Below are 127,932 nucleotides of genomic sequence, written 5' to 3' on the forward strand. Positions count from 1 at the left end.
AAATTGACGCCAGAATAGATAGTGGCAGCGTGAGCAGCGCGCTAGCCATGCTTTCGCCGACATGTGCGCCACTTCACCACGCCCTCTTTGCAAGGGGGTGCATCGATGCGCATTAACCTGCTGCTGGGGCGAGGACGTGCGCGCATCGGCTGACGCGACAGAAAAGGGTGAAAGCAATTGGTAGTCTTTAGGCTTGCTTGCTATTTTACCGGCAAATAATAAAACAATGGCTACTAAATGCCCCAAGACAGACGGTCAAGGTAGTAGCCATGGCGCCAACTTGAAATTTTCGTCGCCACGTAGGGTCCTAAAGTAGCCAATTTGGCACAAAGTAGCCACCGACGCCAACCCTGTACTTCGCTTATCAGACTTTTTAATATTATCGGGGGAAATTATTAATGTATCATCAGTCTTTTGCCAACACAGTTGATATCTGCATAGAAAAGCGTTTTATTCTTTGGGCACGCGTGATATATTCTTGGTCGATTGCTCGGATTACTTTTTTCACTGCGTATTCCTCGGAATTTGGCGCTTATCTATAAGAGTACTGGAACCTGACGGTGGCCAACAAGACATGCCTTTGCATCCCTGCATTAGGAGCGCAAAGGTGAAAGGCGAAGCGATGAGCCTAATGGCGGCTGCGCCGTACATAGCCTGGTCGAGATGCAGAGCGTTCTCTGCGTGGCTCACGACTCCAGCCACGCTACACAAGCTACGCGAGAGGGGCGTAGCGATGGTGACGGGGGGGGGGGGGGGAGGAGGAGGGGCACGGGCCTGCGTGCTACCCCCTGGCTACGTCACTGGTGACACATAACGATCGTGATACACGCTGATGGTGACGCTCCAGATTATTCTCGCTTGCACGCATATATGAGTCAACATGAAAAATATATAGAAAGCGCCAAGAATGTCGAGGCGACAATAAATAAATAAATAAATAAAATATAAAGGAAATATAAAGAAAAGGATCCATGGGCAGTCCAAACAGTCAGTGTGAAGTGCACCGGGCAAAAATACCCGAGATGAGGCGGGCGGCTTTAGGAGGCAGCCCACCTCCCAAAGCCGCCTGAGAATTGCGACATACGTACGCCGTCGAGAGGTCGACACACTACAATGGGTTGATCATTTTGTGCATTTTCCCAGCGACAGACACATGCCTCATGCTGTTTCGAACATTTGCACCGGGATACTTCTGTCCGTTTGCCCTTTGTGGAATAAGCAAGCACCAGAAAGACGACACGTATACGTGTTGTCTTCCTTGTGGTTGTGTGTTTGCGCTGGTACTTCCTTATTCCAAGGTGAACCAACTTGTCCCATAAGAAGTATTGATGCCCTCAGTGTTAACATACAAAGTTTAGCTGCTGATTTTTTTTCTGTTCTTTTTTTTTCAGTCGTGTTCTTTTTTTATTTCTCCATCTTTTGCATCCAATTCACTGTATACCTGTTTCCCTCACTTTCTGCGGACTCCTGGTTTTGTACTTGCACGTTCCGTTAGCCTGCACCTTGCATATTTCCATGACCTATTTCTCCATTCCATGTGCACGCTTTTTAGGTACCTGTCGAGGAGAGCGTACATAGACAAAGAAGAGAGCGGAAAGGAGAGGCCGCCTTCTCAGAAGGAGTGCCGTCATGGTACTTCTCTTGCCTTTTGAAAAATCGGTGGAGCCCTGCGAGAATCGCACCGAGTACCTCCGGCACTGGACACTTTGCCCACTGATCAACGCTGCTCACAACTTACAGCAACATACATTAGCCGTTCTCTCCCCACCGCCTCCCCCCCTCCTCTAACCTCCTCTTTCTCTCTCGGCCCAAATTGGAAGCCTTTCTTTGCGTACACGTCGCTGGTTTCCCCCGAGGCCATGCGAAGGTCACATGCCATGAAAGGAGCCGTCGTAGAGCGGAAGTTTCCGTGAAGAGAGAATGCCATCATTAAGTGTGCTATAGACGACGGCTGCGCGCACTTACACGCGGGGAGAAGCATAAGCGGGCGCGCCGAACCGCCTCAAGAACGTTTGTCGGTTCTATGAAGATACTTGGACCTTTAATGTTTCAAAGTAACAGCATCAATGCTTAATATAAAAGGCTGTGCCATCAACGCAGTTGACTTTTGTTTCTTGTTCTGCTTCCCTACACCAGAGATGCACGTGCCGCTGCTTGCAGAGTTGGTTTGGGCGCAATGGTGGACACAGTTACAGCGTATAAGAATACACTCGGGAGGCACGAGAGGAGGTAGACTTCGCTTTTATGGTATGTGTTAATATGAGAGCACTGAATTAAGACTACCCTGATTGATCACAACTTTATTCGTTTGACTGGTCTATACGGTCCATCGGTTTAGATGTACTTGTTGTGAAACTTGATGCTTGCTGTGGCAGTTTCGCATTGAAAGACACTAGACAAGTAGTCGTGCCCATCACGTGATTTACCATTTCGCGGCGAATAAGGGCAAAATAATTTGTGTTTATGGCAATCGAGAACAGTCAAAGGCTGTTATCTGCGACCAGCATCTAGAGAGGCGTGCACAGGAAACCAGCTATGTTACACAAGAAGTTTGTCTTTTTGCCGGGGTACCCGCGTCTCAATGCCAAATTAGCGTTCTGGCAAAGCAGATAGATAGATAGATAGATAGATAGATAGATAGATAGATAGATAGATAGATAGATAGATAGATAGATAGATAGATAGATAGATAGATAGATAGATAGATAGATAGATAGATAGATAGATAGATAGATAGATAGATACCCTATCGAAAACTACATGCTGGAGGCCCGTGTACATATATATACATACAGGCCCGTGTACAGGTTAAAGAGCCTCAGGTGGTCAAAATTCTCCGCAGCCCTCCTCCACGGCGTGCCCCTAATCATGTCGAGGTTTTAGTACGTAATACCCCGAAAATTATTACTATTATTCTATCGAAAATTATAAGCACGCTACTTTTCGTGAAAGCATGAAAATGAGAGGTCACGTGACACTTACAAGATAAACAAACACACGTAAAGCAACACACATAATTAGTATATCTCGTTAGGACCACTGTCTTGCATGATAGTTAAAAGCGTCTCTTTAGTGTCCGCATCATCTAAAAGCCTCTCGGGATGCACACTTTCAACCCGATAAAACCGTGGATTATAACGGAACATGTGTTTACACCCATTCCCAAGCGCAGCCTGCTGGCCTAGTTGATTGTGCTTATAGCTAAGTAACATGACGCTGGAGAACAGGACACGGACAAGGGAGAGTCGGCAACAACACTAGACTTCAAGTTTTAATGCATACGAAAACAAGGAGTGTAAAAATCTGTTTCCGCGTTTAATAAAATTTAGTTGAAGTCTGGTGTTGCCGACTCTCCCTTGTCCGTGTCCTGTTCTCCAGTGTCATGTTACATAACCCTTCCCAAGTTGAATATTTCGCAACGTAAGCACTGTTAGCGAAAAAAAAAGAGCATTTTTGCGAATACGATTACCTTCAGGATAATGGTGTTGTAAGCGCGTTTGATGCCTCATGATTTTTATTCGTATATAATCATCATTACACATATTTTATTCTTGGCGGGTGCTCCCTAAGAGCTGTCGAAGAAGCGCGTTCTATCTGTATTCGCCGTTTTAATATAAACCTATATTATATTTGTGCAATGTGAAAAAAGACCTAGCACGTTGTAGTTAATTATGTGCTGTATTTTGCCGTATCGCGTCAGCTGCGGATCTGCGTCTAGGCGTATCTGCACGGCGCAGGCCTCCCTGTCCGCAAAAACGTATGTAACATTTGCAGGTCTAGCTTGCTTGTACTGTAGTTAAAAAAAGAAATGGTTTTGGCTATCGGCTTAAGCTGGATTCACAGGAGAGATCAAGATGCGCTCGCAGCTCTTACGCGCACCAACGCCACCCAACTGATTCCAGCGCTAGGGCGAATAAAAAAACTTGGTGGCGGCGCAGTTTTCAGCAGCTCTGACACGTCATGACCATCCGCAGAATGATTGTCCCCTGTGTGTACGAGTCAAGCTTTACTGTTGGCACGAACAGCCGTGCGCTGTTTTCCTTCTTTTAATGGAAGAAGAGGTTGGACGGAGTGGACGTGTTTACAGATCTTCGCCCTCGATATTGTTCTTTTGGAGTCAGCAGAAGAAACTCGCGGAACCGCAGTCACTTCGTATTACGACTATGCAGAACCTTCGCAGCTATAGTGGACGTTCAGATTGGCGGAAAATCCCACTTGAGGCAAAGCGATTTTTGTTTATAAAGATTTTTGCATCACCGCACGCAAACATCACAGGGACAAAGCGACCTTCATTTTTTCCCCGTGGCGCGTTCGAGAATCCGGTTTCACCGAGATGAATCAAGCGATAGGCAAATACTTCTTGTTTGCAGCTTTGATCTTACATAGTTCTTAATAACTATGGTCTGTTTGAGGAAACCTAATCTAAGAAAATGACGACAGTCAGTCTTCAGCGGAAAGAGGTGTCTTTAATTAAACACAGCTCTGAACAAAAATAGTATGATTTATAATTTTATTGTAATTTAAAGACAAGCTAACTGCATCGCATAAAATCTGAAAGGTTGGCATACGTCACGGTGAGGATGTGCACACAAAAAGATATTAGTAGCCAAGAGTGAATGACCTTAAGACCCTCGCATAATGAAGCTCTTTCTCTAAAAAATACCAAAAGAACAGATAAAAGGAAAAGTTATGAAGGCGGGAGGTTTATATGTTCAAAAAGGTAATCGTAATCACAATATTAAAAAAAAGAAAGGTAAGCCGTGGTATTTTAAGCCGATTGGTTAATTCAGCGAGTATAAGCTGCGACTTCATTAAGCTGACACTGGCTTTGCGGTGATAATCGGACAAGATAAAACGAGTTCAACGCCGTGCCCTACACGTGTTACAACGAATGTGCTGGGTTTCTCACTGGCACGTCTCCCAGGGATAGACCGCGGTCACTATTGGCCACGAGATCGTGCGGAGTCGCCGCCTGGCGGCCGCTGGCTGAACCCCGCCTAGTGTGGATTGCTCCATGCGTCGTCTGCTAGCCTCGTTGTGTTCGCATGTGCGCGTACGTCTGCACGTCCTCAAAAGGCGGTTTGTTCGGTTGCGTTAGTGCAACTTTAACCGCACGTACGTATGCCTAACACGATGTAAAGAAGCATTTGGCCTTGATCGGCTCTCTATGTACTGCAATAATATCAGTGAGTGCACTTGTCGAGAGCTGTGTGTGGTCGTCGTACCCTCCGTTCACGAGAGTCATATCAGTGTTGGTGCTCTGTGGTTCAAGCGCATTGCAAAGTGCACTAGGCGTTGCCCTAAAGATGCGAAGTATTAAATCTCATGTGGATATAGCCTTTTAGCAGGTCGGTGGTAAAAAAAAGGCTCTCGTGCACATGCGCGTTGTGGCTAGGTGTACAACTTCGGGACTGTCGTTATAGGTTACGCGACGAGCTTTAGTTGTGTACGGTCCTATTCCCACTACACAGAAATATTTCTGTGAAGTCACACCTGACACTTCGGTACTTAAATTGTCCCCTTAAAAGAACAGAAAATAGAATGACCCGGAAATCGCAAAACTAAGCTGCCTCGTGCAATTTTAACTTGTGGCGAAATTTATGCAAAAACACCCGTGTACTTAGATTAGGTACGCGTTAAAGAGCCCTGATGGTCAAAATTAATCCAAACGGCGTGCTTTACATTTATGTCGTAGTAATTTCACGCGAAGCCACATCTTTTTTTTTTCTTTACACTATATTGAGCGTTTGTGTTGCGTTGTTATAGATTGACGGAAGGCAGCAGACATTATTCGCATGAAAAGCGTACTTTGGTCCAGTGAAATAACCGGGCCTTTTTTACATTACTGTCGTGCAAGTAATTAATCGAAGAAAGTTCCTTGCTGTGCAGTTACCTTTGTATACTGTTACTGGAATAAAAACAAGCGTGTGCGTGTTAAACGTGCCCGTAGCTCTAAAGTGCTCTCAGCCGCATAGCTTTCCTCAGTAAACCTGTCAACTGTCCTACATTTCATGAAGAACTGAATAAGAAATGCGGATGAATATTTGAGCATGCAGTGCACAAAGTGCTATTTGAACTCATCGTGCAGGAATACGGGCTTTCTTTTTGTTGGGGGGTATCCAGGTGAACAAGAAGTAAATAATTCAGTCGCGCTACAGCAGTGCGTATAGTAGGTGGAACACAAGCAAAACATGTGCAAATAAAACAACAAGAAAACGTCATCCATTGCGAAAACGCCGACTGTTGCCGAAGGCGGGCAACCGATTCGTTGGCAGAATGCGCTACTCTCACAAGTAATAGTAACGTTCGCCGCGCTTCGTGCATTAATTCAGGAATGAAGAGCGCACCTATTACAAGAAAGCAGCAGTCAACGCATTTTGTTTGCCGGAAATCGGGTCAAATCGCTCACAACGAAGCGCCCTTGCGTGCGTTTCTATACGCGCCGACAACCGCCCATCCACACTAGCGCGGCGACGGTGCTGCCACCTGTAGCCCGATCTCGCGGCGAATACATGACATTCTTACGTTGACGTTGCTACATTTCTGCGACGCATAACGCATTGGCATTCTTGGTTGGTGCCATTGCCAATGAAGCTGTTGGTGGTGCGGTACAGTTTCAGAACGGCTTGTTTAAAAACACCTAGACGTGTACGAAACCTATAGGGACAAAACAGCGCCATATTGCAGGAGTTCTAGCAAATGTGTGTGATGATAAACGCTCGTACACACGACCGACTTTCGGGTGGAGCGCGACGCAAAATGCCTTCGTGTCGAAATATCCTCCCATATCATGCGAACTCGGTGTACCTTGCAATACCAAGAAAAGGAAACGTGAGACCCCGTGTTGGGTGGACCTTCTAATACACAAAGATTTGTCTTTTGCGGATGACGGAGTACTTTTGGGCGAATTGCTTCCTCTACCCCCTACCCCCCCCCCCTCCCGCGAAATTTTTTAAGGCACATCTATGTTATACACGCACAGGCACGGAGAGAAATGTGGGGTCGTTAAACATGCCCCTCCCTCCCCCCAGTTGAATCTAACATCCGTCTAGGCTCCTGAAAAAGGCGAAGCACCATTTGAATTTCACGGTACTATCACCTTGAGGGTGACAATGAAACTAGTGTCTGTTTCATACCTTAGCCGCGATACGTGCTATATGGCAAATGGTTTCTACTGGCTCTCCAAAAAAAGGCAGAAGTTCAGGGGAAGATGAAAGCTCGAAGAGATAAAATATCCTTGAACACGGGCTGTCGCTGGACTGCAGGGTTGCCAGGTTGGAAAAAAAAAGATAGCCTAATAATTGGAAAAACTAGCCATAAAGTAGCCAGCTCGAGCCGGGGCAGTAAGAGTAGCCAAAAGTACCCACACGTGTGTGAAACAATTGCGACATTTTCATTTAAATAACTAAATCGAATAGCCTTTTGGCGGAAATGTAAGTAAATAGAGAAACAAACCCTTCAAAATCACAATCCGACGTTAAGAGTATAAATTGTTGGCTTTAGGAATCATTTCGTGCAGGATGACGAAGTTTCTTGCACTGGTGCAGAAATTGCACTCTCTTCATGCGTATTGCATGACTTTTCCTAAAAGGACTAGAACTGCCAGCCCATGAGGTGACAACGAAAACTAGAGCTGCTTGAGTGTGCTCAAAATCACTGTCGCTGGGCTTGAAGCATAAATTGCAGTGAGACACTCCGCAATCGCTTCTCGCGCGATAACCAAGTCCGAGCAGTTAACCGCATTAAACCTATGTTTATACAGGGATGGTCTAGCAATATCGTCCCCATGTCAATCCTGCTGGAATCGGAAACAACATTATTTTTTATCATGTCGCCGATATTCATTACTCTGAAAAAGACTTCTGGCTACTCCGCTTTCGAAGAAAGGGCTAAACTTAACTTGAGAAATCGTACTGAGTTCTGGCGCTTCAGTTCTGGGAATTGCCACAGCGATGCCTTTGATGGGGTGTGTAATTTTATGCAATTTGCTGAACCGTTTTAATCGCTACTTTCAGAAATGCATTCGTAAAGTAATAAATGAAGCGTTGTAAAATCTAGTAGTATATCTATTCTCAGTAGGTCTGGCCAAAAGAGAATATCTAAAAGGCAGCAATTATAATAGACTCTGTTTTGTTTTAACTTGTTTTTAAATCATTATACATTATTCAAATTATTAGCTAAATGTTCAGATGACGAAGTCTTGGCGAATCACCCAGAGTGAGTATGTGTCATGTTGATAAGGGAACGAAGACATATTCGCGATTCGCAGTCGAGTACCAAATTCTCATAAATAACGCAGACAGTTAGTTAAATATCCGATTTATAATGTCTATGAGTGCAGAGAATTCTGTACGAGGAGCGCTTTCGATTTTCGTGTTCGCTTCCAATTGCATTTCAAACTCGCATTCAGCAATAGGCTGGCCTGCAAAATGAGTCCCCATGCAACAGTTTTTCCCCCGAGCCTTAGTCACTATCCAAAAGTTCGTTTATGTAACGCAACAGCCCAATTCAATTTTGGGGATGGAAACACGCCTTGGCCATCAGGCTTTGAAACCTCATACTAGCATGCAAGCGGCTCCGGCCTCGCAAAACATTCATAATTTGATTCAAATAGAGGGAGCAAGAAAGCAGCCAAAAAGTAGCCATGTCGCCAAGACATTTCTTTCTGCCGCCACCAACCTAAAAAGTAGCCTGATGGCGCAAAGTAGCCAACCCTGGCCACCCTGAGCTGGTACCAACGTCGCCAACGTTTCGACAAGTGGTCCTGTCTTCTTCAAGGCTGCAGCTTCAATGCTCTGTAATATAGTATGCGTGCGTGAATCAGCCAGCCGCGGCCACTTGTCAGGAAGTTGACTTGATCGTAAAATTAGTAGTATACCACTTGAACCAGCGACTAGTACGACGAGTGCGTCAGTTGGAGCGCTGTGGCTGTAAACGGGTCCGTTTTGCAAGCCGCACGGCCCGCGTCGGTTCGCCGCGGCGCGGCAGCCTCACACATATAATATACCTTCTCTACGCGCTACCGAGGCTATGGTACTTATTCATGACGCATTAGCTTCTGCGTAAGGACCGCGAGCGCGGTTGCGACATGCGTCTTGCGCGGGTCTGCCAAGTCATGAATACGCGCACGTAGCGCCTTGCGTTTGGCGGCAATTAGGCATTCGATAGCGTAGGCCGCTGACAGAATCGAAACTTGAACTGGGTGGTCGCGCCGCGTCTTGGCCTCTTTTGGGAGTAGGAAATCACGGCCCGCTGCGCGTGCTCAGCCACACGTTTCCACAGCCGCCTCCGTGCGCCGCAAAAGTGGGCGTCACCCTGTCGAGCTCTGTGGCCTTTCCAATTATTCCGCTGCGAGGGATGTATCTTTCCGTCACCGCGGGCGCGACGTAGAACGCTGGTTGTTGAACATGGCAATCGGTTTTTTTGTGGCCTACTGTCCTCGCATTGCTGTTTAGACGTACTATTTGGTTTCAACGAACAGTTGATTAAAACTATTCTGCAGCAAATCACTAAATATCACTCGAGTGCAGCCGAAAAAACGACCGCAAACAATTGGCGCCAGAGGGGTGCATGGGTCAGCAGCCAAGATATACTTACCTGGCCCCATCTTCTTATCGGCGCCGGCCCTGCGGCAACAAGGGGTGGTAATGTTTAAAAAAAATAAATAAGAGCAACGTACTACTTGTGTTACGATACAGTACATATTTCCTCTCCTATTTTCTTTCTTGTGGTAGTTGTAAATACAGTTTACAATTTGCATCCACTCCATGTTGTTCGTCTGCTTGTACCTACAATTATCCTGTAATTAGTTGCAAGCTTTCTTGACCTCTTCCTCTATTTCGAGCTAGCTCTCTTGTGTCACGCATATGTGCGCATGTCGCCGTTCATTTAGGCTCTTATCCGTGACACCTGGTTGCCTTGCCCATACCGGCAGTCTAAGAAAGGAAAATTCATCAACCAAAACTATCTCACCTAGAAGTGTGCGCGAGACAATTGTCTCGTTTCGTCATTCGTGGAAAATCTGGACGTATCTTTACCGAAGGTGGCCGGACAATGGAGGAACAGCACTTACGACCAAAGGGCTTCGTGAATTGGGGCCCCGGAATTCATCAACCTCCACGAACTAGCCACGGTCACCGACGTATAGTCAGTGGTGGCAAATATAACTTCCGTGTTTCTGATTGATTACCCAATTATCACGATTTCTGAACATAATTAGGCTTATAAGCGCATTTGTTTATTTTTTCAAGGGCACCGATTTTCATTTTCGACGCTGTTCATTGTACAGTAACGATCACTAGAACGAAGAGTGGCTTACTTCAATAATTGCTACATCTTATGACATGCATTTTTTTTATGAAGAGCGGAGCTCTTCAAGCTTTTCGTTGCGCCCGGTAGTGCGAACAGAAACTATCATCATCGTGAATCGGCTCGCGCTCTCTTCATCCTCTTCTTACTCTCAGTCCTCTTCTTCATCTTCTGCTTCGCCCCCAAAACGCCTGCGCCGATTTCTCGGGCGTGGCCTGTAGTAACCCTGATGGATGAGAGAAGAGAAGGAGTACAGGAAGAGAGAAAGAAAGGAAGAAGCCGAGAATGAAACAGAGAGACAGAGAGAAAGAAAGATATAAAGAAAGAGAAAACCTTGGCGAAAAAAAAATTCCTCATGAGGCGGCGGGATTCGCACCCGCGAACCCACGATCTGAAGGCGAGTGTCTTAACCACTCGGCTATCCAGGCACGCTAACAGAACATGGCATATAGCCTTGTATAGTATCGTATAGCAAGGGGGTAGAAAAGGGAAGTGAGGTTGAGAATCGAGGAGGTGAGAGAGTAAAGCATAGCATATAAAGAATGAGAAAGAAAGAGATAGAGAGAAATAAATGAAGAAATAAAAAAGAAATAGAGACAGAACATCAACGAAAGAGAAATAAATAGAGACAGAAAAAAGATAGAAAAAAAGAGGAAGCAAGCGAGAAATAGAGAGAGAGAGAGTGACACAAAGATAGGAAAGAGAGAGAAAAAAAGACAGGAAGAGAAAGAAATAAAAAGAGAGAGAGAAAGAAAGAAATAGAAATACACAGAGACAAAAAGCACAGAAAAACATAGAGATGAGAGAAAAACAAAGAGATAGAGGATAAAGAGAAACAAACAAGGCCGCCCAGCTCCGTACTCAGGCTTGGCATCCCTTGTGCGAAGCTGCCTTCATTTTTTTTCACTTAAAAAAAAGACTTTGTTTGAAGAGTTCGAGAATATGACATTTTGTTTTATTCAGGTCTATTTACAGGCGACAATATGGAACGAACTCACAAAAAGTTTCGTAGGCTAAAACAGCTTCTTACTGGCCGTGTAACTTTGTGAGAAATATCTTCGATGCCACAACTCGCAGGTGTCTCACGTGGCGAATGAATCGGTCTCACGGATTGTTTCGTGAAGGTGAGCCTTTAACGTAGCCGCTTTCTCATGTTCAGTCATTCGGAAACGCAGGCCAGGCAAGGTGTCCTGCTTTGACCAAGACACAACAAGGTGGATGGTGTACTCATAAAGCCCAGTCAGGTAACAGTTGGAACAGATGATGCTGTCCTCTGTAAAACTGTAACATAGGGCGCACTCCGCTTCGGTCCTGCTTTAGTATTCAGCTGCAAACTTGCTCATTTTGCAGTAATAAAAAAAACAGTGAGAACACTCGCGAGGACCCAACTGGTCAAGTGCATTTCAAGTCACGAATGAGTCGAAAAGAACGCCGTAAACCAAAGGTCGAAGAAGTACTTTTCTTGGGCAACTGTATTGGATCTAAGCACGTTTGTGGCAGTCATAGCACTAAAGAAAGTTCGTGGGCGTGACCAGCATAAACACGATGAGATCTGCTGGCGAAATCAATTGTTAATATCTCCGGCACACCTGCAGCAGTGGATTTGTCTATACAAAACATGCATCGCCCGTAAAACGCGTTCTCTGCGTGTTTCTTTTATTGTTAGCCATGCCCCATTACGTGCCGTGCAAGTGAACCCTTAAATGAACATTACTTAGCAGTTCTTGTAGCTGTGCATGTCTGTGCCAGTCATTTAATAATAACCAAGCCAAAGCCAGAACGCAGACGATGAACAAAGACAAGAAAATGATGGGAAGAGGACTGCGCGGGACACACCGCTCATTCTGTTCTCTTTCTGCGTCCGAGTTCTGATTTTGCGCCCCTTTATTTTTGTAAATATTACTCAGACTACTTGATGCAAGCGCATTGCACACTTTGTCGAAGGAAACCAATGATAAATGAGACAAACAAAAACTTCGCCTCTGTTTTCAATAAGCACTGTAAAGAACCCAAGGTGGTCGAAACTACGGCGTCCCTCATAACCATATCGGGGTTTTGTCACGTTAAAGCCCAAATATTATTATTCTATTTTCAATAATTAATATGATCTATTAATGCCGGAGAACATGAAGGAGCTTCAGACGCTGCGTAGCCGATATAGGCTAAACTGGCACTTCAACACGCTCAAATTTGCGGATCACCATGTATATTGTCTTCGTTATACTCATGAGAAAAAAAGAAACAAACAATGAACAGAAGGATAGTTATCGCAGCTACCAGATTCCTAATTCCTTTACTATAGTTTTTTTTTTTTTTGCCTCATGGCTTGCTCCTTGTTGAAATAAATCCCACTGCGCGTTAATCGCTCCAGCGGCGACCATGGACAATCTCGCGCATAACAGCAGCCGACTCAATCAAAGCTCACATTTTCGCTTCCTCAAATAGGCGTTTTCAGTTGAATTAACTGTTTTAAAATAATACTAACAAAAATGAATGTGAGGATTTGCGCTAATGTCTATGTTCGCGCACGATTCACTTGATTGAAAATATTGCTACCTTACAAGACAACTGCGATGTCTTAACGTTGTAGCTAAAACAATGATTCCGTAATGTTTTAGGAACGTGCAATTCTGAATTTCACGTGCACACAGAAGTGAATTTGTTATCGACAAATATATGTTTACATACGTTAGGTGCAATGCACTATATGAAGAATGTACTTGAAGGAGTCAACCTCACACACGATGTGCGACCTACCCGAAGCCTAATGTATTATGGAACCGATGACTTGAATATACAATTTCATGTCAAGCCATGCCATGTCTTGAATGGGTACTGACACCAATTGAAAAAGTTTTCGTATTGTTTCTCTATATAAAAACACTGGTGTCGATAACTTTAAAAAGAGTATCGTGGGGCCTCGGAACGCATTGAATACATCTTTATAGCCGTTACCTTAGTAAACCACTTTGGGTTTCGATATGGAGATGATAGTTTCGCTGTAACGTGTGAATACAGTCTGACGCAGGTCTATATCTCCTACATGTGCAGAATGGTCTTGTGCTTGCAAACTTTGCTAACTGTGTTGACCCGCCTATTGCGGCGTGTATTGCGGTGGGGCTGGCTTGCAGATGTTGGGCGATGAAAACTTTGAAATCACATTAAAATATTTTACACATGTTTCCTGGCTTGGTCAAGCAAACTAAAGATGTGCCTGTTGCGATGCCTCAGAATCGTTTCAGTACTCATTTAAGCGTCAAATTGTCGTGCCAGGTCACTGGAAAAAAATATCTGGATATATGGATCGGTTACGGACTCGGCATTCGCTTGCCACTAGGCAACGAACCTCATTTAACCTCAGGACCATTACTGCAGAATTCACAAGGTAAACGACCGCCCCTATAATGCCCTTTGCCTGTATGCAGGCTATCATACACTACTTGGCAGTACTTCATTTAATGAAATTTAGTAAATCAGTGTGTATACCCCATGCGGTGGTCCCCTTATACAAGCGAGTAACCCCCCCCCCCCCCCCTCGCCCCTCGTGCTCTCTTCATAATACACTACTACACTGTCCTGTAACGGGGCGGCAGTTACTTAAAAATGATTCCTTAAACTGTTTTACCCAGGACAAGAGAGGAACAGCATTGATTGGTGCCTTTTTTTGTTCTAAGTAAAGCAGTGAAAGAAAATAGCAAGGGCAAAAACTGCTCTATAATCTTTCTTTACATCTTGTTCTATGCGACGTTGCATAATTTGCCCACAATGTTCAAAAACCTTGTCAAGTTAACGTTTTTTGTATGCCAAGTTGTGATCGCACTGATTCGTGACGCCTGAAATGTCGCTGAGCTTTGTTCTGGCAAGTACAAAAAAAGAAGGACGGAAAACAAGTTCCAAGTGCTTCCTCAACACCTTGATATCATTCCCTGTGGACTAAAATAAATGGAAGCGCACTGCTAAGAAGAAAGTGATGCTCATGGTATATAGAGCATCGGCTGTCAAATAGTTGTTTCGAGGCTGTGTACGCATTACCATTTTATTTTCTCCTGGCATGGACACCCCCTGTTTCGTTAGACCTATGAAGTCGTTGCAAGTTGATCTTATGGAACTGAGAAGGGCCTAATATAAGGGTGCTCACATTGTTTCCATTCCCGGTGAGATATTTATGGTGAACTCACATTGTTTCCATTCCAAGTGAGATATGTATGGTGAACGATGCCTCGGGCACGAATACCTAGTTAAAGCACTTCAGTGTTCCGAAAATTACCGAATACGCCCTGTCAATTATACATTTATGTATCGCGTCACTTTAAGCTGAAGAAAAAAAAAAACAATACGTCACGCAAATGCAGTGTTCAGGCTGAGTCCACAGAGCCAGCACGGTGGCGTACGTTGCAGAGACACCCTGCCATTGTTCGTGTCCTCGTAGTACGCGTTCCAAATATATCCGCACGCGCTCGATGGCGAAGTACAAAATGTTGCTCCACATGTCCGAGTGCAAATCATCAGGAAAGAGAATGCGCGCACAAGCAACACTTTCACGTCAAAGACGGCAGCTGGCCGTATCCACAGGTGGTTTCACACCGTTCTGTTGTAATCCGAGCTGCTGCTCGTCGGGCGTCGTCTCAGCGTTGCTGTTGCTGCAGTTGTTGTTGCTCTCCGCTAGCTGGTTGGCGATCTGCTGCTTTTCCGTGACGAACTCAATCTTCGTTGGCGGCTTGTCTTCCACGTCCTTTTTGGTACTTCGTCCTCGCAGTCCTTCGAAAACGAGCTTGTCCAGTTTGCCTATGGGCGCCTCGCAGGATATGAACAGGAAGTAGCTCAGGATGTAGCTCCAGGCGAGGGTCGAAAAACAGAATGAGGCCTGCGGGAAATAATGGGATGAGGCGCATATGAGACTTCATGATTCACTTTATTTTGACTACTTATACTCCGAATAACACCTATTAAACTATTGTTCGCGATGCTTCATCAACTTGCTATCTAGTTGTTTAGACCATCGTGCAATAAATTTGGTTCTCGGTTTAATTTTATGCCACCACAAGTTCACTTCCTCCATCAAGAAGATACTGTTCAGGCGGTGCTTTTGAATAACTACGTACCAATATAAGAAAATAATTTCCTAGTATACGTATGTTTTGTTCCTGCATCTGTAGTATATGCAGAGAGCCAGGTCGAGCCACCGCGCGCTACACTTTGTGCTGTATTTGGCGGCTGCACACAGCAATGACACACGCGTTTCCAGTCGATAAAATATGCAGTCATATTAGTCTTGCTGAAAGGCCTACTTTTGTTATCTTATACGAAGTGTTTTTCCTTAGACAATAGAGGTTTTTTATAAAAAATCCCATGACAGTCAGGCTCCTGCCGTCTTCGCAAACGAACTCTACGTCGAGGCGGAAATACTTTTCCGCAGACTCGTTAATTGACTTTTGTGTTGTTGACTTGAGGGCCTTGTTTGTATGGGAAAGTTGTAGGGTGGCGCAATTTATGGCATACGCACTTTTTTTTTTATAAAAGACAAAACTTGCACGCAATTTGAGATATTCATCATCAAATTTTAAGGCCGATACCAAGACAGACCGCACCCGGCGCGCAAAAAACGCTGCCACTGGGTTACATTAGACCGGAAGTACCCGTGACAAGTATGTGACGAAATTTGAATGGAGGCGCTGCGAGCGTGGTGCCGCCATTTACATAACAACCCCTACTGCGCTGCTGCTGACATTTCTCTCATCCGCCCCAGCACCGCCACCGCGTTTGCCCTCAGCGCTCCTATACTGCGCTACTGCTCACGCTAACACTGCAAAGACGAAGTAGACGTGAAGCTCGCGCATTCTCAAGCTTTTTTAAAAATTTTCACTTACGCGAACGCCGGCAAGACGAAATATACGCACAGCTCGCGCGCTCACGTGATATTTTCTGTACCACACAACGCGACGTTGACATATAGGGATGTATGTCTTTTACTTTAAAAAGGAGGTAGCCAAGTCGTATTCACGGACCAATCTAGGCGCTCTTGTGCCAGTTGAATATTGCAAAAAGCAATCAAACTGAGAGTGGCTGGTGCTTTAGCCTCCGCCATAGTAACGTTGTACATGCTTTCATCAAAAAGATGACACATTCCTCAAGACGTATTTCCGACGTTGCCAGTCGTACGCACCGCTACAAAGTGAGACAGCATCATCCTCTCTCGAGATATGTGCAGCGCCAACTGAATGAATGGCATGTGTACGAGGTAGACGCCAAATGCCAGTCTGGCCAGTGGTGCGAAGGCGCCCCATGACAGGAACTTGCCCAGGAAACCTGCGGAGAAGTGCACGCGGTGCGCGACCAGTAAGTATTACTGTCAATAGACGCATAATTTTAAATTCCCTTACATCAGTCAGGTGCCTGCATTTGAACATAACCATTCAAGTTGTGCAAAAATCGTGGTCGAAGGACTGAAGTACCGTGTACGTATACATAAGCCAAATAGGCATGACGTTCAAAGTGAAAATCTCTGGCGCTGTTGCCAATTAATGACTTCCATGCAACCAATGATCCTCCTCTCTCTTTCTCCACTGTGGCACTGCACGCCAGTACTTCAGAATCAGAATCCACTTTATTTACACCACACAGGTTGGGGGGCCCCCAGGCAAGAAAGCTGTCACAGACAGCTTGACGGAACCCGAGGGCCTACAGAGACAAACAGGCAGTGGATTTCACACACTTCTAACAATCGTGAATAAATACAGGCAAAATGGAAAACAACAAAAATATTAGCTTACACTTGAGAGCAGCTGCTTTATATATAATGGAGACCAAATGCCTTCGTCCAAAGTATTATCGCCAGCTTTGTGTCGCGTAATAAGCTATCGCAATGAGGTGGAAGAAATCCGCGTGTTTGCGCAGCTACCATGGCTTAGTTGAAAGTCGGTACTACTTTCTGCAAATTGGCAGTGAGATGAATGCCACGAACTGCAAGCAGTAGCTATGTGCTTAGATTTGAACGGTTGAACGGTCAAATATACTTATTCGTTCCACTGTATTCATCACCAGCCTGACTTAGCGCACTGCAGGGCAAAGGCCTGTCCCATGTTTCACCAATCAACCCGGTCCTTTGCTTTCTGCGGCCACGTTATCCCCGCAAACTTTTTAATTTCATCTGCCCACCTAACTTTCTGCCTCCCCCTCGCGCGCTTGCCTTATATTGGAAGTCTGTTACTCTTAATGACCAGCGGTTATCTTGATTACGCGCTACATGCCCCGCCCATTTCTTCTTGATATCGACTAAGATGTCCTTAACACCCGTTTGTCCCCTGAACCACTCTGCATGCTCTCTTCTTGTCCCTAAAAATTACACCTTCCATTGTATTAACTCTCACTATAATCAATACTGACCCTGAACGTGAAAAGAGCTCACCTCCTCGACCTGAGGCGCAAGCCAGCGTTAGCCAAACCATGAAAATGGACCACAAGAGTCTGTCGAAGAAAGTGGCAGACAGCTTCCCAAACTCCGTCGTTGGGTACTTTGTGGTGTACCAGCCAAGCTTCATGAAGATACAGCAGAGGCCGCAGGCGATCGCAATGCACCAACTGGCCAGCTGTGTGATCTGCAAAAAGAAAAGAAAAAAATGGGGAGGAGCGAAGCATGTAGGGAATGGGTGTTTCAGCTCCACTAACGTGAAGTCTGTGGAGGGGCGAAGCATGCACTGTGTGCCGGCGTTTCCCACAGTAAAATCACTGCTAATGGACAATGAGAAACAGTAGAAAGATTAGCCACAGAGACCCGCAGTCCGCTTTTAGTTAACGTGCACGCTGCGAATCTTTATTGTTCAACTACGGACAAGAGAAATCTCCCAGTGGCACTACATTGCAGGCCAAGATCCAGTGCCTATATATACGGGGTGGCCGGTGAACGGTTGTGCAGCGCGAGCAGTCGGTTTTTTCAAGAAACTTGCAAGCAGACGCTGCCTGCGTCGGCGTTGTCTATCGCGGGCGAGGGCGCGTTCTCGTTCCTCGCGAGCTGATAATTCAGCGTTCATCGCAGAAATAGCGTTTCCATAGTCAACACGCGCCGTTCGCTCTCTCTCGCCACACGGCGAGCGCTGAGGCGGTGGCGCCCTCTCTTGTGCTCAAGCAAATGGACAGGACACGACGATGCGCGCAAGCAAATGGGTCACAACGATGCACGCGGCAACCGCAGACGACGATGCACCGCTGACAAGCCGAGACCCTATAAGGTGCTTCGCCTTTAAAAGAATGCCGTGTAACAGGAGTACAGGAGGCGGTACAAACATTCTCACAGTTATGAAGGAGGGTAAGGTGCCTTCAGTCCAGCTGGCACCTTCCCCTTCTTCTTCTCGTGGCCAGAAAAGCTTTCACATCCAAGAAGCCACAAAACTCAAAAAGCTTTCTCAAGTCCGGCTCGTGGAGCGATTACATGGAGCCACAAGTGGGCACTGCATAGAGTGCACTTTTGTGAGCAAATATACCACCACATTGATCATTACTGTAGAATACCGGTATCCGGACAGGCTAGCTCTGTCGGCTTTGTCGGAACATGTCCCACTGCGGCGTCTCGCTGCCATCACCCGTGTCAGTTGACATGTTCTCGGCTTCGGTGTGGTGTCGGCAGAGTGTCATCGCATCTTAATTCATCATCTCAACATCTTCCCAAGTAGTGGCGTGCTTTATTAAGATCTAATGGCACCGGCGCTGCTCGGTATGCTACCACAAAAATGTCTTGCGTGTGACGAAGGGCAAGAGCATGTTTTTTTTATTGTCTCACTTCACTAATATTGGATATGTGTTCCTTTTAGAGTACATTTTAAGAAAAAGAAAAACACATTTTGTACGTCTGGGTGTGAATGGCTATTCTAGAAACGTACGTGACGCATGCGATTTCCAGAAAGAATGAATAACCAGTTCAATCTTCTTTTTTTCAGCTCACGAATATCGAGAGATAAATTATACTGGCCACTGTAGCAAATGTGACCTATTTATGTTAACATTTGAACAAATCATTATGTTATGCATGGCGTAATGTGTACGCATTGAAGTTAAGCTATTTGTCGTCATGCATCTCTTGACTACTTCTACATGTGAAAACCAGGGATGGCTTCCATAAATGCTCTTCAGCTAGATTTGTTTGTGAAAGAAAACCTAGCCAGTTATGATGCTGCACATATCATTGAGAAGCCTGTCGGCGAATGGCCGAAAGCGCTTATGAAGGAAAAGCTCGGTTAATTCAGCCCAAGTTCTGGTGAAAAGTTCTTGAACACGAGGTGTCGCTGGAGCCAACGTTTCGCAAGTGGTCTTGTCTTCTTCAAGGCAAGACCGTCTTGCAAGGCACCCTGTGTTCAAGAATTTTTCATATGTTCAAGCTTCCATCGTTCCTGAATTTCTGCCTCATTTGACAGTCCAAGTGATGTTTCTTTAGTGGTTCTCCTGTTGACATCATTGCCAGAACTGCTGAATGACGTGAGTCTTGGAGGTATTGCAGGTGGCAACCCAATTTTAAGCAGCTCTGCAATTTCCTCTAAGAAAATGACGGAGAATAGAAGGAAACACGCCGTGGGCGACATTCTTAGATGGGATACAGGGAGCACAATTTAAAAAAAATTCTGGGGTTTTACTTGTCACTACCACGACACAATCTTGAAGCAGGCCGTAGCGGGGGCTATGGATAGATTTAGAGCAAAAAATTCGGCAGATCCCACTCATTCTGGGAGCCGATGTCATGCCAAGCAGTAGGCGATTAATGGCCTATACCGATTTTTTTTTTTTGTTGCTTTGAGCCAGGCGTTGCGAGTTTGACCGACTTCTTTGTGCGTTGTGAGTAGTTATGGATATATCGGGGGCCGGCCTTAGCGAGGAATTTTTCCGGAGGAAGTAGGGGGGGGGGGGGAGGAGGGGACGGGGAGCACTTGCTGAAGGCTTTGACTATTTGAGGAAAGTACTTATTTGAGTAAGCAACCTGAGGGAGGGAGGGGTCCTACGTCCTCGCCCCTGGCAATGGGATCGATCGTGGGCTTACCAGGCACGTCGGCTACACTGACGCCCAAAGGGTATCCTATGGTCCGACGTGACGTCGGTACTCACCATAGAGCACATATGTCAGTTTTATCGAAATGAACTGAACGCTATGGTGCGATGATGTGCGCATCATAAGAAGTGGTTTTTGCTGTGTTCCTCTGGGTTCAGCAATGATTGACCATAGCTTGGCGAATCATAGGAGTTAATGTGTAATGTTTATTACATTGTTATAAACGCCGAGAGCGAACACTGCAACCACAGTTGACGTTGCCGCGATATGACGCCATTATATGGCCTTTTTCGTAAGCAGTTTCAAGCACTGGCGTAGCTCTGTGGATGAATACTTGACTGCTACGCAGACTGCCTGGGTTCAATTGCGTCTGTAACCATGATCTTGAATCCTTCCGTTCCACTGATTTCTCCCTCACCGACAACGCTGCCCACGCCAGCCCCGCATATTCTGCGACACAAGTTCCGTAACGCAATCGCGTAAAGATCTTTAAAAGTCTGTTATCGCCGTTCCTGGGTTGATACAAACTGTGAATCACCTGTGGCTCATACTTGCATACCAGGGGCCGTAGTATACTGGTATGTGCCACACGGGACTGAAGGAAAGGGTTTCATGACGTACGGGACAGGTATATGAAGCTATTCGTGTAATGACCTGTTCATCGTGTTCGTCATACACTAATGCCCTCCCATGCAAATTTCGGTAAGTGTCAAGTTAAGGAGACGACCACGAGAGTGCCCACACGTAGGCGGCTAGACAGATAGATAGATACGGAGACAGAAACGGTCAAAGTGCCTTTGGTTTGCTTAGAAATCCTTCGCATTTAATAACGTTTTTTTGAACGTCACCCAAATGTAAGCACACGGGTGTTATTGCATTTCCTCCCCATCAAAATTCGGCCACCGTGGCCGAGACTCGAACCCGCGTCCTCGAGCTTAGCAGCGCAAGATCGTAAACGCCAAGCTACTGTGACGGGCAGGAGAAGAAATCAAAAAGCTGTTCGTTCGTGCTTACTTGTCATTGGCCAGCTGCTTTCCCTAATAACATTTCCAGCATCAATATTGTCTGAAATTTGTTCTTACGAATTGGTGAGTACGAAGCCAGGTGAAGTGGTTAGAGCCATTTGTTTCCTACTACTTCGTTTAGCTTTTATACGAGTTGAAGCACTATCAGCGAGAAAAATTACCAATCAGTAATGCTGATCGGCATAGAAAAAATGTATTTCATTTTGTTAAATGTTGCTTCTTTATTTACATCACCTAGCAACGCATATATCTAAGCTCTACAGGTAACACTTATCTAGGGCCGAATTCGCAATACTTCTCGTTCTTACAATATTGACCGGCTCACATTGGCTGGCTGAATTCGCTTGTAATATACCCTGCACTGTGATAGGCTGAATCTTCTCCTTATCAGTTTTCTGGTGGAACAACGTTTTGCGATTATGAACCTTAAGGCTTTGCAATATCGTTGCAAGTAGCTTAAGTGTAAACATTGTTTGTTCATCACGATATGTCGACTTGAAGAACACAGGGTGTAATGGCTTCTTCGACTTCATGCATTTCATTCATAAGAAAGATAGGAATAATAACTGTTGAGGTTTTACGTCCGAAAACCACGATGTGATGATGAGAGATACCGTAGTGCACTCTAAGAAAAAAAAAGAGGGTCAAAAGAGGCTCGCAGCGCCCTGACCACCTTCAGTTATCCATTTGACCCCTTTTGGAAGGCAGAAGCAGAAAATGAGAGTATTTCTGCAAAAGTCACTTGAGTCTCGTGAAGCGCGTTTCGATTGGCTTCCGTATTGAAGACGCCGCCGTACACGTTATACGTGTCACGCGGCTGGCGTTCGGCGCCGTTCGTATACGCTGTGTGCCCTGGCGCCGCGGCTCGCCGTCGGCGACAGTGCCTCCACTGAGTCTCCCAGGTCTCTTGTAGTGCGTTGCGTGTCTTGTACTTTTGTTAGTTTTGTGTTCGAGAAAGCGTGCACATTTTCGGTAACGGTAGCGCCATATTGTACGCGGAGGCTCCGTACTCGAAGTGAAGCGTGGGGGGCGCCATATTCATGGAGCTGCGTACACGGACAATGTATGTGCGCCTGTAAATGGTGAGTGTACTGCTAAAGCTGCACTAATTATGCAGCTTTAGCTGGGCGTCTGCAGCAGCTCCGCGGAAGTAGGCTGCCAGCCATTTCCAATGGCAGCCTGCGTCTGCGGGGCTGTTTTGGTTGCCCAACTAAAACTGTCTATTAACGAGTTGAGACCTTTATGCGCGTTGTTGTACAAACTCCCGTAATATGAGCTATGCAATCACTTATCAATGGCGATCTTTTGCTGATCGCGAATTTTGTCTGCACTGCTGAAGGTATACGATGTCGTTTTGAGATGCGCTTTCATGAAGTCTTAATAATGCATCGATATTGCATGCGCAGCGTGCGTCCGCGTGGAAACGTGAAAAGTGTGTGTGCAGAACACTTACACGCACACAACATAATCGTCTTTGCTGATTTAAAGAGGGTAGTTTGAGGCGTATATATAGTACGATGCTTCCAGCACGTACGCGGCACACAGTTAAATTGGAGTCGCCGCACCGGGAAGGTGAAAAGCACTAGACTACAATATCGACGGCGTGCGTTGTTGGGGCCGCCGCCGTGGACTCTTTTCCCCTTGTTTCTGTTAGCTGTTTTCGTGGTTTGACTGCACCTACGATGACGTTCCGCGTTACAACAGAATCGGCTGAGTGACTGTGGGAGTTAAGTGCGGTAATTTTAGCATATTACCTGTCCGATCTCAACGTACACGGCGCCCGTCATTCGGGCGCTCACACTCGCATGTGTTTATCTGAGTCTTTAAGGATGGGTTACGTTTGTAAAACACGCGGTCAATAACCGCTCACGGCGTGCCCCTGACTGCTAGAAGGTGCCCTTGGGTGTCGGAATATGCCGGCGCAAAGCCAGGCTAATTCAGGGAGCAAATTCTGAAGACATTTCTCAGAAAAGAAGGGCTTTCATTCGTGCATAGCCTGTGCCTATTGCAAAACAAGGTCCCCGCCTTCTTTTACGTGAAAATTTGTTTTCATTGAGAAATTATTTAAAGCGAGACACTCGTGCCGTATGTGTGTAGAGTTACGGTGTGTTGCACCAAGGGTGGTTTTAAATCCGAAAAACTTGGAGGACGCTTGAGCTTCGCCTTAAAGAGTAGAACGTGATAGATAATCGGGCCCCGTGCGCATCGCCTTCTCAAGTGCTAGCCTAACTTCGGTTCTCGGTGCATCCGTGCCGCATACAAACGAACGACTGCACGCGTAACATTGGCCCTCTCAAACTTTCCTAGAGTGCCTACTGCAAGTACAGTTGTTAATTAAGTGCCCACTACGCCATAATCCTTCCTTTTGCGAATCAGTGAAGGGCCCACTACGCTTCCGTAAGGCAACACGGCTTTGTAATGGGTGGGCCTTTTGAAACACCGACTCCTTGCGCAATTAAGATGTTTTGACGGCTGGCCTGATTCTACGCTTGTCCCACGCAATATTACATGCTTTAAGGAGACTCCTTCCACTACATGACATTCATATGTAGTGTTTTTTTTTTTTTCCGAAGCAGTTTTAAGCAATAGCGGGGCTCTGCGGTAGAACACCTGCTTGCCACGCAGACGGCCTGTGTTCGATTGTCATTGTAACCGAAGTTTTTTAAAGTCTATTTTATTTGCATCTGTCTCGATTTTTCGGTCACGGACAAGATGATGATTTTTCGATGACAATCAACGACGCCGATGCCGACGCTGGAATGAACGCTATCGCGATAATAAACAGTGTGTGTGTGTGTGTGTGTGTGTGTTGGTTATTCCCAGAATCCCGGATCGCTTCTCCCGCCTCTTCACTCCGGTTGACTGCCACACTCGGGGAAACGAAGGTGTCGCTATGGTCTGGCGACTCGCCACTCGTGATGGGAAAGTCATAAGAGCCGTTCGCCCTGTCAACGAGGCACTCGCTCCTGCACTTCCTTTGGTTGGCCAAAATCGGGGAGTGGCATCCACGCAAAAGAGCCCAAACCAATATCGTTTGTTGTTTAAAAAAGGCTCACATGATCTTGTGCTGCAAGTTTGCTACCAACTGACACGTTACAAAAGCTACTATTTGCAAGTTGTGTTTTGCTCTCTAACGGCGAATACATTGTTCCGTTCCATGTTTGTTTGCATTTGTTATTTTGCTGTGAGATTTTGTTATGTCTTTGTATATATCTTATTGTGCAGCGTTTTTCAAACTCTTTGCACGAATCCGTTTTCTCATCACAATATTACCTCCTGTTTTTCAGGTACCATTTTTTCTGGCTGCAGATGCGACAACATAGCAAGTCACAAGTCTGATGCCTTCAGCCACCACTACTTTTTGTTTTATCGATAATCATAAGGAATATATATGGAAACATGATACCGATTTCTGCTGTGTATTTTGTAGCATATGACACTATGCACACCAGTCACACATTTTAGTTGGCTATAATACTCACACAATCATGTAAATGAGGTCTGCCTCAAATGCTTAATTGGAAATCACAGACCATCTTTTCGCCCTTTTTATATTACTTTGCTAGAAAAGCTGTGTTATTTTGATTAGTTTTATTAAAATAATGCTAAAAATGAACTATTATTCCTTTTTTGTTTGTAGTCAGTGGGCACGACGGCAAGTTTATTGGACTTGCTTAAATGATTACTTCACCATTTCTAACAGTAGACGCGCAACACTAGAGCATGAGTCGATTGAGTAACTTTTAAAACAGTTCTAGAGTAGCTTGACGCTTTGATGAGCGTCATTTGACCTACTTCTGAGTGTTACCGGCAAGAGTCGTCTGACTCACTCACTCACTCAGAAGTGGTAATGTGATCGTTTCGATAAGAGTCCTTTCACTCTTCCTAATATAGTCAAGGTATTCTCCTAGAGCGTACCGTAGGCGCGAACTGTAGTTAGACACACTCTAAGGAAAAAAAAAATTGTATGTGTGACACTTTTCGGAGATTTCTGACTTGCCACGTATACGGCTCTCTTTGGAGAGATACGTGAACCCTCTTGGTGGCTTAGAGTACAGGTGCCGCGATGCGGCCGTTTGGCTACTGCATTTACTTTACGCCGGGACGAAATGTGCGCGTGAGGTGCGATTCGGCCACAGCTCCCTGGCTTACTCGCTTTCATTCGGAAACCAAGCTATCCTGAAGTCCCGTTACTCTCAGCACTCACCTTTGATATTTTACGCTTCCGGAAGCCGTCCAGGAGGAGGAAAGCGATAGGCCCAGCGAAGTAGCAGGCCGCGTGGTAGTGGGGGTAGAAGTAGTAGTAGTACATGGTATCGAAGAAGTTCCTGCAGTGGGAATATAGCACCATACACCAACTCGGTCAGGTCATAGTCCTGCAATGGTGGCAGTTTGAATACCATGCAGTGAATAGCTCTATGGAAGTGTCTTGTTTTTACCAATTTTCAGTGGGGTCTACTTCTAACAACAAACCTAAAAAGTCATAGTTTCGCCGCAAGGGCGAAGCAATGAATGCTATAGCAAGAAAATTACACCATTTCCCGCTAAAGGGGAGCATGAGGCGATGCGAAGCCGGAGCACTTGCACGATCGCGTTCCGTTGGCGTTCTTTGGGCATGCTACCGACCTGGCGTCGTGGAAACCGAAGAGGAACGCTACGCGCGTCTTGTCTTCCCTCTAGCCTGGCCGTTAATTCTCACAGAGCGAGCGGGGAACGCAGTCGGCAGGCATGCGAGAAGGGGGCAGCGTAGGAGAGGAGAGAGAGGGGGAGGGGACGGGCATGCGCTGGTGCTCATCGCGGCGTTGCGCAGGAGAGAATTTCGGTATGTCTAGCCCGCGTTTCAGAGGAAGAGTGGACAGGGGAAGGTGAGAGGGAAAGTGGAGAGGGGGAGGGGAGGAAAAGCGGAGAGGGAAAGTGGAGAGGGAAAGTGGAGAGGGGAGGGGAGAGGGAAAGTGGAGAGGGGAGAGGGGATGTGGAGATATACATAAGGGGAGAGGGGATGTGGAGATATACATACTTACACATATACGGTGCATGACGGCGGCGACGGCGACGGCAAAAATCAGCCGAGACTGTCCATATAATTGCTATCGCAATAACATGCACACTCATTTTGGCATCGATCCACATAACAATTCGGTTCGATTCCGTCCGTGGCGGTCGCGATTCGATGGAGGCGGAATACTAGAAGCCCGTGCTGTGCGATGTCAGCACAGGTTAAAGAACACCAGATGGACAAAATTTCCGAAGCCCTCCACTCCGGCGTGCCCCATAACATATTGTGGTTTTGGCACGTAATACCTCAGATATTATGATTATTATTTTAACGCGAGCTCGTTTCGCAGAAATACCGCCGTCGGTGTCGGCGTCGCTACGTCGCTTGTGAGCGAAAAATCGTCCGTGACTGAAAAATCGAGAAAGATGCAAATAAAATAAACAATAAAAATCTCCGGTCTCATTGAGGATCGTACCCGGGCCGTTTGCGTGGCAAGCAGGTGTCGTACCACAAAGCCACAATGTTACTTTCAACTGTTTCGGGAAAAAACACTACATAAATGCCATGTAGTGGAAGGAGTCTCCTTGACGCATTTGGTTCGACAGGTGTCACGACGAAAATGAGCCCATTCGGCGATTTGTAGGCGCATTGGCGAGGCCATCAAATTACGTTTTTTTGCGCTACGCCATGCTTCGAAAAAAGCCGGGATAGTGCAGCCATCGCCGCTGAAAACATACACGAACTTTCAAACAGCTCCAAAAATGGACAACTATGCCCATCTAGCGGAAAACATATCAAGCCAACGCCTCCTTTCTGGAGGAGGCGTTGATCAAGCAAGGAGGAGGAGAAATAAACTTTATTGAGAATAAATGGGAGGGGGAATGGGGGAGCCAGGCTGGACGGGGGGCTAGATTGGGAGCCGGGGGCCGCAAGCAAACAGCAAACATTAGATAATGTGCTGCCATCTGTGAGGCACTGTGAGAAATATGTCTCGACTCTAGCACAGGGAAGTGCTTCAATCGAAAACCTGTACCATTACTATAGGTACATAGCGCGCGCGTGCGTATGTGTCTGTGGGCGTGTGCGTGTGTGTGTAACAACACACATTAATAAGTATGCACTTAGTGGTTGAAGTGCGGACTAGGGGCCGGATTTCGCTATCGCGTTCAACTCTTAAAGGCGAAGCTTAAGGGTTCCCCAATTATTATTATTATTATTATTATTATTATTATTATTATTATTATTATTATTATTATTATTATTATTATTACATAACAATTCGTGTTTGCATTGAGAGACCATGTGGCCGCAACGTTTGCGTCAGCATTGAAGTTGTGACTGAGGTTACGCGTTGGCATACGAAGTGCACGATTCATGTGAATGAACTTCCAGTTAGTGTTGAGGGCGCCCAACACGCCATGGTTGCTCACTAGCAATGGTATCACGCTTGTGAATACGATGTCATAGTTTTAATTTCTGTTCACAGCAGCTGAATTTCAATAAGGGCGGAACGTAAAAATTCTAGTGTACTGTGCTTTAGTTACGCGTTAAAGAACCTTACGTGAAACCTCAGATCACACCTCCGTACATACACGGCATCCTTCATAATAACGTTGTGCAAGTCTCGGGAAGTTCAACTCCATAATTTAATTATTAAATTTGATGCACGCTCGTGACCTCCGCAATGCTTTACCATTACGTATTCGTTTACCTTACTCGGTAAAGTTAAATACAAATGTATTTTAACAGAAAGACTGTACAATGGTTACAATTATTTGCAATCGAAGCCACATGAAAAACCTATTTATGTTTTCTGAAACCCGTCATCTTGTACGGATTGTGGGCGCATTACAAATGCTAGTCGTTACTTTTTTTTGGACATGTACAACATACCCGGGCGCGCTCACTTTCGATATCGCCATTAAAGTTCGGTGATGATTATCTCAAATTAAGCACAATTCTTGTGATTCAAAAATTGGGTGTGACAAAAATTGTAACGGCCTACGACATTTGCATATAAAAAAGCTGCCCAGAAGTTGATAGTTAGAGCGTTAATGAACAATTTTTAATCAGTCATTTTAATGTAACCTTAGCGGCGGCAAAGTATTTCCATCTCAACTTAAAGTTCGTGTGCGAAGGCGGGAGATGCCTGATTGTCAGTATTTTTATACAAAAATCTGGGGCCGAATTCACAAAACTTCTTTTTCGTAAGTGCATGCCCTGACTGGTCAGCCGGCTTAGCTAATGATATGTCCCGCATCGTGATTGGCTGAAATATTCTCTTACAAAAAATTCTAGCGTAAGACGTTTTTGTGAATACGGGCCCTGTACTGTCAAAAAAAAAAAAACCCTGTGTAATAGCGCTGCCACCAGAGTTTCAGTGCCATGCGGCATTTGGTCGTTGCACATACCGGCCGCCATCTTGTTCTTATCTTAAAGAAAGGAAAGTACAAGAACGTTTATCAGAGGGTCGACGCGCATACTTTCGGTCAGCGCACATACAACAGTTCTCAGTGACATAAGCGAGGATCACTGGATCCTTCCCCGTGGAACCACGCGGTTCTAGGGGATGAAAAGTTAATTTATAGCTGAATGCGTCCCATGCACAGAATTTTGTTTAGCGCATTACCGATTACCCCCGGGCTTCGTTGTGCACTTTAGTATTTCACACTCCCTTCACGTCCTGCGAACGCCATCTGCTGGGTACAATAGATTATGAAATCAATGGAGCTAGAGTATAAAATTAGGATCAGGAAAACATCATTCCTATAGCCTTAGCTTCGTGGCTCTTATAGTCCTATATTGTTGGGGCGGTAATACCGTTTCGGCATAAAATATTCGAGACTAATCAGCCTCTTCTTCTTTTGTTTTGCTTACTAACTCGTTCTCACATTAGAACAGCGCTCCACCTGAATGCGAAGGAAAAGCGGAATAGGTCGGTCGATCCTTCTCGGCCTTATAACTCCAACATTCTCTTTGGAATTTCCATATGACGTCAGCTGCACAAAGGATGTTTCTTATGACAACATGCGAGCAGCTTTAAAAACGTTTGTACTGTAATATGACCATGTGAAATTGATGACGAAGTCCGGCTTCTCCAATTTGAAGGGAACCAATCGAACGTGTGGTATTCTGAAACTACAGGCTGCACACCCATAACAGTTATATAAGAATAATTATATCATTAGAAATGGGGGCTCATAACAACTGGAAGCGCTACTTGACGGTAAGGCAAAGTGAATGCTACTTTTTGAGATGATGACGAAGCAGGTTGTGCTGACTAGGTCTCTCAGCCAGCCTCGTACAAACAGCGGAACATTACCCAACGCTTCTTCAAATATGCCATTCCTTTTTTTTTGTTTCATGGCGGAATAGTGAAAACACGTAGCCCTTGCGCTGTAGAAATTAACGCGCGTGTGTTTAAAGTAGCGAGAAAAATTTTCAGAAGTAATAGCAACCTGGAGACTTACGTAACCGATTCGTCGACGACCACGATGAATGGAGGTGTGTCATTCCCGGCTACATGCCACGTCGAAACGGCGCATCCCGCGATCGACAATATGGAGAAGATGGCGATTGTGCAGCGTGGTTTGCTGAAAAAAAATTGATCACACATACGGTGTCTGCACACAATATATATATATATATATATATCATATGTCGAACTCATTCTGCTGCTGTTCTACTTGATAGTGATCAATTTTATATCGTGTATTTATGGTTTTTATCACTTCATTATGGGGGAATCTCGTCAGTTTGCGCCAATAACATGTCTCCCACAGGTAATTTCTTCACCCGCTTATCGTCGTTAGATTATACTTTTTACCACGAGTATATTCGGTCATTCGCCGCTTGTGCTTTGAAATATATTGTGCTCGGCGTCGGATTACTATATTACAGGCGCCACGCATATTGCCGCTAACGCTGAAAATTTACATATGCACGGGCTCACTCGGACAAGCAGCGTGAAGAGCGTAAAGCCTTTTGAGCTGAACGGAATTGACTATATCGTTCTATAGTGGTACCCGGAAATAAAGGTGGAAAATAGAATAGGCTCATCCGGGAAAACTGTGAAATGTTAGACCACGGTATAGGATACATGGCATACAATGAAGACTTTGGAGAAAGATAACGACGTACAGTGCGCAATGAAATTAGGGCTAGAATATATACAGCACAGCAGCAGAAATATAGGCATATCGCTGGAAGTTCACCGAGTCTGCGAACATTTCGAGTGTACAAAACAATATCATGGAGTCCGGAAAAAGGTCCAAGACGCAAACATGAAGCGCAAGTCAAATCTATGCATGCGTAAAGAATTAGTTCGATGCAGTGCACTTCTGTATATAATTGATGCTTGAGCCTAGCTGGAAAACTTTGATCTCCGATATCGGCGTTACTGTTTTCATGCGACAGTGCGCACGCCATTGCCATTTCTTGTGGTACATTCAAACTTGCGGCAGACCTTATGTGGCGCCTGCTCTGACTAGTATCTTGTAAGTACATCATTCTTCAAGTTATACGTCCGCCGATGGTCCTGAGCAGCTATCCAATAGAAGCGGAGAAGGGCAGCTGCGGTACACTCGAACTGTTGTGCCATCAAAAATAGAATGCAAACGGTCGTCTCAACCGCTTCCTCGGCAGACAAATCACACCAGAAACAATGCGGATGATAGAACACTTTGAAACAGAATGAATTGCACATCTCTGGCATCAAGCACAAGCGCCACACATCAGAACGAAGTCTTAGCAAGCGCGTGGAAACTCAAGTCGGCAGCCAACAAAGCTGTCAAAGGAAGTGAAAGAGTGCAGGCAAACACAATGCATGTGCACATAACGTAGTCACGTGGCCACCGAAGGCAAACTGTCAAACCTAAAACTAAGTGCAACACTTTGTATCCTCATCGTTTGGTGCATTATTGTCATGTCGCTTCTTTCGAGCACTGCCAATAAGAATTTGTGAATACCACGTACTCACCTTTTAAATAATAGAAGGATGATCAAGCTGACAAGGAAGAATTGGAAGTCGAGAGACAGGTACCAAAAGTGAGGTATAATCGGCTGAAAAGAAATCGATATATAGGTGTGTTAGGTAGACCGCGAAATCAAGCCCTCATGTGGCTATTTTGTCGCACAACTTTCAATAGCCTGCAAAGAATTGTATATTGTCGTACGCAAAAGTGAACAAATAACATCACTCTTGCTTCGAGAACATGTTCTTTTGCGTGGACCCTCGTGTTGATAGAAGCAATAATCAGCGTTATTATTGCTTCCAACGAGAGGCTCTTGGCCGTAGCTCAGGTGCACATGGTTTCTGGCGCTCTCAAGCACATCGAAGGCATTAACATTTGGACGTTAGCTCAAACTGCGAGATGTTATGCGCAAGAACAGAAGTGAAAGTGTGTCTCCAAAACTACTGGCCGTTTCCGACGGCATTCCTGCTTCCCCCACTAAATATAAACTGATAGACCCAACACAACCACAAGAAAAGAGAATGCGAGGTGCAACATTTCAAGTGGAAGTACAGCAAAATAAGGTCTTAGTGAGCATATCTGTCGCCCAACACTTCAGGTTCGAAAGAACATGGGCCGAATTCGCAAAATTTCTCTTTCGCAAGTCAGTTTTCCCATTGGTCAGTCGGTTTCGATAATATGTCCCACATCGTTATTGGCTGAAATATTCTCCTACGAAATTTTTAGCATAGGACGTTTCTGTTAATACGAGCCCTGGGGTCGAATTCACGAAACTTCTAGACCCGTATCCACAGAAAGAATTTACGCTATCACTGTTCGTTAAAGAAAATTTCAGCCATGGGCACTCCTGACACCGAACATATAATTAGAGACGACAGCTGTCCAACGACGAGGAGCATTTATGACATTCACGAAGTTTCGCGAATTCGAACCCTTTTCCTTAAGTGTTCTTTGCCATTGCCCAGCCAGTTTCGCTAATGATCTCTGTAGCATCGGCACTGGCAGAAATACTCTTATGAACATTTTTGACGTGAGACGTCTTTGTGAACACGGGCCTTGCTTCTTGTCTGTAGATTTTGGCGATTAGCGGCAAGTACCTTTTTCGACTGCTCTGGCTCTTGTTATTTTGTGCTACACGTTGCTACAAAATTTACGCCTTAATACACATATTTCGTATAATAACCGAGAGGTATAGATGAACAACTCGTTCCCCGATGCGCCGCACCGAAACAAGTGCGAGACCACTTAAAGTAGCGGTGCATTATTACCGCGACGGTGGTCGTAAATAAATGTGAAAACCACTCGGGATGATGAAAAAAAAAATTCTTACGAACTAATTTCGTACAGATTCTACAGTAAAAATCATTCATAACCAATAGTCAATTGTATATCCATGCTTTGAATTTTGTATCCATAGTAAGTGTGCCAAAACCGTAGCAGCCACTTTGACCTCTCAGCTGTTGCATTCGAACGCTTCGCTGTGCAGCTTGCAGCATGAGACGGCTCCCTTGGTGTCCAAAGCTGGGTAATTGCAACGCAGGTCGGATAACGTAGTACGCCTTGTAGAAGGAAATTCGAACGAACGTGCACAAACGCACAAACAGAAACAAACTCATGAATGATACCATTTCTTTAAAGAAAATAAAAGCGTCACCCCTTTCAAAAACAAGCAAGCAAGTAACCATGCGTGTTTTAAACATCAAGAGTGGCAATACCAAATAAGATCCTGGACAGCTTCGCGTGTTCAGCAGCGCCATATGATTTTCGTCGTGCGATGAAGTAATATTTATAGCAAGCGCAATGCCCCGATTGTCTCAAGCGCTCTGAACTAAGCTCTCCAGCAGAGTGCAGCATCTACACATAACAAAATGATTGAAAAGAAATATGCTATAACCGGAAGTCCATTTAGACGATTCCGTCCTCCAAGTATAAACCGTCTAGATCATCCCTTAGTGCTGCAAATTGCCGCCGTGGTGGCTTAGTGGTTATGATGTTATGTTTACTGCTATACTGAACTCTAGGTAGCGGGTTCGATTCCGGCGGCAGTAGCCACATTTCAATTGGGGTGAAATGCAATAACGCTAATTCATACTTCATGCGCACGTTGACAAACTCAAGGGAGTGAATCTCCTTCTGGAGTCTTTTACAAAGGCGAGAGACAGATAGAAAGACGCAAAACAAACACAGTGCTGCTTTATCTCAAGCACTTTGTTCCCGTTGTACCGTGAAGTTCACTATTCAAAAATTCAGGGGCAGAATTCTCAAAACTTCGCACTCGTAAGTGCATTTTCCCATTGGTCAGCCGGCTTCGCTAATCATGTCCCGCACCGTAATTGGCTGAAATACTTTCTTACGAACATTTTTAGCGTAAGACGTTTTTGTGCATACGGGCCTAGGTTTTTGAAGAGCTAAAATGAGCCAACAAACGTGCCTAGAAGAACGGCGTCTACGCAGAGTAATACGTACTTAGACATTGTACCATTACTATACGTGTGTAGTTACCTTTATGCATTTGCACTGCCATTTATAAAATAGAAATTACACTGCCGAAGTGCAGCAGATTTGAAAAAAAAAAAAACTTCTCCAAGGAGAGTCGAAATTCCATATGGCGTACTAAGATGCTCACCAATCTTCCGCTGCCATCGTACTCGTGGTTGTAGTTGTCCACTTGCAGAAGAAGCGTCTTCCAGTGGTGCTTCACCTCGTCGTAGAACTTGTCGAAGTAAGCCTTGGCATCGGGTCCCGACGTCAGCGCCGGAAGCATGTACATGAACATGATGACGAAGAATGGGGGCACCATCGTCCTGAAGATCGCGTTTGTACGGAGTATTAGGGACCCGCAGGTAACACTTGTGGCCAGGTAATCTCTCACCTTATGTACCTTCGCACAACGGCAACGATGAATAAAACTGGTCCGGTTCGCTTCTGTTTCGCTACAACGTACGCCAATAGAAATCCACTGTAACAAAGAAATAAGAAGAGACGTCACTGATTCTGATTTGTTTTACGTGCACAATCTTGCACCCTCTACCCTGTAAGAAAGAGTTAATAACAAAAATAAGCCTGGAGCGCTGATAAGGCTGGAGTTCAGGCTAAGGTGGAAGCTGGAAGAGATAAAATGTGGGAGCTCTACTTAAAATGCGGATGTGGGGGCTTTTTCCCGCCACCTCCATGCCCGTTTTCGCACTTGCCCTCTCCTCATCTTCTGTTTTGGTTGAGAGAGAATATGGGAAGCATACACATACACGCGCTAAGGTAGGCAGTTGCTACTTCGGGAAAGAGAAGACCACTTGTCGAAACGTCGGCTCCAGCGACAGCTCGTGTTAAAGAATTTTTCATCCCGAGAACGGTCAGTATTTTCTTCTGAACAAAATTTGCACGACTCTAGAATTAAATTCGTGCAACGCGCCTAATTAAACCTGTTTTTATTGTGTTATTTGGTTATAATCTACGTAAAAAAAACATGGCTGAAGTAAGACCGAAAGTCGAGCTAGTTGGTACATATTCATCTTGAGAAGCTCTTTAGCGCAAAAAAAGACAGGGACACAGAGGGAGGGAACAACACCAGCGCTATAGACCGAAAGTCGAGCTAGTTGGTACATATTCATCTTGAGAAGCTTTTTAGCGCAAAAAAAGACAGGGACACACAGCGCTGGTGTTGTTCCCTCCCTCTGTGTCCCTGTCTTTTTTTGTGCGCTAAAAAGCTTCTCAAGATGAACATGGCTGATTCCTCCGTCATAGGAATCTGTACAGGAAAGTGAAACGTGTCTTCACAGAAGTAGTGCTTCTTGTGTAGTGATATATGAGAGCTTGTACAATGTCTATTGGTGTTAGGCAGCTATAGTACCGTTTGACGTGGATGCACCCATGTTGACGCCTGGTGGCATATCTCCATCGCGACGACTAACGCCCATGATCATGATTTAACCGTAGTGGTAGCTGAAGTTTTTAAAATATACCTGGACACAGCGTATCGTGAATTCCGCGCAAAGATGACATCAACAAGCACATAATAAACACTGGTACTCGATATGCACTTCTTCAAAGCGTCGTTAATTGAGGAGATACATGGCACGGTGTGCGCTCCCGAGTAATGGGGTATCCTACGCCTGTGCTCATGGATACACTCCCGCACTGCGCTTCAGCAAAACGGGAGGCATAGCTTCGTAACTTGAGCCGCGAATGCGCGCAGGCGTTCCACGTTCCGCTGGCCTCTGTCTCGCTCCACCGAGGAACGCCATTCGCGCGTCGACATCGTTGCCTTTCTGTAGCGCTTACTACAGCAGTTTTAGTAGTGGGTGCTATCGCACTCAAAGCAGTCAGCGGTAAAACACCATTGGGGCATGTCGAACTACTCCGACACTACTCCAACACTCTGCACTACTCCAACAACGTGCGATCACACGCTAACACGAAGCGAAAGGCAAAGCACGTAACTGCGTCTTGGGCGACTCTCCGATGCTAGCGCGGCCAGCGTGCTTCGCTGGCATCGAGACGCTTTAGCCATGGCCTTGGAGAGTGCGCGCCGGCGCGCATACTCCGAGGCCATTAGGCAATCTCCGAGGCCGATAGAGAAAGATTTGTCGCCGAACCTTTTTCTATCGGCGCTATAGTAAGTGTCATGCCGCATTACTTCACTTCCCCGCGCACAGACGGCAGCACCACCACTCCCCGCTTAGCCCCGCCAACAGAGAGCACCGTGCGAGAGAGAATGTGTGAGAGATATAAGGCGCGTTTGTGATGTGTCGTGCCTCTGCCTCGGTAGCTTTGTCAGTAGAGCACCGGCGCTTATCGTCGCGGCCAAGAAGTCGTAGGTTCGATTCATGGCGGAGGAACTTTTTCGTATAGTTTTTTCTTTCTCATCCGTCAGCGTCCATTTTATCAACGTCATATCCGTGACGGAAATACGTCGCCTAAGTCTTAATTGCTACACCCTGGCATAAAACGCTTTCGTGTTTAAAAAAAAAATGTGCTATTTCATATTACTAATCTTTGGACGAAATCCGAAAATTCAGGGCGCATACAATTACACATGCGGATGAAGCATTATAATCTTCAGAAAATAGCTCTAGCACACCTAGCTGCGTCTAAGGTATGTAGCGTTATTTATTTAGGGGTGAAACCATCGAAATCACTGTTACATTTCTGATTCACAAATCGCCGTATGTGTTTGAGCTGTCTGTAAATGTTACTTAGATTCGAATTTTCAGATTATTGAGCGCTTGTTTCATACGATTTTATCTTATTATTTTCTCATGGCTTTTTCTATTTGTGTGTCTGCTTAGTTTATGGCCTCTTTGTCAATTGTAATGCGTTCGACAAGCAAGCGCGCGTAATTACTTGACCTGGCTTAGTCTGGATGTGTCATTTGATTAGGCTTCACACGAGGACTGCGCCCCTTTAACGCGCGCAGGAATTACAGCTGTGTGATGTCATAGATATTGACAAATAGAGCCAGAGGGGGGTAACAACATGGTCTAGTGAGAGTGGTTAATAATAAAAGTTCGATTTGCTAACTTGCACGAGGTACAGGGAAATTAAAGAAAGGGTAAGTGAAACATTCGGGTATAAGGAAAGAAAATTGGTACATAAAAGTGAGGCTACATACGTCATTGCATGGTATATGAAGGAAAGAAGTGTTAATTTCAAGGGCTCGTTTTCTTCGTTATACACAGTATTAATGAGCACTGACAGACAATAATGCCAAGGAAAGTATAGGGGATGTTTTTACTAGTAAATGTAAGGTAAATGTGAAGAAAGAAAAGTGGACGAAAAGATAGCTTGCCGCGGGCAGGGACCGAACCTGCGACCTTCGAATAACGCGTCCGATGCTTCTTTCCAAATAGCGAGGGTCTCGTTCTGACAGACTTGATGCTTTCAGGTAGTATGCGAGGGATTATTGGTCAGCCGCCAGCTCGTAATAAGTTCACGTGCTACGTGACGCCAACAGGCAGAAAAAAGAGTGTTCCACACTCGCCGTCATGGCTACTGGCGGCGCTGACTGAAGCTCCCACGTTTAAATGTACATATATACCCTATGAAGTGGACGGGGGGATGGCCGCCGCGGTAGCTCAGTTGGTAGAGCATCGGACGCGTTATTCGAAGGTCGCAGGTTCGGTCCCTGCCCGCGGCAAGCTATCTTTTCGTCCACTTTTCTTTCTTCACATTTACCTTACATTTACTAGTAAAAACATCCCCTATACTTTCCTTGGCATTATTCTCTGTTAGTGCTCATTAAATTGCATGGTATATGTCGCACGCCAGTAGGCAAACATGTATATTGAAAACACTACAGGGTAGATATACCATATGTACATCAGGAACTATGTCATACTCAAATTGCCAGCATTTATCACACTGTTATCCCTTTTTGTAAACTGTTCAGCATTCACAAAAGTGCATTTTTTGAGAAAGTTGCGAGCCAGAGCACCAAAGAATATCGATACACCAAGCGGCTGGTGAGGTATCATGCCTGCTAAGGCAGATACCCAGCGCCTTCCAGGATGAAAATTTTTTCTAATAATATAAAAATTGCGTCGCATATTTAATAACAGTACAGGGAATATGATTTGCTAGACGTGTCACTGCCGACTTTATCAATTGCTCGCACAGAGCCACGTGGGCACAGGCGCATTGAATATCAGCTGAAGTACGGAGCTCCTAGCCTAAAGTACTTCAAAAGGGAATCAAAATGAAACGCTTCAGTTAATTCTGGTTAGTGGTATTCTCCAATTTTCTCGATGTTGGTCCCAGAGTCTTGGTGCTGTGCTCTTCGACCATGCGCCCCATGCATTGACTGATATTTTATATGACTCTACGTATAATTGCCTGGCGCACTAACATGAAATTCGAATTATTTAAAAGTGTGATCTTAGTACTCACCTCAAGAAGAAAAAAGTGTCCACGCCAATAAATCCTGCTGGTACAATCATGGTGGTCCACTTTTCAGCGAATATGACGTTGCTTATAACACGGGCTAAAATGGAAGAAATGAATTAAGAATAAGTAATCATAACAATAATTTATCAAAATAGCGCCTCAAAGCAGCGTATATTGACCGTAGCAAACGCTCTGGTGAAGCCTTAGGATTAACTCGGAGCGTTGCGTGGTCACTGACGCACGCTTACATATATGTTCATGAAACTTTCAGTATTCCATCCCTATTGCAATACCGTTACTAAGATTGAGCGTCACACCTGTCACTAAAGTGAGAGTTAAAATTATGCTGCGTTCGCAGAGCTCTAGATATTGATACTATTAACTGCATAGGGGTAATGATAATTTCTGGGGTTTGACGTGCCAAAACCGCAACATGATTGTTAGGCACACCGTGATGGTTGCGGTTTACGTTCGACCACCTGCGGTTACTTAACGTGCTTCTAAATGTGGTACATTTAAAATACATCCTATTACGTGGTCTTGATGAACGCATTGTGCAACGCGCCACGGTGGTCTATAGTGGTTATGGTGCTCGACCGCTCACCCAAATGCCGCGGGATCAAACCCCGGCGGCAGCAGCTACATTTTCGATGGGGGTGAAAATGTTTGAGGCCCGTGTACCCATAGATTTAGGTGCACGTTAAATTAAAGAACCCCAGGTGGTCGATATTGCCGGAGCCCTCCACTACGGCGTCCCTCATAATCATATCGTGGTTTTGGGACGTTAAACCCCAACAATAATATATATTATTGTCCCGCCCGCTTCTTCTTTGATTTCCATGTATTCCATCTTTCGTGGAGCGCCCACTGCGCTTACTTGAAGAGAAGACTAATTTCCATCGTTCACATAATGCGGTTCCTCTGCGGGAAAACTTGGGGCACATCGAAACGTTCCATGATGCAGCTTTACAGAGCACTGTTTCTGGGATTTTTACGTTACAGCTTGCCGATGCTGGCCAATACATGCAAGATGAACATCCGCACCCTCCAAAGTTTGCAAGGCCAGGCACTACGCACGTGCTTAGGATTACCACGCTTCACCTCCACGCAGAGGACAATTACGATCGCAAGAGAGCATCCGATTCCAACATACGTCACTACTGACAATTTAAGAGCTCTCATTAGACATCTCTGTCGAGTTCCCGGTCACCATATTGCTGCGTTGCCACTTCAGAGACCGCAAGCCATGTTTTCAAAGATTGTTTCGACTCATAGAGAATGCCTTCCGTCGGGCTTTACTCCAGCAGCAAGACCACTGTCGCCTCCGTGGTGCCTACAACAACCACAGGCACGCCTCACAATTCCGGGAATAACGAAGAAGAGCCGTCATTCGACAGTGGCTCTACGACAGGCGACATTGTCACTACTCAACGAGGAGTATGGCCAAAGGACACACATTTATACCGATGGATCAGTCTTAGCCGACAGCTCCACAGGTGCTGTTGTTATTCCGGCCTGCCAAGTGACTGTCAAGTTCAGGGTGTCACACGGGACGACATCAACAGCAGCGGAGCTTGCCGCCTTACGTGCTGCTATCCTTTATATCGCGGAAGCCCAGCCTCAAAAGTGGGCTGTCTTTTGCGACTCTAAGGCATGCCTTCAGATTCTGCAATCAGCGTTACGACGAAGGGTGCACGAGCAGTTAGTGAACGAAATGGGAGAAGCTCTTCACCAAGCTTTATCGAAGGGACATGACGTTGTGTTCCAATGGCTGGCGGGACATTGTGGTGTTGTGGGTAACAACCTCGCTGATGACGCTGCTCGGTCCGCTCACGAGGATGCCCAGACAACCCTAATAGCCTTGTCGAGGACAGACGCTGCAAAGGGTCTGCGCTCGTTCGCTGACACCATGACGCAAACTTGGTTGAGTGACCCCAGTGTCTGGAACCGTCGCCTGCATGAACTAGACCCATCGAGGAAGCTCCAAGTTCCATCGCACCTCCCCCGCCGTGATGCAACTTTACTGTGCCGCCTGTGGTTAGGAGTAGCTTTCACGAAGGCGTACTCTTTTCGCATAGGAATGGCAGACACCTCAAAATGTGACTCGTGCAATAGCAACGAAACGATAGAACATCTACTGTGTTTCTGTGGACGTTTTGTGAACGAACGAAACGTTCTGCGCGATGCGCTGAACAAGTTAGACGACAGACCGTTTTCCGAAGAGAAGATCCTCGGATCGTGGCCCTACGCATCGCAGGCCAGCAAAGCGACGCGAGCATTACTGCTGTTTTTAAAATCGACCGGCTTAAACGACCGCTTGTAGGCATTCAATGGACAGGTGCATATGTACCCTGACAGTGCCTTCTTCCCTCTTCTTTCTTTCTCTTTAATCCCTTCATCCCTTCCCCCCAGCGCAGGGTAGCAAACCGGACGCGCGTCTGGTTAACCTCCCTGCCTTTCCTTCATTTCCTTCCTCCTCCTCCATGTATTCGGGTTTGACCAGCAAGGACGGTTATGAATGCTGCGGCGCGGTCAGCGCCGCAATGCTCGAGAAGCTTCGCGATTGTAGTAGATCGCTTTGTTAAGATTGCGCGCAGGACGCGAATAGTCTAGATTATTCCAGAGCTTGCGCAACCACCAGTCATAAGGCTAGAAAGTTCGATGTATGATGCATAAAAGACGGCACGTCCCAGCCATGATCAGTTTATCGACGGCCGACGCCCGGTTCGCCGCTATCAGTGTACAGCGTGCATTGCTGTAGTTTGGTTTTCATTTCCCGGCCACAAGTTCGGCCAAATAAAGAGTTTCATCTTGAACGCGCCGACTGCTGTCTTCGTGGACGCCACGACCCCGTGACAATATATCAGAACGCATTGTGTAGTCGGATGCCAAACTGCGCTGCCTTTTGTAAGGAAAATGACGCGGATGTCGCCTGTTATCATCTGCCAAACGAAACGACTACTAAGGGTATCCTTGTTCACCTAGTAGTTGTCGTACATTATTCACTCTAAAAAGAAAAGGTGTATTTGGCACGTCGTTCAGTTCCACAACAAACAGCTCACAGGGTGCCGTATGCATTCGCTTATGACAACTCGACGGCGAAAGCCATGCGCTTCATTTTCTTCTCAGTCGACGTAATGATCCTCCATCGACCCCGCCGAAAGCGTTTCGCACCTGACATGGTTTTACACCATGCCATTGGAGGCAATGTGAAGCCTTAGTAGTGACTGGGAGTTACACGCCGTAACTGGGTAATACGGTGTCATAAACCACAACCAACTCGCCCAAGCTTCTACGCCTTGTAAGCTTTCCGCACCTCACTTGCTCTTGCACCGCCTTCGTGAACGGCACAACTTTGACCAAACGACAATGTCAGGTAATGACGTCATAAGGTGACGTCACATAACGTGACGTCACAAAATTTGGATGATCTGTGACGTCATGGTGACGTCATCACGTGATGATGATTTTTTGCATCACTTGTGTTGACGCCGTCGACGCGGGACGTAGACGCCGCCATTGACGCCGATGGTCAATTTACGCGTTTGATGAGGCATCTAAGGCTTTCGCCTTAACAATAAATAAAAGTCGCACGGTCCTTTATGCATTTGCCTAAGACGACTCGAAGGCGAAAGCCATCTTCTTTTTTATTATTATTATTCTTTTTCTTCTTAGACAATGCTGCATTCGCGCATAGTCAAAGCAGAAACTCCTTTTTTTATATAGACATAAGTGGTATTGGGCGTAGCAAGTTTCTTGGTGACCTGAACTAAGAAGCTTTGTATGCAACTGTTCGCCTCAAAACCAATGCAGACCAGAGCTAGGTGCTCGGATGGGCGTATTGACAAAGTAGGTCTGTATTAGCCTTTGCAGAGGGCGGTGCCGTGTTCGCGCGATTCACGTTTCACTCACTAAGCGTCGAGGAACTGAGCGCATGATGGGAAATATTTCGAGCGCTGTTATTCTACATTTTATTTATATTTTGTTTAGTACTCACTCTGAAGACTATGCCGCGCTTCAATGCTTGCTTCTTTACAATAAACTTTAGGTCTCATATACAAAAATCGAGTACTTCAGTTGTGGTTATATGTTTTGAGGCAGTGCCTAACTATTCTTTTGCTCACGAAAGTGGGTTACTTGATTGCAGCATAGGAGCACCCAAAAGCACCCGCTCCTCCCCGCCGACCCCTCGAAATAAAAATAAAAATCTATGCGGAATAAAAGCACCTGAGCACGCATTGTCGTGGATGGAGAAGTATACCCGGCACAAACGCATTCCCTTTTTTTTTTTACGAACGTGATGTCTGCGTCAGCACGACGTTTTTCGTATACTGCACAAGAAAAATGTCCCCTATCACTGAACACGTGACCCGCATGATTGATTCTTGCCTGGGATTCGAATGGTATGAGCAGTTTGGACGATGGAATGATGGCAGCAAGTAATGGCGCTGCTTACTTACACCTTGTGGCTTTGTGCTACAAATGGGTGGTTGTCTATTTTCCCTTTCTTACTTACACCCGTGAGCAAAAGTGTACGGACCATTGCCGTCCGTATACCTTTGCCGTCTGCGCCGTCTAGTGGCGAGCCGTCTGCTGTCGAGAGCATTTCTCTGACAAATTCCGTCAGAGTAATGCTCTCGACAGCCATTCCGTCAAAGCAATGCTCTCGACACCAGATGGCTTGCTACCAGAGGGCGTAGACAGCGATTTCGGCTAGCGCTTCCATGGTATGCATACTTTTGCTCACGGGTGTACATCTCTAAAACCATCACTTTTGGAACGAATACGAATTAAATGCGTAGCATTTCTTAGCGAACCCCAGGCACATTTAGCATATCTATCTATCTATCTATCTATCTATCTATCTATCTATCTATCTATCTATCTATCTATCTATCTATCTATCTAGCCGCCTACGACATTGTGCTCTCGTGATCGCCTACGTAGCGTAGCTTGGCGTGGACCAAAATTGGCATGGGAGGGTAAGAGGGTTTGAAGAATATGACTATCTGGTCATGACACGTATAACGTGCAAATCCTGTCGCGTACGTCGTTAAGCCCTTTCCTGCAGACAAGTGTGGCACATACCCGTATACCACGGCAACGGTAAGCAGGTATGCGCCACAGGTGATTGACAGTTCATATGTTCCCGAACGGCGAGAAAAGACATTGGTAATTTAAATGCGAGAGCGTAAAGAAAACCCTACATCGGCGGCGCTGGCCCGATGAATGCAAATAATAAAAATCAGGATCCCAGCAGGAATCGAACCCAAGCCTTCTGCGTGACAGTCAGGTATTCTAACGCAGAGCCACGACAGGTCTTATATTGTAGATGACATATTGCGGATGCTTTATATCCTGTGTAGTTTTTTTCTTTCCTTTTCTTTCCAATTAGTTTTCCACTTTAGTGACAGTTTGCTGGCTTTTGCGTAGAACCAGGAACTGCGCCGCCCGTATAGGCACAAATTGCTGGACGATATTTAAAAAAAAAATTGACGATGTATCTTAATGCAGCGAGAATCGTTAACTAAAACGAAAACGTTGTTACCGGTCATTATTCTCGTTGCTGAGTGGGCTGCTATAAATAGGCGACTAACTTTCTAAGTTATCTTCCTTAGCAATACCACACAAATTGTTTTGCAATTTCATCGAAGGCAACGGTGCAAATTGACGTCAAGGATGGCGCTGGCGCAGTAATCACAGCGTAGTATCGAGCATGCAGCGAGGAGCATGTGCGGAGATCACAAGCAAAAAGTATTTGAATATCACGCAGGCATAATCGTCATAATTGCTGTTTTGTGTGGCAGTGTCAACACATGTTTCGCGTCACTAATATTTCTGTTTGTCTTCCTTCTGTTTTTATTGCGAACAATTATCACGTTGAAGATCGAAATTCTGGACTCCTCACAAACCGTCCTCTTCTACAATGTTTTCTTCTCTATTAAAGTATTGTGCTCGTTTGGGAGTCGAGCACGTTTAGAAACCTGTCCACGTTAGAAAATATTTACTGCAACTCATAACAAATACACTGAGCAGCACGGTCATTCACGTTCTCGTCCTTGAACCTTCGTACGCGAATCCTGAAGAGCTCCTGCGGGCAAACTTAAAAAAAAAAACTGGAAGACAAACCTATGTGACAAAGTAAGTGAGACAATTTCCTCGCATTTGCTACTAGCCATGGCAAGCGCGTCCCCACAAAGAAGAAAAAAGAAAGGCTGATTCAGTAAAAATGAGGCAATATCGTAATTATTTACCCAGCGTTTTTGCTGTGCCCAACTGTCCAGAGTTTAAAATTGAGTGTCCAGTGCCGAAATCAGAATCTTGCGGCACCCAATTCAGCACATGGAAAATGATACTTCGGATTTTGTGAGGTTTTTACAAAATGGTTGCCTCAGCCAGAAACGTTATACGTGCGAAAGCTAGCTCGTAATAGTTCCACTCACACCATGTGTCAGACGGAGAGCCGTAGCAGTGGCCGACAACAACCCAGGCGATGCTGAGGAAGCGAACGCCATGCAGGAAGCGGTAGCCGTATGAGTCAGAGCCTTTATCCTTTGCGACACTCAGCAACATTCTTGTGTTGGACACCAGGGAGAAGGCCTTGAACGTCTCGATTAGCAAGGCTACGCACTTCGATCGCTCTGTAAGAAAGAAAAATATCCACTCTTGGATTGATTAATGTATAATGATGTCTCGAAGCAATGCTCGGGCTCTGAGCGACGTCATAGCGAATTACTTTGATAACTTTGACCTCTTGACGCTCTTGCACATGTACTAAAACCTAAGCACGCGATCATTGCTCAATTTTGTACACAGGTGAAATGGGGGCGCCGCAGTCGAGATTCAACCATAGGACCTCGAGATCAGCGTAGAACGCCACATGCACTGCGCCACCGGAGGGGTTAAAGTATGAACTCATCGTGACCAACATCACTACGATACTGACTAATTACAAGCAACGCCAAATTTCGCAAACAAATGGCTGACCGATTAGAAGGTCGCTATATTATCAGCACGTTTGGACACTCGGATTACGAAGACAATAAAATTATCAAATTATCCGTGAAGGTATGTCACGACGATTGACAGATATTGGTCCTTGGCAATATTTTTAAATAGTTGACGTTCAAGCGGTGGACATGACACTGTGCACGTAGTGTGGTAGTTTGAATCCTATCGTACCGGTGGTGTCAGTGCAGCGTCTCAGAATTCATGGAACAACAAAAAAAATTTGTTGGACGAACGCAGGAAGACGGCGAAAAAAAGCGCGAAGTTATTGCGATTAGCTGCCACTACGAGGTTACTTATCGACTATCTACAAACGCTCTACCTTTCAGAGGGAGAGAGAAAGATAAAGGAAAGGCAGGGAGCTTAAGCAGAGCAAGTATCCGGTTTGCTACCCTGTGCTAGAGAAGGTAAAAAGGTGTGTAAATAAATAAAAGTGATGTAGAAGCGTCTGTGAGGACACTAAAAAGTCACGACTATAGCACCGCCCAGGTACGACACACCAACATTGTCTGTGAAATGTCGCAATTTGTCATTCAGCCCGGTTTCTCGAAGAAACTAATAAACATTGATTGATTGATTTATTTATTTATTGATTGATTGAAACCGCAACAACATCCTCACAGAGACTCGCATTGAAGATCGCGTAGGCCAGTGCCCCAGGACTTTGTTCTCTGTGAGAGGTTTATGTTGTTTCACAGCTGCATCGGTAGTTGTCCCACAGCCGAAAATGAGTGCACATTGCGTTGAGATTGAGGGCATCTGCCTTATGAAAACCAGAAGGCGCATTTCTAAAACGAACAAAAGAAGTTACCTTCACTGCAAGTGCCAAGCAATTATGGCGACAGACAAATTGAATTGTTATACGAAGTAAGGTAGCAGCTCGTTCCTTTAGCATCCAGCCTAGCTTAACTAACAAAACGCCGGCGTAAGGAAACACGGCCTCTGCAGCGTGCGCAGCGACCTCTGTGCTGTCTATCACGTTATTGCAAAGGTATCACTAAGCTTAAATATTATGCAGCGGTATCGAACATGTCATCGGAGCTTATTGCTGCCATAGCTACGGGCTCGACAAGTTGGCACGTAAGCACCAACCAATGATGTATATTGAAGTGAATAATAACGCAGATAAAAAGCAGTAAAAATTATTTTTTACGTGCTATCGTACGCAAAAAGAACGCAGGAACATATAATATGAAATATACATAAAAGTGTCGCATCAGTATGGTGTACACATGCATCATGTTATTGACGAAACTTCTATATCGTCTCTGGACAAATAAAATCGGAACTGGGGGGCCCACTCCTTCATAGTCATAGTAATTGAACACAACAGAGTATGACACCAAGAAAGTGATAGTTCGTCTGAATTACTCATTTTATATGAAACTCAGATGTGAAAACGAAAAAAGAAGATGAAAGTAGACGCGCTCACGTTTATGTGTGTATGCAGGCGCCTACACTGACGCGGGCACATGCATACGCACACATGAGAGCACACGCACCCCCAACGCTAAAATGTTTTTATGAAGCCTTTTTATTAGATTGATGTATTTGTCAAATTTAACGTGACACAGCTATGAGATAGAAGGATGTGAAGTGCATGATGTATCGCTAGCTTAATATTGTTGGGGGCACAGGACACATCCTCGCCCTATTTACAGGGGTAGTGGGCGTGATTTAAACGTACACAAACCCTGTATTTTCAACGATTAAGCTTAGCATCAAACTTCAGAAGTGAAATCGGAAGAAGCGTTGGAATGTACGCCCGAACATGGTTTTGAAATGTTCCGCAATGGTTTCCGCCTTTAGCGTTCACGGGCGTTGCCTTTTCCGCGGTTATGGCCAAAGGCACAGCTTTACCAAAAGGCATGCATGGCCACAGAGGCGTTTTCGCCAAGCTGGCAGCTTGTCACTGTCACAATCAATCAATCAATCAATCAATCAATCAATCAATCAATCAATCAATCAATCAATCAATCAATCAATCAATCAATCAATCAATCAATCAATCAATCAATCAATCAATCAATCAATCAATCAATCAATCAATCAATCAATCAAAGAAAACATATATCTGCTACGTTCGTTACTGTTCTGTCGCTTTCAGCGGACACGCGAATAAGGCGGTCGCGGAACACACGAGTATTTGGAATGCGAGAGGTTCTTCGCGCTGGTTTTCTTGTATTTATGCCATACTATAAGGGAGGGGGTGCCATAGAGAGTGCCACAGAGGTTAATTCAAAGCATTCTAGGGCTTTTCTAGCCACTTGGCGCACAGGGTCCCTTATGCATTCGCCTAAGACGAATCGAAGGCGAAAGACGTCGGGTGTGGCTATTTTACCGTGAACTTTATATCACGCGAATGCCGCAAGTAAATGAACGCGCGAGGCACGCGGCTGGTCATTTGACTTTTTGTACTATATGCCGGTTTTTCGCTGAGACCATTCCTCTTGAGCCTTTTAAAGCTTTCGCCTCAACGAATATCAAGTCTGTCCGATGGCCATATTTGAATCAGTGTACTCCAGTTAAACACGCCGAAGCTCTACTCACCAGCAACTGTATTTTATAGGCAATGGTACCGCTATTCAGTTACGCGAAGTCCAGGAAGGCGCGATCCTCTAAACCCATAAATATTAACTGATCCAGAACACATCACGATGCCTTCGCTTCAAACGGCCCCTCCCGACGATCACAGCTGATTATTTGAAATCTAGTTACGTTCAGAGAGTCGCAGAGCTAGTGAGTCAAGATTCGCAAACGTCCAGCTAATGGCTCAAAAGAACAATCGAAAGCCTTTAGTATGCAGTACATTAATGTGTGCACTTATTTCGGATCTGTGACATTCCGTGTGGCGCTATTCCAATGAACGCGGATGTATTAATGGTCAAATTAAAAGAATGAACCTCCCGCCACAACATGGACGCTTGTCAGGTTTCATTTTTAGCACATATACGCACTCTAAACTAAGAAGGGTCCTCTGACTCCTTTTTTTTAAGTCATGGCTTTCCACCTCTATGATTCTCTTTAAGAAAGAGGCACTTGAACTCCGTTTGGGGATCGTTACACTCGCGTCGGAGAGTCGTGGGACACAAAATAGAGTTAACGAGTCTGTTTAAAGAGAATCATACACGTGGAAAGTCAGGGCTCACCGAAAAGAGTGACACGTACTTTTTTTTTTTCTTAGAGTGTAACTGGGTGTAAGAGTGCAGAGTGTAAGAGGAAGGGCGGGGGAAGCACTTTTAACGAAATACTTGACTTACTCGCTTTCGTCCTCGATGTCAGTACATCGATCAGTGTTCCGAGAACAATCAAGCCGGCAATGGTGCCCAAAACTGACCTGAAGAAAATACAATAATGCAAACACTACAGCCTCATTGGTGGCGATTTAGGTAATGTTTTATACACTGAAATCTCGGCCATCTCCAAACATTGCCTAGGAGAATAGAGGAAAAGATAGAGAAAAAGGGCACGACAGGAAAGCAGGAAAGTGTATGACAAACATAAACTAAAATCAAGTTTGGAGAAAGTCGAGAGAAACAGAGAAATTAAAAGAAATCGCGTGCAAGACTCAAAATACACTATGGTGGGCAACCGGCACTTTATATATAACGCCAAGAATTGGTACAAACTCGAGCTCAAAAGCTATATGACCGCAACAAGGCAAGCGTCGGAAGTTGCGTGAGTGCCAAAGAAAAAGTAAAGTGAACTCACCATACATAAGCGATTCCTCTTGTGCGAATCCAGTTACTCAGACCGCAACAAGCTCTCCAAGGGGACACCGCCATTCGATATCAACTAAGAGGAGCTGGTAATTCTCTGGGAGAATTATAGACTAACTAGTAAACCACTAAAAACGTAAAAACAGTTCAGTGGTATTTTGATTAACGTCAGGTGGGAGGACTGTTTAGGTCGGCATTCCAATATTATCTACTCCGAAACTGTCCTCTCGTCAGGATGGGCCAATGCAGTCGGGTTATATGTAGCCAGGACAGCTCTATCTATGTGTGCTATGTATTGCCAGAACAGCGTCAAAGAATATGCGCGATATTTTTCTCGCGGCCGAAATGATGACAATCCGCGGTATCTTTCCTCCCGATGCGAATGCAAATGTGGAAGCGAGAAACCAATCCACAGTCGGCAAGGTACTGCTGACTCCGGTCGGTATATAAGTCGAACCCGACTATATCGAACTCGGTTAAATCGAATTATCTTTTATATCAAACTATTTTCTAACGCGGGAATGATTTAACGTCATTGCATCGCAAAATATACGGCTACATCGAACAAAAATAGCTGGAACACTTGATATATCGAACATCGGGCAGAGCAAAACGCCCCAAGAAGTTGGCTTTGTCTCACAAATTTTTGACTTTTCCTTTTGGAAGGGGACTTTCCCGCGTGCATTTGGGAGAGCGAGCGGTGTAATTAGGAGGGTGCCGTGTGGAGCTACTAGAAACTACTGATTGGCATCACGTGCTTTCCCGTCTAATTCCCCATCGTTGCGCCGCCGGCTCGTCGTGCGGCGTCACCGTTTGTTTCTCCACTCGCTTTGCTAACGCGATGGATGCCCTAAAACCGAAGAACTTGCTGTTCTCCGCAAAGCTGGCGATAATCAGTACAGTCGAACGTGGAGAAAAGAAGTCTGACATCGCCGCTTTGTACAGTATCCCGAGAAACACGCTGAGTACGATATTGAAAAACAAGACCGACATTAGGACCAAGGCAGACTAGACGCTTCGGGCGCCCAACGAGTACGCACAGCTGCGTATGAAAATTTTGAGGCCCTATTTGCATCAATACCGCATTCTCTCGCGTATAACCCGTGCCTGCATGTAACCTCGCATCCCCAACCAGAAAGCGCGGAAAAATACAAGGTAAAAAAAAAGCATTTTGCCGTGAAGGCCTCTTCCTTACATAATTTTGAGTAGTGCCGTGAAGCACAGTCGCGCACCAAACTTCTCATCGGAAATAAAATAATTTCATTAAATGTTGTATATCGAATTATCCGATATATCGAACTAATTCCCGTTTTTTCTTGTGAGTTTGATATATGCGGGTTTGACTAGGGTATAGACGGAGGACAATGTGCAAGAGACGATACAGATATGTGTGCTGAAAACTTGCGTTCTATAAGGCTTCTGTGGCATAGTTCACAAGCATTCGAAGTTATGTTAAAGAAAGAAGACTATATCGAAAAATATTGAAAATATTTACGAAGCATTGAGATTGGTCATCAGTAGAAAAAGCACCCAAAGGTTCCAAAGCTAGTCTCAAGCTGAACCAGGGTCGCAACCCTTGGCAGATGCCCTCTATATTAACTAAGAAATATGTTTTTGTAACTTAGAAATAAACGTGGCGTGAGCCACGTTGATTCAGATAGTGTTGTACTCACGTGATGATGATCTGTGTTCTGCTGAGAGGCTCAAATTCGCCAGTGACGCAGTTGTGAACCCGGAGGATTACTTCTTGAGGGACCACTGGAACGAATCAATGTTTAGCGAATGGCTCATCGAACTGTGCAGAAAATCACAAATACTATGTTTAAAAACTATCTGGGCAATGAACCATCAAGTTCAGCTACTGGTGCGATCGAAACGTTGAACAACGTTGAACAATGGATCGTTTCAGAAACGTTTTAGGATTGAAAATTACAAGTGATTAGTATTATACGCAACTAATGAAACTGACAGACGATTAAGCCAAGAAAAGCATAGGTGACATTATTTGTGGTTTCTTGACTGTATTGTAATGATTCTCCACTTTAATTTCTTCTGTAAATGAGAATCATTACCATACGGTACAGAAACCACAAATGACGTCCCCTATGCTTTTCTTGGCTTAATCGCCTGTCAGTTTCATTAGTCGCGTATAATACAGAAAACGGGCCCCTCGGACAATTCCCCTACTTAAATAAGTAGTGTGCATTTCACTTCAACGGCAACATTATTCACCGGAACAAGCGAAAGAACATAAAATATGCGCGCACAAAATATGCTGCAGCACATGCCCCGCCTTCATTCGTTTTTGTTTTTTTCAGCTTAATGCGGTGCTTCCAGGTAAATATGGTGGTGCAGCACGCATACTGAGCACTATACGTATGACCACCCCCTGATTCCGCCTGCTGCAACACGCTTTGGGGTTAGAACAAGGAGTAGACGAAAAAACCACCATTTCGAGCATCGGCGCATGGTATTTTCTTGGACATGCTGGTGATTGGGGGATTCGGAATTTTAATGGCTGGTGTTTTCAAGCCAAGCTAATTAAAAAAGGGCAATGAGATACGACGACGGGACCATTGATTTTTTGCTAATAGTCGCTTTCCGGAAATCGGTGATTTTTTTTTCTGTTATCATTGCTCATATCAGCAAAATGAATTACCGAATTTACTAACTGCTTGTGGAGAACAATAAGCACGAATGTCAAATTGTGCATTATAAGCGAAAGAATCTTGTCGAACTATTTCCTTCTCTCCCCACCTTTTGTAGTTACTTTTAACGCAATAGTAACAACTTGATGTGGGCTAGTTGGTTCATAATTAGAACAAATAAAGTAACAGCACGAATGAAACAAGGACGACAAAGGAACGAAGACCACGGGACAAGAGCTGACTGCCAACTGAATGTTTATTTCAAGAAAAACCAGCCTTTTATACATTCTCAGAATGAACATGCGCACAACAAACACTCGCTACTCACACTCTCAATCTTTCTTTTAAGAAGTTTATTTCTCTCTCCGAGAGGAGAAGAGAGGGCGAACTGATACAATTATCACCTTCCTTATGGATCCAAAAGGCCTCTAAAATTTCCCTTTCCTTCTTAGATTTTCCATTTCCTATAAATTTCGTTTTTTCAAACATGGGAACACAGGCGCACTTCTTCCTATGTTTCTTATGGATAGCTTCTTATGGATTGTGATGGAATAGTTCGCGGGATATGAAGAAAAGGAGAAACGAAATGGCGTCACCACCCTTTGCGCATGCTCAACAAACTAAACGACACTCATATCTACTTTAGCCTTAAGCACACCGGGAATTGTATTTTTTTTTTCATTTCCCATCTTAACCTGTCATTGTCTCAAACGCCGCACTGTCTCAAATGCTGTTACTGGATGGGTCCGCCGGCGAGAAGCACGTTGATAGTGAAAATGAAGTTATTATTTAGCAAATACGGCCGAGGGTGTTTTGATCGGCTTCCATCTCCAGTCGGCGCAGTAAAGACGTGAGCATTTTGCCTGTATCATACGGACAATGGTGGGGCCGATCTTTCTTTCTTTCTTTCTTTCTTTCTTTCTTTCTTTCTTTCTTTCTTTCTTTCTTTCTTTCTTTCTTTCTTTCTTTCTTTCTTTCTTTCTTTCTTTCTTTCTTTCTTTCTTTCTTTCTTTCTTTCTATTGATATTTTGTGGTTTTTTTTTTTGTAACGGGTGTGTGGTCTTTGCACTGTGTATAGCATGTATTGAGGACTGTGTCTGAGAAAAAAAAAAAGCAAGCCTTATTTGGTAAGCGTCATACAAAAAGTCACAGTTTCGCCGCAACGGTGAAGCAATGAATGCGATAGCAATAAATTGGAATGTAACACGAAGAACGGAAAGCAACTCGAAATTGCCACCGCGTCGCTCGAGCCCAAAGGACGCACGAAAAGAACGCGCACAAGACGAGCGCCAACTATCATGCGTCACAGCTCGACACTTGAAGCGCACTGCTCAAACATAAAGCAGGACGCACGAAACGAACGAACAGGTACACACAGGACGAGCGCGAACGAACTGTCACAGTTGTTACTTATTTCTGTTTGAACAGCGCGCTCCTTTCGCAAACACGGCCGCTGCGGCGAGCGAAGTGACATTCGTACACTCTGTGACTTCAGCGCGGACATCGCGAGGAAAACACAAGACATACAAACCCCCGCTCCACCCCCCCGGACGCCCCCTTCTTTCCTCGAGATAAGGGCACGAAGGCGACCACGCCCTGTAGTGCGAAGAGCAATGGCGTTCGCAGGAGCAGGGCGACGATCTTTAAAACGCGCCCAGCGCACACTTCGCGCCATCTCTGTGGTGACCAAGAAAGCATGCTGAAGTAAATGGTGTATATAAATAGTTCGCCGTTAGCAGGCTGATAGACGGTACTCTTCGTGGCCGAGCCGTCTAACGCCGCGAGCTGCGAAGCGAGAGGTCGCCCGTTCGATAACGCGCGTCGGAAAGTTTTTCTGGATTATTCTTCTGTGTGGCTTTTGTGCATATATATATACGGCCGAGACTGTCCATATAATGGCTATCGCAATAAAAACTGGCACTAGCACTCGTGCCTTATACGGCCGATTGACGAGGATTCCCGCAGCAGGCGGGAGCTGCTGCGGGAATCCTGGCCGGTTAGGAGCTCGAAGTCCAGCAGTGGAACACCATAAATTGTACACTCTGCTGTCCCGAACTGGGATAACCACAGCTGCAGTCGTTTCCGTGGGCGAATGGTTTCTAAAATGACAACTAGCGTGGCTCACCCGCATTAATGAGTTCTTGGAGCTCCGCTTCAGTGCAGTCATTCAGCACACACAACCCTAAACGAAACGTTGGCGTGCTGGGGTTCATTAAGTGACTTTTGAAGTTAATGATCTGTAAGAAAGCAAGAAAACAAAATATATAAGTGCAAGCATGCCTTTACATCCATAGTTTTTACTTTTCTTTTGCACTTTCAAGGTGCATCTATCCTAAACAGCTTACGACAGACTTGGGCTGAGCTTCGCACGCACTTGTGCACTTGACAAGAAAATGATGCAGCGCCGAATTTTCCGCACCACAGAGTTCGGGCTGACCCGCTATATCGCAAAACAGGCATTTCAGTTCCTCTGTACGGTTGCGAGGTTTTTGCGTATGTTATCTTGTTTTGTTGGGCTTTCTCACTTACCCCCTCCACCTGTTTTCTTTTCACCACGGTACAACGCAACCAACGAGGCTTAGTAGTGGTTAACTTTGCAGCACTCATGTATCCTTCTCTGCTATTGCTTGTATTCCAGCACTATGGCCTGCTCTTCGTCTACGTCCCTGCTACTTATAGTCTTAGCTCATTTGTACTTGCGACAGTACAACCGGCAGGCGGCTCTTTCACAATCAGGGCTAGTATTGACGAAAAAGAGATAGCTGATCCATCTGTCATAGCAATCGGTATAACACGAAAGTGAAACGTGTCGTCACAGAAGTAGTTGAATGTTTATAGTGCATTGGTATATGAGAGCTCGTACAATGTCTACTGTTGTTTTCCAGATATAGGCTAGCACAGCTTTATTTGCATACGCAAGCGTAGTTTGGCTAGCGCTCGACTTCTTCAAGTTATTAATTGGTTATCGATCAGTAATGATTGCCTATCGATTGGCTCAACTAAGCTCAATCAGGCCGCATCGACACCACATTTGCGTATCTAAGCTTAATTTGGCGATAACTTGACATTTGCAGGCTATTTATTGGTTATCGATCAGTATTTTTTAGCTATCGATTGGCTCGACCAAGCTCGTTTCGGGTATACTACGTTCACATTTCACATATTTGGACTAAAATTAGGTATTACTTGATTTTCATAGGTTGTTCATCGGTTATCGATCAGTACTGATTGGCTATCGATTGATACGACTGGCTTGGTTAAGCTTAATCAGGCTGGACTAAGATCACGTTGGTATAGTTAAACTCAATTAGCTGAGCCTCTATTAACCACGTTAAACTAGATTAATCTAAGTTTAGCGGAATTGGCAACGCTGGGCGGAGTTTCCTCGTTTCCTGTCGACGCGAAGCGGCATAACGAAAAGCTGAATAGCTCCGCCGTAAAAGTACTCGCGTGAGAACTATCTGTAACAGAAAAGTACCGGCCATTCCTTGCGCTGAAGAGCCAAGGCTGTCGTCGCTGGTAAAAAGCATTTACCAGCGAGTCTTCGTAAAATGATGTTTTCTTCGTGAATCCTTTTCGTCATTGGCTGCTCGACTTCCTTATTCGGCGACATTGATTGCCTGGCTTATCCCCTTGCAAATACGGCTAGCGTAGGCATAGGCGTGCGCGCGCAGGGTTCCCCATCAGGGGGGGCAAAGGTTCATCGCAGCGCCCCCCCCCCCCACCATACTAAGTCAATGTATGGGGCAGATTTTGCGCCCCCCCCCCCTCTTAGGTGACTAGAAGGGTCAATGTACGGGGCAGATTTTGCGCCCCCCCCCCCTCTTAGGTGATTAGGGGGGCGGCCGCCACCCTGCCCCTCCCCCCCCCCCCCCCTGTGCGTACGCCTATGAGCGCAGGAACCTTCTGCTAATACAGGCCGAGGTTCATGACTAAGTTATGCAGCGTGAAGACGAAAACCGGGCACAGGCACATCTAGACTGTCACTTAACTTATGCACCCATATAAGGCCATTGGTACTGTAGGTAATGATATGTGTTCCCGTGACTTTGTCATTTTAAGTGTGGATTTCTCTATCATTTCTTTATTCAAAGGAATAACTGCTAACTTTAACAGAAAGTCCTGAGTGGGTGTCATGTATATACACTTTGCCAACTGTGCGTAAGCGAGCAAGTGCGTTACATAGTGTCAAAGCGCAGTGCGAACACATAGGCAAATGTGTAAGGCACGAACCACAAATTACGAGACAACAAAGAAGATTCCTCCCCCCCCCCCTTCCTTTTTTGCGATGGTGATTATTGCTTTGCGACTGGCGCGGGGGGAATGGTCGATTTCTGCCGTTCTTTGAGGCAGACACTGCACAATTTTTCAAATGTAATTAAAAAATGTATGCGTTATGATATTGTTAATTTTCATCAACGGCGGCGAAGAACATGCGTGTTTTTCATTTAAAATCACTTTCCATTCTAGATGCACATCGATGTGCGCAAGAGCGGCCACAACCGAAACAAACGGGTCGGCGCAATTTTGACAGCGCGGCCTGCTCGGTGCCATTTCGACGGCTCCCGACCAAAAATCCCTCCCATCGCTGCGAACAGAGCAAAGCATTTCCAACGTGTTAGTCGCCCGCCGCGGATCGCTCCGGCGAGAGCGATGGGCCGTTTTGCGGCTGGCAGCGAGTTTCGCTCCGTTCGCGCCCTGAAAATCGCTGTGTTTTAGCATCATATGAAACAGCCTTAAGACAATCAGCGGTAACTAGTGACCGAACATGAGCGCCTTAGGATTCCTTGAAACCAGGATTAATACGTTCAAAAGAAAAAAGAAAGAAAGAGAAACTTAAAAAAAGAAAAAGAAAAGAAATAAAAAAAACGAGCAAAAAAGTAGCGGACTTGAGCCAAGGGCAGTGAAAGTAGCCAAAGGTAACAAAAAGTAGCCACACGTGTGTGAAAACAACTGAGGTGCTTTTATTTAAAGCACTGCATGTCACAGCCTTTCGGTGGAAATGTAAATACGTAGAGCAAAACCCCTTTAAAATAATTTTTTTTATTAGAGCATAAATTACTGACTTTATCAACCATTTCGTGCAATATGACGCAGTTTCTTGCGCTGTTGCAGAAGTGACGCTCTCTTCACGTGTATTGCGTGTCTTGTCTAAAAAGGACGTGCCCTTTCTCAGTTAAATGGTGCGTCTCTTCCATAATCTCAAATACTAGTTGTTCGTGCGGGCCGCGTCGTAGAGGTGACAGAAGAGACTGCAGTGCCGCCTCCGAGTCACTGAACATAGTCCATTTTTGTGCCCGTTCATTACTCATGAAATGTAATGCGACGCGAAGCGCTGCGAGCTCTGCTGCCGTCGATGTCGTAAGGTGGGAGGTCTTGAATTTGATTGTTGTGGCTTTGATCGGTATCGGTGGCTTCCAAGTCACTGTGGGATTATCGGCAATGAACGGGCCGATCAAGCTGCTCGTTCCGCCCATACTGAAAACAATCAACTCTTAATACCGCTCTCCAGAACTGACGCTGCACGGAAGCTCCGCGTGCTTGCTCGCCAACGCACCATGTCGCAGTGGAACGAGCCACACTTCCAGCACGCACGACTATATGCCCTAGACCCAACTCTCAGCCTTCGCATTCCCCCAGGACTTCGCCGAGGTGACGCTACCCTTCTGTACAGGTTATGGTTGGGTGTCGCATTTACCTACGCGTACGCGTTCCGCATAGGAATGGCCGACACCGCAGCTTGTGACCACTGCGGAAGTGATGAAACGATTCAACATATTCTGTGCGACTGTCCACAGTACTGTTCGCAGAGACAGACGCTTTGCAACGCGCTTGATAAACTGGACGACCGAACTCTTTCGGAAGAAAGAATCCTGCGCCACCGACAGGACTTAACGTCACAGAAGAAGGCTGTGCAGGCGCTAATGCGCTTTCTGCGTTCAACCGGTCTTTCAGAACGGCTCTGATAGGACGTCCTGCATGTGTGTGCATGCGTGCGGTGTTTTTTTTTATTTTTATTTTATCTCACTCTCTCTCTGTCCTCTTTCCGACCCCTATATCCCCACCCCTGTGCAGGGTAGCAAACCAGTCACTCGCACCAGGTTAACCTCCCTGCCTCTTCCCTTTCATCTATTTCTCTCTCTCTCTTCTAAAAAGGACTAGATGTACCAGCCTTGCGGCGACAATAAAAATAACTAAATAAGCGCTGCATAAGTGTGCCCATAATCAGAGTTTTCTGGGACTGAAGGGTAAATTGTAGTCACTTTCGTCATCGTTTCTCGCGTGATGACGAAGTCCGAGCAGTTACTATTTCGTAGTTACAGACCGTACCTAATTGTAAGAACTAACAAAGACTGTTCGTCGGATATTCGGTTTTCCGTGTCGATGAGCGCAGAGCTTCCTGGGTGCGGAGCACTTTCGATTGTCCTGTTCACTTCCAATTACATGCATTTAAGGCCGCGTTCAGCAATACGTAGCCCATGCGAGAGTAGGCAGTTTTAGAATAGGGCACGCAAAGATAGCGTTCTTCGCGTAGGTATGCTATTTCCGTCACTCAACGTGGGAACCCAAGAGCACAAGCGTTTGACGCATGCGCAATGGCGACAAACGCTAGCGCAAAGCTTTGCGTACCCTATTTCTAAACTCTCTAGTTTTCCGCCAAGTCTCAGTCACGTATTCAAACGTCTTCTCTGTTGTGTAATGTAAGCGCCAAATTCAATTTCGGGAGCTGGAAACACTCCTTGGTTGCCATGTATTCACACCGCATACTCGAACGCCAGCGGCTGCGACGTCACAAGATAGTGATATGGTTCAAATCGAGGCAACAAGAGAGTAGCTGAAAAATAGCCAATTAGCCAAGACGACTTTTCTGCCGCCACCGGCCTAAAAAAGTAGCCAAATTGGCGCAAAGTGGCCAAACCTGGCAACCCTGCTTGAAGTTGGAACGTTCTCGTACAATGAATGCGTAGCTATACTCGTCCGGCTTCGCATCTATTTCCTGCATGCAATGTTTGCGGTATTTGGAGACTCACCCGGGGGTGCACAACTGCCATAGCGGGAAGGATGTAGTCGTTGAGATCGCTGCTGTTCCCGCCGAAGTAGAGCAGGTTGCAGTACTGGCCACGCGCCGCCACGTAGCCGTGGCTGTCCGTGACCACAGTCTCCAGACATTCGTCGAAGGCGCCAAAGTCGGACTTTGTGGCTTGAAGTGCCCCCGTCGGGTACTTGCCCGAAGCGTCGAAAACTGCAATCAAGACACAACATTCGTGCTTTTAGGTATTCGAAGGACGTTAACAGCGACGCCTCATTTGAGGCTTCGCTTCCGATCTTCGCTAATAAACAGGACAGCACTCGAATATTCAATCGGGTTATATTGCGTGACATGTTGTTGAATTGGGATGTAGAAATTATAACATAAATGAAAATGAAAGTTAAAGGGGCGCTGTAACACTTTTCCAAGTAATCGTCGAGTGGCTTCATTAAAAGAGCTTTTGAGATATTGAATCCGTCTAGTACGAGTGGAGTTGAAGGGATTGACCGCACGCTTTAACCTCTTTCTCTCTTCTTTCGTACTAGCAATCGCGCTGAAAGCAACGCAGAAAGGGGGGGGGGGGTATGACAAGGGGGCAAGAAAATGCGTGCGTTCGTCAGTGCGCGTCATTTCCTCGAACACTTTCTTTTCTTTCTTTTTTTTCCTCGAGGGCGCGGCTTACTTTCAGTGTGATCGCGAGCGAGCGCACGGGCACGTGGCGACATCTCGCGGGGGTCACGACAACTATGCAACACCACGATGCTCAAATCAGCCAATGTCCGTAGACTTCGTGCTTATAACGCGGTCATTTTAGGTATATATATGGAATCATATGTCGAGAGAAGAGGGAGTGATTTCTAGCGGATTTTGAGAAATAATTGTAAATTGCAGGTCGCGTGCGGCGCTATAATGTTAGGCTCTTCGTGTTCTGAGGAGCTTCGAGTACCGATCAGCAGCGTTTTCTGAAAAAGTCTTCCAGGTCCCCTTTATAGCCCTTTATAGCTTGCCGCCTATGGCGGTGCATGCACTAAAAGCTGTGCTAAGGCCGATCTATTCTGCGTTTTCACGACGAAACGGCCGTCAGCGCACTATGAGCGTGGCACGTAAGTCATGCTGTACATTATATGCATGTCATGATTTTCATGTTAACTCGTGTGTTATTTATGTTTGTCACACATAAGGTTTCTGCTGATCCTTTGTTTACTTTCCCACACACACACATATATATATATATATATATATAATATATATATATATATATATATATATATATATATATATATATATATATATATATATATATATATATATATATATATATATTTATATATATATATATATATATATATATATATATATATATATATATATATATATATATATATAAGGCAGAACACAGCATATACAGCATTTATCAATGCAAATCCGATGCACTGTGTGAATCGATGATATGTGATGTGTTTCGCAGCCTGCTTATCATGGAAGAAGGAAAAACTGAGGAGGGGCCTGACGCCACTTTCTGTGAAGCCTCGGTGAAGCCGGAAGTCGGCCATATGGACAGGGCAGATTCTCCTCTCTTGTTTACATGAGAACATTGAAGTAGAAGGCACGTGTCTCAATCCGGCTCGAAAACCACGTGTGCGGCGCAGCGAGCTCGCCGTGGCGGTCCGAAACCGACAGATAGAAGTCAACACGCCAGGCCAACGCGATACAGTTGGTGAAATGATTTCCTTGGAGTAGTGTGCTCTTGTGCTGAAAGAAATGTATATGAACTTTGTAAATTATACCGTAAGATCATCTTGCTTTCATTTAATAATTATTATAATGATTGTTGGGGTTAAACGTCGCAAAACCAATGTATGATTATGAGAGACGCTGTAGTTGAGGACTCCGTAAATTTCGACCACCTGGGGTTCTTTACCGTGGATCTAAATCTAAGCATACTGGCCTCAAGCATTTCCGCCTCCATCGAAAATGCGGCCGCCGCGGACGGGATTCAGTCCCGTGACCTTCGGGTCAGCAGTCGAGCACTATAACCACTAGACCACTGTGGCGGGTTGCTTTCATTTGCTTATTTGAAAATAAGATGCTTTATCAGACCAGCCAAATTAGTGTTCTGACGACAAAGCGCCTGCGATTTTTGTAGATTTTTTGAAAAAGCTTTAGTTTTATGCTGCTGCTTTGTTTTTATCTGTTCAGGCTTTCAGCCAGACTGTCAGCTAGACGCAGCGATGAAATAAATAATACGCGCAATCTCACGGCACTAAAGAATGCTCAGCGATGAGCTGCGGCAATTGTACTTGGCGTAAGTATGTACATTTCGATATATAGGCGCACGGCTGACCCATCGGCAGTTTACGAGCACGAACACGTATTTTGGTCACGGCTTGAGGAATCGTTTTAACTAACTGAATAAGTTTCGGGCGGCTAAGCTCCGGGGAAATGTGGCGAGCAACAGCGCGCCGTGAAGAAGCAGGCATAGGAGAACGCTGCGCAAGCGCAAGAGAACGGCATGTGCTGTCAATAGACACTAGGCACTTAGCGAGAGCACTTACGATCCGGCCGGTCAGACCTGCGTATGCTAGCGATTTATACAAAAACGCGTAGAAGGAACTGTAGTGCGCGTGCGCAGAACAATGGTGCGAGCAGCGGAATGTCGAAGGCATCTCTCGCTCCGCTTGTCAAGTCACTTGAGCGGAGCGTGAAGGTGCGTCCACTTGGTTTCGCCGTCGTTTTGCAGCCAAGCGGATCGCGTCTCGGCAAGACGCGCTCGTCAAAAATGCGAACTCTATGCACTTCCCTGCACAGCCTCGGGACGACACATCTTCGCGGAGCTGAGCATAAGCGACGCTCGGCTAAAAGTGTCTGTCTACGTCTTTTATTCACGCACTGTACAGAAAACACGATCGGCCGTGCGCCAGCTTCTATGGTTGCATTCCGTCTCTCTCACGCGGCAGCCGGTCACCGTGTCCGCGTTTTACGTGAAAACGCACCGGCGTCAGCATTGTGCAGGTGTGCAAATCACACTTGAACGCGTGTGCTGTAATGCTGAGGGTACACTGATAGGAGCGAGCATGGTAAGCGGAGCACAAAACTTGTTTTAATGCACACAAGCAAGTTGTTACTGTAAATACATAAAACACGAAACTGTGATGTCCTCATTTCGTCTTGCGGGGCACAAATGCTTCTTCCGCTGTCATAAGTAGGAACACTCCACAACTGTCACTGACCGGCAAGGCATTGATCGTGCAAGTACTGTAGCACAGTGATTAGGTGCTTTCATGGTGCCTTAGCATGATGTCGCTGAGCGCGTCAAATAATTCATCTGCATCATCCGCTGCACGGTACCATGCATCCACGCTTGCTCGACGCACTGCTCAGGCCCCGTGGCTACCAACAGGCTTTATAAACGTTGCTGGATACAATAAACACCGGGAGAACACTGCAGAGCTGACAACGCAGCACGAAGAACGGGTGGATACTGCCCGACATGGCTCCGTATGACACCTCGGCACGTACGGAAGCGGCACATACCGCCGCCACTACACAACACAGTACGTCACGTAGCTATATCAACGCCGCCATTGTGCCCAGTCCATATGGCCTACAAGACGTCATTTACTCCAGACTTTTCTCCTAGCGCGCAGGTTGGGCAGGCCCTCTCCTCAATTCTTTTCTTCATTCATGTAGCTTATTATTCAGCGCCGCTGTAGCTTTTGGACTTGAGAGAGAGAGTGTGTGTGTGTGTGTGTGTGTGTGTGTGTGTGTGTGTGTGTGTGTGTGTGTGTGTGTGTGTGTGTGTGTGTGTGTGTGTGTGTGTGTGTGTGTGTGTGTGCCCGTGCCCTAGAGAGCCTACCTCCGCGCCACAATGAAAAAAAGTGAGTGATACGAGTAAATGAGTAATTTACTCTTTCACGCAACAGAGGCAAGCGATGAAACTACTATTTAGATATTTATAGAGCATCGGTCAGCTCGACAAACTTTAATGGCACTTTGAAAGCACGTAATAAGTCACTGTAGCACACGTCCCCGCCTCAGATACAAAAAACTCAGTTTCTGTTTTTACCTCTTTTTCATTATACTTTAACTGTTTACATTTTTTCTCTCTCTCTCTTTGTGTCTTTCAGTCCCCAATCCCCTTCCCCACGCAGAGAAGCAACAAGGAAGGCATGGACACAACTGATGCAGCTTGGCCTACGTTGCCGAAGTCGCAGCGACATGCAGATTCACACTGCACATCGGCAACAGTGCGCACTGAATCTCCGACTGACCAGTTGCCTGAAGAAGACAAACCAACGATCATCGTGCTTCAGTCATTGTTGGACACACTTCGCGTGTTCGTCGGCAAGCTGAAATCCCCCTACGCTCAGTCCGTACAACAAGTACTGGATGTTCTGTGTCCAGTACTTGCAAGCCTTCAGTAGGCACCATGACACGACTCTCTAAAGCGGAACGTATGTGCCTGAGATCCTGAGTCCAGTACCATGGAACGCAGCTGTGTTCTTTAAGCTCGCGTGCATTGTTTCTTTTTTGTATGCTCCCTTCTTTCTATCTCCCTTCTTTCTCTCCCTTAATCCCCATCCCCCAGTGTAGGATAGCAAACCGGACGCGCGTCTGGTTAATCTTCCTGCCTTTCCTTCCTCTTTCTTCTCTCTCTCTCAAGTCAGCGAATTTACACACGCCTGCTAAACTCTCTGCCTTTTCAATAAAGAGCTCTCTCTCTCTTCACGCACGGCGGCGACGACGAGTATCGTTTGGGTCTTTGACAGTAAGACATAACGGCACAGTGCGACATCAATTTGCGTTAAAGAAAACGAGGCGAAACTTCGTACATCGTAATACAGCCCCATCGTACCGCGAACCCCAGTCCCCTAAGGGAAGCATATTAAAGGGCGAGACAGATGGTACGATTTTCCATGCGATGCGACGTCCGACACGGCGGTGGGGAAACCGGAATGGTGACCTTTCATAGCATCGGACAGCCACCATTCCCTCTCCCCCACCGCCGCGTCGGCCGGCACATCGCATGGAAAATCGTACCGTCTGTCTCGCGCTTAAGAAGTCAATCTTGTGCTCCAGTTGATTCGTTGACTACAGTTTCGCGCACAGTGAACTGGGCTAGTGGTACTGGTTCATTATGTTACAGCGCGGCAAGAACGAGGAAGCAGCTAAGGCACACAAACGGCGCGAAACAGCGCCGACTATTGAACGAAATTTTTAATAACGAAGCTGTTTAAGCTCTTCGTTGCGCCTGGTAGTGCGAACAGAAATTATCCACATGAAGCGGCACGCGCTCGCTTTTATCCTTTTATTCATCTTCTGATTTGCTCCCACAACACGTGCGGCGATTTGTCCGGCGTAGAATACGATAAGTATGATGGGCGAGTCTGTTACGAAAAATCACGGAACATCACGTAACAACTAGTCGCGGGACATAAATCACGTAACATCACGTAACAATTAGTCACGGGACTGACAATCACGTAACATCAGATCCCAACTAGTCACGTGACTGAACATCACGTAACATTAAGTAACAAGTATTCGCGTGACTAAACTCACACGACATCAAGTAACACCTAAAACATGACTAAAACCACGCAACGTCTAGTTACGTGACGAAAATTACTGAACATCTCGTCGCGTTACTAAAAATCACGTAACATTACGTAACAACCAGTCATGTGACTAGATATACGTAGCATCACGTAACACCTAGTCACTTGACTGAAACACGTAACGTCTAGTCACGTGACCAAAAAACACGTAATCACTTCTCACGTGGCTAGAATCACGTAACATCAGGTAACAACTAGTCAGGTGACTAAAAACCGCATAACGTCACGTAACTGGTCACGCGTCTAAAAATGGTGTAACATCACGTAACTAGTCCCGTGGTATGGTCCCGCCAAAAAACCACGCAAGAGCTAGTCACGTGACTAATATCACCACATCCCGTAAGAGCTAATAAGGCGGTAATAGGGGCTACTTAGTTGGTACGTCTTTATGCTTGTGATGCGCTGCAGGTGGACACGGACCAGAAAAAACGAGGAAACAACACAGGGTGATGCGCCAACTCACAACTACTTTACTTCGACCAGGTATACAACCTTATGTACTACGTGCGAGAAAGAAAGGAACACGAAAAGAGGGGGGTGGGGGGTCGTGTGACACGTTCTAGTCGTGTGACACGTTCCTACCAAAACCACGCAACAGTTAGTCACGTTACATGTTCCCGTCAAAACGACGTAACACGCACACAGTGTGGGGAACCGACCGAAACCAGGGAACAGCCAGGCCTAGCCATACTTAGTACAACTAGCAAAAACTTAGCCTCTCTAGCAAAAGCTTCACATTAGAAGCTTGATCGAACTTAGAAGCTTGGTCGAACGCTAGCTCCGCTCTTAGTTCCATGAAGCGCGACTAGACAGGGACGTTGCAAGAAAACAGACAAGGACACGTCCCTGTCCCTGGACTCTACGTCTCTGTCTAGTCGCGCTTACTCACTCTTCATGGATGCAAACCAACTACCCGCCAACGTGTGTCAGTTCCAGCCTTGCGCCACTAGTGCAAGCTGCACGCATTTTTTTTTATTCAAGAAACTTGTTATTATAAGGACAGTTCAGCGCGTAACAAGAAGCGCTTGTCAGCTCTTCCTGGTTATTTCACGGATGTTCTGTTTTATCAGGACAGGTACGGAACGGTAAGCGTTATTAATTTCATACTCACACCTTCACTTTTGAACACTTCAAGCAAGTCAGAGAAAAGAGAGATTGGGAAGCCTTATATTCTGGAGGTTTCATGTTGTTTACAATGCAATGAAAGTAAGCAATATAATGTATTCGAGAGAATAGGCAATTGCTTTGAGAGCACGTATTCGAACTTTCAAAATGCATAAATAATCACGATGAAAAGCGATTGTTTTTCAGTCTGTTAGCGTGTAGAAGCCCATTTTCGTTTTCCTCATACGTTCTTAAACGTTTTGCTGGTCACCTAAAATCAAGGGACCAAGGCTGCGCAAGAGTGCTTGCTGATCGGCCGGTTGGGATTCCTGGCGGCAGTAAGCGAGCGGATGAACTGCAGCGGCTGAAAAGCGCACATTTTCTCCGAACGCCGAAGCGCAAATCTTCCTGCGCCAGCGGTGCATATCTTTTTCGTGTTATGCGGCCTTGGCGAAATGAGGTGCCTTCTTTTTTTTTCGTCGTTATTTCGGCCTTGTTGTTGCCTAACAAAGAAAAAAAAAACATTCACACATACACAGACAAGTAGACACGAACATTTTCTTTTGTGCAATCGAACAGGGATATACAGAAGAAATAAAGTATACAACAACAATCCTCCGTCCAAATAGGCACACGCGCCTCTGATGACACTTCTCCACTTCTGCGTCAGCAAGAGCTAGACATGCGGATCTCTTTAATCACATGCGAGCTCGTGACGTCGAAGAAAGGCCGAGAAGGCGCCCTAACGCATAAATTATTAACGGACATGTGCAAATGAATGCCTCCAAGGAGCCTTACCGACGAGATGCCGTCACGATGGTTAGAGAGCGTGGAGATAATGAGAAATTGATGGCAGTAGTCGTGCATTACGCAAACACTAAAGGGGAAAAGAACGCGCCGCTTGTAGCGGCGTCACTTGCTGGATGCGTTTTTATGCTTCGTAAAACTAACCGCCGGAAGGACGTGGCAGCAACAAAAGGAAAGTTTATACGGAATGTTTTTTTTTAGCTGACGTTACCAAAGATTTTAACATATAGCGATGCAGTCTACGCACACATTACGTACGTGTTCCTGTTCTCTGTTCTACATGTCTCAGTCACATTATTACTTATGTATTTTTTAATTAGCCTTGGTTTTACTACGAAATATCATCCTTGTAGTTTTTATTCTGCGTTCCCGGCATTTTCCGCAGCTGGATTAAAGCAAGCAGCCGCGTACCTTTCATATTTGCAGCGTGGTTTATTTGATTCGCATTTACGCAGGTACCTTAAAGTGTACATCGCCTGTGTGCTTTGTATGCTTCAGTTCTCACAAGAAAGAACGTCGTCTAGTAACGCCAGCATTATGACATTTTAATATTATTCAGTGAAAACAATAACGCAGTTTCATTACACTGTACACAATGAGCACCAATAGTGGCAATAAGTACAAAACGTTCGTAGACACTATACGTGCACTATGCTTTGCCTTATGCTCCTATATTTCAACCTTACGGGTAACGAATGCAGGCATACAAACGGAGAGTCATTTAACTGCTTATTTCACTGACGTGAGATTCTTTCCTTGATTATAGACTTTTTATTCGCCGTGTACGAATCGCGAGGCTTTACCCACCTGTAGAAAACATCAGAATCAATTGTTTGAACCGCATTACACGTCGCAGGCCCTTTTTATTTTTCATTAAATAAACAGTGCTGCAGATGAAGAAATTATGTCGCGCTTACAGCCTTCTGTTATTGATGTTGTTTACGAAGTGTCACAGTGCGCTTCCGTTGCATCGCGGAAAAACGAACAGACGCACTTGAGTTGTAGTACATTCGTATGTGAATGCATTGCCAACACATCTGTGTAGAAGGTGTGCCAACGAATGCACTTGGTTCTGTGCATTACCGAACGGGGGCCCGACATTTCTGGGACAGCGTATGTTGAAGATTACTTGCTGAGACAAAGATCTCTGATGTGTGAACCAATGCCCAGAGGGCTTGCAACGTAACGCGGGCGCCGTTTCGCCGCCGGTTCGTTAGCTGAATGCATAGGCGTGGGGGAGGCCATCGGGTTCTCACCCCTAATGTCTGCTTCCGTCTTAATAATTAATTAATTTATTTATACATTTACACGAGTGCCCTAAAAGTACTAGTCTACCCGTGTACTCATGTACTCGTAAACTAGAAAATATAATTTCTAGAGTTCTCTACAATATCTTGTAGCAGTGTGACAATCATGCCAATGCTCCTAACGTCGGTCACACCATAGTGATAAGCAGTCTGCACCAGTACAACCTTTAAAAAGATGTAAAGAAGTACAATTCGACTTGAAAAGACACTAGAGTGTCCAGAAAAATAATTTTGAAAAGCAAAAAAAAAATGACGAAACAGAAATGTAATGCGAGGAGGAGGAGGAACATAAATACGGAAGGACGTGGAGGTTAGTATTGTACAATACTAAGCAGGCGAAAACATTTTCTGAGGTAGATATGCAAGTGCATATAGGTCACGATGCGCTACGCTCTAACAAAATTATTAGAGCAGCTTGAAATGAAAATACTGTAGCCGAGACTATAGTTGAAGGTGAAGAGTTCCATTTGGCAATAGATAAAACTAGAGAGGAATTTAGATAGGTGTTAGTTCCGGCAAACATAGATTTCACTTAATGAACGTGATGTCCTCCGGTCGAGATGCGCATTGCTCTTTCTTTTCATCCCTTGACTCACTTCACTGTGGGCATGATAGCAACTGGTTGCACATCTGGTTGACCGTACTATATTTGTTTATTCTCTTCAAGTCATGATTAGCTAAATTCTCGCTTCAGTCAGAACACTAGGAAATGTCGAAATATCGTCACTATTTCGGGGATTGCCAGGAGGAATAAAGCGCCCGGTCCTGTTACAACGCGAAATGGAAATATTACCGCGGGTATACCATGAAGACCCGTATGTGTTTTTTAAAGAATCGTAACCATTTTAAGCGGCACTTTCATGGTGGTCTAACTCTTCATATTTTAAACATATGCTCAAATAATTTCCGTCCAGGAGGTGAATATGCTGCCCTAATGCAGACTGCTTTCCAGCTTTCCTCATCACACCTTGTCATTTTCTGGTGTTGTGAGATAGAACTAAAACTGAAATAAGGCTTATGAGAGAGCCCACAAAATTTGGTTATTTACATAGCGGGATCGGAACAGAAGCCAATCTGTTTCATACATATATTTCATCGCTCTGTTATTCCTTGGAAGCTTCGGGAACGTCACATGACATGGAAGGTAGACTGAACCGAACGACCTGATCGACTTGTGATGCGGTTCCCAAGGCGAAGTGAGCACGAAAAAGAATGCTCTAAACGTGCGCGTCAGCGAACATGGAAAGATAATTCTGCGTGGCAAACGCGATAGTTTCCCTGAATTCTTTACGAAAGGTAAAGAAAAATAAAAAACGCCAGGCCTGCGCTGAAACCGCAGCACAGTCACAGCGAAAGCTGGAAGAGCGGCGTTTCTAGAGCTCGTTCTAAGCTCTCTTGGGGCTAAAATACATGTACACAAGAAAGGTACCTACTACGTCATAAATCCGAATTTTTGTGAAGTTGGGAAGCACCTACTAAGCCATTATTTGTCATTCTGCGGAGAAGCGAGGCACCAGCTACACGTCTGTAAGGCATTATGTTCACTTTGTTGCCGCGACGACTGATGACGATGAAGAATTATGACTTAGTCCTTTGTAATGGGTTGGAATCTTTAAACGGCCCACCAGTTATGTAATTTGCATTGGGTGACAACCGGTCGCTATTTCCCTCTCCCGTCATGCTGTATAACATACGTTGACGTGGAGAGAGAGACGGGGGGGGGGCGAAGAACTTTACTGAGACCCCGAGGAAATGGATCATGCGCTTATGGGATTCCTTGGCAAACAATACAAGTGAACCTGCGAGGAACCCACTACGCTATAAATCATTGTAATTTTACTGAGACCCCGAGGGAATGGATCATGCGCTTATGGGCTTCCTTGGCAACCAATACAAGTGCACTTGCGAGGAACTCACTACGCTATAAATCAATGTAATTTCTGAGAAGTAGGGCAGCAGGCACTGTGCCATTTTTCGTCATTGTACGGAGAGCGTTGGTACCTGCTAAACGCATGTAAGGCATTATGCGCACTTTGTTGATGCTGTGCCTGATGACGATGAAGAATTATGGCAGAGCCCTTTGTAATGGGTTGGAAGCATTCAACAACCTACTCGTTGCGCAATTCGCATTGTGTGACGCCTGGTTACAGAATTCGCGTTGTGCGAGGCTTGGTGCTTATTTTACTCTTGTACCACGCTATATTGCATATGCTAATGTGGTTCCTTGCCGACGTGAAGCCTGTATCCGCGATGCGCAGCGCCTATAGGGGCGCCACTGAAAGCCGCGTAGCGGCGGCCGTTGGAACCGCATGCGGGTCGCGTAGCGGACGCCTCCTTTCACTGCAAGCACGACGGAAGTGCGCGCGTGCGATTTGCCGCTTGTGCGCGTCCCTGATAATTACTTTTGCGGCGACAGTGTGCGCAAAGGAGCCGCGCTTTATAATAGTGGACATGTGTCCGATGTAACAGCTGTGTGGGACGACAATGTCACTATACGCGCCAAGTGTCTGCCACAGACAAGCGTCAACAAGCTTCCTTACGAAGTGGAGCTCATCGTATGTACACCGCTTTCTTTACAACGTCCTGATCACTAATGCCTGCATGCGTTCACGCATGAACCAACGTTTTTTCTTGACACAGTAGCTTCGTTTACGTGCCATGTGTTTATATAGTAGATTTTGAGGGAGCGCTGTCGCGCCGGCGCATGGATTTCACGGGTGCGGCCACTCGAAGGGTCAGTGTTGGTAAAACTTTGAAACCAGCACGATAAACTTGCGAAAAAATGTCTCGGCAGCTTGTGCTAGTGGCGCGGGACTGAGTCACTGCGGAGCTAGTGGTCACCTAGCTTGTCATAGCAGCTTGGCTACGTATTTGCTGGGTGTCTTCAGAGAAGAACGTCAGTGCATGTCCGTCGACCCCCTGTAATTTCGCTGAAAAAATTATATTTTGTTGTCTTCACGAATACGTTTAGCTCTTCGACAGCAGTTTGTTCGGGCACAAAATTTTCGTCAGAATGAGATGCATCCAGAGACTCTACGGCGATCTGTTTGAAGCGGTTGAAACAGTTCTGGCACAAAATGTCGGTTTCTCTGATGGATGAGGCTTCTTCTGGCGTGCGCCTTCAGGAGGAGTGGCGTCTTAGCCGCGCCAGACAGACTGGCGCCGGCGCACGTGCAGACTCCGCCACTGTCGCGCGCGGCTCGCCGCTGCTGGTCTGCACGTTCGGGAGGAGTGGCGTCTAGCCTCGCCAGACACACTGGCGCCGGCGCGCGCGCAGCTCTTCGCCTTCTGACACTGCGCTGAAGCCGCTCGATAGCGCCTCTGACTGGCGTTTGAAGGTGGGTAACGCCATGGAGAAGGAGAGCGCAAATGCTGCTCAACGGCGCAGAAGGGCCGAGAAGCTTATCTCATAGGATCCCGAAGTAGTTGCCTGGCAATTAGCGATTCAGCGTACGAAGAATGAACAGAAGGAGGCTAATAATCCTAGATAATCTGGAAAGCTAAGAATAATCAGCTGAACCTTTGCTAACGCTACGTATATCCTGACATAGCCGAGCTAAGCCACTGCAAATTTCTTTGTGATGTGCGTAAAATGTAGTAATAATTTGCTCTTCAGAACCAACTGTTCCTGTCCTTTTCTGTCAATCCATCAATCCACAGAACATATTCACGACCTAAAAATAATGATAATGGAAATTATTGCTCCATGCTCGCTCAATGTTGTGGTTACTCAGTTTACGTCAATTTGGCTACTTTTCGTGCTTCATTACTTCTACGTCACAAAAATAATGCAACATGTTTTTACAGATTAAGTTAGAACACGTGCTTGGCTTTAATTCTGAAATGTTTAAAGAAAATCGAAGATGGTGTTTTTTTTTAAATCGTCTTCGAAATATTGCATTTTTAGCGACTTGTCCTCAGTTGAAGATTTCTAGTTGACGTTTGAAGTCACTCTCAGCAATTTCGTTCAACGAATTTGTTAACCTAATATATCGCAATGTTCTCAAAACTTTTGGGAAGTCTGGCCTTTATGGACGCGGAGAAAAAGAATCTTAAATTGGAGCATTATTGAACTTTGTGCTGTAGAGAAGCATTGGTACTTTGCGACTTTGCGATTTTTTTTTCTTAAAATAAGAGCATCAAAACTGCGAAGTAATAAGTTTTGTCGACGCAAACTATCGGTAGTATGTGGAGACAATTTGTCAGACCTACAGCTACAATAGTTTTTTTTGTAGCATCTCATCGAAATCCCATTTCCGCGAAATTCGAAAGAGGCGGTTGCGCCTCAGTGGAGGCTTTTAAATTTTTTTAAAGAAGGCGAAATTTTTTTTCGTGAGACCAAAAGTGGTTTTGCGGTCTTGGGGACTCGGACAACAAAATATATTTTTTTCAGCGAAATTACAGGGGGTCGACGGACATGCACCGACGTTCTTATCTGAACACACCCGTCGCTCTGAGAGTCGCTAAATCACGTTGAAAAACACATCCATCCGTGCACTCGCGTAGACGCTCGCTGAAACACCGTTCTTCGGGCCCCGTAAGCGCTTCCGAGCCATGGCGGCAAATGGCGTGGTCGGCGCTTTGCGCATCGCCTATAGGACCTTTTTGCAACGCAGTTTCAAGCACCGGCATGGCTCAGAGGTTGGATACTGGGCTCCCACGCAGAGGGCCGAGGTTCGAACCTCGTTCCATCGTGGAATTTTTTTCTTATTTCGTTTTTTTTTCTTATTTCGAGCGATACTGGTTACGGACACCGGCGGCGGCGGCGGCGGACAACTACGGCGCCAAAAACGCCCGGTGAAATGATCTCATAACAGCTTTCGCTGTAAAAGATATGCGCCTAACCAACTACTCCGAACGACACAGATTCGATCCTTGCCAGCGGCAAGTTTTCCTTTCGTCCACTTTACTTTCTTCGCATCTATATCACAACTGTTACAATACTCTTGAAACAGTACAGTTAACGTCCACTATACATTTCTTGGCTTCATTATCTGCTGGTTTCAATTAAGGTTGAACCAACTACAACGTATTATACAAGATTCAGCGATCACTTTATGTGGCGTGGCGCAAAATAAAGCAGCCAATGGCATCGACAGAAATATCAATCCAAATACATACAGCAGCCGAGAAATATGGCTGTTATAATAGCGTTTGAGACGTCCATGTATTCATTGAGGCAATAGACAACTTTGTGACGCAATCATGCCGGTGCGATTTGATCTTTCTTGCTTGAAGATAGCTTGCCGCGTGACCTCATCTTTGCTGCACTGTATCGGCAACCTCTCCGACCTCCTATCGGCAAGTGGCTCACGCCACGACCAATGTAAGGCACCTCCAAGTGACCTTGTCCGCATTTTGGCTGCGCTGATTCTGTCTTTCATTCAGGTACTGAGCAATACGCATGCGTACTCCTTAATGAAGGATGGTGTAGAAAGTAGACAGGTCGGGTTGCTTATTCTATTTATTGTCATACGCACTCGCACACATAATTGAGCGTTAAAGGAAAGAAGCAGTAGAAAAAAAAAGATGGCGGTTGCCCTTGCGTATCTGCGATTCGTACGCCGCGATAGATACGAAAGGTTCATTGCACTATGAAACCATCGAAATAAGTAAAAGTTGCGTTCATTGAAATTGTTTCATTTTTTTATTTATTTAATGTCCTTGCGCCACTTTGACTTCATATCACCTGTTGCTCTACGCTGTGAGAGCGGAGCGGAGTTTAGGACTTCATAATCTTTTACGCCCTTGACATGAAGACCGCAGTTGAGCTGCTAGTTGCCTAAGAAGGCCCAAACTAGATAAAATGGATTATATTAGCGTTTTACGTCACCACTGACACACTGTGGTAGCTTAGCGGATATGGTGTTGCGTTGTTAAGCTCGACGACTCGGGTTAGATTCCCCGGTCAAGGCAACGTAAGAACACCCGCGTACTCAGAAGCCCGATTGGTCGAAAATCTTCCGGAGTCTCCTATGGCGGTGTGCCTCATGGTCATGTCAGGTCGTAGTTTTGCCAAGTAAAGCCTCCATGTATCGTAAATGAACTGCTATATACCTGCCAAGTTTAACGTTTAACCAGCACTCCTTGAAAGCAAGAATTAAATTGAAGTTCTTACTCATTAACTGGGTGTGTAAACTTCATCTCTGTATCTACAACACAACTGTACCGTATTTTCCATTCCCAAATTTATTTCACTCCGAAAACTAAAGAAATGGTTAGTTTTGTAATGACGGAAAGTCGTGAACGACCTTGAGGAGGAGGTAAAACTTTATTGGACCAAGGGATTTGGGCACGTACGTCCCAGGGTCCCCGCACGACCCCACTGCGCTATACGACCTTGAGATTTCACATAGCCCAATAAATGGCATAATCCGCACTTAAACGAGAGCTACATCGAAGCAAACCATCCAACCAAACGTCGTACTAGAGTGTACTAGAAAAGGGGAGTGCTCGAAACGAACTTCGAAAAGTGAAGCCCAAACAGTGTCAAGCATAATAAGTATGCATGTCTGCAGGAAAAAATGTATTACTGTGTTGTCTGTATTTATATGATTGCTTTTGTTTGGTATTTCAAAGCTGACCTGTACATTTTTTTTATGTTGCACATTGTATTGGACCGGCCACTAGCCACTTTAGGCTATCGGTCCAAATAATCCCTGTAAGTGCATATATCTATTCATGAAAATAAAGTTTCATTCATTCATTCATTCAAAAAAAAAAAAAAAGCTGCTTGTGGCGCTTCGAGAGGTTGTCTGCTATGTGTCGTCGTTTAAGAGTTGCGCGCGGCTCCACCAAAGGGTGCAGAGGTAGTATGCCCGCTTCCCACTCAAAAGGCGCGGGGTTGGAATCGCAGCTGTAGATGGTGGGTTTTTTAAAGACGATAGTCATTCTTGGGGAACTTAAACGCAGAAATTTTGGTCTGTCTTTCTGTTTGTCTGTCTGTCACCCGATTCAGCCACCCGGCTAAAGTTTAACCACTTGCGGAATGCCCAGCCATCTTGAACTGGTACCGCCGTTCATACTTGTGAACATTGTCGATCAAAAAGCAAATGTTACGCATACCTGAGGCGCAACATCAATGCATAAGTATTATGTGGTGTGATCCTTTACTAGAAAATACACAGATACGCAATTCTAAAGACCCTAGTGTTTCTTAGGCTGCGTGGAAAATCCTTGTGTTTTTTGGGCTGTGCTGCAAATGCGACGCTATGAGTTAGATGCGGCGATTGAACATAGAGGAAGAGGACTCATGTAGTACGGCCGGCAGGCGACTATCCTCTTTTGACGACATTTGCAGCGAAGCACGAAGATACGCGGCCAACTTTTTTTATTCTTAGTGTCACCTTTTATACACCAGAGCACGCCTGTCTCGCACCCAGGCTGCTGGCGAGCCGAGCGGATACTCTCGCACCCAGACGCCGGGCTGGCGGGGCTGCCAAGGCGCGAGCGAGTTGTACCAAGTAAAGAGGGCAAGCTGCAGTTCTGAGGCTTTAAAGTGCGAAAAAGTACCCGTTCACGCCGCTTCAGCGTATAAGAGCTCATCCTGGCACTACTACGTCGTCTTTGGATGCCAAAACAAGCAGCGCAACAAGAGGATATTAGCGTTGTTTGCAACGATTACGACGCGCCACGGAAATAGTGCTGGTGCGGTGTTTTCAGCTTGGCCGCGAGTGGATAACTGTGATTCGAGCAGAAAAACTAGGAGCCGAGTGAAAATGCGCGGGTAAGCACACTAACAGCGTGTATTCTGCAGTGTGATGCCCACCTATTTCATTTTGCGAACCTAATTTGCGTTACACGCAGCTGGGTTGAAGGCAGGCGCGAGCTTTGTGTGGGGGTGCACTTCATACCTTTGAGCGTTTCCTTTGACGAAAATGTAGTGCAAGGTAGTGCTTTCAAGCACAAGCAATCAGCATGCTTTGCCACTTTCAACGTAGTATTATGATTTAGTGCTTTTGATGGCATCCATGCCTTCAAGATCTCGTCTTCAAAAGGTAATAAATGGTACGGTGTTCTTCAACAGCTGGCCAGAATCTCGTGCTTTCATTTTAGTGTTTGGTGTCCCCTAATTTATTTGGACGCGAGGCATCCAGCTGCACATAATACATATATTGGCACGTAAGTAAACAGTACTCGCGCCAGTGTACTTTACGTCGCAGGCGTAGCGCTAGCTCGAGCAGCCAACTTTTTAGCATAATCACACAGCACACATTTAATAAAAGACAACTGGATTCCGCCCATTTCAATATCAACTTAATAGCACAGTTTCGCTTGTAAAGCATCATCGTTACAAGATTAAAATCGCGCAGATAACCTTCAAAAGGGATCGATGAACGATACTGCAGGTGATACTCCCTGATAGCACGCTTTTGTGGGCAAGACGCATTATTGTAAGAGCGCACGTGAAACAAAAAATACGTTCCGCGAAACTACCCGTAAAGCGTACTCTAATTATTACGCGTTGCATCTTGAAATGATGAGCTTTCACAAAGCTTTGTGCACAACTTGTAATATGGGGCAACAAAACATCGTTTCACTCTTTCGCAAGCTGCACTGCAATTACGATTCACGCGTACTACAGCGAGGACGTTTTTTTACAAATGTAACAGCGTACGTAGCTGACGAGGTTGGTTCCGCAGCCTGCTCAGCACGTACTGTATACATCGTAGACTTGCATGAGCAAAGTGTTCTTGATGTTCCAATAAAAACAGCGAAAATGTCCAGGCTAGAAAAGACACGAAACACGCTCTCCGACTGGCTGAGTTTCGAGAGTTTCACGTTTGCTCTGTGCAGCGTCTGCTAGCGTGGCAGCCCGCGCACGTTGTTTCCTCGCGTGTGCGATAGATGGCGCGACGCGCGACGCAAATATGGCGATGCGCATAAAATTCGCTGTGTTCTGGTCTATAGCTGTATAGGTTTTTCTTTCTTCTTTAAAGCTAGCTTCAGTTGCCACGTATTGCTACAAAAAGTAACGTGAAACGTGTAGTAAAATAGAAAAAAAAATGACAGTGAGGATGGATGGATGGATGGATGCTATGAGCGTCCCCTTTATAACGGGGCGGTGACATGTCTGCCACCATGCTCGAAGAAAAAGGAAAAACTTCCTTGTTTCAGCGTAATTACTCGCAGCGCCACCGCACGGCACTCAACAAAAACATAAAGTATGGCCTCCGAGATTGTCGCGAATGTGGTGCGGTGGCGCTGCAAATAATTGCGCTTATTCTCAAATTTCTATTTTACTTCCCATTTCACATTATTTTTTGGAGGAATACGCAGCAACTGAAGCTAGTTTTAAGAAACAGAGAAAAATCAGTACAGCTTTAATAAATGACACTAAAAATGAAAACCCGTCATCTACAGCAGCGATTTAAACCAGGGCCTTTTGAGTGGGAAGCGGGCATTCTAGCTCTGCACCACTTCGGTGAAGCCGCGCGCAACTCTTAAACGACGACACATTGCAGACTACCGATCGCAGCGCCACAGGCGGATTGACCCTGTTTGGGCTTCACTTTCTGTACATTGGTGCTGCGGCCGTTCCGAGTACTCCCCTGTTCTAGTACACTCTAATCGTACGAAGTGGCAGATCCACGGGGCCAGCATGTGGCTTGCGTTAACCAATTCTAAAAAAATGGAGGAACGAAATATCTTGGAGCGTTTCCCCTATCGGGAAAAAAGGGGGCAAGCGATGCTTGGCGTGTTCCTGCCTGACCTTTCTCTCTTTCTTTCACATTGCGCAGCGCTCGCTACCAACTATTTCCTTTCTACGTGCCCGGAATTGGACCGCTTCATCCACGTGCTTGGCAGCGCAATACTTCAGTTACATCGCGGTCATGCGTTCACGTCCAGGCAACAAATAAATATGTCAACTGAAAAATGACAAGTCACTTGAATAAAAGGTCATACTGCCGCAGTATCAGAAACGGCTGATCGCCGACCAGCCCATAAATTCAGAGAGCATCACTTTTCCGAAAACGGCGCGTGCAAATATGAATGTGACCGGTGCACCTTCGAGGGCCGCATTTCTGTACTCTCGCCGGCGCCGGGTCTTTCACGCACACCAACGTCGCTACCGAAATATGTGACTCGTAACGAGGAAAAAAAAAACGGCTATATTTGCGCGGAGGGAACACGATGAGCGATACCCCGAGCTGAAGGTAGTTTCCTTCGTCCCTCATTATCTAACAATATCTCTATTTCCACGCACTAAGCGCTCGGCTTATAAAATATAATAGTGAGAAACTCCTTCGCGAGAAATATCCCGCTGCAATTAAGAAAAAAGCCATTACGAAGCATTGATTTGTCCGTACTTTAATACAGCCGGAGCGAGCGGCAAATGATCAAAATCGTGGTATCTCTGCACTGCTTTCAAGTGTTGCGACGACGCGAGCCCCGAAGTTGCCAATACTCGGTCGGATCCCTTCGTTACTGTGCGCGTTTTGCAATATCGCGCGCCACCTAACCCATTTTCCCACTGCGGTCATGTCTCGGCAACCAATAGTAGTTTTTCAATCGCCTGCAAGAACGGAAGATTGCTTTCTATCGACGATCAATTTAGTGCCTCCCCGTGGCCCAATAGGGCAAACCGAATCGCAGTGCCGAGTGCCTGTCGCAACAATTTAAAGAGGAATTGGGAGGCGCCACCACGCTGCGCGGGCCACTGGAGCACCGAAACGTTCTGACGCAAGGTGTGCACGTACGCGGTTTGTAATGCTAGATACGCCCCGAGCGGCGGCACTCACTGAAACGTCAGACAAGCTGAAAGATGCATTTTAGCGACCACGTGCGCGCACCTTTTTATTTCGTCACGCGCTCTACTAAATCGACCCAGAGTGACAGCAGATTTATTTGCGCAAACAACCAAGCAAGCAGACTTGTCCTGGAAGGTCGTTTAAACCTTCTCTCTTGAAAATATCTACGAGACCAGACGATCGAGCTCTGCACCGTCAAGGACATCGAAATACCACACATGCTCGATTATTTCTTTAAAACTGTTTTCTTTTCATTGACATTGGGAGGAAGTAAGCTGTCGTATGTAACTGGATCCCGTTACAAGCTGCATCACACCGGAAAGTGCAATGGCTGTTGTAGCTTTAGCGAATGATTCGTGAACTGTACGGAACGGCGATTTCGAGGTACGAAGCTCTATATGTTCCGGTGCGGATCAACATGGGCTTTAATACGGATAGATGACTATGAGCTCCGTTAAATTAAACAAAAAAGCGCAGATGCGGCTTTCAACAAAACAGCCTTCGTTTGATAAAATTCTGTCTTGTTTATAAGAATTAGTTCGAATGAAATATGTTATCTCGCGAGGAAAAGGTTTGGAGCCCGTTTTCGTGCGCAACATTGCCACATACCGGTTTGTGCAGACGCTCGAAAAATGCAATGTCTTAAGCGTTGCACAGCTGTGCACAATCAATGTTGTTTTGGTTTGCTTACGCATTCGTATATGAACACTTGCTCGCGAGTGTGCAATGTCTAAATAATGCCTTACACAACAGGACATCCGGTTCAGACCAAACACTCTAATTTATCCATTCATCCATTGATGGCTGGTTTTCCCGCATCATTAGACGGAAATCTTCAAATCATCTAACTACTTGTCTGAGGAGTCGAAAACTATATACATATATCACATCTTCAAGATGCACATACCCTGCCCTGATGGTGATGCTCATCATGAAAACAGTGCCTCACTTGCTCTATAACGCTTATTCAGTGCCAGAGATCTGCGCGACCTTAAGGCGGCGCTCAGTAAGCGGACTAGGGCGCTCAGGGGTTCATTATACACGGCGGCACCATGTAAAGCGCATTTTTACGTTTACTGCTATCTCTCATATATACAGGATCGACAATCCTTTTTTTTTTCTTTTCACTCGGTCTTTCTTGCTTTCGTGGGTTGCCCGAAACACCCGAGTTCCAGACGACCAAATTGCCGCGAATTATCGCAGTGACATATCTTTGACGATGTGGCGCCTCGGCATGAACTTTCAAGCAGGCGACTGTCGCGGAATGTGACGACGACGACGCCACTTCATAAGAATCGTCGCGGGAAGCAGCTGTTTTAGGCGCCCCGAGCAACAACGTGCTGACCGGATTAGTAGCCTGCACCGAAGGGTGCGAAACTTGACTGGGCCGGAATTAGAGCGACCCAACCTTGCTCCGGTTGAGGATTGCGGGCTGCACTGCTTCTCTGTCGGAGACCGGTGACATGGTGGGAGCACGCCGCGGCGCCGCCGCATGCAGATGCTGTCGGCAGCAGCAAAGCAGGCACAGGGCGCTCCAGTCCTCGACGTTCGCCTATCTCTCCTTCTCTCGCTTTGATCTCGTTCCTACTTTCTTCTTCGCTGTCGACCGAGGTACCGCAGGGTCCAAGCGACCCGCTCACGTAGGCAGCGTTTCCACATAGCTGCCGCGTCCGCCAGTACTCAATGAGAATGCGATGAGTTAATGGCATGGGTGGCGATGCGTCGCCATCCTTCTATTTGTCCTATCCTTCACCGAATTTTAATGCCGCCTTCAAAGGTCCTCGCGTAGGGGACAGTGACAAAATTTCGTTCACTCCTTTCCACTCATTTCTTATGGATCGCCGTTCATGGTCCGCCGGTATACAGGTAATACACAATGTGTCCGTAAATCATGGTGCACTCTTGACCGGTCACAGCAAAGCAACAAAATGAGATACAAATGTGAAATCTTCACCAGATAAAACAAAAACTCCCCAAGTTTCCGTAGGATGATGTGCGAGAGTGTGCGCCCAGAAGTGATCATGAAGCACCACGAAGTGCGCAGAAACGGATGAGCCCACGCCAGTCGAGATGTGGACGGTATAGAGAAAAGCTGAGCGTGCTCTATGGCTTGCTAAATTCTGACGCAGTTAGACTTTTTTTTGTGGGGTTATGTGAAGCAACATGTTATACAGTGAACGTCTCAATGACATTAATCATTTAAAAGAAAGAATCACAGAGGTTATTCACTCTGTTACACCACCGTGTGTGGGAAGAACTTGAATATAGTTTAGATGTGCGTATGGCAACAAATGGAGGCCACATGCAACTTCACTGAATAGGTACGAAATTTGGAGTTTTCCTTTTATTTAGTGCAGATTTAGCGTCTCTATCTGGTTTGGCTTATTTCCTGCTCTCGGGCAAAAGTGTACACATTATACGCGTAGTGCAGGCGAAGCGCCGGTCATACCACTGGCGAGGCTCGAAAAGAAATAGCATCGAAGTTCAGTCGTTCCGCTGTCCTGATCTGGGTTTGGGGAATCGGAAACAGACAAAAGCGTTGATTTACTTACGCTCTGACGATCGTTCTGCATAGTGCTACGTAATTGTGCACCACGAAAATCGATCTAAATGCGAATTCAAATCCCCGAACTGTTCTCCGGCGAGGAAACACTGAGACACGTGGGAGATCACGTCAAGAGCACGGGTGTTTCCGCGTCGCGGTTGCGATTCGCATGCGCTGCGAAAATATATCCACCCGCTGCGTGAGCAGCACTGAGGCTTCTAGGAAACGAAGAACGTACGCGCACAACCACCTCTGCAATCACCGCCACGAAGAAAAAAGTAAGGGGTACAAAATAAGATGTGCAGGGTTTTACGGCTTTGGGATGTAACTAAAGAGAAGCTGGTAATCCTTTGGCTCCGATGGGACGGGGAGGGGGGGGGGTTGTTAGAGAGGATGTCGCCTGCGGCGACTGGTTGAGCTAAGCAACGGCAGAGAGCCTCTGGTACTGGGAAGCTAACTGGCCTCTTCGTAATATTGCTTTATGTCATTTCATTCACATATATCTTGCCTACTAATTCTAATTAGTCTAATTGTTTCCTGATGGCTCTAAGAGATCTCTGTCAACAGAGCGTTCATTATCATGAAGGGTGAATGCCGCCTGCTTCTCTACGTTCAGCTTGCTTCGCGGCCATAAAGCATATTGTCGCTCTATTATGCAAGAGGCGTAGTACAATAAAACAGCACGTACCATTAGGTGATAGCGTTCTTCTGTAGAACTTTCGATGTTTCAGTTACATGCACTCACACACAGGTGCAAAACATTTCATATCGATTCAGTAGCCAAATTCACAACGCTCATTCTCCCTGAGTGTTGTCAGCGAGCCTCCGCTCAAAAAGTGTGTGTTATCACAACTTGTCTCCTGCTCGTACGAACAATCCTTGCATAAATCCGAACAAGCCAGAAGTTCAGGGAAACGTGACAAATTGAAGGGACGGAAAATTGTTGGAGAGCGAAAGTCGCTGGAGCCAACGTCCCGACAAATGGATTTGTCTTCATCAGGGCAGCAACTGGCTTCTTTACCAGTGTCTTTATGTTCGCCTTATTAAGGCGAAAGCCTTAGTAGATGTCTCATAAAACGTGAAAATTCGCCGTCGTCGTAACACGAGTGATAAAAGAAATAATCTTCACGTAATAACGTCACCATACGACATCATGATGACGTCACGTACGCCAGAATTTGTGACGTCATTACATGACATCGTCGCTCGGTCAAAGGTGGGCCGATCACGGAGGCAGAGCAAAACCAGGTGAGGTGCAGAAAGCTTGCAATGCCTCCAATCCTGGAGGCTGTGCAAAACCACATTAGGTGCACGAAGCTTTCAAAGGGCAGGATGGAGTGGGGGGGAATCAATACATCGACTAAATCGAAAGCTTGAAAGAAAAATTAAGGCAGCTTTGCGCTAGTGGCGCGAATCCTGAAGGAAGTGCGGAGCTGGGTAGTCTTCTTTGTTTCTCTTCAGTTTCCTCTATCTTTCCTCCTCTGTTTCTTTCTTTTGCACTTTTACCGTTTTTTGTGTCTTTTTTCTCTCTTTATTTCTATTCATTACTACCTTTCTTGCTATTTTTTTCCTTTCTTTTTCTCTCTTTCTATTTCTCGCTTGCTTACTTTTTTTCTATTTTTATACGTGGTTTTCCCTGCGTTACGCCAAGCGACCACAGCATACGACAGCCCGGGCCCCTAAAGTGCTCCACACTTAGTATAATCATCAAGGCGCTCGAAGAACAACAGGAAGAAGACTTCTCTTTGGTGCAAGCGTGTGCTCAAAATATGCTACAGATGGCTATGCTATATGTGGTTTTGCCTGCGTTACGCCAAGCGATGGCAGCATACGACAGAATACGACAGCCCGGTCCCCTAAAGTGCTCCGCACTAAAAAGAAGATGGCGTTCACCTTCCAGTCGTCTTAGGCAAATGCATAAGGGACCCTGTGAGTTTTTCACGCTCAGCTAAATGACGGGGGAACACCAAGAGTTAGCTTGTGCGCAAAGAAGAGAAAAAAAAGAAAAAAAGTGCGTGATACGGACATACGAGCGCTATGGGACGGGGACATAGACAAGAGGCACACAGGACAGACAGGACACAGGACTGTGTGCCTCTTGTCTATGTCCCCGTCCCATAGCGCTCGTATGTCCGTATCATGTATGAACCAACTTGCCCAAACACAAGTCTTGCTAAGCCAAAAAAGTGGGGGCGGCGAAGGGGTATTGTAGATAGAAAGATGGGAGTGACAAATCATTTTTTTATACATAAGCACGACTAATACCTTTTTTCTCGCACCATTAATACGTCGCTTAGCTGAAATCAGTTCAGTGACTAGCTGACGCCTATAAAACTTCATTTGCGGGGGAGTTTTTCTTTCGAAGCACACGTAACTTGGCCTTGTCCTCGTCATATCGACGTACGCGCGCATAGAGGAAGCGGGAATTCGGACGTTTCGTAACCACTTCTCCGAGCCGTTTCGCGCACGATCACTCGCGTGGCCATTATAGTGGGAGGCCTATTATTACTATGAGACATTATCGCAGCACAGGGTGCTTCACTGTCTACCTTTCTCTTTTCTTTTTCTCTCTCTCTCTCATCAGTAGCCCTCCGCCGGTGCTACCAGAGCGGATGCACTCGCCACCGCACGCCTCTTTGTCTTTCGAATTTGCCCACGAATCACTGCCAAGAAAGGCTTTCTTTCCGTTCCACCATCCAGTGCCCAAATACCATTGTTTTCTTAGACGATAGAGCAAGCCAGTTTCGCATTTCGCGCTTATATGTCTTAAAGAAAAACTTGAGAACAAGTCTTCTTGAGCATAGGTCGGCAAAAAATGCGAAGCTCACTCTGACTCATCAAATATATCTTGCCCTGAGGGCTCACTCGGACTCAGACTCACCAAAGTTTTTATCAATCGGGCTCACTCGGACTCAGACTCACTAAATTTTTTTTTAAATCCGGACTCACTCCGACTCATATTCACCAAACTATTACTCACTCGGACTCACTCCGACTCACGGCTCCGTCTGAGTCTGAGTGAGTCTGTGTGAGTCGACTCATGAGTCCGTTAGCGCATAACTGGCATTTTCAACCATGGTGTCAGTGCTCTTTAACACAAATACCTTGTATAATCGGTGCTCTACTTGGCGCCTTTTTGATCTCTTACCATCAACTACAAGATATCGGCGGTTGCAATCCGGTCACGACCTGTTTATTCAAAGCCATGACTCACGCAAGATATTTGTATCAATAACTTCCCGTGAAAAAGTTTGCGAGGGAAGTGGAGGAGGTCAAAGCTGCCGCCTCGGATTAATAAATATTGAGGTGGCGTATCATTGCTAGTGCGCTGATGTGTGAGTAGACGTGAGTAGATGTGAGCATAAACGTGAGCTGACATAAGGCTGATAGTAATGCTGAAGTAGATAGGACTGTAGGTCGGCAAAAAAATGTGAAGCTCACCCAGACTCACCTAAGAAATATCTTTTTGCCCTGGGGGCTCACTCGGACTCAGACTCGCCAAAATGTTTCTCATTCGAACTCACTCGGACTCACTCATACTCAGACTGACGGGTCGAAGTGAGTCTGAGCGAGCCTGAGCGAGTCGACTCATGAGTGAGTTTTCGGACCTATGTTGAGGCATATTTACTGCTCGCACTTGTCTTCCAAGATGTGCGGCATGAACGAGAAAGGAAATCGAATCGGTTGGTTTCGTGAAATATTATTGTAGCGCGTATGGACTTGCAAGGCTTATGAACACACACACACAGCGCTACATCACATGGATTCCGGAGTACGTGCACGAAAGAACCCGTTGTTGAACGAGAAATGAAGCTCGCTAGTGTTGCGACGGGCATGATGGTCGCACTGCGCTTTGCTTAACGGGTGGCAATTTTTGCAGGTTTTTCATGCGTCTCACGTATAGTCAGCGTTCATTCAGTCTGCCACACTGGAACTCGACCTGGCTACGCAGCCTCCAAGCTTGCCGCCCATGGCGGCGGCCAACTCGAGGAAGCGGAACAGCCAACTCGGCGATTCTGAGTGTAAGTCCACCAAACTGCATTCATCGAACAGTGACAATTCCGACAATTAGTTCCCGCCTGCTCTTAGCCGTAAGGCAAAAACAATGTTTCGGTCCCCTGACCGCTTTCAACCACGTCGACCTCGAAGCCAACGGATGCGTGAACAGACTAAACACCTTATTTGTGTCAGTAACACCATCGAGCAATTTGAGGCACCTGAACAGGCAGACAACCTCGATAAATATCGTCACTGGCGACAAACGAAATCAGTGTGTACGAATCAAACCCAGCAAGAATGCCTTGACCATCGACATTAACCGTACGGCTTTTTCGGTTTGCTCTGGGCAGCATCTCATATCTGAGTGGCATAAAAGTTCCCGCCAACATCCCGCTTAACATGGACGTGGTGAGTGGTGTAATTTACGTTGTCGATATCCCCATTCCTTGTGGCACCGTCCAAGTCTGACGTTTTGGCAACTCACGTTGCACATATGTAGGCAAGTACAGCAGTTTGACCAAGTTGGTGCATCATAATATCGTTTTGCTACAGCGCAGCTCAGTTTGAGCCTGAAGAAAAGAGACAGTAAAAAGGAAATGGGAGGCAACAGGATGAGTGCTAACCTTCTAACTTGTCTTTATTCCATAGCCCTATAAGACATTTCCCTCTTTGCTATTGTCTATTTTCTTCAGGCTCAAACTGAACTGCGCTGTAGCAAAACGAGATTATTGCCCATATGTTGTCTTCAGAGGCGTTACGTTGTCATCCAACTTTAGCGTATATGATATTTTCGTCACACTCCAAGACTATCCCTGTGCCGTAAATGCAAGAAAATGGGTCATGCAAGTGAAATTTGCAGGTACGTGACAATTTGCCCCCGATGTACAGACTACACAATGCAGAATCCTGCCAAGCAAATGCCCTGAAATGACCCGACTGCCATGGATCGCACGAAGCTTCATCGAGAGTCTGCGCACTAGTGAAAAAAGAATGGAGCGAATAGAAACAGGTGGTACCGGACGACTCAGCCCAGTCAACTCACAAGGCCCCGATGCGGGCGATATCGAAACTGTTTGTATATCGCCCGCATCGGGGCCTTGAAGCTCGGTAAATAATATCTCAAATTACGTGTGCTTTTCGCAGTGTTGTACACGTTCCTCAAAAACAGGAACGAAAGTTCGTTCCTCGTTATTTGTCAAATTAGAAACGAGTGCCCGTTACAAGTTCTTTTAATGCGAAAAAGAACGCGTTCCGGTTACAATTCGAGCATTGGAACGTGTCCTTACTTTTACGTTACATTTGATTTTTTTTAATTAAAACATAGTGTGGGATAATAATGAGGCCAAGCAAGGTGAGCCATTGAAAGCTCACAACGATCTACATATACAAATTTTAACATCATCGGCAGCAAGCTATATGGAGATCAAAAGAATCTAAGGAAACCTTCCTAGATGAATTTCGTAGAGATATCCGGACATACTCCAGACGTGCCTAGCTGCAACTCTGGTGCTCGCCTATTACAAGGGCAACACACGTGCCACTGTTCACGTGCACATGTTCAAAGAAATTTCCTCACATGCACCAGTATAATTAATATTTTTTTTATTGATATGATATATAAGGAGATGTTGGCGCACAATTATGGCGCCGGCTACTTCTTAGCCCTTGAGTGAAACTTGAACACATATCTTAAAGTAAAACATACAAGGAAGTTCATGTAAAATAGAACACTCGGACACACATATGCAAAAACACACTTATAGGTACATATCACAACAAAATGATAAAGAAATGTTCCAAAGACAGCGAATGAAGTCTCTGATAATGTCCGTCGTTAATATTTGGTCCGACCAGCACAAAACAGCAGAGCATACGTCTGGTCTTTAAGAAGATGTATTCGCTCGTGAGTACATAACAGTCGATACGTTATTCACTTCAGCACACACATATGATGGGTGTCATATGAGACTGCGCATAATAAGTACGACATGTGTTATACAAATGAAAGTTCGGTATTTCATAGTACTTGTCAGCAATGCCGCTGTCTTGTAAGAAACGTGTTAACGCTTTTAAAGCTTGCGTCTGTAAAACTCTAGTTGGCCACGGGCCCAGAAGTTTCCTCAAGCTAAACGGTCTGCGGTCTAATGCCAACAGTTCCGATTTAAGACGGCGTCGCGGCGTGTCATGATGTGGACAGTCTATGAGAAGGTGACATACGTCTTCATCTATAAATCCACATTCGCATTTGGGAGTTTCAGCTCTACCAATTCTGTGCAAAAAATATTTTGTGTATGCGGTGCCTAGCCTCAATCGGTGAATAAGAGTTTCCATACTTCTATCTAATGCTACCGTAATTTTGAATTCAATGAATGGATCGATGTGATATAAATCACAGCTCACATGAAATCGCATCGAAAGGGACAATACGAAGGCATTGAAGGACTACTGATTTAATGCAGTATAAGCGGAAAGTAATGTCCTGGATAGATATTTGCAACTTAATAATGTGCCTTGTTTGAACTCAGCTAGAGTTGCATCGCAGCGTTGGTGTTCGACAGACGATCCTGTTTTCTCGTCAGCCCTTCTTAGCCAATACAGGATGTTTTTTTTTTATACAGTCTTTAAATACAAATGCTACGACAGTAAGGCTGCTGTCGTTTGCGCACATGAACACTACTTCTAGGCGGAAATACTTTACCGCACCTAAAGTTGTACTGAAATGAGCAATTTACAAAACCTCATTAATTAGCTTCTTAGTTATTAATTTCGGGGCAGTTTATATGGAACTGTTGCCTACCCATTTTTTTTAGAAACCCCAAGAAACATATACGTAATTCGTGGTGTTAATTATTGAAATTGAAAGCCCCGATCCAGGCGATATCCAAACTGAGTGCGCCAGATGCCCAGGGTATGCCGCCGCTGTGTCACGTCAGAACGCAACTTTACGTAACTAACTATGAGGAAAGGGGCATCGCAGCATAATGTGATCAGGAAAAGCGGCAAGTCGTCTAGAATACGCAAGTGGACCGCTTATCGATTAGGCAAAAACGGCAAGAAAGAAAGCGCGCTCTTTTATTGCGGCGGCTTTACGATGAGGCTCGAATGGGAACTAAAACATCTCCACGGTGTGTCCACACTCTAGAACGGCCCATTGGTTGCTGTCAGGCTGGCTAAGACAAACGAAAAAAAAGGTGGCTGATCCCTCTGTCACAAGAATCGGTACAACACGAAAGTGAAACCTGTCGCCACAGAAGTAGTTGATTGTTTATGCCGCATTGGTATATGAGAGCTTGTACAATGTCTACCGTTGTTTGACAGATATAGCACCGCTTGATGTGGACGCATCTCGCTCACGTTGACGCCTAGTGGCACATCTCCGTACCGACGACTAACGCCCATGATCATGATTTAACCCTTGCGGTAGCTGAGGTTCTTAACATATATGTGCGCACCGCATATGGTGAATCCCACGCAAAGATGGCATCAACAAGCACATAATAAACACTGATACTCAATATGCACTCCTTCAAAGCGCCGCGAAACGCGAAGAGAAACTCTACGCGCGTCGTGTCTTCCCTCTAGCATGCCTCTAGCCTGGCCGTTAATTCTCGCAGGGCGAGCGGGAAACGCGGCGCGACAGCCAGGCGAGCGTCGGAGAGCTATTTTTTCGATATGGATGGATGCTATGAGCGAGGCTTGGGGTGTGTTAAAGCACTGATGAAATTACACTTTTATTGGAAACGCGCCGACTGGGATGGTAGTAGCAACAGCGCGTTTCTTTCTTTTTTTCGAGCCTGGTGGCACATATGTCACCGCCCCGTTATAAAGGGGACGCTCATGGCATCCATCCCTTCATCCAAGAGCACTGTGAGAGGAAAGAGTGAAAGATAAAAGGTGCGTTCATGTAACCTCCGTAATGTGTCCGGCGGTAGCTCAGTGGGCTAAGCGCCCGCCGGGCATCGTCGCAGACCGAAAGGTCATGGGTTCGACTCCTGGCAACGGAACTTTTTCTTATAGTTCTTTTTCTTTGCCATCTGATGGCGTACCCGAAATTTCCGAAAAAGCGATATTCCCGCTTTGTCTGAGAATATAGCTTCCAAATAGATGTTCCAGCCTGTAGGAGTCATTGCGACCTACGCAACTGTCGGCTAGGTTAGAAGCGCCGTGCACTAACAGAGCAGAAATTCGCATTTAAAGTGGAGTTCACGTTCCGAAAACTTTTGTGGGCGGGTGTACATTTTGCTCACGTACTTCCGTGACCGAAATACGTCATGAAAGTCTTGGTGGAGCCCGGCATAAAACACTTTCGTGTAAAAAAAATTCAGCTATTCCCTCCGCACGTGGTCGGGCTAGGCGCACGCTTCCCTGCGCCCCCGGCGGGCGCCTTGAAGAGAAAACCAGGATGCAGCATACTCGCGTGAAAGGCGAACGGTAGTTTCTCGAGCCTCACGCACTCGCCCAACGGCTCTGCTCTGCACGACGTGCTGTGTGCATGCGCCTCTTGAACGCCGTGGGACGTTTCAGGCTGTAACACCGTTCCCTCTGCCGTTCCTTCGTAAACGTAACGAGTTACCGTTACAGTTCCACCAGTCCTTAACGGAACGGTGGTGTTCCTCCGTTCCTCCAAAAAAGAACTATTTCCTGGAACGTCATTCGTTAGAACGCCGTTCCGTACAACACTGGTTTTTGGGGGATTCAAAAAAACAGGTATGCCATAAATTGTTACCTCCTACAACTTTTCCATTTTAATAATAACTTAATAATTTAAAAAGTAAATTAACAAAAGATATTCGTGAATTAATTTTTCAACATACCTTTAGGTGCGGAAAAGTACTTCCGCCTCGACGTAGTGTTCGTGTGCGATGACGACAGGTGCGAGACTGTCTGGATTTTGTGATAAAAATATGTATTGTCTAAAAAAAGAAAAAGACTCTCGCTAATAGCATAATGGCAGGAAGACGTCCGACAGCTGTTACGAACAGAAAGCGTTGTGCGTTCAGCTGCGGGTGTGTATATATATGGGAAGAACTTTTCAGACCCTGCTGAAACATAAGAGATCGCTAACAGGAGGCTCACCTTCTAATCTATCTTTACATTGTCGAGATTGTAAGTGCACGCCAAAATTCGATGAATGCGCAGTGTTGTACCGTCATAGAAATGAAGAAACGCGCCTGATGATTGAAGCATGGCATATCGAGAATAGTGGTAGCGCATGCGTGAGCCAACCGTCGATTAACTTGCATAAAGATGAAATCAAATGCCTTAAAAGTTATCTTCCACGTAGACCGCCACGCGTGCCGGATTGATAGGTTCGCCTGTTACATGGGCATGCGCAGATAAGTTTTCGTGCCTTCTTTCTTTTCAGCCGTTGTGCGTCTCTTCAGTTAGTCGGCGTTTGTGGTGTCCTGACTTCTTTCTTGTGTCCGTGTTTGCACGCCCTGTCTTTTTAGAATGGATACTTACCAACTAGCTCAGCTCTCTGTTATTCTAAATTTTCAGACCCCACATACCTCATTTCTCTAAAGGTGTAGGCCTGATGCTGTATATATAATAGAAATGTAAAAGTGCAATTAAGGTTTCGTTTGCGTACCGACTGCTTCAGGGCCTGCATAAATTCTTACATTAGCACCTGGTAGCTTGATTCAAGGAAGGCATTTTAAATGAAGGTGCTTTGCTGGTCTTTCTATTCCTTCAAGGAAAAAAAATTATCGACTTCGTCATCGCTGTGCGCTACATGCTTGCGTCAGTGTATGCGTCCAAGTTTGCCTCAAGTGAACAAGGTACACGCCGAGTTTGATTCCGCGCCAACTAACAAAGCGGGCATCCCGCACTGAACCCGAGCACTTACTTTAGATGGCATTATCATCGCCCGCGTCGGCTAGAGCTGACTTCCCTCGCGCATATATTTTAATACGTCGGAAAACTCATCACGTCCATTTCGAAACCCGCTGATGACGTCATTGCATAATAAGTCCTCATGCTAGTTCTTCTCTCTGCTGCTGTAGGCGGCTGTCGTAACCGGTTATGTAGTGTCCTTGGATCTGTTGAACTACTGAGGATCCCGACTTAGTTAACTAGTAGACCTCACTCTTCCGGCACGCCTGGTATTTACGCGAATGACGTTCGCGAGTGCGGTGGATTCCTTTAGGCCTGTGCGGACGCTTCAGGAACCCTATTGGGTTTTTCAGAGGGTTGCGTTACGCATCCCGTGCCGGCTGGTATAAGCGAAGCTATAGCGATTGGATCGCCAGCGTTCGATATATATATATATATATATATATATATATATATATATATATATATATATATATATATATATATATATATATATATATATATATATATATATATATATATATATATATATATATATATATATATATATGTATATATATATATATATATATATATATATATATATATATATATATATATATATATATATATAGAGAGAGAGAGAGAGAGAGAGAGAGAGAGAGAGAGAGAGAGAGATCGGGGAATGGAAGCCTGTCGAATGGATTTAAGGTTGGCACACATCGAGAAAGGAAGATGTCGCCCTTCGTCATACGGTTTGGGTCACAATGCAACAGCTTTCATAAGATCACCACGCGATGTACTATCAACATGGCCGTTCGCGCAGTCAGAAACACTTGATGTCGGGTATTACAAACACTGCAATGATGAGAGTCTTAGCAGAGCGACATGTGATTGTTACAGAAATTTTCACTTCCGTTACAGTGTTGCACACACTCTGGCTAACCAAGCACGCAATAGCGGCTCACAAAGCAAAAATAATGAATAAATGACTGACAGGAAATATTTTAATTAGGGGATTCGTTATCACAGTCAGACAGGTAAGCTTACATTATTTTCCCTTGCGCCTTAACGAATGTTGAATTTGTTGCGTAAAAAGAATTCTGCAACAGACGACGGCCCAGTCCACATGCCAGAAGAGGAACGGAACTGCCATGAGGTTCCACGTGTCAACAAAACCCCAACAAATTATGCCCCATTTCTGAAGAGCCCAGTAATCAGTCAGAAACAGCTGAGGCAACTCAAACTGACTGGCGGCGCCTATAGCTGCGCGATGCCTTAGAGATGAGCTACGTCACGTAATCAGTGATCTGGCCATTCGAAAGACCTCGAGCTACGTTTTAAGACATCATAGTCAATGATTTAAACAGCATTCCACCAGGTTATACGTCAGCTACGAGAACTCTATGTCCCTTGTGGTGTCTCGACCAGCGACAGGTACGCCTTGAAATTCCGGGTATAAGAAAGAAGAACGACCATTCCAGAATAGCATTACAGCAAGCGACAGGGCTATTATTACATGAGACATACTCGGACCGAATGGAGATCTATACTGATGGATCGGCCTCGCCAAACAGCTCATGAGGTGCAGCTGTAGTTCCGGCTGCAGCAATTACAATGAAATTTAAATAGTCGCATATAACGATGTCTACGGCAGCAGAGCTTGCTGCTATGAACAACATATTGTTCAAAAGCGTCCATGCAAATGGGTCATAGTCTGCAATTCGAAGGCAGCACTTCAGAGTTTGCAGTTTGTCGTGCGTAAGAGGACTCATGAACAGTTGGTACATGAAATAAGAAACTGTCACCATTAAACTGGAGCACGAGGACATGATATTATGTATCAGTGGCTGCCAGGACATACCGGTATTACTGGGAATCAATTAACCGACGATGCAGCACGCTCAACCCATGAAGGAACCAGAGTGGTTCCGACACCTCTATCAAGGACTGATGCGGCAAGACAACTTTATTTGCTAGCTCGAAATCTTACACGCACTTTTGGTCGCCTACCAGCTTCCAAAGGTGTCAGCTATATAAACTTGATCCTTCGCTCGAGCTACAGCTAACATCGCGAATTTCCCGCTCCGATGCGACGCTGTTATGCCGCTTTTCGTAGGGCGTTGCATTCACATCGGCGTACTCGTTTCGCATCGGTATGGCGGACTCCTCTGCATGCGACTCCTGCGGAACCGAAGAGACACTCGAACACGTCCTGTGCAGCTGCGCTCGCTGTGACGCCCAGCGATTTCCATTCCGGATGCTTTTGGAACAACTGGACTATACACGCCATTTTCTGTAGACAGGATTCTGTGACCTTGGACATGTGCTTCGCGAGCGCAGAAGGCAACTAAAGTGCAGCAAGGTCGACAGTTGGGCTGGTTGGTAAGGTTCCATAATATTTTAGAGCAGCGCGAAAGACGGGACAAAGGACAAGAAGTTCACAGACGAGCGCTTACTCGCAACTGGCAGATTTATTAGAAGAACCAAGGAAAAGAAAACATACAGAAGGTGACCCAAATGATCTATGTTATCGCCGCCACGTGGGGATCATACTAACATGCGCAAGGCCAAGAAAACCAAAAGAACCAAGAAATAGCGATAGGTAAAACTCTACCGTCATAATACCAGATAGGCAGCAGCAAGGTAAACCAGCAAAACCAGAAAAACAAAAACACAAAAGCCAAAAAGCGTCTATCTACCCCACCTCCAAGGAATGCTGGGGAGAGTTGCATCAGCTCTCCTTCAGTGGCGCTATCGCGAACCGAAATTAGTTTTTTGGAGGCGGGGTAGATAGACGCTTTTTGGCTTTTGTGTTTTTGTTTTTCTGGTTTTGCTGGTTTACCTTGCTGCTGCCTATCTGGTATTATGACGGTAGAGTTTTAACTATCGCTATTTCTTGGTTCTTTTGGTTTTCTTGGCCTTGCGCATGTTAGTATGATCCCCACGTGGCGGCGATAACATAGATCATTTGGGTCACCTTCTGTATGTTTTCTTTTCCTTGGTTTTTCTAATAGATCTGCCAGTTGCGAGTAAGCGCTCGTCTGTGAACTTCTTGTCCTTTGTCCCGTCTTTCGCGCTGCTCTAAAATATTATGCAACTAAAGTGCTACTGAAGTAGCTGCACTCAACAAATCTGAGCGGCCATCTGTAGACTGGATGTGCTCCTCCAAGTGTGCTCGTGATTGTGTCCATCCCTCATCCATTCTCTTCCTCTGTCTCTCTTTTCGCCCCCTTATCCCTCTCCCCCAATGCAGGGTAGCAAACCGGACGTGCGTCTGGTCAACCTCGCTGTCTTTCCTTGCTTCTCTCTGTCTCTGGCCATTCGTGGAAATCGAGCTTATACTACATAAGATCAAGATAACCCTTCGTTAGAACTGAAACGTTTGTATCGTGGCGCAGCGCGCCATTAAAGAAGGCACTCACTACACTCTTAAAAAAAAGAGAGTCAAAAGGGAGTCACGTCTGCTTGACTCTCTTTGTGGCAGCCGATGACCACCTTTTTTTCTAAGGGGAGTCACAATGCTCTGGTCGACGCTCCTGAATGAAATAGATGACTCCCTTGCTCCAAGGGAGTCAGTGATGGTTCTGCATATACAGGGTGGGTTTTTTTTAAAAAGAAAGCTTCACTGGCTGCGACCAAGATACAGTTCGCTTCTTTGGCTTGTGGTATACCGAAAAATTTTGGTTGAGAATATATAACACGGATTCGTAAAATGTGGAATTACGCACGTATTGTGTTATGGCTTCAGTTACGATATTTCTGAAACGGCGCTTCGAAAACGTCTACAAGTAAACAGGGTTCTTAAAAAATCTTGCCCCCAAGCGAAACATTCAGAGTTATACGTTTAACAATGGCAGCGCTGACAAATTTGCGAATCTTCGCACGTTTGCAAGCGAGGTTTGTAGATTCCTACGACAGCATGTATGGCAGAAAACATACATTTATTAGTGAAATGGACGTGCATGGTGTTGAACGCACTGGCGATCGGGAACACATCTAACTCGACGGCCGTAAAAACATGTGCCGCAAAGCTGGCATGATAACCGCGCAGACCGGTTATCAAGGCGACGCTTTACCGCGTCTCCTAAAGAGCGACAATACTACCAGAATTATAGCTCGCGTGGTCATCATTTTTGCCCGCCACAGCTAAACTATATCTTCACGATAATCCGCGCGGGCCACCAAATCGCTCAGCAAACGTTGAGCACAGCTAGGCACGCACACACGGCCTCACCGCACTCTCCCTAGCCCCTAGAGCAGGGGATGCACGTTCACCTGCGCCCCCTCCCACCGTACAGCCCTTACAGACACACACAGGGCACGCTTCGCCTCATCCACCCTGATATTATTCAATAGAGCTTTAACTATGCATGGATGTGTGTTCTATAGCACCAAAACAAAACCGAAACCATTTAGGCGTTCGTGGAGGCTACTTTAATCCAAAGCCGAAGCCATCAATACGAGACAGCCATTTTGGCGTCGTTAGACGGCATTGTTTGTGATCCGTCTCGTTGTGGTCGTTCTTTAGTCTACCAGAATAATCTGTGTCGCCAGGCGTGATTGCAAGTGATCGTTTTGCGTGACTTTCTTCGTGCTATGCATTTGTGGCGTAGTAACGTATCGTCGGCTCGCTCTTGCCGTGTCTGGCTGATCGTTTTGCGTGACGTTCCTTCCGTGCTATGCATTCGTGGCGTAGTATCGTGCCGTCGGCTCACTCTTGCCGTGACTGGCTGAAGCAGTGTCACTCAGTGTTTGGGAAAAGCAGCCTCCGGACGGAGAAGTCCCTGCAGTAAGCTTCGTTTCGTCGTGAACTTGCCTGAGCAAGATGGCAGCGCATGACGGATCCCAGTGGCACCGACAGACGAAGCCTGTGGACGACGCTCCTACGGTCGTTATAGATTTCAGGTGAGTTCTGCCGGCTTCTGCCTACAACTCTTTTATTCGCTTCACACGTAGCTTTGCCACTTGTCTTTCTGATGTTCCAGTTGCACGGATTTTGCTATCGTGTTTCAATGGCTTGGCAACGACGAAAACCGCACTGGACTATCCAGTAGCGGGTAAAACGGAGTGGTGCGCGCCAATATCGTGTTTCCTTATTCCATACATGCCAGAAAAACATGAAATTGCGAGTTGAAATCTCGGTTGCAAGTCGAGTGTGGTGACACGTAGAGCAACGTTGCACCGATATATATTTGAAGGGTAAGTAAAGCTGATCAAAATCAATCTAATGCACCCGGCCCGAACATGCCTGATATCCAGATCATGATTTTAGCTCGTGAAACTCTAGAATTTAGTGTTTCTTTCCTTTGCTACCCAGACGTTGAAACACGTTTAATACGTATTTATTCGCTGCATATTCGAACTTCTCGCCGTGTTTGCTTGTTTGTTTGTTTGTTTGTGTGTGTGTGTGTGTGTGTGCGCGCGTCCGTGCGTGCGTGCGTGCGTAACTGCTATAAAACTTTGATGCAATAGCTTTTGTAGCACGGTTTCATTTAATTGAAACAGTGGTGACTTGATCTTATGATGCTAAAAATTATCATGCAACAAAGGTAAATGTGAGTTCACTTCAAAGTTGTAGTTTTTTTTTTTTTTGTCCACAAACTGCATACGAGCATAACCTCATCCTCCTGTGATACTTGCTTTGTTTAATGTGGTGTGGTGCTAGTACCTAATAGTAAACACAACACCGGCTAGTAATAATGGCAGTAAACATACTGCTCAAACGCGGTGTTTCGTGGATATTGGATGCCTTTGTTATACCAGCCGTGGTTCAGTTCGTTATTATTTTCAACACAAAGATACAGTCTACAGTGATGTTGTGGGCAGTGGACAAAAATCCTTTAAAATGGACTTGGAAGCGTTACGCTGCGAAGCCCAAGGACGCGGGTTCTATTCCTGACCTCGGCAGCTGCATTTAGAAGGGGGCGAGATACAGAAACTCCCATGCCCTCTGATTTGTGCACGTTGAAGAACTCCAGGTAGTTGAAATTAATCCGTGATCTCCCACTATGTAGCACCGCTTAATCGCATTGTGCTTTTCGCTCATAAATCTCTAGCAATTATTGCTTCGTCATTATACCTCGAAACACTCGCTGTATCCTATTTGAATTCTATTCGCCATAGTCTGCAATGAATATTTAGCACTTTTTACAGCAGGGTACCTCATTTGACATCCTTTTACAATGCACCTTAATTGTCCCAATTTCGTGCCATAATCAGCTGTTGTTTTTAATATGTATATAAGTCACTTCAGCACTGTTCCTTTTTGTTTGACCGCTTCTCATCACCTCAATTGTTTGAGGTTTGAGGTGATGTTTGTGCTGCACAGTTTGCCCGAGTTTGCTCCCAACCCTCTATACTGGTCAACGCTGGCTGGTGGGTTGTCCTTCCAGACAAACGGAAAAACGAGACCTTTGCCTGTTGATATAGATCTGAAGAAAAAATGGCACATTAGGCCTTTAGAATAGCTGCACCTTCGTGCAGCTGTTCTGAAGCCAGGCACTAGAAGGGCACGCTCACAATGATGCGACAGAAAGAAGGCAGTGAAGGCAAGCCTAGTCTTGTCGTACATTCGCCATATTTCGTGTAGCTGTATACACATTTTGCCGTTTTCTTCGTTAAACTAATAATAACATTTGGCGTTTAACATCCCAAAACCACGATATGATTGAGAGACGCCGTAGTAGAGGGCTCTGGAAATTTCGACTACCTGGGGTTCTTTAACGTGCAGCTAAATCTAAGTACACGGGCCTCAAACATTTTCGCCTCCAACGGAAATGCAGCCGCCGAGGCCGGGACTCGATCCCGCGACCTACAGGTCTTCGTTAAAATACTGCTAGTCTAGTGGTTATGGTGCTCTACTGCTGACCCGCAGGTTGCGGGATCGAATCCTGGCTGCCGCGGCCGCATTTTCGATGGAGGCGAAAATGGTTTAGACCCGTGTGCTTAGATTTAGGTGCACGTTAAAGAACTCCAGGTGGTCGAAACTTCCGAAGCCCTCCACTACGGCGTCTCTCATAATCTTATCGTGGTTTTGGGACGTCAAACCCCAACAATTATTATTATTATTAAAATACTGCTGCCATGCTATACAGGGTGATTTTTTTTCAGACAGTACATATCTTTTATAAAAAAACTCTATGACAGTCACGCTCCAGTAGTACTCTAGTTCGAGGCGGAAATATTCTGCCGCAACAAAAAATGCGTTGACGGGACTAATTAACAAAACCCCGTTAACTAATTTTTATTTATTGACTTGAGGGCAGTTTATATTAGAAATTTGTAGTGCGTGCCGCTTTATGGTATACCCATTTTTCAGAAATCATGAAAGTTTTACGTAACTCGAGATATTTATTGTGAAATTTTAAGGGCTAAATCAAAATTGATCGTGTCCGGCACACAGAAAACGCGGTTTTTCTGTTACGTCAGACCGGAGCTGCCCGCGACAAGGGAGTGACGAAATTTGAATGAAGGCGCGTCGTGGTCGTACCTTTTCGTGAAAACTGGCAAGTCATCTAACTTGCGTCAGCGGATCGCCTTACCTTTGCATGTGGCGTTTGGTGCTCATTTGTTTCTTTCGAGATGCGCGCATCCGAAACGGCAGTAATATCAACCTTTTCTTTCTATGTTTACAGATAAGTACCACACATCGCACCCAAATAATAAGCTGTTTACTTGTGTATTTCTGAATGCTTGCAGATTTTCCTGATCACATTCTGCTTCGGCCCACCTTCATTAAACTATCATCACCTTCTTTTCACGTGTAGCTCCGAGCTTACGTAACAGAGAAGCGACGTTTCCTGCACGTCAGGCGCTATCAGTTTCGATTTCGTCCTTGAAATTCAAGGATGAATATCACGAATTACGTGTAACTTTCGCGATTAAAAAAAATGTGTATGCCATAAATTGGCACGCGATACAACTTTCTAATATAAACAACTACCTCCAGGTCAGGAATTAAAAGTTAATTAATGAGTTTTTGTTAATTAATCTCTTCATTGCCATTTTAGTTGCAGCAAACTATTTCCTTCTTGACATAGAGTGTGTGCGCGAAAACATCTTGAGCATGACTATTATACAATTTTGATAAGAATATGCGTTCTCTAAAAAAACATCCTTCTAATTGTACGGAGGTCATGCAGCGGAAACAGTTGCAGCTGGCTAAGGGAGTAACAGACCCTCAAAGTACAGCAAAGTTAATGAGTATCCCTGGTTTTGTTCATTGCCATGACACTTCATGGAATCTGGTGTGTGAGCGCTGCCCTTGTCAGATTAAAAGGTGATCGATCTGTCTGTCATCATGTGTTTATTTTTGTGCACTTGACTATTTCAGGTTGCTTCAAGACTGCACATTGAAGCTCTACAGCTGCATTTGACCAGGAAGCCTCCTTGGAAACTTCGTGTCTCGAGGTAGTCAAGACGTGTCCAAGAATTCGGAATAGCCACGCTTAAGGTCTGGCCGTGAGTGGTCTCGAATCAGTGCAACCTGCTGTCCTTTTCGCCAGAATGCCACCTGACCCTGACATGGTCTGGGAACACGACACTGCCAAGCTCATGCACGCAAGCTGTGTCACCTATTGGGGTCCTGTATCTCAGATGACTACATGAGAATCCTGTACTACATGAGAACTACACATGTTGCATGTTTTGCGCTGTATGCCACATAAAATATGTAATGGATGTCGCAAAGAAGTGCTTGATGGCTGGCCATTGATTCCTATTCATAAAAACTGACTGCTGGCTATGCTAATGTTTATGCCAGGTCTAGTATATTGCCGCATTTGACAGTAATGAACGATGTTAGCGAAACTATTGCTTTTCATATCTCACTCATTCTGACAGTAATGTGTCTCGCTGTATTTCTGGACGGTGTTTCTGTATTTCAGTTCTGTACAGAACTCTCCATACCACCGCTAAATATATATATTTATATATATCATACCTTATATATATAAGGTACTTGACACACGACGTACGTTTTAGCATTAGCATAGTGCTAAAACGTACGTCGTGTGTCAAATGCCTTCCTACAGTATCAGGACCTTCGTGATCTTTCTGTAGCTCTTATATTTAAGGGTCATTCCATGCCAAGTGTCCCAGACGTGGCGCTCGCACATCGCAGCTTTTGCTGATAAAATTTGTGCCTTTTTCCTGTGCCACATGGAGTATTGTGGTAAAACATTCTTGCTCGAAAAAATTTTTGACGGTCCTGGCACCCCCTCGAATTTCGCTTCTATTTATTAAACTGTACCTAATAGAAAAATGTGTATAAAATCTACTTTTGTGTGTTGAGCTTCTAAACTGCGCTTGCGCTATCGCAGAGGTTCTCTTTAGTTGTCCCATTCATTATTTCCGAATTTTTGTGTTTCACTACCAGCTACGTAGCTTCAAAAACTACAAAAATCTTCAAAGTTCGTGAATTTTTCTTGAGCTATCTGAAACTCACCCTAACCAATATTAATAATAGCCTGATTTCCAGGAAAGTGTATTTTAGTACTGAAATGTTTAGGGGTAAAATAGACTTCAGATCTTTCCGAAAAAAAATTGTGATATTAGAGAAAATGTACGATTTGTTGCATGTTTGACCATATTTTTCATACTGATGCGGTCAAAGTAAAAATCCTCGTCATGCGGCGTTTGATAAAAGACTTCATCGTTAAGTAATGAAAAAAGTCTTATCAAATCATTTTTTTCTTTAAAGGAAGAAAATAATTTTTGAATTTGGCCCTCCGAACGCGCAGTGCATTTCATTTTGTTGCCACTTCGCCGCAAAGCACGTGGTAGCCCTTGCAGCTGACACTCGTCACAGGCAACGGCCAGATGCGAGATGTATGTCAGTGGCTCGTGAGTGGTCGAAAGTCTTGTCACGTTGATGTCAGGGCGACGAGTAATGAATTCGCGTTACAATGTGAGCTTGCTTGGCGGGCCCAATGGGAAGTATGGACGCCCGAGAGCAGCCTATGGCGTCGTTGGCACATTGTGCTAGAGGCCGTCTGTACAACATGTATACCCTGAGAAAGAAGTGTGTACAGTGTGCATTATTTCTTTCAGTATGTGTATGCTAGTTGTGCAGACGTCCCTCTAGGACATTGTGCCAACGACTCCACATGCTGCTCTCGGGCGTCATTATTTCCCATTGGGCCCGTCTAGCAAATGCTCATTGTAACGCAAATTCATTACTCGTCGCCCTGACAGCGCGACAAGACTTTCGACCACTCACGAGCCGCTGACATACATCTCGCATCTGGCCGCTGCCTGTGACGAGTGTCAGCTGTAAGGGCGACCACGTGCTTTGCGGCGAAGTGGCAGCAAAATGAAATGCACTGCGCGATCGGAGGGCCAAATTCAAAAATTATTTTCTTCCTTAAAACAAAAAAAAATGATTTGATTAGACTTTCTTCGTTACTTAACGATGAAGTCTTCTATCAAACGCCACATGACGAGGATTTTTACTTTGACCGCATCAGTATGAAAAATACGGTCAAACATGTGACAAATCGTACATTTTCTCAAATATCACAATTTTTTCGGAAAGATTTGAAGTCTATTTTACCCCTAAACATTTCTGTACTAAAATACACTTTCCTGGAAATCAGGCTATGATTAATATTGGTTAGGGTGAGTTGCAAATAGCTCAAGAAAAATTCACGAACATTGAAGATTTTTGTAGTTTTTGAAGCTACGTAGCTGGTAGTGAAACACAAAAAAATCGGAAATAATGAATGGGACAACTAAACAGAACCTCTGTGATAGCGCAAGCGCGGTTTCGTAGCTCAACACAAAAAATAGATTTTATACACATTTTTCTATTAGGTACAGTTTAATAAATAGAAGCGAATTTCGAGGGGGTGCCATGATTGTCAAAATTTTTTTCGACCAAAAGTGTTTTGCCACAATACTCCATGTGGCACAGGAAAAAGGCACAAATTTTATCAGCAAAATCTGTGATGTGCGAGCGCCACGTCTGGGACACTTGGCATGGAATGACACACACACACACACACACACACACACACACACACACACACACACACACACACACACAACACACACACACACACACACACACACACACACACACACACACACACACACACACACACACACACATATATATATATTGAGAGAGCGTAGGCATCGGCAAGTTGGTAATTCATGTTTGACTTTTGAGCGCGCAAAAGAACAGGGACGAAAAACGACGCAGACACAGCGCTGACTTCCAACATATGCTTTATTTTCTACAGTGGTACATATTATATATAGACAACAAAAAGCAACGCACGCAGGCGCATTGTACAGGAAGGCTTCATGTAAAACCACAAATAAGTATGCATGATAAGCAATCAAACAACCTGATACCGGATTTTTTTCTTCTTTAAGAGATCAAGCGGTCATTCCTGACTACCACTATCGTCTAGTCACCCTGTGGGCCTTGCTTAGAAAGTCTAGTTCTTTTTGGATAGGTCAATTGAAGGTGCACTAATGCACATGTCTCCCAAACTTGCAATCTTCGCCGCTTCAATTATCTCGCGTGTTGTTTGTGCCTGGCTCCTTCCTGTCGCAGTGCACTGCGAATACATGTGATCGCACCCACACTTCCTGCAGTGGAAAGCCAAATGTCCCACACCTCCAGTTCGCACGTTATTTGCGTGCTCACGCAGCCTGTCATTGGCACACCTTCCCGTCTGCGCTATGTATTTCTTGCCACAGGACAGCAGTAACTCATAACGATGTTGTTCTCACATTTAACAACGCTTTCTTTGTGCTTTTTTTGGCACCTGGGTTTTTCAGAACCACTGTAGGAGGCCTTGCGCAGATTATAAAGCTTGTTTGGTGCTGAAAGGACGACTCTTACGTTGGCGTTGTTTCCTATCTTTTTCAGCCTATGTGAGACATCGTGAAGGTACGGTATGACGGCGCATTTCTGCTTGACAGGCTCCGTTTCTGGTGAAGCCTGCTCCTCACCCTCGCGAGCATGTTTGACAGTCTTGAGAAGACCCTCCGCCACAGATGTGACGACATACTGAGGAAACCCCGCCTTTTTCAGGCAGTCAGCTTGCGCCTGGAAACTACACGAACACTTGTGAGGACATGAGCGGCGAAGCGCATTCATTAGGGTTAATTTTGCAATACCCCTTTTAACTAGCTTAGAGTGGCCCGAAGAAAACGGCAGAAGCGGCTTATTGGCCCTAGGCTCGTACGACCAGCAGACCTGGTCTCGCTCGAAGAACATTCGTAAGTCAAGAAAACGCAAGGCGTTGTTTTGCGGCATTTCATGCGTGACTGCGAGCGGTTGCAGGAAACGCGTGAACAGATCAAGTACGTTTGAAGAATCATTGCCAAATTCGCCTGGACTTGATTCTAGAAAGACAACGTAGTCGTCTACATATCTAAACACCTTCTTTACATTTGTGCCTGTTACTAGAAACAGAGCTAACAGGCACAAATGTAAAGAAGGTGTTTAGATATGTAGACGACTACGTTGTCTTTCTAGAATCAAGTCCAGGCGAATTTGGCAATGACTCTTCAAACGTACTTGATCTGTTCACGCGTTTCCTGCAACCGCTCGCAGTCACGCATGAAATGCCGCAAAACAACGCCTTGCGTTTTCTTGACTTACGAATGTTCTTCGAGCGAGACCAGGTCTGCTGGTCGTACGAGCCTAGGGCCAATAAGCCGCTTCTGCCGTTTTCTTCGGGCCACTCCAAGCTAGTTAAAAGGGGTATTGCAAAATTAACCCTAATGAATGCGCTTCGCCGCTCATGTCCTCACAAGTGTTCGTGTAGTTTCCAGGCGCAAGCTGACTGCCTGAAAAAGGCGGGGTTTCCTCAGTATGTCGTCACATCTGTGGCGGAGGGTCTTCTCAAGACTGTCAAACATGCTCGCGAGGGTGAGGAGCAGGCTTCACCAGAAACGGAGCCTGTCAAGCAGAAATGCGCCGTCATACCGTACCTTCACGATGTCTCACATAGGCTGAAAAAGATAGGAAACAACGCCAACGTAAGAGTCGTCCTTTCAGCACCAAACAAGCTTTATAATCTGTGCAAGGCCTCCTGCAGTGGTTCTGAAAAACCCAGGTGCCAAAAAAAGCACAAAGAAAGCTTTGTTAAATGTGAGAACAACATCGTTATGAGTTACTGCTGTCCTGTGGCAAGAAATACATAGCGCAGACGGGACGGTGTGCCAATGACAGGCTGCGTGAGCACGCAAATAACGTGCGAACTGGAGGTGTGGGACATTTGGCTTTCCACTGCAGGAAGTGTGGGTGCGATCACATGTATTCGCAGTGCACTGCGACAGGAAGGAGCCAGGCACAAACAACACGCGAGATAATTGAAGCGGCGAAGATTGCAAGTTTGGGAGACATGTGCATTAGTGCACCTTCAATTGGCCTATCCAAAAAGAACTAGACTTTCTAAGCAAGGCCCGCAGGGTGACTAGACGATAGTGGTAGTCAGGAATGACCGCTTGATCTCTTAAAGAAGAAAAAAATCCGGTATCAGGTTGTTTGATTGCTTATCATGCATACTTATTTGTGGTTTTACATGAAGCCTTCCTGTACAATGCACCTGCGTGCGTTGCTTTTTGTTGTCTATATATATATATGTACCACTGTAGAAAATAAAGCATATGTTGGAAGTCAGCGCTGTGTCCGCGTCGTTTTTCGTCCCTGTTTTTTTGCGCGCTCAAAAATGTCAAACACACACACACACACACAGATATATATATATATATATATATATATATATATATATATATATATATATATATATATATATATATATAAAATGCTTAACAATTGTGGTGACGTGGCTAAGGACTACGCATTATTCGCAGGATGTTGTGCCTATAGTTTAGGTGCTTACTGATAAAACAGTAGGTTGTCATTACAATGTGAACATGTATGAAATGGCATGAAGTGTTTAAAACCGATTCAAAGAATAATTTTACGAATCGCAGAAATTTCAGTTTGTTTATAGGATGAAGGCATGCAGATGTGAAAGAGAAGACACAGACAAACCAAACGCTAGCGTTTGAGCTGTCCGCATCTCTTCTGTTTCCGTGTTGCATGGCTTACTTTCTTCTAGAATCAACATTTTTTGTTGTTTTACGCGAGCGGAAATTGTTCTGAGACTCATCTATATAAACTTCGAGTAGTATTTTATTTCCCCCAGAGGAATCGAGTGCAGCACTGTAAAGTTGCTACAAAAACTTGTCGCGGCTGTCATGCATCCACCACAGTGTTCCTGTTTGAGTAAACCCGGTGGAAGTGCCTTGTTGAGTAACAAGAGGTAGCGGCACCAACTTTCGTCGATTGTCAGATAAAAACCCTAATGGTGTTCGCTCTGATTTGAAGTTCTTTTGAAATTCTTGATCAATCTCTATAAAACTTGTTTAGTTTATGTGTATTTGTACGCTGATTTTGAAAATGCAAATATTTTTCTACTATTATATGTCGTGTTAAGTATATCAAACATTTCATGTGCCATGTTAGGCCTGCACGAGTTACAAAGTAAGCATATCACAATAATATGAAATGGGAACTGTATGCAACATAACCAGAATGCATGTCCTAAACCCACTTAACAATAGTCATAGTATGCTGAACATTGACCAGTAAGTGTATGTCTAGCTGGTGATTCGCTCACGAGAGTTCAATATTACGTAACTTTTAACTCAAATGGGTTTAAAACGCGAGTTCGTATGTGGGCTAGTGGGTTCATGAACATTATGCCAGAACAGCGCAGTAAACTCCTTTAAAACTATTGCATACAGTTTTTATCCCCTAACTATAGCGATATGTCGATTTACTTTGTAACTCCAAGGTTGGAAAGGCTTGCTCATCAAGACATATGAAATTTTTATGTGTAAAAACTGCGTTTTCTTCCAGATAATTGCATATTTGAAATCGCCACATAAGTAAACCTAAACTCGGCAAGTTTCATCAGTATCGACCAAGAAGAAAAATAAACGCATTATTTGTTGCAGAGTGTCTCATTGAGTACCACGAAGTGGTCACACTGACTCTTGCCAGGGGAGTCATGTACACCACTGTCCTTAAGGACAACGGAGTCAAAGGAACGCTCCAGTGGGGGTCAGCGTTACCATGGCAAAGGGGTCACCCTGACTACCTAGAGGTACTAGCGGGAAATAAAAGGTAGTCACGTAGACTCCTGCGTTGGGAGTAACGTAGACTCTCTGCTTGTGAAGAAGGGAGTCGTTGGTCTGAAGAACGAAGGGAGTCGTTTGACACCCCAAATTGTGAAGAAGGGAGTCGTTGGTCTGAAGAACGAAGGGAGTCGTTTGACACCCCAAAAGGTCATCATATGTGTAGCGAGGCGATTACCACCCAAAGGTAGTCAGTACAGACACCCTTTTTTTTAAGAGTGTACATGGTGAGGGGGCCCGTCATTTTTACAACTTCACGGCGGTTACGGGGAACTGTTAGCAGACCCGTGCGGCAGCAAAATGATATGACGATGCAATATTTTTTAGGCTTGAGTGGTCTGCCCGTGTCACTTGTGCGCACGTAACGTACGGCCGACACAGCATTTTTAGGCGTCATTAGTGTGCCTGTGTCACTTAATTGAGCGGACGCCAGGACTGGGCGAGGATATTTTCCAGCTGCGTCACTATACGATACCAGATAATCGGCTGAAAGGTATTTGAGATATCGATACAATATACTACCGCAATTATCGTATCCGATACGATACTTTGCAGTCGTATGTCAAGATACTTCGACACCTTCGCAAATTCATTTTATGGTTTTATGTAATGTCGCAGCGAACGCGCATAAAGAATAACTTTTGCTTGGAAATTCTTAATTTCGACCAAACTTGTTTTATTTCAATGAAATGTCTGTTAGTATCTCAAAATGTTTGTCCTTCTTGCTCAAAGTATAATATCTTCAGTCCGAAAAAGTTTATTAGGTTGCTTTAGCTTCATGCATGAAGCTCTTTATACCCTGCGCTGTAAACGGTTTTTGCTTGTAGTGTTTGTAATTGGTGAGAGTCGCTGCTCTGCTTTGCCTGCCAGCTGCTTGGTCACCATCCATTTAGAAGAACGTCAGTAAGAAGACTCTGCACAGAGGCTCAAATACCCGCTGTTGCTTTTTACCTTGTAAGTAAACGTACCAGCGTTTACGCAATACCTAATCACTGTACAGGTGTACGGCAGCAACAACGCTGCTGGCGACATTTCTTTTGACGCATCGAGTATGCAGATCACATTAAGCTGCCATGACCTTTCCAATTCTACTTATCTGGTGGCGTAAAGAATCCGTTCGCTGCATATTCATTAATGTGCAATATTTTTGCGATATTTTTTTTTTTCTACGAGAGAACTTGCGGGACCGAGAAACGCTTCATACGTATTACAGTGAGACAAAGCGCCGCTATTCCCACCACTGCCACTTAAGCTCGGATTACCTGGTGTTTTGTAACGGAAATAAATTTTAGGTCTTTGCGGCGGTCGATTCATGAGGCAATGAGCTCCTTTAGTGAAGCCATTCTATGGCTACTTCGAAACGTGTTGCAGGGCCACTCTAAGTGAAAGGCAGGGAGGTTAACCAGAAGAATGTTTTTTCGGTTTGCTACCCTGCACTGGGGAAGGGGTAAGGGGGGATAGAAAGGTAAGGAAGTAAAAAATTGGGGGCCGCTTAAGCTTCGCCTTTAAGAGTTGAACGCGATAGCGATATCCTGCCCCTAGTGCGCACTTCGAACACTACGAGTGTTTAACAGAATGTGCGCACTAAGGTGTGTGCCTTATGTAATGGGTAGCAGGATTTAAACCAGAATTTTTTTCGAAGTTGCGATGCACCCACTACGTGGCCTTAAGGGAATACGCGCAGTAAAGTGTGTGCCTTTTGTAATGGGTGGCTGTCTTTAAACCACCAAGTCGTTAGGATATAGACATGGTGTGACGCCCGATTGCAATGTACGTTTGTACCACGCAATATTACTGCGATATTACATCTCGTACTGTGACACCTGTATACAGGACGCGTATTTTTGGGAAGCATGAAAATTACTTTTAGTGCAGGTCCAAGCGGAGGCGTGGCTGTGTGGTAGAACACCTGCTTGCCACGCAGACGGCCTGGGTTCGATTCTCACGCGGACCCAACATTTTTATTATTTATTTTATTTGCAGCTTTTTCGATTTTTCGGTCACGGACAAGATGATGATTTTTCGCTCACAACCAACGGTGCCGACGCCGACGGCGGAATTTCTGCGATACGAGCTCTTTAACGCTGTCGCGTTAAAAAAAGAGAAAGAGGGTAAAAAAGAAATATATATCTAGGTAAACTAGAAAGGCCATTCCCAATCACCTAATCACAGTGAGTACGTAGCAACGTGATACAGGCGGCAGCATCAATAGCTGTACCGGATGATCGAAATTAGGCTTTATGGTTTTCTTATAATTCAGCACGGGGACGTACGGGAAGGCCCCCTTTGCAGATATGTCGTTTATCGAGAGGGCAATCAAAGTGAGATGGTAATTATTGCACTCAGCTGCCAAATTAACTAAGATTCAATAATGAGCTTTTTAGTGACTGAAGCAAGCGGGCATGTTTGTATTGAAAAGTCGGAAGCAGTCACGCTTCTACAGTTACACCAGGAAGAATTCTTCTAGCATCTCTGTGCTCTGAGGTATCCGGCTGCAAAGTTTGATTGGGGTTCGGATGATTACGCATGCGAGGAAGCGAGAACTGGCTCAAAGGTCCTCTCTGATGTGTCGCGGAAGTTGCTCGCGTTGTTTGATCTGACAACGGGTCGAAGGCGCGGGGGAAAAATGATAACGGATAACGGCAACTCTTTACCACCAGCTGGCGATAGCAAGGAATAACTGCTCGTAACATCATGAAGGAACATTGCGCATTATCCTCGCTGCCTTGCATGCGTAATCATGCGAACCCCAATTAAACTTTGCAGCCGGAAACGTCGAAGCACGGACATGCAGAAGAATTATTCCATGCGCAACCGTAGGAATGTAACTGCCTTCGACTTTTCACAACAGACATTTCCGCTTTCTGCAGTCACTTCGTTAATTGAGCAGCTGACAGCAACAATTATCCTCTCAATTTGTGTGCTCGTGGATACATGACTTCTCTGCAATAGGTTGCCTTCACGTAGCTCCCAGTACTCAAATTTAAGAAAACCATAAAGCTGAATTTTCATCACCCGGAACATGACATTTAAGCATGAAGCCAACCACCTTTTAAGGTCACACAATAGAAAATCCAGTGCCTGTGGAAAATAGCTTTAAGTGGCTCGTGCGGAAGGTCATGAGAAAAACGGAGTGTGGCATCATGTCTCTCGATGTCCGTCGAATCCCCTTCCTAATGTTTCTGATATTTTTCTTATAATTTCTAATATTATAATGCAAGCTCGATTACACTATTTTACTAAGTTGTAAGCAGAATATGTTTCTGTATGCTCCAGGCACGCCGAGATTATTTTACCTTTGTCCGCAACCTCACCTTGACATAAGAGTAAACTCAAGTGGGATGAAATATGGAAATATTACGAACGACGTAAGCAGTTTAAAAATAATAATAAAAAAGAATTGTTTTGGCGCATAACAAAAAAGATATTGCAGTGAATAGACAGAAAAAAGTACAGCACGGAGACCTGCGTAACTTATGACATGCAAAAAAGAAAGAAAAAGAGCCGCGATAGCACTGCTGACAAAGAAATTGTAATTTAAGAAGCGCTTTGAACAAAGACAGCGCGAAGAACAAAGATACAGTACGTCAACGCATACTCTGTTAGGTGAATGTTTGGTCTTTACACCTAGCATCAGCACCGATCGTGCGATAGATAATAATGATAATATCTGGGGTTTAACGTCCCAAAACCACGATATGATTATGAGAGACGCCGTAGTGGAGGGCTCCGGAAATTTCGACCACCTGGGGTTCAGTAACGTGCACCTAAATCTAAGTACACGGGCCACAAACATTTTCGCCTCCGAAATGCAGCCGCCGTGGCCGGGATTCGATCCCGCGACCTTCGGGTCAGTAGACGAGCGCCATAACCACTAGACCACCGTGGGGGGGCCGATCGTGCGATAGTTGTTTGAACCGCCTTTGCATTTAAGCCAATGCCGTGGCCTAATCCACGCCGATGTGTGAAATCGCTGATATGCGAAAGCTACTAGACGCGTGGCGACCCCACTGTTGCATTCTTCAGATTTGGTAACAAAGCAGCACACAAGGGAAACTTCGACAACGACACTGAAGCGGCATCAGAGCATGCGGGAAAGACGCCGCACGGATTGGCGTACACAGCACAGTGTGGTGTCTACAGTGGACACAGAATGTCGCTGTCATTTGTTTTATTAAGGAGGCTTAGTGGCAACCGTATCAGCTTCAGAAGCGGAAAGGCTTTTTTTTTTAACCGCGCTATTAAACACGGACAAAGGACGAGGGAAGAAGACAGCACGTGCACAGATCCCGTCGTCTTTCCTATTTTGTCCGTGTTTGCTAGCGCAGTTTAAAAAAAAAAAAAGCATTTACGAGGAATGTCGAGCAACTAGCTTGACTTAGTGCTTCAGTCAGTTCAGTTAGTGTTTATAGTTTAATGACGTGGTAATATTACGATAGCGGTATCTTGCATCTTAAGACACACCGTACATTCTTTCACGTATCGGAAATACAGATGCTGACACACGTCTTACCAGGCGTATTACGATATAGATACAGAACATCTGAAGAGTATCTAAGATAGTAGCTAACACACATGTATCTTCGACAGTGCTCAACAATGGCTGATGCACTATTTTTTTTTTTTTTGACGTCATAACTCTGCCCGTGTCACTTCGGCGCACGTAACGTGTAGTTCGGTCACCACGCGCGTATGTTGACTATTTTCCTTCCACTAAAGTGCACCTGCCGAGGTGACGCGCCTCCTCACTGCAGTCAGCTCCTTTAAAGAATGGGATTTTGTCTTGTAAGATCGCCAGCCTTTCGCATCGAGCTGTAAGCTTTCTTGTTGCCTAGGAAGCTGCGTTCGTGTGTAAGCTTTTATCTGGAAAGGTCTCAGCCGAAAAAAAAAATTGTCGGTCGCGTTAATTCCTATTATGTAACTGCTTTTGCACTATAATTGCGAATATACCCGTTTTGTTCAGGCAAATTCGTGTATCTTGCGACAATTCCGCTTTTTTTGTTACACTTTGGCAATGGGCTAGAAAGAGGGGGAGGGGGATATTCGTGGAACGAAGCTCCGTCTATTCGGCGTTAAAATAATCTGCGTATAGTTGACACGGAGGGTACAAAACTGACGTAAGTCAGGCTTTCCAATCAAGCGCAGTACATCGCGTCTTAACCGAACAGCATGGCTTATGTCTCTAGGCGTTGTTATTATTTTGTTCTAGGGATATGCTGCGAACCTATATATACGCAGTACAAATGTCATTGCATGTATTTGAAGTTCTCCAAGGTGAACTCCAAGCATAAATAAAGAACTTCTTGATAGAATATGGCCAGAGCCGTATGTCAGCGGTTCTTGTTCTTCAAAGACGAAAAAAAAAGGAAAGAAAGTTAAGCAAAAATTAACGCCGATTTTCTATTTGGGCTTCTCATTACAATGGCTTTTTTTGCATTGCTTACTCAAGCGCCAGAAGAGGTTCGTCCCACTGCAGTGCGTAGATAGGAAGCGCGAATTAGCACACGAGACCGCATGCACGTAGGCAGCTGTGGCCATCTATACTCACGTCTTAGTGCCCATGGCTCCAGGTTGCGCAGTCCCCGTACCATCTTCAGAAGACCGATGCTGCACTGCGGTGAGACGTCGGCCGTAAGGAGCTTGCGCGTCAGTGCCGGTGATGACTCGTCGATGCGCTGGCCGATCCATCGCTTGAGCTTGTCGATGAAGCTGGGTTCGGGTGGCGGGGTAGCTACGCTCTGGACCACGACCGCGGACTCAGCCGGAAGGACTTCGTCCGTCTCCGCGAGTTCACCAGGCTCGTCCAGGCAGTGGACAGGTCGTGCGGCGGACATCAGCAGAATTACGACCAGCGCCATCAGCGTTTCGCCGAAACGGCAGCTGTTCGAGCAACCGCTTCTATTTCGGAAGCGCATGGCAGCCAGGTGAGCGGCGACGCGGTGTCAGTGTCGGTTAGGTGCTTCAAGAGCAATGCAACCAACCGGGAGGTGTTGGGTAGGCACGGAGTCGGTGCTTGCGCGTTGTTGTCTAACACGAGACTGCAACCGTAATTTCCGTGCTCAGCGACGACAAACGACCCGACTCGTGTGTCAGGGACGAGCGCGCCGCGCAAAGTTACGACCAATCGCTCCGATTACTTGCTTACTTACTCGTTCTGGCAGCACTGCCACGCATTCGTCCACACGCACGCACACACACGCACACTCACACACTCACGGCCCTAGCGAGTGGGTTATGCCTCTCTTATAACCTTGCACGAAAAGTAAGAAGGTTGACGCGCGGTCACGGCGATGGGGAGATACTTCGGACCGCCCACCTCCTTGCGACAACCGGCCTCTCTTCCTCGCCGGCTCGTGCACGTTTTCTTTCTTTCACGAGATTCGCTTTTGTGGGATCGCGCCCCTTTCCGCTCGCTTTCGCCGTCACCCTCGCGTGGACGCGCGCTTTTGATATCTCGCAGCTCGTACGGAAAAAAGAGTGAGGGAATTCGGTAGGAGAGCTACACACGATGGCGGAGATATGTTCGCGTGGTCCCACTCTATGCGGAGAGGGTAAATATACCGTGTTTATCCACATTCGACGACTTTTCAAGAATGTACTACGCGCACCAGGTTGACAATATAACATGGCTGTCGCCCACCCAACGCAAGAATAGCGGGTAGAGCTCTGGAGTACTGGACCAAAAGCAGGAGCAAATACAACCCTGCGTAGGGATGTAGAAAAACATGTCTTACCCGTCACTGCTCGATTACTCGATGTTAGTTTTCCTCCAACACAAACGATTCTACTGTTGGTATTTCGTAATCTCTTGTGCCCTCTAAGTGGACATAACTGCCAGCGCCTCACGTTGCTTTGTTTATGTGTGCAAGTGTTTGATGTAAAGACGATTTCTGAAGAGATTGTGAGTGCCTCACGTCAGATCATTAATTCTTCATACTGTCAGCGCTTTCAAGATCTAAAGGTCACTAAACCTGCAGCAATTTGTTCTCCAAGTACTCCAGCAATGTTTGTACCAATGAAGCGATTGGTCGCTTTGGCGTCAGACTACGCTCAGTTGCATATAACTGCTTTTTCTTTCTTTCTTTTTTTTTGTATGGGCGCCTTGTTGATGAGCGGATAAAAAATGTATGCGAAAATATTCGAGCGCGTGTTTCTGTTTCTTTTTCATCCGCGTTTGTTGAATTTAGCTCATACACCGTGAATAAATACTGCTGAGAATCGTGCGGGGTTTTATTTCATGCATAGTGGCGTACCTTTGACGTACAGTGCACATCGTTACACGATGCGTTAGGGTGGAATTTTCAACGGTTTACTCACGTCGAAGACTTCCTTATGCATTTGAGGTTAATTATGACAAACTATCCTTTAGAAGTTGATTGTGAACAGGAGAGTGCCCTCTAAAGGCGTCCGAAAAGTCAGGGCCCAAATACACATAACCCTTTTACGCTAGGATTGTTCGAATGAGGAAATTTCAGTCAATCTCGATGCTGGGCATAACGTTTCGTAACGTTTATTTCTTCATACAGACATGCGCTAAATATTACAACGTGGAACAAAGGTCCATATAATAGACGGTACATAGCTCAGCATGTCGTATGTGTTTTCACTATGTGCTCAATTTTAGCGCTGTTTCAGCGTGAAAGTCATTAACCGTCTGGGCGATTCCTTCATGCTGCCATCATTTTTCTTTGATTGCTATATACGTCTCCATGACTCCGCAATTTTTCTGAATGAGATGGCGAAACGAATCAATACAGAAACTCTGAAGTTTCAAAAAGAGTTGTTAGTCGGTTCTACAATTTAAGGCAGAAAGCAAACAGCCTTGGAGTCACTGCAGACAGTGAGCTTTCGGGATATTTTCTGATGAGGAGGAAAGGAAAAAAGAAGGCGAGGAAGTCTACCACATGTGCTTCCGGTTTGCTACCCTATACTGGAGGAAAGATATTGAGGGATGAAAAGAAAGAAGAAAAAACAGGGAGGAGGGGTCATGGTGGAAAATGTGTGCCTGTCCGCTACACACCTACAATCGATCACTAAGCTCTGTCGACTTTAAAAAATTGCTGGCAGTGTGCACTAAGTCGCGCAAAGCTTGGCAGATCGAAGCACGGTCCCGTCGCCACTCGTACTCCCCGTCGCCCGACACGTCTAGCACCGAGGTGCGCGGCTTCCTCCTCGGGAGTACGCAGCCAAGCTATGCACTAAAGAGCGGAGGTCGCGCGCGATGTCTCCTTCAGTGGGCATGGCTTAACTACTGCGCATGCGCGGCTTGGCCAGGTAGTGTGGTGTCTGGTCGCTAGACGACGCGATGCTTGCTTCCTCTTTCTTTCTTTTTTTTCTCTCTCTACTTTCTCTCTCTTTCGTTGACGTTCTCTCTGTCCTTTATTTTTCTTTCTGCATTTCTTTCTCTCTATCTCCCCCTTTCTTATTCTTTCTAAATTATCCTTTGCTCTCTCCTCTCCTCCTTTCCCTCCTCCGAACCATGCCATCTCTCTTCCTCACGCTTATTTCTCTTTCCCACACCCTCGCTACACTATACTATACAAGGCTATGCTACGCTGTGCTAGCGTGGCGGGATAGCCGAGTGGTTTGGACGCTCGCCTTGGGATCGAGTATGCACGAGATGGAACCCCGCCTCGCGAAGAATTTTTTTGGCAAGAATTTTTCTCGTTCTTGTTCTTTATCTCTTTTTTTCCGTCTCTCAATTTGTTTTCTTTCTTTCTTTCTTTCTTTCTTTCTTTCTTTCTTTCTTTCTTTCTTTCTTTCTTTCTTTCTTTCTTTCTTTCTTTCTTTCTTTCTTTCTTTCTTTCTTTCTTTCTTTCTCGGCACTTCTTCTCAGTTAGCCGCACAGTGGCACATACCCGTTAAAATGATTACAGTTTTCTGCGATCGACTCACAAGGAGCGATTTGCTGAAAAGCTTCGCTGTTAAAACAGAAGCAACGCCCACGCCCCCTTGCTGGCCTCAGGAACCGTTCAAGGTGCTATATGAGCAGCAGGACGCAACGCAGTTGTCGATGTTGCGTTGTGCCATGTGTTAAACACAATGGTATCGATTTTCCCAGGAAAAATACATTCATCCTGCAGTCCTGTCCCTGATGATGTAATATTGGACGGGTCTACACCTTTCCTGTTAATCGTCGGCATACTTTGGTGACTTCACCGCACAGAAGCTTGCCCGCACTAGTTTGCAGATATTAGGGTGGACTAGTGGGCGTGTTGGCATTGCATGATCCGATGTAGAAGGCACGAATATGACGGACAAGAGAGAGACACAGCGTCCTCTGTGTGTGTGTGTGTGTGTGTGTGTGTGTGTGTGTGTGTGTGAGTGTGTGAGTGTGTGTGTGTGAGTGTGTGTGTGTGTGTGTGTGTGTGTGTGTGTGTGAGTGTGTGTGTGTGTGTGTGTGTGTGTGTGTGTGTGTGTGTGTGTGAGTGTGTGTGTGTGTGTGTGTGTGTGTGAGTGTGTGAGTGTGTGAGTGTGTGTGTGTGTGTGTGTGTGTGTGTGTGTGTGTGTGTGTGTGTGTGTGTGTGTGTGTGTCGTCTTCGCGCCCTCTACATCGCGTCTTCTACAGAAACAGTTTCTACGGAGCACGTAGGACATTGAAAAACCGTAATTCTATTTTTACTTCACTGCGCGACGAGTATTCAAGATGTAAACGCGTAGATCACGCAAAAACTTGCACAGTGCAAGCCAAAGTTGCCAGAGTTATGTGGCAGCATTTTAGGCACAACCGACAACGAGCGTTTACGTGGTGATCGCATTCCGTAAATTTGCGCGTTGTGGCCTTCGTCTCTGAGATGTGCTACCTGCCTAAATCATTGATGTACGCGTACATATGCCCGGTATAATCACAAATGTAAACGCCACTTTCCGTCTGTACTTGCACGTGCCCATTGTGCGGAGCTTGACGCACAGATATCAAGGTATCACTGATAAAAACGACAATTGAGAGCGTTTTTGTGGTTTCATTGCGTTGTTTCCTCATGCGATATCACTAGGATAACGGTGTACCTTTTTCTCCTAGTTTCTCCTGTTGCTTTTGAACAGGCTAAAGAACATAAGTGATGAAAAATTGTTGAACAGAGAATGTCGCTAGAGCCAACGTCTCGACTAGTGGGCGTGTTCTTCTTCAAGGACCTGTCTTCGTTAAAGGTCACAAGGCAATATAAAGTGCGTATAGATAATTGAAATATTGAATTAGAATGACATATCACGTTTCTCAATCGCACTAAATTTGAACATTTGTTGTTCAGGGCTTTCAATGTGTTCAATATTCTTAAAGGAGACAAAAAAAAACGCAATAACGATGGTTAGTTATTGCTGATTGGGCAAGTGCCCGTGAGAGTTACGGCTACATTAGCGATCTCAGCCGGACATCCCGAACCCTACGAGCGAACCGCCACATGCGAGGGCGTTTCAGGTGTGGTTGTATTTGCTCAGATGACGACGAAAAGCCACATCGTCCTCACAGCACCCTCGCCGTTCTCTCGTTCTCGTTACAAACACGCTCGCATCACGCACAGGTGGGCATCTTCAAGATTTACCATCACGAGGCAATCACCCGACCTGGACGACCATGGCCGGTTATTTCTGCCGAACTCTTTATGTGACTTTCTGGTTAAATATATCCTCTCGATCTCTTACGTGAAGTTCCTTTAGTGATGTCATTTATGGTAGGCTGTGTGAACGGTTCTTTTTTATTTATTTTTTCTTGTAGGGTTTATTGTTATGTCTGAAAAATTCGGCGTTTTGGGGACCTACATTTTAATACGTGATTTATGGTTTGATATAGAAAAGCGCCCTACCGAATACAAAAATATTTTTTTTTAATTCAAGGAGGCGGCAAATGAGGACTAGGGTACAGTATTTCCTTAACAAGGCATTACAAGAAGCGTAATAGGGTACCTTTCGAGGCATGAAGCAATAGACAAAACGTATCATACATATAGCAGACAACGAGAAGTGCTCGGGCCGAATGGATTATGCTTGTTCGTAAGTAGTCGGAGCCATTGGTGTCAATCCACGCCAAATGTACCAACCATTTTGGCGAGCATCGAAAATATATTCGAAAAAAAATGGGTTGATTTATCGCATCGAAAACAATGAATTGCTATAGAATACTTTGGAGAGAAAAAAAAATTGGTCACTCGGGAGCCTTCTGAATTTCGCGGAATGTCGTCTGAGTGATGTTTGTCGGAAACGTTATTCTGAGAGTATCATTTCGAGTTTCAATGCCAAATTCGGTTTACATATTAGCCAAAGGCGTTTGTGTAAGGTATCCCAAGCTGACTAATATTACTGCAATTGTTCTGCCATATACGCTCCCAGAAACTTTGCCAAAATGTTCTATGCTCTCATTTTTTTCTTTTTGATATTGCGCCATGTATGAATATTTTTAATAATCAATACGTGCGGTACGGAAGGTATATTTTGCGTCAGAAATATTTTCGGAGCACTGAAGTTTGTAAATCTCACGAGGAAAAATCACAAGTTCGAGAAAATCTTTGTTTTGGACCAGATTGAGGACCAGTTTACGCCACGGGGTGCTCCAAATAAAAATTGAGCTTTACACCTCAATCGAAAGCAAATAAATAGCTGTTCTGATATGGCAAGTTTCATCATTACATTTTTTTTTTCATTTAAGCAAAGAAATAGTTTTTAAAGTTCTACGTTGATGGCAATGCGGCAATTTTTTCAGCACTTGCATTTGTAAGCAAAGAAACATCGAGCTAATAACCTTGCTAAATGTGGTGCTAGTATTTTGCAGACATATCCGACCACTTTTATGCGCTTAACACATTTCATTATTAAAATAAGTATGTTAAATTAATTAGCGAATAACTTATTAGGCTTAAAAAAAACGAAGGTAGGAGCACTGATAAACACAGATGCACGCGTATCGTGGATAATCCGGATGTCGTGCACAATACGCGAACCACCGGAAATATCACCGTGCTATTTGCAGGTACTTTTTTCTTATTATTCAGTGTTATTCAGAAGTTTAGAGAAAGTGTTTCGGGGATGCTGGAGTGTCTTCGTGTTTCGAAAATGTCTGGAGTGACATTAAGGTAGGGCCGGGTTATCCAAAGTCGCCTAAGAGTCGTAATTCGTGACTACTGTCGCATTAATTGAGTGGTTTTTATGAAAGAGTCCGTGCACTTTGGGGCCACGGCTGCTTAAGGTTTTAAAAGAGTTATTGCTGTCTCTAGGCAGGCATATTTCGCACCTTGTTTCGAACCTACCACGCAGGCGTAACAGCTAAGAACTGCGTATTTTAACATTGTGGAAACGTTTCCTGTAGTTATCAAACTCCGTGACTTCTCCTACTTACTTCCAGTGCAGGGTAACAAACCAGATATGTTTTCTGGTTAACCTACCTGCATTTCCGCATTACATTTCTCTCTCTCTCTCTCTTCACGATTTAAATTATGTCGTCTTACACTTGCTCGCTTGTTAAATGCTTAGTGGCATAATGAAATAATCATTTATGACATCGTCAGTCATTGAACGTCCGTTTCATTATGACGCCACAAAGAGCAAAATTCAGAAAATAAGCAGTCTTGCATAGATAGCCAAGCTATTACTACGAACTGTCACCAACCGTGCGGAGTCGGTTGGTTCATTGTCAGCAAGGAGGAAGCAGCTACTAGAAGTCTTACGCAAATCGTTTACCCAAATGATCTTTGAAGAGCCACCTGATGATCTGCCGCCAAACAAGTAGTTTGTTGCGCATTATTCGGGAGGTCATTTAAGGGGTCGACTGCGCACTTTTCCAGCAGTTTCCCTAGGAACGCCTCACCGACGGTTGTCTAGTCTTGACGACGTTGTCAATATCTTGCCCTTCGCTCATAAAACCCAGCATGGCAGTGAGCCATCGGTAGAATTAGTATGGACCACGCAAATATTGATGTCGTCGGGTAGGTCTCAGCTGGTGGTTTTCCCTACCGTCATCGAAGCCATGAAATGCTAGACGTAGAAGTTCATCAGCGCGGTAACTTCGTTATCTACGAATTAACGGCGTTGTAAAAGCAGTTTCCATGTCTCATTGTAATTGTGCCAATAACAAAGCGGAAAAGATAAATTTCACATATGCGGCACGTATTTACCATCAAATACAAGACAAAAACGTCATTAATTCTTGAACAGCGTCCCGAAAAACAAACAAACAAAAAACCAGGGCTTTTTAACCACAACTCAACGAACGCCTCAAACCCGGACATATCGCAGTTGCTCATATACAACTCATCTACGAGTTATCGATCGCAAATTTATTTTACCGAATCCGCAGCGCAAGCATGTATATGCTGAAAGAAAGGTTACGAATTGAAGGAAGGACGACAAACGACATGGACGACATGGACGCACACAAGCGCCTCCTTGCTTCAGTAACTGCGCCACCTTTGTTTTAGCACTTACGTGCTTGTGCTGCAGATTCTGCAAAATGTATTTTAACCAACTCGCCCATATAGCCGTTTTTCTTTCAGAACGTTTATTCACATTATAGTATATCTCAAAGTTGCTTGCGCACATTTAACTTGTAAGTCAAGGACTGTGTTTCGTTCTACCACAAGTTGGCTTCGCCAGTTAAAAATATTCTGGCAGGTCTCACGCCTTGTGGGAATCGACTACATTCGAAGCACTCAGCAAGCAGCTGCCAATACTGAATTTTTTAACACGAGAGTGTTTTATGACAGGGTCCACCAAGACTTCACTGACGCATTTCCGTCACGGATAGGGCGTTGTAAAATATACACTAACACATTACGAAGAAAAATGCAAGAACAAAAAGTACCGTCGTCGGGAATCGAACCCACGACCCCTCGCTCCGCAATGCGTGGCGGGAAACGTCTCGGCCACAAACCCTACATCAGGCGTCCAAGGCCGCCATTATTGTCAAACACCTGCGTGGGCACCACCATGCACTTTGAACGATAACTGAACAGGTTCGACTGAGTGAAGGTATAGGGCTGACTTGGAGATAGATAGATAGATAGATAGATAGATAGATAGATAGATAGATAGATAGATAGATAGATAGATAGATAGATAGATAGATAGATAGATAGATAGATAGATAGAGAGATAGATAGATAGATAGATAGATAGATAGATAGAAGTGGTCAAGGAGATTTTGCTTCGCTAAGAAATGCTTCACATTAAAAAAATTATACACATATGGCCGGCCACTTGCAAACAGCACTTACGAATGCACAAACTTTCTCGTACACAAGTAGTTTTTGCCTTTTTTTCTACGTCTCTGCTAATACGATGTCCAACATCAGGAATGTCTTGAATTTGCTCTTTCGAGCAATTGCAATATACGCTTTTTTTGGGTGAATATTGGCTCAGGTCATAAGTGGCCGTAGCAGCGACATTATTAGTGGCGAAATTAGTGAGATGATGATGAAGAGTCGTAACAGCACTTTTTGTTTGCTATGGGTCTTTGCCGTTAAACAGCCACTTTATTTTATGAGGAGAGAAGCGAGGTAGGTGTCGTTTATATCCCACCATAGGTGCCGTCCTCGTAGTATGCAAACTTGGCTAACAATAGGTCCAACATCATGATTAGTGGGCACCTGCTCTTCAGGGGCGTAGCCAGTAACGTTTTTTTCCGGGGGGGGAGGGGGGGTAGCCGTACTCGATGTATGTTTGTGCGTGCGTTTGTATGTGTGTGCATGTATATGTACATACATGCAAAATTGAAAACTTTTGGAGGGGTTTGAACCCCCCCTCTCCCTGGCTACGCCAGTGGCGCTCTTTCGGACAAATGCAACTCAGTAACTTTTGTGTTATTTTCGTACGGAAAGAGAGTTAGTCTAGATCAACGCGTAAACGCAGACGCTAGCCAATCTACATGTTGGCCAATCTACATACCGCTGTATGTACATAAAAGGCTGTTGTTCAGTCGGCCAATAGTTCTTCTAATGTAGAAGAAAGAAGTGATGGAATTTAACGAATTACCACCGATAGTTTTACACTCAAATGACTTCCTAAGATAACTGGACTGATGTCAAGCAAACGTTTGCTGAACTCTATTGGATTCCCTATTTGTACTCCTATTTATATCTGGAATTGAGATGTAGGCTCGATGTTTGTCTTTTATTTTTGTGCTTACGTATCTTATTAGTTTTCTATTTTTTTGTTTTACTCATCGTATTGTGTTGTAGCCTTTTCGATTAGTTACATTTTCGATCTTGACCTACGTCCTATTTATTGTATAGACTTTTTATTTATTTTTTCCGTTTTTTTTTTAAGCATTGCAGTATGTGCTAGGATTTTTCTTGTCGAGTTGCATTTGGCGAGTCTTGATGATCACTCATATTGGAATTTGGCGTCCTTATTTTTCAGGGTGGCGAAATTGTGGTTTTGCAGGGTTCTTGTTGTCATGCCCCTCCTGCTAAGGCCAAAGTATTCGCTGGTGGTATCCTTAAATTCATAACTCAATAAGTGCTTTTTCAGAACTCCACCCTTTTTTATTTTCACGCAACCGTCGGGAGCAAGACGTATACCCCGTTATACGTGAATCAGTGCGGTACACGCCGAGACCCTTCCCTTCCACCTTCTTCGGCGCGTAACATTAGGAATGCGCCGAATGATCCTTACGTCTGACCGAATGCCAGCCGCGTAGGGTTGCCGAGAGCTTGCTGCTGGGTGCGTATTTCACGCACTCTCTCGTCCTCATTTTCGCCTTTCTGCAGGCACGGAGGGGGTGCTCTCTCGGGGCGCAATTTGGCGTTCCCCGAGCCTTCTACGTTAGCGCGTTGATCGGTCGCGACTTGCCTTGCCGCGAGGAACCTTTTCACTTCGCCGCCCTCCCTGTTGGTTCGAACGCCCCGGAAACGTTTGCCTGCGCCTCACGTCCTAGGAAGGTCTGTGTCCCCTTGAAATTATTCGAAGGTTGCCCCGAGCTCCTCGTTTCGCTTCGGTTTGTCGCGCTGTTTGTTTGTACCAAAAGTTCTCAAGAACAAGTTCAAGCAAAGCGTGTTGTTGAGTGTGGACTGAAAGCGGGAGGGTCGAGGTCGAGTCTGCAGGCTAATCGTGTGTGCAGGGCGTGTCATGCAACTCGAAGCAATATTGTCTTTTTCTCAAAAAGGTAGTGGTACATCGCTGGCAATTGCAAACGACCGAGTCTGTGGTCGGGAAACTACAGGGGTGTCGCGTTAAGAAAGACGACATATTTCGTCATTCTAAAAGCAGTACGCTGCTCCTTTTTGTATAGCGCGATGTTCGCTTGTCAGCCCGTGCAACGTCCGAGTTGCTGCAAACAAGCTGCCGACTACTTTGTGCGTATTTGCGATGTTCCCAATGTTGAATTGCTCTGTTAAATAGCCCTGGAAAAATCGTTTGCCGAGTAAGCTCGCAATCATTCTTCTTGCGCGAAAAGCGCAAGCCAAACTGAATACAAAGAAGGAATAAAGGAAGGCAGCACCGTGTTTGTCTACCTTTTGTCCTTCTTTGTATTTAATTTGGTCTCCGCTGTTCGCCACAAAAAAAAAAAAGACAAATAGGTCCTGTCGCCTAAGTTGTGGCACCAATAACAACGTGGATCGTCAGGCACGTCAGATGACTCTCACGAATTTTTGTTTTGTTTTACTTCTTTGCACGTTCTAGCGGCATTATAAGTGCAAACATGAACCTTTTCTCAAAAAAGCAGTTTCTAGTTTGTTTCAATTCTATTTTCAGCTAAATGCCCTTGTCTTCCAGCCTCGGAACAAGCGCCTGCTAATGCGGAAATTATAATAACCGCAATCGGTGCTTGCGAAAGCAGAATGCAAAATACAAGCGTGTAAAACAGTGCCATAACAAATAGGCATGCGAAGCCACTCGCCCACATTAGTATGTCGTAATTTCGCATTGAGCGCTGTTAGAATATGGGCCAGGACAAACGTCGCAAGTTTCTGCCTACCCTTTAATAGAAAAGTGTTTCCATATGAGCGAGCTGTGATGTGTGGGGATGTTAAATGGTCGTTTGTCATAAAGACTGAATACTGTTACGAAAAAACAAAAGCCCAGGAGCGCACCATGCAGTGCTTTCGGTTACTTCACAGTTTTCGTTGTTGGTTTATCGATCTTTTGTAGGATTCTTAATAAGTATAAAAAGCTGACAATACGCTGTGGCGCACTTCGGCTGCAAGTTCTGATTCACCCATTTCAAAGCAAAACTCAGCATGCACGTGAGCTCCTGCATTAGGCAGGAGCCTGACGGTCACGTCAGTGACGTTGTTATTAAGGCGAAAGCCTTAAACGCCTCATCAAACGCGAAAATATACCGCCGGCGTCAGCGTCCCGCGTCAGCGGCGTCGGGCACAGCGCGAGTGATGCAAAAAATCATCATAACGGGATGACGTCATCATGTGACATTATTAGGACGTCACAGATCGCTAAAATTTGTGACGTCATCATGACGTCACAAATTCTGGCATGATGTCACGTGACGTAACATCACATGATGCCGTCATCACATGACATCGTGCTTGGTCAGAGGCGGGCCGATCACGGAGGTAGTGCAAAACCAGGTGAGGTGCCTGCGATCACGGAGGCAGTGCAAAACCAAGCTAGGTGCACAAAGCTTTCGCAGGGTGGCGGGACAGAATGACCTCACCGACTGAGAAGAAAAAGAAGATGGCTTTCGCCTTCGAGTCGTCTTAGATGAATGCATAAGGGACCCTGTGAGTTTCTGATTTTCGTGCGGGTGAGGGGGGGGGGGGAGGACGGAATTCCCAGCCTCCCCAACCCCCACCCCACCCTGTCTACGCCCCTGATGCGAATGTCAGAAGCAACGCGAGTGAAAAAAGTTTTAAATATGTATTTAAAGATGCAGAAGAAAATTCACGTCTAAGGCGCTGCACACACACACACACACTCACACGCACGCACGCACATACATACACAGACACACACGCGCAAACACAGGCACGCACACATGCACAAACACGCGCACACACGCACGCATATACTTACAAACACACACGCACATGCACGCACATACACACACACATGCACGCACACGATACGCATTTCTGCTGAGAGAATGCGGCCCTGGTCGCAAAACATAAGCGATGTGCTCGATTCAATGTCTGGTCAAAACTATCTTGCCCATTCTTTTCAGCGAATATACAGATGTTCATCTGAAGCATAACTGGGCTGTCTAAATCAATTTGGGAGCCCATATTCGCGAATGTTTTTACTTAAGTGCTATTTGAATTCGGCCGTCATCGTGACAACTGTCTCGCTATATTGCAGCGTTCTGCATGAATGGAGCTTCTTTTTTTTGCGTAATAAGTTTGGTGACAATGTACAAGCGCCAGGGGCTGAAATCAGAAGGCTGCTTTCTTTTTTCGTAAATTATTCCTGGCATTGTCAAGCAAGCTTCGCAATATTATGTCCAGTATTACGATTCGCTGAAGCTTTCTCTTACGAATTATGCAGGCGCTAGGGGCTTCTGTGGCTGTGGGCCCAGGTCCATATTTTGTTGTAATTTATCTATTGATATTCGTTTCGTCAATAGCTGCGACAACGTAACCACATTACCGTTAATCGCTGCGTGACAGCTAGCTAGCGGAGAATAAAACAGTTATTTAAGATGACGTTATTCTTAAATACAAAGCTGGCGGCCAATGTTAGCACTTTGACAAACTCTAAAACAATGTTCTGAGATTTTACATCAGAGGGGACACAGCGCAAGAGAAGACGAGGACAAGAAAGGCGACGCAGACACACGTCCTCGTCTTCTCTTGCGCTGTATCCCCTCCGATGTCTAACCAACACGCCCAAGCTTCGATACTGAGATTTTGCGTCCGAAGAATGCACCATTGGTTATGATGAACATCGTGCTCCGTGTTAATTTGGCACAGTGGGTGTTCCTTGATGTGTCTCCCAAGGTATTTTAGACTGCTTACACATCTGTATGCGTTAGCCGCGCGTGGGAACCAACCGATTCCTCTCGACTTCACACTGAGCAGTACAATACCCTAGTCACCGAGCAATCACAGCGGCTGTTATATTTTGCAAAATTTGCTAACAAAAGAATTCCCCGAGCGCATTAAAAATTGCAGTATCCCTTAGGTGTGATGCTGTCGCCAAGTTTGAGAGGAGTGCAGTCTTGGGCCAACAACTGCTGTCACCAAATCAATTGGCAGAGGCGCTCATGCCGGACTTCGTGCTCTCAAACATGCCCACGATAAGATGACTCGACTCAAAAGTGAGACTAGATTGAAAATAGCTGCAATTACGCTGGAACATGTTTTGCAGCAAAATGTCTACAAAGGCACCGAAACTGAAACCGGTACTCACCTAACGAACGGTGCGTGTCTGTCCAATAGCAGGCGGAAGTGTGGTATTTCTGGAAATGTTTTCACAGGACAGCTCGTTCACTGCTGCCTACTCCTTCAACCAGCTACAACTGTCTCCATACGAACGTGACACGCAGAAAACACGTTAATACAACGCTATGTTGGAACATTATGCGGCTAATCCCCTCTAAGCTAGGTAGCAGCGGTGCGTTGGGCGACACGTGCACTGCCTCGTCTCCTAAAGCTGTTTCAGAGACGAGGATGAATGCGACGTATGATGCATGTCGAGGAAAGGTTGTCGATATGTGGGCATGCACAGAAAAGACCGATGCAGGTCTAAATGCCTTTTGTGCTATTATATTCTTTGTTTTACAGTGAGAAATACCTATTTATGCATAGTAATTGGCCACCCACTTGTGCAGACATATATCTGCGCAAGTGAATGGTCAGTGGCCGGTGACGTAAGCAGTGGCAGATAACCGGTAAACATATGCCCAATGAGCTACGTTTTCTGCTGCACAGGACAACTCACGACGCTAAGTCGACAGAAAACGAACACAAAGCTTCACCTTAAAGAATTGCCGCAGCTTGTAGTTGTAGGCTGTTTGCCTGCAAATGCTTCAGAACGTGTCACAAGGCAAATATGATTGAAATTCTCCCTTCTCTGAAGGGTGCATCTATTTTCGTCAGCCGTAGTCCCCATTTGTGGGACAATTGCATTATCCCAAGTTGTACTCTTGCATCACTGCAATACATTGTGTAACTACGTCCGAATATAACATATAACCTGCTGACGACCAAACTACAGAAATGATTCAACTAGCAGCTTGACGAGTTCTTTTGCAACGAAATTCGCAAGCTCGCTCTTGATCAAGGAAAGGATTTGAACAGGTATAGTCACTAGATTTTTTACTAAGAAGACTTAATACTCGAAATGAAAAGCGTTTATTTCATGATGAATATTTATGTATTCGTTTTCCGAGACAAACAAAGCTCCCTCTCGCGTCACTGGGTGCTAGAAAACAACGCACGCGATTAACTGGGGTGAATGTTAAAAGAAAGCAAACATTGGCTTTTGATGGAATTGAATGATTGATCCCCGTTGTGCCCGCCGTTAGCGGGATACGACACGCGCCACACTCTATACTCAATATTATAGGTGGCCATTTCAGAATCTCCACGGCCGCAGTTAAAGGAAAACCGTGCATCTACCCGGATTACGTAACACATGACGCAAGCTCAATAATGCGATGAGATTTAAGGCCTCGTCGAGCGAACGTCAAACATGTCATGAATTATTTGCGTAAGGAAACGGCATACCCACTCATCCAAAGGGCAGGTGCGATGGCATGATCTTGCATCGCCCCACTTCAGAAGCATGATGACGTGCATTCGTTCGTCTTTACTGAAATTGGCCGGTGCAGATATTTTCCCCTCTGAGAGCGTACGTGTTTGTACGTAAGAGGAAACTAGATACAACCTATGGCCTAGTTTGAAAACATGTATTGATTATCTGCCTGAAGCGTTGGGATCGGGCTAATCTGTTTAACGCAGTTTCTGACATTAACCTACCGAAATACTTCTGCTGCGTTATGCTCTGCAACGCGTCCGAAAAATACGTAAATACTTTAAGAAGCATTGGTTCAAGCAGGATAAGAAGCAAATGCAGCTTAAACTTCGCACGCGCGTAAGCCACGTGATCGAATATTGAATCACTTCACAGTGCCACAAATGCATAATCAGAGTGCGGGGCACTTTGCGAGGTTGATGTCGTAGAGGAACGAAAGGGTCCAGAGCGCACGGTGCGTTGTGGCAGCAGGACCCACTTTCACGGGGAGGTGATATCTTAGGCTCAAGCGAATGTTTCGATAAGGGTAATTTTCTTCATAAATCTACTTGTAAAAACGTTGACTTTTCGCCTGGGACATTACGTGAATGCTTTAATATCCCACTGGCTTGTTTATGTTTCCAAACACGTTCGTGCTGGTTAAATGGGACGGCTTCGCCGGCCTTTCATCAATCATTTTACAAGCTGCTGCGGACAGCTAAACGTTCTTATCCGCTATCATGCGCACACGTGCAGGTATCCTGTGCTAAGATAAGAAAAAAAAAAACTTCATTGTGACAACAAATTGCTATTAGTGAATGGTTATAAGTATGCATCATTTTCACTTTGCTTCACTGCAGGGATGTTTCTGGAGCTTTGAAAAATCTCAAATATAGTTTATTTGATCGTGAATGACTCATTCAGGAACAAAAACTGAAGCAAAAGTAAACGGCAAATAAGACTCAACGACATAACAGTTGTCTACCCAGTCACCTGTGCTATTAAAATGAGAAGCATTTCTTGGCGAACCGAAGGCAGCTGATCTATCTATCTATCTATCTATCTATCTATCTATCTATCTATCTATCTATCTATCTATCTATCTATCTATCTATCTATCTATCTATCTATCTATCTATCTATCTATCTATCTATCTATCTATCTATCTATCTATCTATCTATCTATCTATCTATCTATCCGCCTACGTCTGGGCGCTGTGGTGGTCGTATACTTGACTTGGTACGTACCAAAATTGGCATAGGAGGACGTAAATGTATGACGAACACGATTCACTGGTCGTGCCATGAATAACATGACTTCCCTGCGTGTACGTCATGAAACGCTTTGCAGCAGTCACGTGGGGCACATACCCGCACAATGCGGCCCGTGGTATACGAGTATGCGCCACAGAGGATTTACAGTATGTATCAGCTCAGTTTGGTTGGTAACAACTTTATTGATGGTCCGGCAGAGCTTTCGCCGACTGGGCTTTAGGTCTCCCAAGCTCAGTAAATGCCAGAATATACTTTGGAAATCCTAAAGGGACACTAAAGGGAAGCAATGAATCGGTTTAGATCGATAA

General features: G+C 45.3%; 3 protein-coding genes across 3 annotated transcripts; all 3 read right to left on the reverse strand.

Annotated features, from left to right (window-relative positions):
• Positions 1-14,025: 14,025 nt before the first annotated feature.
• LOC119394216 (nose resistant to fluoxetine protein 6) lies at positions 14,026-34,300 on the reverse strand. Its single transcript, XM_037661506.2, has 8 exons — positions 34,205-34,300; positions 33,959-34,136; positions 31,338-31,420; positions 29,830-29,952; positions 25,571-25,691; positions 17,714-17,903; positions 16,472-16,614; positions 14,026-15,172 (listed from the first exon to the last, which is right to left on the reverse strand). Exons 2-8 carry the CDS (start codon positions 34,130-34,132, stop codon positions 14,852-14,854), a joined length of 1,155 nt encoding a protein of 384 aa, XP_037517434.2. The 5' UTR covers positions 34,133-34,136; positions 34,205-34,300; the 3' UTR covers positions 14,026-14,851.
• A 9,859-nt stretch (positions 34,301-44,159) lies between these two features.
• Positions 44,160-53,818, reverse strand: LOC125756997 (nose resistant to fluoxetine protein 6-like). Its single transcript, XM_049412071.1, has 5 exons — positions 53,712-53,818; positions 50,612-50,696; positions 48,480-48,556; positions 44,655-44,852; positions 44,160-44,195 (listed from the first exon to the last, which is right to left on the reverse strand). Exons 1-5 carry the CDS (start codon positions 53,797-53,799, stop codon positions 44,188-44,190), a joined length of 456 nt encoding a protein of 151 aa, XP_049268028.1. The 5' UTR covers positions 53,800-53,818; the 3' UTR covers positions 44,160-44,187.
• A 4,523-nt stretch (positions 53,819-58,341) lies between these two features.
• Positions 58,342-111,670, reverse strand: LOC125756877 (uncharacterized). Its single transcript, XM_049411867.1, has 3 exons — positions 111,281-111,670; positions 58,618-58,829; positions 58,342-58,368 (listed from the first exon to the last, which is right to left on the reverse strand). The coding sequence occupies exons 1-3, from the start codon at positions 111,645-111,647 to the stop codon at positions 58,342-58,344; spliced, it is 606 nt and encodes a 201-aa protein (XP_049267824.1). The 5' UTR covers positions 111,648-111,670.
• Positions 111,671-127,932: the final 16,262 nt, after the last annotated feature.

This window comes from Rhipicephalus sanguineus, chromosome 1, assembly GCF_013339695.2.
Source record: "Rhipicephalus sanguineus isolate Rsan-2018 chromosome 1, BIME_Rsan_1.4, whole genome shotgun sequence".
NCBI lineage: Eukaryota > Metazoa > Arthropoda > Arachnida > Ixodida > Ixodidae > Rhipicephalus > Rhipicephalus sanguineus.

Bases quoted from the DNA above. Each gene is read 5' to 3' on its own strand.
- LOC125756997 (XM_049412071.1), bottom strand. From the start codon at position 53,799: ATGAACCCCAGCACGCCAACGTTTCGTTTAGGGTTGTGTGTGCTGAAT. The intron at 50,697-53,711 runs GTGAGCCACGCT...GATTCGTTCCAG, and splicing joins CCAAGAACTCATTAATGCGG to TGGTCCCTCAAGAAGTAATC. The intron at 44,853-48,479 runs GTAAGTCAAGTA...TCTTTCTTACAG, and splicing joins GACATCGAGGACGAAAGCGA to AGCGATCGAAGTGCGTAGCC.
- LOC119394216 (XM_037661506.2), bottom strand. From the start codon at position 34,132: ATGGTGCCCCCATTCTTCGTCATCATGTTCATGTACATGCTTCCGGCG. The intron at 31,421-33,958 runs GTGAGCATCTTA...ATTTCTTTTCAG, and splicing joins ACGATGGCAGCGGAAGATTG to CCGATTATACCTCACTTTTG. The intron at 17,904-25,570 runs GTGAGTGCTGAG...TTCTTTTTGCAG, and splicing joins GGAAGCGTAAAATATCAAAG to ATCACACAGCTGGCCAGTTG.
- LOC125756877 (XM_049411867.1), bottom strand. From the start codon at position 111,647: ATGCGCTTCCGAAATAGAAGCGGTTGCTCGAACAGCTGCCGTTTCGGC. The intron at 58,830-111,280 runs GTGAGTATAGAT...TCTTGATTGCAG, and splicing joins GGAGCCATGGGCACTAAGAC to TTTTCGACGCTTCGGGCAAG. The intron at 58,369-58,617 runs GTGAGTCTCCAA...GTGACGTCGCAG, and splicing joins TGGCAGTTGTGCACCCCCGG to CCGCTGGCGTTCGAGTATGC.